Genomic DNA, 105,711 nt, shown 5'->3' with positions numbered 1-105,711 from the left:
GGGGGTTGCCTGGATGGGGGGGTTAGGTTGGAGGCGTTGCCTGGGGGCATTGCGGGGGAGTGGGGGAGGAGCTGGACACCTAGTGGTTAGATCAGAGCCCTGCCTAGACTGATGGATGAAGCTGGGACAAGCTGAAGTTGCAGCAGCTCCCTCCCTCCCAGGACTGGGGGTGCGCAGGGTGAGCCTGGGCCAGCGCTAACACTGTTACTTGTAAAGACGGGATACCCTGAGCTAGAAAACTCTTATAAATGACTTGAAAATGCTCGTTGCAGTTAGTGCAGCCTTTGGGGCGCTCACAAGGTGTGTACAATCACGGGAGACTTCTAGACCCCTTACCATTGTGTCTGTGTAAACACCCTCCCCTCATATTGTGTTCATATTCATACAGTTTCTGTCTCCTATCCTGCTGATCCATTCTCTCTTTGCCCCACGTTTTTCTATTTTGTTTTTTTTTTAATAGTACTATAGAGACTTACATTAAAAACAGCTCACATGTACATACATTGTTGGAAGGCCAGTTCTCTCCCTGTAGGGACTTAATTTATATATCAGAAACTTCCTTCTCCCATTCATTCTTTTTAAAATTACGATACAAATTGCAAGAAGCGGAGACTACTACAAAAGTCTTGAAAATTTCTAAAAAGTAGTGCTTTTTTGTAACAAAATCAAATTTTCCTTTGTTGCATGTGTAACAGTTAACCTAACTTTTAGTTGGAAATTGACAAAACTAAGAGAATTTTATCAAATGGGGCCCCACAATGTTTATATAACATGCTAGCATTGCATTAATTATGAATGTTAATCCACACTAGCACAGCTAAAAGATCAAAATAAAATTTTTACATATTCTAGGTAGGGATTGGGAACAAATGGCAGAATAAGAGATGGACCTGTAGGAATCCATATTCCTTCTATCACAAAGTAAAAACAATTCATCCAGTGATGAGATTCTTTGCCTAACCCATGGCTACCCAAACTTTTTTATATATTTGCATAAGATTAAGTTTATATCCAAATCAAGTGCATCCAAACATTTGCCTGTACTTGTATCTTCCATGAGAAGCAAATAAAAATTGCTGTTTGATTTCACCAGTGCTAAAAACCTTTTGTTGATCATTTTCGTCCTCACACTGCAGCTATGGGGAAAGGTCTGCTGCAGACCAGGATTTAATTTCATGGTCTGAATTACCCTGGTTTAAATGTTTTCTATTAAAGTTTACCTGTGACTAAGGGCAGAAAAGAATGTTAGTCTGATCTCTCCTATTAGCTTTCCCATTTATGTCTTTTCAAAGAAAGGCTCTTTGTGATAGCAAGAAGGGAGATAAGCAAAGCATTCTCAGAAAGGCATTCTTAATTTCACTTCTGTAGGCAAGGAATTCTGCCATTTTAATGCTGCATCAACAGAATCAATATGCAGTTATCCTTTATTATTGTTGTGTTTATGGTTGTGATCAAATGCAGTATCAATGTATGTGATGCTTCTCTCTAAGGGCCAATAATATATTTCCCCTTTATATAGGGACTGTAATAAATCTAATAGTTCTTTCCCATCTCTATCACCTGATCCTGCAGGGACAGATTTACATAGATCCTTTGATCCTAAAACACAGATTGACCATCTCTATAAAACAGTTTCATCCAGTGATGAAATGCAGCCACTTCAGAAGGTAATGCAGTAATCATTTATCAATGTACTACAGCAAAATTCTACTGAACAATGGAAGATTCTGTTTCCAGTTGAAACTGGGGGAAATGTGGCCAGTGCCCCTGTACTGTGTTTTAATATTTCACTTTCATACTTTATATTGTATGTAGGAACAACTATCAAAAGCCTTTTCAATACCTGGACATATGGCTTCTAGTGCTTTTTACACTTAAGTGTATGCTCTTAAATAAGTGTAGTCTCAGAGTTATCTTTTGCTTCTCTCTCTGGAATATCGTCCCCATATGGTCTGTATGAATTAGGTTTGCAAGCATTCAACTGAGATGTATTTCCAGTATTCTAACATTAGCTCTATTTCACTAGAGGCAGTGATAGAAAATGCTGATACATTTTCGAATCCCTCTGGACTCAAGAGCAAAAACGAGATATTGCACAAAGAAGGCATTTCCTGTGCTTTCAATCATCACAGCAGGGTAACCAAACAGTGCCAATTCCTTAATCCCAGTAATGCCAACCCCAAGCACTCAAAAAAATCACGAGATTTCTTGTGTCAAGAACCAGAAGTAGAAAAGAACTCTTACGATGCACCTGAGTCACATTTTCAAGCTTTTTTTCTGAAAGCATGAGAGCTAGATATTTTAAAAATGTAAACTAACTTTCTTACATAATTACATGAATCCAGGGGATGGGGCTTTCCTGCTAAATATTCCAGCCAGTACCAAATATTGAGAGTCTTGGCAACACTGCAATTCCCAACCTCGTCCCATTGCTACGGATGTCCCAATAAGTCTCCCATCCAAAAGCAGATTTTGTTCTGTTTGAAAGTACATTGCTTAGAATGCCCCATTGTCATGACTTCTCTTGTAATATGAGCATAACAATTATGACAGATTTTCTCTACTAATAACACAGAGTTCCAAAGATTTTATCAGAAACTTTTATTAAGTCTCATTTTGAAGAGCTCACTGAAGGATAATTAAATAAACATGCAACACTGCTTATGAAAAATTAAGTTATTATAGTTCATGATATAAAGCTGTTTATTTACATGTTTTAAGGCGAACAAAACTTTCATAGGCAAATCATTTTGTATAGTAGCCAACATCAGGCCTGTATTCCACAATATAAAGTTACATGTGAGAGTCATTTAGAATATATTTAAGCACCTGGTACATTGAAAAGCCATGCAGTTTCTACTGTGGAGAGAATAAATGTCCATCTCACATTCTGTAAAGCTTCTTTTAATTCTAAGAGTAAAGGAAGGCATAAAGGAATAAGTAGAGTAGCAGTATTCCCATACTCTGCCATTTCAGTAAGAGTGGGAACAATCCAATGGTTTGTGTGCACTTTAGGGGCTTGATTCTGAGAAACTGTGCATATATAATGACTATAATGGATATAGTCAGTGGGTTCCGAAAGTGTTTGCTACATCTCAGAATCAAGCCCCAAATAAACAAGCTGAGACACAAATATACTGCATGAACTAGAACAGACGATTTTAGACGTTACAAGGAGGATTTGGATATGTAGAAGGTAAAAGTGAGATGGAGACATATTCCTTTTAAATTAGAATAGGTTAATGATAAATACTTACTGCAACCTGAATTATAATCTATGGCATTTCAGCCCTAAGAGTATTTTGTATGGAAAGTATAAACTGAAATAAAAACCAGTCCACAGGACCTACCCTTTAAGCATGCTCTAGGCTGGTAAGTGGGTGGGAAAAGTGTAGTTTGATGCCTCACTGTGCCCTGTAAATGCTGGGGCTGGAAGACTACTTAAACAGAGAGCAGGGTTTTTGCACAATGCATGTGGCTTCTGGGGAGAACCATGAGCTCCTACTTGGTTAGCAAGGATGGGAGCTGCACCGCAGCATCGAGGAATAAAATGGGAAAGGAGTGGGGAAGATAGGAACATCAAGGGAGGCGATTTGAGGACATTTTAAATATCAAGCATTGAACATGTACAGTAAGTACTAATAAAGTACAATCTATTGGCCATGTTGTGTGGTAGTAGGACCAACGTAAAAAGGTCACTGGTGAAGGTGCTGCTGCTCCTATGTTAGTGTGTTTGGTCACAAATCTGCTTACATAGAGCATCCAATGGTGCCTTAACATGGCATATTGAAGCAGCCCAAGATATTATTTTTAATATCAATTATATACACACACACACACAGAACACCTTTGCTAGAACCATGTTAGAAAGTTTTAAAAGCGAATTTTATTGAAAGCAAATCCTATAACTATAATGCCCACTAACCCTTGAAATAAGGCTGAACTGCTTAACATTTCTTTGGGGCAAGACGTATTGCCTGTGCTGCGTACTCTCTATATTAGTAAAAAGATCAGAGCTATGGAAAAGTCTAAAAGCCCCCGGGAGCTGGCCAGGGAAGGATTTCCTCAGTGCGCAATCTGTAGAAGACAGCCATATGTTGTGCCAAGAGAGTTGGGGGCAGGAGGGGTCTGTCAGGGCCTGGGTGCAGCATTGTAGAGATCTATGGAAAGCTACCATAACTATTATGCCCAGGGACAGCACAAAAGGTGTCTGTTACCACAGCCCCTTTCCTTTGGGCTGAGAGTTCTGTGCCTCTCAGAGGCTCGGTAGAGAATCTCTTCCATGATATTAGGGATAAACACAAACTTACTAAAGAGCCTAAATATTCACTGTTCAGGAATCCTGCATTTTTAAAAATACCAGAGGCAGCTAATAAAACCACAGAGGCAGCTACGCAATAATATTTGTGAAGCACAAAGGGTTGCAGCCTATGGCAGGATCAATAACCCAAACCCTGAAGGCAATTGGTGGCTGAGTTACATTATTATTGTATCAGAGGGGTAGCTGTGTTAGTCTGAATCTGCAAAAGTGGCGAGGAGTCCTGTGGCACCTTATAGACAAACTGAAGTGTAGGAGCATAAGCTTTCGTGGGCACAGACCCACTTCGTCACATGCATCTGACGAAGTGGGTCTTTGCCCACGAAAGCTTATGCTCCTACACTTCAGTTAGTCTATAAGGTGCCACAGGACTCCTCGCCGCTTTTGCATTATTATTGTAGGATCAAGTACTAGTTTATGTCTATTTACTGCAGAAGACTCCAAGATATAGTGACAGTTTTAGAATGCTAAACACTGAATTTGCATGCAGTTGTGGTTTAGTGCAGATCTGTACTGAAGTAATATGTTTTTGTGGTTTTATAGCCACAAGGTCAAAATGCCTACTGCCTCAGCGATTATATGAGAAGCGAGCATTCTTTCTTCGTTCCATACACCTCCCTTTTATCATTCTGCATTGTATCTTTTAATGAATAAAAACCACACATACATCTACAGTTGACTACAGGATTGAAAGCCAGTGGCACTAAATCAATGTCATAGGGAAATCCAGTAAGTTTATTGTTCTGGCAATACTAGTCCATTAACTTTTGTTATCTTGCTTAAGTGCAAAAAGCATGATGGGCAAAAGGCAGATTGTTCTCTTGAATGTACAGTATGCCATTGATAAGCTTTGAACGGTTGGAGGTGCCAAGATAGTGAAGCAGTTTTTGTGTAAAGTCAGAGTTCAGAAAATAGCCATTCACCCTTTGAGATCTTTTATACTTTTTAAAGCTGATAACAAGGTACCAAAGCAGTGTTAAGTATTTATAGCCAACTATACAAAGCAAACTTTGTACGCAGAAGGAACAATTCTGTTCTCACATACAATATATTTCATCCAAATCAGTGGAATTCTTGTGGATTTTTGCCAGGGTTGCCAATGGTATTGATTCCATTCAGTACGGAAAGTTGGCAACCCTAATTTTGGCTGGTGAGAGCAGAATTTCCCATTATAAATAAGCACTAATTCACTTTTGCAAATCCTAGGTCCTCTCAAACCAGTTTGTGTAGGAGTAACCTTGTGCAGTGCACAGAAAGCAATTGTTATTAACTTCAAAAAAGTTTGTTTCTTTGTTCAGTCACACTGCCATGAAGATAATGCATTTCAGCCTGAGCAGACTTAAAATTCCATTCTTTAGCAAGACTGGTATAGTTAGAAAGGGGACCAAAAAAGAAAGCCAAAGTGCAACTGTCTGAAAAGTAGATTTAACTTACATGCAGATTAAGCATTATACTCTTAAAACAGATATTTTGACCATGTCTCTTTAATCTGACAAAATTCCTCCCTATCTGCTTCTAACCTCTTTTTAGTTGATAGCAAGTTAAATATATTTCCCTTTTATCATGAATGCCCACTGCTGAGTTATTGTACTTTGCTCACAAGTGATGAGCTATGTATGTTCATTTATTTCTGTTGGATTGCTCATGAGTAATCTGCTGCTGCCTTTTTACTTTTGAAGAAAACAAAACCTTACAAACACTGAGCCTGATATTTTCAAATCTGCCCAAAGGATTTGGACACCATCAAGAATTCAAATCTTTAAGGCAACTTTGAAAAAAAAAATCTCAGTTTGAATCTTTTTTTCAGGAAACAAAAGTGAATTTAGACCTTACAAAGAAATACAAGAAAACCAAGAAGTTGGAAAATCTAAAGTTGTGACCATCATCCTAAATACACTGGTGCTACAAAAAACATTTAACATGCACATCTCACTCAACATATGGAGAGAGAGGAGCTGTTACTGAGAAATGCAACACATTTGTGGTCTGAAAAAAGGGGGATCAGTTAATTTACTTCCTTATTCCAGTGTTTTATACCATTTCTAAAACACAGTACTGGTCAACATTTTTTTTACTTTAGTTCAGTGACATTTTAATGCCATGTTAAAGAAGTGTTAATGAGGTAATCAACACATCAGGATCCAACTTTTTAAAATTCCTTCATAATTGATACATGGTAAACCAAATTTTGTCCCGAAGTCCTGTTGACTTCATGTAGAATAGTGATAGAAATGTAGCCGTGTTAGTCTGGTGTAGCTGAAACAAAATACAGGACTATGTAGCACTTTAAAGACTAACAAGATGGTTTATTAGATGATGAGCTTTCGTGGGCCAGACCCACTTCCTCAGATCAAATAGTGGAAGAAAATAGTCACAACCATATAAACCAAAGGATACAATTTAAAAAAATGAACACATATGAAAAGGACAAATCACATTTCAGAACAGAAGGGAGATGGGGGGGGGCGGGGGAGGGGGAGGAAGGTGAATGCCAGTGAGTTAATGATATTAGAGGTGGGGAAGGGTAGATGTCTGTGAGTTAATAGTATTAGAGGTGATAATTGGGGAAGCTATCTTTGTAATGGCTAAGATAGTTGGAGTCTTTGTTAAGTCCCCTGCGGAGAGTGTCGAATTTTAGCATGAATGCCAGTTCAGAGGATTCCCTTTCAAATGCAGATTTGAATGTCTTCTGAAGTAGGATGCAGGTTAACTATTCATGCTAAAATTCGACACTCTCCGCAGGGGACTTAACAAAGACTCCAACTATCTTAGCCATTACAAAGATAGCTTCCCCAATTATCACCTCTAATACTATTAACTCACAGACATCTACCCTTCCCCACCTCTAATATCATTAACTCAGTAGCATTCACCTTCCTTCCCCCCCCCCCCCCCATATCTCCCTTCTGTTCTGAAATGTGATTTGTCCTTTTCATATGTGTTCATTTTTTTAAATTGTATCCTTTGGTTTATATGGTTGTGACTATTTTCTTCCACTATTTGATCTGAGGAAGTGGGTCTGGCCCACGAAAGCTCATCATCTAATAAACCATCTTGTTAATCTTTAAAGTGCTACATAGTCCTGTATTCTGTTGACTTCAGTTTGTGTTGTACCTACTGTTGGCAGAGCTGAAAAGCGGCTTAGTTACTGTACTCCACAGTGCCAGCTGTGTGGTCAATATCAGATGGCCACAATACTGCCTGTCATTGCATGTTCACAATTAGCAACCTTAAAAGAAGGACCATGATTTACTGCTAACTTAGAACAAATGCTTCCAAGTTCACAACTCCACGGAGTCCTTTCTTCAAATAACCAGTCTTGAAAAGTAAGTTTGAGACTAATTTTAAACCCTACTGAGTTCAGCTTTAACATATTTATATTTTAATGGATCTAAAACCCAAAGCAATAAACACCAGATGCTTGTTGCCTTAAGTCAGCTTCTTAAAAAACACTCACTCCTTTTTACTGTGCTCCAGCACACGGTAAGGCAGCGCAGAAACTCCTTTGGAGCCATGCTCCTCCTGCACGATTGGCAGCGTGGCTGGCGTGTAGATCTCTGCCAGGTTATCATTGTTCTCCAGGGCACCATAGGAAAAGGAAGCTTTGAGCTCAGGCTGAACTGCAATTCCTTTGTCATGCACAGTCTGCATGCCTGCAGCGGGGGAGGAAAGACAGGGATTAAAAGGATAGGAACAGAATCCTTCACTGCAGAAAGGGATCCAGGGGTCAGAGTGGAGCACAAGCTAAATACGAGTCAATAGTGTGACGCTGCTGCAAAAAAGCAAATATCATTCTAGGATGCATTAGTGGGATTATTGTAAGCAAGACACAAATAATAATTCTTCTGCTCTATTCTGCACTGGTTAGGCTTCAGTTGGAGTATTGGGTCCAGTTCTGGGCACCACATTTCAAGAAAGATTTAGAGAAGGTCCAGAGAAGAGCAACAAAAACGATGAAAGGTCTAGAACACATGGCCTCTGAGGGAAGACTGAAAGAACTAAGTTTGTTTAGTCTGGAAAAGAGAAGACTGAGAGGGAACATAATAGCTTTCAAATACCTAAAAGGGTGTTCGAAGGAGAAGTGAGGGGGAAAACCATTCTCCTTAACTTCTGAGGACAGGACAAGAACAATGGGCTTAAATTGCAGCAAGGGAACTTTAGGTTGGACATTAGGAAAAACTTCCTGCCTGTCAGGGTGGTTAAACACTGGAATAAACTGCATAGGGAGGTTGTGGAATCTCCATCATTGGAGATTTTTAAGAACAGGTTAGTCAGACATTTGTCAGGGATGGTCGAGATGATGCTTGGTCCTGCCACGAGTGCAGGGGACTGGACTTTGATGACCTCTTGAAGTCCCTTCAAGTGCTTCTTCCTGTGCCCTGTTATTAACAAATTATACAATTTGAGGGCTAGCAATTTGCCCTGTCAGTTGTATGTGTGTAATCAGAAAGACATAAATAACCATGGAAAAATCAGTGGCTAACCTCCGTAGGGGCAGGGTGTGGCCGTCAGCTCTTATTCATTTAAACGCCATTTAGTCACAATTCCCTGCGTGCCCGCCCCAACATATTTTCAATGTTTTGAGTTTGTGGAGCACCTTTCACAAGACAGGCATTGAGAGCTTGGCGCAATTAATATTCAAGACCTACGAATTGATTACTTCACCCTGGGACACACAATTCTGTCCATTTGTCACTGTACATGTTGTCTTAGTGGCCTGATTTTTCAGCGGTATGAAGCACTCAACTCCCCGTGTGGTTATCAGGAGTTTAGCGTACACGACATTGCTACCTACCCTCTCTGCTTCACCCACGTGAGGGCAGAACGTCTCCCTACGTGGCATTTGTAAAGTGATTTATAGATTCAAAGGTCTAGTTTTTATTAAGATTGCTTCAGCTTCTAGGCCCAATTTTTACTGACAGTAAGGCCAGGTCACACCCCATTGGCATGGGTCTACTCCCTCTTTGAGGTCCCTTTACCAACTGAAACAGTGTAAAGCATCCTTAGTGGAAATGAGAACCAGGCCCTGTGTTTCTTTTGAAAATATTGTGACACCAGAACCACATTCATCATAACCTCACAGTGATCATTTGCACTGCTGAGCTAGCAAAGAGAGAGAAGCAACCCACCACGAAGAGAAAAGGTTGTGGGCGCAGAAACAGTTTAATAAAAAATAGACAAAAATACCACAACAGGTTGAACAAATATTACAATAAAATGGAGAGAGAAAACACAAAACTTTTTATTCTGATAATTGATGTTTAAGAGGCAGGATGGCAAAATATCAGATTTTTCCTGTTACCTGGCATGGCGTCCATTGAGATGTAAGGTTCAAATGATATGGATTTCTTCTTGTTTCTTGTGATTAAGAAGACACCTAAAAATGCAATGAGGCACCTGAGAGGGAAGAGGAGAAAACAGCTAATTAAGTGAGCGGAGGGGAAAAACCCACAATCAACACAGCAAGGCTGTTGCTTTTCTGAACATCCATCCTGCACCGGCAGAACAGAAGACAGATCTGGAAGAGACAGAAGCTGCAGAGCAGAGTCACAGCCGCACTCACCAGGCAGCAGATTCTCTTAGTTGAATAATGACTGTGTTCACAGTCGAGATCCATGCTGTGTGCAATTAGTGATCTGAGCGAGCGAACCTTTCCCTGGGCAAAATGCTCCGTTTTTAATTTGCACTTACAGGAAGCTCTGAAGTCTTCACAAATTACAGGGGAATGGTAACAGACCAAAGTTTGATTCGCTCTTACTAAATAGCAAGATTCAACAGTATGACCTTTTAGACATTTCTGTAGGTAAATGTACTGACAGTTGTCAGCGCTATTTTCCACAGAGTGCTAATGAGAAGAGACAAGGTTAATTAGTACTTTCAGTGGGTTAGTGTTTTGTATTCATTTGTGAGATCGCTTTAAGCGGGACCACAGTGAGAGAGCTGCTTTAAACATAAATGCATTGCAACGAGACTCGGTACTGAGATATCTAACTAGTTGCAGGCTATTTTAGTCAATTTCACAGTCAGAGGATTTTAAAAATAGTAAATTTCATTATTTCAGCCCATTTAAATCTGAAATTTTACAGTATTGTAATTGTAGGGGTCTTGACCCAAAAGGGGTTGTGTGTGAGGTCGCAAGATTATTGGGGGAAGGGTCACAGCATTGCTACCCTTACTTCTGCAGGGCTATTGGCAGTGGTGGTGCCTTCAGACCTGGGCAGCTGAAGAGCAGTGGCTGCGGGCTGGGACCCCAGCTCTGGAAGCAGAGCTACCAGCAGCAGCAGCAGCACACACGTGAAGGATGGCCTGGTGAGCTATGGCCACCCTTATTTCTGCACTGCTGCCTGCAGAGCTGGGACCTGTCAGCAGCTGCCACTCTCAGGGTGCCACGGCTGAAAACAGTAATGCACAAGTAAGGGTGACATGGGCATGGTATTGCCACCCTTACTTCTGCACGGCTGCAGGCAGGTCGCTGCCTTCAGAGCTGGGTGCCTGGCCAGTATGACAACCACAGCTCTCCATCTGCCCAGCTCTGAAGGCAGTGCCAAAATCAGGGTGGCAACACCGGTTCCGTCCTAAGATAACTTAGTGATTCCCTGCAACTCCCTTTTGGGTCAGGACCCCCAATTTGAGAAATGCTGGTCTCCCCCATAAAATCGGTCTAGTCTAGAGAAAAAGCACACAAAAGGTCCGTTTCACCAGATGACACCATATTTCATGATCCATGATGAGATAGATAGATTTTTTTATTTTATATGAGCTTTAACAATCTTGTCCGCACTGCATGAGTATCCATGCAGTACTTGATTGGATCCCAAAACCCTGTCCCCAGTACAACATAGGTTCAGATAAAACCTGGGATGGATTCTCTGAGAATGATCAATTATTTGTTTGTTCTAGTCCTGCTTGGAAATCAGTAAGGTACAAAGATGTTCCTCTTCTAAATGTTAAAGGGGATGAAGTTAACTGGTATCAAGATTCATGCTTCAGGGTATAAGCTGATCTCCATTTCGGGTGAGGAAGACGTATCCCCACTTGGCATAGCTGTTGCACAATTCTGTGCACAATGAAGCTTTTAAACCCTTCCGGAAACACCAATCTTTGGCCAATTTCAGAGACAAGATATGGACATCATGGTCTATTTTACATTCTAACAGGACAGTTTTCAAAGAGAATGTATGCTATTGTACACATCAGTGGAGGCTAGCAGACAAAGCAGTAATATGATGAGTCCCAGGTATGTCTCAATAAAATAATTCATGCCACGGAAGACAATAAACTCTCCTTCTCTCTCCTTTCCTGCCCCCACTTTTTATGTTTAGCCATATAGACAAATAATTTCAATTTGCTAATATGGTAAGGGGGGAAGCAGAGTTTCATCAGCTGTAAATCTGCAAAGTTCCATTCCCTTCAGTAGCATCATGCCAATTTATACCAGCAGAGGATCTGACCTGATAATTTTAAAAACATACCCTAGTGCAAACATGCATATGTGGAGAACATCTTCACCGGTGAAGTCCAAGTAGAAGGTTGCTCCTAAGACAAGAGTAGCATGAACAGACTTTAGCTTATATTAGCTTCCCTCCCCACTGAGCAAGTATAGTTACATCTTAAATCAACGCTCCCCAGTAATCAAATCATTTGTAGAAAAAAAAATAATGATACACACCAAAATTGAAAATTAGGCTCTTTGTTTTTATTTCCGCCTCCAAAGAAGCCCTTAAAAAGGGGGAGAGGCCAAAAGGAATGCCTGCTCTACACTTAAAAGTTGTGCTAGAGTAACTGTTTTGGTAAAATACCCCATCCCTAACCAACCTCATTTCACCAGCACCCTGGTGTGGCTGCAGTTTTACTGTTGTAAAGGGGCCTTATGCAGATATAGCCTGTTCTCCTTCCTGTATGGGAACAGTATCAGAGGGGTCACCATGTTAGTCTGAATCTGCAGAAGCGGCGAGGAGTCCGGTGGCACCTTAGAGACACACTGAAGTGTAGGAGCATAAGCTTTCCTGGGCAAAGACCCACTTCGTCACATGCATCTGACGAGGTGGGTCTTTGCCCACGAAAGCTTATGCTCCAACACTTCGGTTAGTCTCTAAGGTGCCACAGGACTCCTCGCCGCTTCTGTATGGGAACAGGTGCACTGGTACACATGCCTTTGGACATCAGCATAACTATCTGCACTAGGGGAGCTATATCACCAGTATCATTAAATAACACAATTGTTATGTTTACTCAGGCTCTGCACTCCCACAAGAAAAGCCGTAACTAGGCCGTTTATTCATCGGGGGTAAATCTTTCCCTTATTGTAGGCACGACGCTCCTTGTGAAGTTTCCTTTGGACAAGTTCTATTCTAGGATGGAACATACTGAGCCTGCGTTTGCCACAGCCAACGACTGACTGTATGAACTGCCATCAAACACACTTCACAGCCACCTCTGAGGCTGCTGTGCCCGCGATTAGGAGGAAGCTGTAACTCGTTAGCATGAAGAGCAGAACCATGTAAGTCACACCGAGCCCAGCCTTGAATGGCAAGAGAGGTTGAGCGTCTTTAATTGCGACAGGAAGTCACTTCCCATCCTGCCAAGTGACCTCTGCTCCCACAGATACCAACAGGAGTCGAGGGGACAGAGCACCATTCAGGACCGGGCTCAAAATATCCTGGGTCCTAGTTTACAAGGGCATCAAAGCCATTGCAAAGACTGGGGCCCCGTCTACACGGGAGAGTTTAACCAGCTACACAGGAATAACATTCAGCGTTACACAAGTATAATCCACTTCTTTGGACCCCAGCATAAAAGTGGCTTTTTCATGTTAGCTTAATTCCCTTCCCATCTGACAAACATTCAACCATTCAAGTCAATTAAAAAAAGGGCCATTCTTGGACTAAAAACGCCCACACAGAGCTACAGCTGCATAGCTCTATGGGAATCCATTTATACCTTAGGTTATGCTGATACAACTTTCCCATATAGACAAGGCCTGAAACAGGAATATACACAGCCTGTGAGGATGGGAGCTGCAGCATCCTCAATACACTGTGAACAAGGGAAGAAAACAAAAGCACTTCTCAATAGCATCAGCCCCCTCTACAAAGTGCTGGTGGGAGGTCACAAAGAGCAGCGGGGTTTTAGCCAGGGACCTATGCTACACATCTAACAAGCATTCCGGTCACAAGACACCCACTGGTCTTATACTTTCGGACAGAGGAGTAATCCAGCCTCAGACATAAGCACCAAACCAGCTGTCACATCTTGAGAGAGTTTTATCAACAGCCTAGTGGGAGAATTCACACACAGAATGAAGCCATCTTCCGCAGCTAGAAATCAGGAGTTTTCTCCACAGTCTTTTGCTCTTATTTTAAAAGAACAACAAACCTGTTAACCTTGCACAAGTGTGTTACCTGCTGTAATTGCTGTTGCTGTGGAGAGGATGTAGCCGATGCTAGCAATCTGAGATGAGTCGTACAGCTGCGAGGCTTGAGTTAAAAACCTGCAATACAATGGCAAACAATGCAAGTTGGGTTTTTAAGCACATTTTGAGAATTCTTCTATTGAAAATTGCTTCTGGAGGAGATCTCTCTCTCCCAGTTTGAAGACTCCTCTCAAAAAAACGCTCTCGAGATAAAGATTCTAGATTCTCTTCTTCCATACACTTTCAGTGGAGTCGCTCCTTATTTACTGCTATTCACGAGGAGAGTCAGACCCAAAGGGAAATCCTGGACCACTGAAACCAGTGAGAGTTTTAGGATGGATGTCAATGGAGCCAGATGTCACCCCAGAGTTTTAAGAAGTTCATATCCATGCTGCTAATACCAAGCTAAGGGAGGACTAATAACTCTTCTCTCTGTAGGGCAGGGGTGGGGAACCTTTTCCTGTCTCTGGCCACTGACCCACCCAAAAAACAAACAAAAAAATCAGTCGCAGGCCACTCACCCACTGGGGAGGTACATGGAGGCTCAGGGGTTTCCTCCCGCAGTGGGGCGAGCAGGCACTCGCCGCTCCAGCCCCCCAGGAGAACGTGAGGGCATTACGCTTTCAGAGAAATGACCGCTCTTCTATTAGTAATTACAACCTGGTGCCTTTCTTTATGCGGTGTTTACACAGCAAAGAGATGAAGAACTTCCCTCTGTCGGGACCGGCACCCCCATGACCAATGTAATCACCTATTGCCCATGTGGGTTGATTTCTAAACAGTTAAACAACATTACACTGCACAGCTGCCGGCTCCAGTGGGGAAAGAGACCACAGCGACTTACGTTGCTTGAAAGGCGGCTGTGGCAACCATGCAGACCAACATGATATAGAATATAGGGTAGCCAAGTTGGAGGCGTCCTTGTATCGAGACAACAATCATGCCTGCTACAGCCTTCACGGTCACTGCAGTCATAGACCCTGTGAATATTTAGCAAAGCTCGGTCGCACCAGAAGAGCACATGTCCCGGGCGAGTCCCCAGAAGTGCCAGCACCAGGTGGCTGCTAACAGAGCAAAAGGTGACGAGAGCCTGAGCTTTCTTTTAGCAAAGGTCAGAATGGGAAGCACAATGCCTGACTTTCAGTCCCAGTTCTGCCACTGGTTCACCATGTGACTTTGGGTGAGTCACTTAACCGCTGCATGTGGCCGCTTCCCCACCTGCAGAACACAGGTATTTACCCAATCTCCATTAATGTTTAACAGCGCCTTTGGATCAAGCAAAGGGACTCGACGCTCTTACAGCCCTTACTTCTGTGGGTGAACCAACTTTGCTACTAAAATGGAGGAACTTTCTAAACTCAGGAATTAGATGGGGAAGAGCCAGTGTCTTCCCCATTTCTGCAAGCACAAGTCAAGGCAGTTCAGAAGGAAGGTGGTCGCTCTAGCCAGGGCTGGTTGTCTGGTTAGAGTCCCAGAGCAATCCAGTACCTGTCAGCTCCTTCAGCTGGAGACCATAGTGCTGGCTGCTACCTGTACGGTAAAGCTGCAGAGAGAACTGCACACACTGAATGCTGCTCTCAAAGCTCTGGATCACAGAGCTAGTTACAAACCAAGTGGAAGCTTCAACTCCAAATTCTCGAGCACGTCAGTTTGCGTCTCTGTCTTTCTATTATTTGGGTCACTTGGTGTTTCTTAAGCCGACAGCTCAACAGGAAGGAAAATGCAAAGGGTGAAATCCTGGCCTCACGGAAGTCAATGGCAAGAATCCATTTACATCCATGGAGTCAGGATTTTCCCCCTCTGCAAGGCTGCGCATGAATCGGCTCGCCTAGTCCCGAACGTTTGGCTTCTTGAGGCTCCAAGACAACTGCCGTGAAAGTGTCGCAGGTTTTCCTCTAAAACTATAATGGCTCATGCAACAGTCACAGGAACCGTCTTCCATCCTCCTCTAGCAGCTCACAGCCGCGCATCTCCAGCATCAGCTTCTCCAACATCCAGGCCTCCCATTTTACAGACAGGGAATTTTTCTGGCTCTGATACCGACTCCCTGTGTGACCTGGACTAAGGCATTTGAACTCTCTGGGTCTCCATATCCCTAGCTACAAATTTTAGCCACAAGCAGGGCCGGATTATGACATTTTGAGGCCCTGAGCCATGTCAAGTTTAAGAGACTCTGTAGCCAAAAAAATGTGTATTACTCTAACAGAAAAGACAATGAAAATGGAAACAATCAAGTTTTCAATTTGCACAGACACCAGTACGTAGGCGAGGATGGAACTTAAAAACAATCATGGTTTTTTGTATTTAGAGGCCACTTATAATCAGAGGCCCTAAGATGTAACTTACGTCGTTTGGGCCACAAAGTCACCCTTATGCCACAGCTGAAGTCATGAGACACTGCACTGGGTTCTGCTCCCAGCACGTTGCCATGAGCAGCAAAATCTGACTTCCCTCTCTCTGGGGGACTGGCTCCTGACGAGGGATGTGACTGTGCAGCCACGGCAGCCTCGTCAGTCAACCCTCACGGTTACACACAGGCTCCCGGTACGTGCAGGCAGCCGGCTTTTCTGCCCCCACCCCTCCTGCACATGCAACCACCAACATTTTCGGCAGCGACACGTTAATTAATTACACACGTGAACATCCCTGACCCGTGGGGAGTGGTCCTGATGGTCTAAGACAGGGGTGGGCAATAATTTTGGAAGTGGCCCCAGGCCACCCCAGAAAGGGCAGGGCCTCTAGCAGAAGGGGCGGGGCCAGGACACTTCCATGCTTCCCCACCCACTGACCCTGATTGGTCTGGGGGTGGGGGGTCTTTGCCCCCTCCCTCCCGGACAGAACCACAAGCTGGCGGCTCCCTCTAGGTGCCTGTGCCCCTGGCACTGGGAGGAGACTTCACGTGCTCCCCCCCTGCTGCCCCCAGCGCAATCAGGGCCTGGGGAGGGGGAGCACGTGAGTCTCACTCCCTGCCCCCACCCTGCAAGGGAGCCTCATCCTTAGAGTCAACTGGGAGGACGGGAGGAGACTTTGCGCATTCCCTTCCCCCCCAGGCCAATCAGGGCTTGGGGGCTAGGGGAGCACGAGAAGTCTCCTCCTGCCCCCAGGAGAACATGGTGCTTCTAAGCACTGCGCACTCCTTGCAGGGCGGGGGCAGGGCAGGAGGAGACTTTGCACGCTTCCCCCCCAGGCCCCAATTGGCCTGGGGGCGGGGGAGCCTCCGCGGGCCGGATCAACTTGCTTGGTGGGCCGGATCCGGCCCCAGAGGCCCTTTTGCCCACCCCGCTCTAGCAGGTCTTGTCCAGTTACTAGAGCAAGATGCAGGCTTCATTTGCTTTTCACCAGCAGTTCTGGAGTTAATGGTTTGGTGTCACCAGCCACAGTAACACCGCAGGGGCACTTCACCCTTGCGGTAGAATACGCCAGACAGACTAGTCTAAGCATGCACTTGAACTTACCCAGCAACGCTACGAGCAGAAGAATAACGACTATGTAATTTGCATTTTTCCTCTTGTAAAAATAAAGCAGCAGGCAGAAGAGAATGATTTCCAGCAGCTAGGAGAAAAAGCAGAAATAAGTGAGGGATGGGCCGGAGAACCCTTTCTCTTGTGGTGTACGTGGCTTTGACACTCATGCTGGCAACGGTAAAACTCCTGAGTTCTCAACGGCAGATCTCAAAGCTTTACAAAGGAGAGGCAGGAAGCGGCGTGGGCCGGGCCGCTGGTTCCCGTGACTCCCCTTGGCTGCAAACGGCGAAACGGAGCCAATAGGAGCCACGAGGCTCCGTGGCTGCGGCGCCGGTAAGTCAACAAACCGGCGCGGCCAGTTAGCAGGTTTCTCAAAGTGGTTTCGTGCACCACGCTGAGAAACGCTGCACTAGAGAACTGCAATGCTGCCTTCCGACCTTGGAGTCTACGAAAATACAGCAAGTAGCCATGGGCACCCATTGTAAGTGAAAGCCCCAACCGGGTCCATTTCAGAGAGCATGGATCCATCCCACATTTGACAGGCCACCTTACCATATATAAAAGGAATGGCCAGCTGACCAAATGCTTAGTGATATTGTCTCCTGTCATCATCTCATGACTATTGGGTCCGAATGTAACCAGCAGGTAAGTCCCAACGATTGCCAAACCACAGCCTAGGAAGCACAAAACATAGCGTCCTTTGGCCAGCCAAGGACGAGAGAGACGACATGTTAGTGGGTTAGTCCAGATGCCTGGGTTACACACTGCACATGCACAGTGTTCATTACAGCCACAGAGCGTTTGCCCCTGGAAATGGTTCACTCCTCCTCCCGCCATGCCCCACATTCAAATATTAGAAAAACCAAGCACCAGTTCTGCTGGGAGCTGAGAACCAAGAGTTAACTCCAGGGAAAAGACTTCGAAACAAAGAGGCGAGAGCGAGCGCTGGGCTCTGGGCCTGGCAATGCCCCTGAACCTCGCAGTGTTCATTCTGTCAGCCTTGCACACCTGTGTCCCTCCACTGAACCCAAGACTGGGCTTGCCACAGACTGACCACTTCCAGCAGGGTCCTGAATTAGGTTTAATCCCCTTTGGAGTCCACCACCCTAAAGAGGCAAAGCTGCGTTATTCTGGAATTGTCGGCAGCTTCTCTAGGAGCCGACCGCGCTCTCTGGGCGGTCTGAGGAGCTTCAAAGGGATTTTGGAACAATTCATCCAAGGTGGATTTCCTACAAAAGGCCAGGAGTCAGGGGGATGCGAGTGACCCACGTCAAATCCACCTTGTTGAAACTGCGCCTGGGGAAGGAAAATCCACTGTCCATTAACTACCCGGTCCTGCAAACTCCAGATCAAAGACCCCTGCGCTGTAGGAAAGGGTGGGCTGGCCACACTGTGAGCATGCTTGGCCGGAGCTGAAGCTGTGATGAACTTGGAATTGCAAGGAAACCCCTTGGGTGGAGTGCAGAAGGGCTGCTCCAGCCAGAGCCCATGTTAGGGGCGGGGTGATCTCCGGTAGACTCACAGCATCCGAATAGGTTTTCAGAGGTTTTCTCGGTTATGCTCGGAATGAACCAGGCTTGCTCAGAAAATCCGTGTGGTCCCTTCTACTGTGGGTGGCCAAACTGCCGGCCACCTCGGAAGAGAAAGCAGCAGGCCTGCCTGGGCAGCCCATCTCTGCTAGGAACAGCAGAGAGACACGGGTCTCCACCCGAGGCAGGCGATGGCCAGGGGAGCTGGAAACCGGAGAGCGGGAGCCCTTGCTGGACCAGACCAGGGGGAAGCAGAGGTGCAGTGAATCTGAACTGAGACAGTATTTAAGGCAGGGTCTCCAGCTCCCAGCCCACGGCCATCCCCAGCTGGAGTGACTGCTCAATCAGCGGGGTGGGGAGGGCCTGTCCATTGCCAGCCCCCAAACCCCACTGCTTCCTGCCACTGCCCTGTCCTTACCCCTCATGGGACCCCGTCCCCCAGGACATGGCTTCGGGGCACAGCAACAGTGGTCACCCCCATGCCCAGCACTCCCCCAGTGTGATCCACTTCCCTGCGGCTCTGGGTGGTGGTGGTGGGGGGGGGACTGAATGCTACTGCCACGTGACATGAGGCCACCCCAATGATCTCTGAAGCCACGCTCTGGAGGACAGGTTGCCGAGGGGGGACAGAGGGCAGGAAGGGGCAGAGCTTGGGGGCCAGTAACAGACAACTCCTCCCGCCCACTGGGAGGCCTGGGCCGGTCTGTGCAATCCCTCTGGCTGGGAATGGCTCACGGGCCAGGAGTTTGAGGCCTCTGATAGAAGGGATTGTCAGGGTCGAGGCCCAAGGAAACCAGCGCTGCCAGATGCCTCCAGCAAACCCGCCATCAAGCTCTTGCTAAGATCCGCAAACAAGGAGGGGACCTAACAGCTGCATTTTCAACAATCAACGCCAGATTTGGAAAATCCAGTTGTAAAAACAGCAGATACATTTTTCTAGTATCATGTCCATGTGGGACGTAGCCTCCCTTTGGGAACGGTCATGCCATATAGTACAGGGTTAATGGAGGAAAAACTAAGCAGCATTCAAAGCAGAAATGCAGAATACAGAATAGTCGAAGTGAAACTTACTCAGAAAGTCTTTGGGCTTCCATTTTTCTTTAATGAATATAATTCCTATGATTGCGCTAGCTATTAAAAAAGACAAGCAAAGTTACGTGCATGGCATTTTCATAGGCAAGCTCACACCGGTCTGTAAACAAGGAACCCTTTTCCTTTACCTATAACAGACACCGCACTGAGGGGTACAATCAGCGAAAGAGGTGCAAAGGCATAGGATGAAAACACACCCACTTCTCCCAGCAGCAGCAAAAACAGACCACACCACCACGTCTTGGTCCTAAAATACGCCCGCGGGTCTTTGGAACCTGCCAGCCGGATGTGGCTATACTTCTAGAAAGGAAAAAAAAAATTAAAAAGCAGATGTGTAGGGCTCCTCACAGCTCTTTAAGTACAGGGTCAAGATTTGGTCCGTGATACTCACCTGGAGGTTGAGTGCAATACTGATAACCAGATGGCCAAATATAGCTAGTAATGCACCAATCAAGTTTTCCTGTAAAGCAAAGCAAAGATGCAGATAGAACATTTCTCCTGTAAAGTCAGCGGAAGTTGGTGGGGGAGGGAGGAGCAGTCCCGATTCAAGAATTCAAAACCCTGCCCTGTCTCTGAATCCTGTCTTCAGCTCTCAACCCTATTCTTATATGATCTCAAGCAAGTCAATTAGCTTCCCAGTGCCTCAGCTACCCGGCTGTGGAATGGAGTTACTACTCTCCTGCCTGGCAGGGGCTTTGAGAGGTTTCATGCTGACGGAGCTCTCGGAGATCCCAGCAGGAAGGCGAGGTAGCCCCGTGCCATATTCTTTTTCACTAAGCAAAACCCCTAAAATCCATTTTCACCAAGGACCCGAGAATTTGATGTTCACCGGAGCGTGGCCTAGGCAGGTTCTTCAGCATTTTTCTTCAATTCCAGGTTCAGCCTCTAATAAATATCTTCCCAACCCTCCATCGGCCAGGACGAGGCTCAGCCTGCGCCTTTGAAATGACCCAGTTCGTCATTCCAGAGACCAGCGCAGGGCGGAAAGCACCGAAGGCCACACGTTCTGCTGGCAGCCCAGCGCTTGCCAAACAGCAACACGCTGAGCAAGCGAGAGGCAGAACTCAAAGCAGCAAGGGATGAAAGGCAAGAGGAGCCACACAAAGGCTCCATCAGAAACGCCTGGAGTGATCAGTCACCATTTGGATTCCTCTGGCAATGGGCTCCATGAACAGGCTGTTTCAAACACAGCGGCCCGGGGGAGAGGGATAGAGATGCAGCCGTGTTAGTCTGGTGTAGCTGAAACAAAACCCAGGGCTAGGTAGCATGTTAGAGACTAACAAGAAAGCTCATCACCTAATAAACCATCTTGTTAGTCTTTAAAGTGCTGCGCGGTCCTGGCTTTCGTTTCAGGGGCAGAGGGTCCTTGAGAGGGATTCATTTGGGCCGCCGGGCCCTTCTGGGTTTCTCTCTTCCCCTCCCAACTATTGATATCAAAGACATCGCGTTGATTTCCCACGCGCAGCCAGGCAATGGCTTTAAAGCAGGGATGTGCAGGAGTAGCCGGTTAAGCAGTAAAAATCCCATTAAGTCTCCCCGAGTACCCAAGGGTAGGTCTCCACTGCAGCTGGCCCCTGCCGGCTGACTCAGGGCTTGGGCTAAGGGGCTAGGTCCTGTGTAGACATCGTGAGCCAGGGCCCTGAGGCTGGGCTCCAGCCTAACCTCAATAGCGCCCCTGCAATGAGAGAGGCCGTAGCCCGAGCCAGCTGGCGGGGCAGTGACGGGCCGCAAGAGAACATGCTCCCGCAGACAGCAGGCGGAGACCAATAGCACAACCCTCCCGGACGCCTTGCTGAGAAGCGCAGCAGGTTCTACAGGTTCATCCACCAAGCCTCAGCCTCCACCCCGCAGCCCCTGCAGGGCAGCTCAAAGCCAGCCCACACCACCTCCCTGAGTGCCATGGCCCCAGATCCACAGCTCCGGAGACGCGCCCTGGCCAGCGTTCAGCGGCATTCGACCTGGGATCTTCCCGGGGCCTGGAGTCCCAGCCCGAACGCGCCCCTCTGACCATCGCAGCCTCAGGCCCACTGCAGAGGAAGCCGGGCTTGAGGCGAAAGCATCGGGCCCACTCCCCAGCTCCCTGTCTGGCCGTGGCTCAGTCACTCAGCTCTTAGCCCAGCTCCCCAAGGTTAGTCCGGCTCCTCGCGCCCAACTAAGTGATTGAAAGTGAGGAGCCTAAATCCCTTTGGATCTGGTAGGGATGGAAAATCCCATTTAACTGCTTAACCAATTAAAGGGGGCACGGGAGGGGTTCCTGCAGCCCAGGGCCTGCCAAGGCTGGGCAGGAGCAGCGCCCCCCACTGCAGGTAGGAGGTACTGCAGCCTGGCTGTAGCTGGCTTTGCCGGGAGAGCAGCCCTGATCCGCAGCGGCCCCTGTGGCAGGTAGAGAGCAGCTCCAGCCCCCCCGGTTACCGGAACCAGTAAGCAGCATCCATTAAGGGTAAGCCAGTTAACCTTTCACATCCCAAATCTGGGCCTCCGTCCCTCAGCTCCCTCGTCACAAGAGGGGAGTTAACCCTTCCCGTCTCCCTTCCACTCGATCTCCACTGTTTGTGCAGTCGGGCGTTCAGGGCAGGGGCGGGGCCTCCACTGCCTGTACGGGGCACTGGGCCCACGCAGGCCTCCGGGCGCTGCCGTAATACAAACCCCCGGAGCCAGGCCAGCTCACTCCAGGGAATATTTCTGTTTCCGAGCCGCAAGTGAAGGTGGCCGTAAATCCCAGGCCACGTTTTACAGCTACGGGCACCTCACCCTGTACGAAAAGGGGTCCTCATGGGGCAGCACCGATACAGCCGCCGTGGCAAATGGAAGCTGCTGCAGCTGCAGATCGGGGCCCTTCCCTCCTTCCATTCTGGTTTATTTACGCATCTCCCCTGCGGCTTCCTCGACAGCTGCAGCTGCTCTTCAGAGGAGAGACTCAGGCACAGCCGCTGCCTCCTGGACCATCCCGTTACACCACTTCTTCCTCTCCATCGTGCTGCACAGAGCGAAGAACGGCTGGACAGGAACCCGAGCACGCCCACAGTGGCGGTTCTGCTGCCTCCTTTGCCACCCAGCAAGGCAGGGCCGAGGCAATCACTGCAGGAGGGGTGGATCAATCACATCCCAGAGACTGGTATTGCCTGAGATTTTAAAGACATGAAGAAAGATTTAAAAATAAAAGTCAGATAAATAAACGCTCAATAATCACAAAACTTGCCACCTGCGTGCGGCGCATTTACAGTGATGAATACACACGCATGCCAGGCAGCCAGGTGGTAAACTAGGGGAGGATGGGATGAGACATTCTGGCCAAGGACACCAAGCAACTGGCCGCTGGCGAGGCACGTGCAGCCCACTGGAGTTCAGTGTGTGGCCCCGAGACATTTCATTTACCGTTACCCACGCGCCGGGCTGCTGGATTACGCTGGTTTCTGTCCACGTTCGTTTTTCTCCTACCGGGGTTACTAAAGTGACACACACACACAAAGCCAGGGCTGCAGTGGCAAGACCCACCGTGGTTGTCTGGGACACACCACGCACACCTGAGGGGCCAAGCAGCAGGAAGCACTCAGATAGCATCTTTCAAAGCGCTTGGCAAGCCGCCAGGGACTGAGACTCACACGGTGATCCCTTCTTAGAGGGGAAGCTGAAGCACCGAGCAGCGTACGAGCTGCTTTTCAGAGGCGCTGAGCACTTACAAGTCCCACTGGAACCGCACGGTCTTGAAGCCAATCTGAGCAACGGAAGCTAAGCGCCCCCCAAAGCCAGACCGCAAGTGCGTCGCCCAAGGTCACAGGATGAGCGAGTGGCAAAAATGGGACGAGGAGCCAGTCCCGTGCTGTGGCTACAAACCCCAATCCCTCTGTCCCAGTGCTAGGCCTAGTCAGGGTTTACCTGGCCCAGCCCCGTAAAACAAATGCAGCAAATGCAGCAAATGCCCTTCCCGCGTCCAGCACAGGCAGACACACGCCACCCAGGGAACCGGTCGTCCCCATCGGCCCAGAGGAGAGCAAGCGACCCCTGTGGAACTGCTCCCCAGCCACAGTCCAGATCCGGAGCTATGCTGTCCAAACAAAAAAAGGTTCCCCGTCACTTCCTGGTCTAGGCACCCACCTCCCTGGACCTGCTCCCAACACTCACCCCGGCTGGCCTTCCTAGCGCCAGGCCCAGCAGGGCAGACACACCAGCCTGGACACATAAGGAAGTTCCCAGACGGGCAGATGCCCAGAAGTGACAGACAACCCTCCAGTTTCCTGTCACTCACCCCAGCTGGGCTCCAGACACAGCGCCCCGGTTCCCACTCCAGATCAGCTGGGAAGGGCTCTGCTTTGCTGAGCCTTCCCCCCAGGGACTGCTCCTAATGCCTTACCCAGCTCAGGCCTCCCAGCCTGGTGCCATGGTTTGCTCCTAGCCAAGGCACTGTGATTTGTTGCTGGACATGCCAGTCAGCTGGCAGGCCTGACCCTGATTCAGCTGCCGGGCTGCAGGCGGGTGTGGGTGGCAGAGCCAGGCTATTGGCTGGGCACGGGGAAGGGCAAGATGCTAACGAGGCAGAGCAGGAAAGCGGAGGAGAGGAGCTGCGCTTTTGTACCATTTTGTGGGGTGGCCTCTAGTGGCCACAAGCGTGGCTGCCGAGAGGGAGCCTGTGTCTGCACAAACACGGAGTCCCCTGGCACTAACGGATTTATCCGGGCATCAGCTTTGGTGCAGCGAGCTGCAGCCAGGGCTCCCTGCAAGCTGTGCACTCGGGCGGCCACCCAGGAGAGATTCAAATGCTGCCCCGCCAGTTAGCAGTGCGCCCACAGCCGCCAGCGTGTCTGCTGGTGGTGCCCCCTAACAAAATGTATTCTGCACATGGATGAAAAACGTAGCTGGCACATTGGCTGCAGCGCAGGAAAGCTATTAGCCAGGGGATAAAATGGTGCCCCTGGCCTCTGTCTGTCAGAGGCTGGAGAGGGATGGCAGGAGACAAGTCGCTTGATCGTGTCTTCGGTCCACCCTCTCTGGGGCACCTGGTGCTGGCCACTGTCGGCAGACAGGCTACTGGGCTAGACAGACCTTGGTCTGACCCCGCACGGCCGTTCTTATGAATATGTTTGCTAGTCGTTACGATGCCAGGCCTCCTTGCTGTTAATTCTGTATGGAGCGAGTTCATCAGCGTAACGGGATGTCATGGTCCAAATGCGCGAGACCCCAGAGGTGCCGAGTACCCTCCTCTCCTGTCCGTAGCCCTGAGAGTGGAGGGGGCAGATTTCATCGTTAGAGGCCTGGTCCTGGGAGACGATGAGCACAAGCGACTCCCCAGGAAATCACTGAGCATTGCAGGTGCTCAGCTTGCCTGGCGGCACAGCCCCCAGAGCCCTGGCTAACGGGGTGGGCTTTGGATGCTGCTGCCAGACCATCGGTTTCTGTCCTGCAGAATAGTCCTGATGCTAGTTAAAACTTGTTCACTGATTTGATCATACAGGTACTGGGGATGTACAACCCTAGTTCCCCGGTTAAAGGCAGGGTTTAACAGTAACCGATTGAAGGGGGAGGCAGAATCGCTGTTGCAGTGGGGCTGGAGGGACCCCCTTCCCCCTCCACACACACACCTTGCCTCAGGCAGGGGCTGCTCTCTCCAGTGGCCTGGTGGGGCAGGAGCAGCCCTCCACAGGGGACTACTCCTGGGTACCAGGTAAGCGGTTACCCCTTCACATCCCTAAAAGGTGTCTTACGCGTGCTGATCAGATCACTTAAGGTTAGATGTGACGGGCCAGATTTCCAAACTACCTCACTGGCCCCTAAAGCACCTAATAAGGGCCAGAGGTTTTGAAGGGGGCCCACTGGCAGCTGCTGGGTGCTGAGCACTGTAAAGAATCAGAGGCCTATTGAGGTGTCTACCGGGGAGTGAGCAGATGTGACAATCTGAGGAGCACGAGGGTTTATTTACGGTCCAGGAGCCCTTGGAGGCTCCAGCCGAGCACAGGGCCCTTCCGCTGGGTGCGGGCAAGAGGCAGCTCCCGCAAGGACGAGCAGGAGAGGGATCACGCAGCGGGGCTCAAACCCTCGTCCTTGGGTTTCTAGGCCGTGCCTGGCAGTGGGTGGGGACAGGCTCAGGCCCTCTCCCCAGCACGGGAGCGGGGGGGTCCCGCCTCGAGGGGCCAATGTGTGCATCGTGTGACGTGACGGAAGGGGGGGGGTCCCGCCTCGAGGGGCCAATGTGTGCATCGTGTGACGTGACGGGGGGGTCCCGCCTCGAGGGGCCAATGTGTGCATCGTGTGACGTGACGGGGGGGGGTCCCGCCTCGAGGGGCCAATGTGTGCATCGTGTGACGTGACGGGAGCGGGGGTCCCGCCTCGAGGGGCCAATGTGTGCATCGTGTGACGTGACGGGGGGGGGGTCCCGCCTCGAGGGGCCAATGTGTGCATCGTGTGACGTGACGGGAGCGGGGGTCCCGCCTCGAGGGGCCAATGTGTGCATCGTGTGACGTGACGGAAGGGGGGGGGTCCCGCCTCGAGGGGCCAATGTGTGCATCGTGTGACGTGACGGGGGGGGTCCCGCCTCGAGGGGCCAATGTGTGCATCGTGTGACGTGACGGGGGGGGGTCCCGCCTCGAGGGGCCAATGTGTGCATCGTGTGACGTGACGGGAGCGGGGGTCCCGCCTCGAGGGGCCAATGTGTGCATCGTGTGACGTGACGGGGGGGGGGTCCCGCCTCGAGGGGCCAATGTGTGCATCGTGTGACGTGACGGGAGCGGGGGTCCCGCCTCGAGGGGCCAATGTGTGCATCGTGTGACGTGACGGGGGGGGTCCCGCCTCGAGGGGCCAATGTGTGCATCGTGTGACGTGACGGGAGCGGGGGGGTCCCGCCTCGAGGGGCCAATGTGTGCATCGTGTGACGTGACGGGAGCGGGGGGTCCCGCCTCGAGGGGCCAATGTGTGCATCGTGTGACGTGACGGGGGGGGGGTCCCGCCTCGAGGGGCCAATGTGTGCATCGTGTGACGTGACGGGAGCGGGGGGGTCCCGCCTCGAGGGGCCAATGTGTGCATCGTGTGACGTGACGGGGGGGGGGGTCCCGCCTCGAGGGGCCAATGTGTGCATCGTGTGACGTGACGGGAGCGGGGGGTCCCGCCTCGAGGGGCCAATGTGTGCATCGTGTGACGTGACGGAAGGGGGGGGTCCCGCCTCGAGGGGCCAATGTGTGCATCGTGTGATGTGACGGGGGGGGGGGTCCCGCCTCGAGGGGCCAATGTGTGCATCGTGTGACGTGACGGGGGGGGGTCCCGCCTCGAGGGGCCAATGTGTGCATCGTGTGACGTGACGGGAGCGGGGGGTCCCGCCTCGAGGGGCCAATGTGTGCATCGTGTGACGTGACGGGGGGGGTCCCGCCTCGAGGGGCCAATGTGTGCATCGTGTGACGTGACGGGGGGGGGGTCCCGCCTCGAGGGGCCAATGTGTGCATCGTGTGACGTGACTGGGGGGGGTCCCGCCTCGAGGGGCCAATGTGTGCATCGTGTGACGTGACGGGAGCGGGGGTCCCGCCTCGAGGGGCCAATGTGTGCATCGTGTGACGTGACGGGAGCGGGGGTCCCGCCTCGAGGGGCCAATGTGTGCATCGTGTGACGTGACGGGGGGGGTCCCGCCTCGAGGGGCCAATGTGTGCATCGTGTGACGTGACGGGGGGGGGTCCCGCCTCGAGGGGCCAATGTGTGCATCGTGTGACGTGACGGGGGGGGTCCCGCCTCGAGGGGCCAATGTGTGCATCGTGTGACGTGACGGGGGGGGGTCCCGCCTCGAGGGGCCAATGTGTGCATCGTGTGACGTGACGGGGGGGGGTCCCGCCTCGAGGGGCCAATGTGTGCATCGTGTGACGTGACGGGGGGGGTCCCGCCTCGAGGGGCCAATGTGTGCATCGTGTGACGTGACGGGAGCGGGCCTGGCCGGGCTGCAGGGCAGGGGCAAGGGGCTGCCCGGTGGCCCGTAGTCGCAGGGCCGGTGGGGGGGCTGCCTGGGACGGCTCGGCCCCAGCTTAACACTGGGCTGGGGGGGTAAGGCAGCCAGGCGACGCCTTGAAAAGCTTCCAGTGATTGGTGCCCGACAAGCTCGTCCAAAGTAACACGCAAAATGATTGGTGAACAGCTGGCTCCACTGTTGTCTAGGCAACCAATGTCAACTTTCTCAGAGTCCTCCAGAGCAGCCTGGCAGCCAGGTAGGCAGGGGCGCCTGGGGGGGGGGGGGGGGCAGGGCCCAGCATGCAATAAATCCCCCCCCCCGCCCCCGCAGGGACCAGACCCACAGCATGCAATAAATACCCCCCCCCGCCCCCGCAGGGACCAGACCCACAGCATGCAATAAATACCCCCCCCCGCCCCCACAGGGACCAGACCCACAGCATGCAATAAATACCCCCCCCCGCCCCCACAGGGACCAGACCCACAGCATGCAATAAATACCCCCCCCCGCCCCCGCAGGGACCAGACCCACAGCATGCAATAAATACACCCCCCCGCCCCCGCAGGGACCAGACCCACAGCATGCAATAAATACCCCCCCCCTACCCCGCAGGGACCAGACCCACAGCATGCAATAAATACACCCCCCCGCCCCCGCAGGGACCAGACCCACAGCATGCAATAAATACCCCCCCGCCCCCGCAGGGACCAGACCCCCAGCATGCAATAAATCCCCCCCCGCCGCCCCCGCAGGGACCAGACCCACAGCATGCAATAAATCCCCCCCCCCGCCCCCGCAGGGACCAGACCCACAGCATGCAATAAATCCCCCCCCCGCCCCCGCAGGGACCAGACCCACAGCATGCAATAAATACCCCCCCCCGCCCCCGCAGGGACCAGACCCACAGCATGCAATAAATACACCCCCCCCCCGCCCCCGCAGGGACCAGACCCACAGCATGCAATAAATACACCCCCCCTACCCCGCAGGGACCAGACCCACAGCATGCAATAAATCCCCCCCCCCCGCCCCCGCAGGGACCAGACCCACAGCATGCAATAAATCCCCCCCCGCCGCCCCCGCAGGGACCAGACCCACAGCATGCAATAAATCCCCCCCCCCGCCCCCGCAGGGACCAGACCCACAGCATGCAATAAATCCCCCCCCCGCCCCCGCAGGGACCAGACCCACAGCATGCAATAAATACCCCCCCTACCCCGCAGGGACCAGACCCACAGCATGCAATAAATACCCCCCCCCCCGCCCCCGCAGGGACCAGACCCACAGCATGCAATAAATCCCCCCCCCGCCCCCGCAGGGACCAGACCCACAGCATGCAATAAATACACCCCCCCGCCCCCGCAGGGACCGGACCCCCAGCATGCAATAAATACACCCCCCCGCCCCCGCAGGGACCGGACCCCCAGCATGCAATAAATACCCCCCCCGCCCCCGCAGGGACCAGACCCACAGCATGCAATAAATACACCCCCCCCCCCGCCCCCGCAGGGACCAGACCCACAGCATGCAATAAATACACCCCCCCCCCCGCCCCCGCAGGGACCAGACCCACAGCATGCAATAAATACCCCCCCCGCCCCCGCAGGGACCAGACCCACAGCATGCAATAAATACCCCCCCCCCCGCCCCCACAGGGACCAGACCCACAGCATGCAATAAATACACCCCCCCGCCCCCGCAGGGACCAGACCCACAGCATGCAATAAATACCCCCCCCCGCCCCCGCAGGGACCAGACCCACAGCATGCAATAAATACCCCCCCCCCCGCCCCCGCAGGGACCAGACCCACAGCATGCAATAAATACCCCCCCCCGCCCCCGCAGGGACCAGACCCACAGCATGCAATAAATCCCCCCCCCCGCCCCCGCAGGGACCAGACCCACAGCATTCAATAAATCCCCCCCCCCCGCCCCCGCAGGGACCAGACCCACAGCATGCAATAAATACACCCCCCTGCCCCCACAGGGACCAGACCCACACCATGCAATAAATACCCCCCCCCCTGCCCCCACAGGGACCAGACCCACACCATGCAATAAATACCCCCCCCCTGCCCCCACAGGGACCAGACCCACAGCATGCAATAAATCCCCCCCCCCCGCCCCCGCAGGGACCAGACCCACAGCATGCAATAAATACTCCTCCGCCCCCGCAGGGACCAGACCCACAGCATGCAATAAATACCCCCCCCTACCCCGCAGGGACCGGACCCCCAGCATGCAATAAATACCCCCCCCTGCCCCCACAGGAACCAGACCCACAGCATGCAATAAATCCCCCCCCTACCCCGCAGGGACCAGACCCACAGCATGCAATAAATACCCCCCCCTACCCCGCAGGGACCGGACCCCCAGCATACAATAAATACACCCCCCCCCGCCCCTGCAGGGACCAGACCCACAGCATGCAATAAATCCCCCCCCCCGCCCCCGCAGGGACCAGACCCCCAGCATGCAATAAATACACCCCCCCTACCCCGCAGGGACCAGACCCACAGTATGCAATAAATACACCCCCCCGCCCCCGCAGGGACCAGACCCACAGCATGCAATAAATCCCCCCCCCCGCCCCCGCAGGGACCAGACCCCCAGCATGCAATAAATACACCCCCCCTACCCCGCAGGGACCAGACCCCCAGCATGCAATAAATACACCCCCCACCGCCCCTGCAGGGACCAGACCCCCAGCATGCAATAAATACACCCCCCCTACCCCGCAGGGACCGGACCCCCAGCATGCAATAAATACACCCCCCCCCCCGCCCCTGCAGGGACCAGACCCCCAGCATGCAATAAATACACCCCCCCCGCCCCCGCAGGGACCAGACCCACAGCATGCAATAAATACACCCCCCCCCCCGCCCCCGCAGGGACCAGACCCACAGCATGCAATAAATACCCCCCCGCCCCCGCAGGGACCAGACCCCCAGCATGCAATAAATACACCCCCCCCCCGCCCCCGCAGGGACCAGACCCACAGCATGCAATAAATACCCCCCCCGCCCCCGCAGGGACCAGACCCCCAGCATGCAATAAATACCCCCTCCCGCCCCCGCAGGGACCAGACCCCCAGCATGCAATAAATACACCCCCCCCCGCCCCCGCAGGGACCAGACCCACAGCATGCAATAAATACACCCCCCCGCCCCCGCAGGGACCAGACCCACAGCATGCAATAAATACACCCCCCCAGCCCCGCAGGGACCAGACCCCCAGCATGCAATAAATACACCCCCCCAGCCCCGCAGGGACCAGACCCACAGCATGCAATAAATACACCCCCCCTACCCCGCAGGGACCGGACCCCCAGCATGCAATAAATACAACCCCCCCCGCCCCTTCAGGGACCAGACCCCCAGCATGCAACGCTTCCTCCCCCAGGGACCAGACCCCCAGCATGCAACGCTTCCTCCCCCTGGACTCCACAGGGACCAGAGTCCCAACATGCAACGCTTCCTCTCCTCTGGCTTAGCAGAGACGAGAGTCCTACACAGCGAATTGTGGTCCATCACATACACACACAGACCCCCCCCCCCTCCACGCGCGCACACACCCTGGAAAGGGTCCACGAAAGACTTAGACTGAAAACTGACTGAATAGAATTCATCTCTATAGACAGGCGGCAGGTTCCCAAGGGGTCTGCCCCACCATTTTTAATTTTTTAGGGGTCCACAAATGGGAAAAGGTTGAGAATTGCTGTCCTAGCAGGGGATGCTTCCTCTCCCTTGGCCTAGCAGAGTCTCTTAGCACAATTCCTGGGCTTCATACTCTGGCTCCAGTGTCACCTTTAAAATAACCTTCAAACCAGAGGCTCAGCGCACTCCTTGTAGAGGTTCCAGGTCCCCACCGCTTTTGGCACAAGAGCAGGGCTTTGCCTCACTCTTTTCTGGTCTAATCCTTTCCCTCCCTCCCACGCAGCCGAGAAGCTCGGTTGTCACCATGTCACTCCTCCCCAGAGAGGGCAGACGGGTTGCTGTCAATGTGTAGGTGCCGCACCTGCACCCTTCATTCCCCCAGCAGGCCCACTGAAGTCAGGGTTGCAGGGATCTTGGGACTTCTTGGTGACCGATTCTGTAGGACGTAAAACACAGTATTCATTGTAATCGGAACAGGAAATTCCCTTGTTTATTACAGCTTTGCCATTCCAGCCTGGTTTAGAAACGCTGGCTAGTTTTTCCTTCTCATTTTCATAACATTTCTGATATTTCCAATTGATGGTTTAGAAACAAAATGGTGAGTCTGCGAGGAAGAGTTTCTCCAGCCAGTGTGCAGTAGCTGCGTGGCATGGCTGCCTGCTCTGAGAACTTGGCTGTAGCTGCGAGGGTCAAAGGAACCCATGCTGTGCAGATCGGGAAAGCATCCAGGGGTACGGTATTGTGAGCGCGTTCACATGCAGTCATCACTTGGTGGCAGAGAATGGGAAAACACAGCTCCAGGCAGAGCCCTCCCGTCCAGTCCAAAGGATGATTCAGGAACTCGGCGGATTACGGGGCCTGGTGCAGGGCGGCAGCAGGGGTCGCTCCCCTCCCACTGACCGGGCAGGGCCAAAGTGGCCCAGCAGCCTGCTTCTGTGGATTTAAATCATAGCCCGTGTCTCGCAGCTCCCCTCTGATTTAGCACTTGCCACCTCGCTCTCCGTACAGGCAGAGCATTCTCTCCTCTGCCGTTTCTCCCTCACCTCGTCCCTGGTTTGCCTTTCCCACTAATATCAAAGATCCTCTCGCCCCCGGTTCCTCCCTGGGCAGCAGCATGGCCATGTTCACACAGAGCCTTTGTTTAAACCCTCTGGCTGTGGCACAGCTACTGGCCCCGCTCCACTGCCAACAGCAGCAGAGGGAGCTCCAGAGTAGGGAAGAGCAGGCGATTTGCACAGTGTCAACCAGCGTTACTCCAATGACACAGTGGTAAAAACACAGTGCGCCGGCCCCGCGACCTCCCACCTTTGTCACCACGCTGCACGAGTGGGAAATGGCAAGGAAGTCTCAGTGTGGGCAAGGCCTTTGAGCCCAATGCTGCACAGCACAGAGGCCCGGAGCTTGTTGCTATCAATTCAATGGAAGTGAGTTGCCTCCTGCCTTGGAGGATCAGGGCGGCAGTGTCCTCTGGGAGAGTGACTGACCTAAACGGTCTCTGTGGCCATTACGGTCTAAGTAAGGACACGGGTTGAAAAGGAGTCAGCAGTATCTGAGTCATCCCTAAGGCCCTTTGTGATCACTGAAGCACCTTTAAAGCTCCACAGCAATAAATAAAACAGAAAAATTCAGAGCCAAACCAGATGGTGATTTTGTGACCCGAGCATGGCATTAATGCGAGCTTTGCATTTAATGTACGTTTCCTAGTTAAAATGAAGTTTGGTGCTACAGTTACATATTTCCTGGATCGTTACCTTCAGGATCTTGTTTTTATCGCCTTTACCTTTTAGATTACAAGGTCTCCTCCATTCCTTATAAATACGAGACAAGAGTGATCCCAAACACTGAAAAAAAGGGATTTAATTCTCAAGCAAAGAGATTTCAGTATAACCAGGTAGGTAACAGACATATTTGAGATTTAAGACATTTGCTTAAATCTTATGTTCCTATTACGTGACACTTGCAAAAAATAGCAAACATCATTCTGGGATGCATTAATAAGTGTGTTGTGAGCAAGACACGAGAAGTCATTCTTCCCCTCTATTCTGCGCTGGTTAGGCCTCAGCTGGAGTATTGTGTCCAGGAAAAATGTGGAGCAATTGGAGAAGATCCAGAGAAGGGCAACAAAAATGATTAAAGGTCTAGAAAACATGACTTTTGAGGGAATACTGAAAGAATTGGGTTTGTTTAGTTTGGAAAGGAGAAGACTAAGAGGGGACATGATAGCAGCTTTCAAGTACCTAAAAGGGTGTTTGAAGGAGGAAGGAGAAAAATTGTTCTCATTAACTGCTAAGGATAGGACAAGAAGCAATGGGCTGAAATTGCAGCAAGGAAGGTTTAGGTTGGACATTAGGAAAAACTTCCTGTCAAGATGTTTAAGCACTGGAATAAATTGCTTAGAGAGGTTGTGGAATCTCCATCATTGGAGACATTTCAGAACAGCTTAGACAAACACCTGTTAGGGATGGTCTAGACCATGGGTTCCCAAACTGGGGGGCGAGAAGAAATTCCGGGGGGGGGGGGGGGGGCGCGAGACAACCCAGCCCCCCCATCAATTCCCCCTCCCCCCACAAGTTGTGCTGCTATTTTTGTGGTTTGTCCCCAGTCAGTTCCCTTTTTTTTTTCCTCAACAAGTTTTGCTGCTATTTGGGGGAGGCGTGAGGGTTTCTCGAAAATCAAAAAGAGGGACGTGATGCCGAAAGGTCTGGGAACCACTGGTCTAGACGGTACTGGGTCCTGTCATGAGGGCAGGGGACTGTACTTGATGATCTGACAAGGTCCCTTCTAGTTCTAGTATTTTATGAGTCTATGATTCTATTATCTCTAGGGATCTCATCGTATAACAATGGTTGGGTGAGCTGAACTGGACACATGGCTTGCATACATGTTTTGTATAATATTCCATGGATCAGGCTTTGGGGAAAAACCCACTAACATCGAGGCAGAAGAGAAGTGTTATTGAAAATCACTGAGGAAAATACTGAGATAGTTTGATGAAAGAGTCATGTGACTTTGTTGATAAAGAACTGTAGGAAACTTCCGTTTTAACACTCAAGACCCTGGTCCACCACTGAGTTATGCTGTACAACACCAGTGGAACAGCACTGAATTTTAGTAGGTTTTAGGTACCTAATTCTCTTAGGCTCCTTTGAAAAATAGAGACGATGCTGCCTACTCCTCTTGGGCCAGAAGGGGGAAGCAGAAAGATACTGTAGCACAGTACAAGTCAACCAGACATCTATACTAATTCTTCCTCTCTAGCTGGTACAGATGACACATCCTCTATAGACAAGGGGTCTTCGGGGTTCCAGCTTTCTAACTACTGCCTCTTCTGAGGGAAGGAGGATTCTCTGTGCCTCCTGCAGAAAGTTTCCTGCTCTCCATCTGGTGACTAACCCTGCTTGGCTCCCAAGAATGCCATGGACATTTAGTCAGCTGAGGATTTCCGTAGCTCCATGCACCCTTTTCCAAGTGGGAGATCAGAGAGTTATTTGGTACCGTCTCTTTCTCTAAGTCTCCCTTTGATCTCTTCCCTCTTGCTTGTCTCTCCATCTCAGCAATATCAAGAGTTCATTAACTCCGGCTGGAGTATCACTAATATCCATGGACATCATCATGAGGGGAAGTGATCAAGGTGGGGAAGTTGCTTAACTGCCTCATGCAGGCGCCATCTGTCTGCCTGGTCAGCTTCCAAGAGTTCCAGGTGACCTGATGCAAAGTTCTGGCTGAAAGAGAAGAGGTAGAATTTTAAGGTAGCTCCACAAAACACTCTGTTCTACTCGGAGAATGTCCTGCCTGGAGGATGGAGCAGCCAGCGGGCCAAACCACACATGACACAAGACCTAAGTGGCTTTTTGCTTAGGCATTATCCCTAGGGAAAGGTCACTGCATCGAATACTAGGGCTGCTTTCTGAGCTTCTCCTTGCGAAGGTACCTAGTCATGTCTCCATGGAACATAATGGCACAGCTACAGCAGGGTTCCCTGTAAGCTGAACCCTTGGGTGGCTGCTCAGGAGAGATTCAAATGTTACCCAGCTGATTAGCTGAGTGACCACGGCCAGCAGCAGGTGTTTCTACAGTTGGTGCACGTCCACACATGCCTCAGTGCACAAAACATTTATTCTGCACATGGATGGAAAAAATTAGCAGGAACATTGGCCACAGGTGCAGGGATTCACTCTCTACTAGAACTTCAATGTATATTATTGGGTGTTGTATGCAACATATTTCTGACCAACGAATACCATGACCTAATGGCCTTCCACCTCGACAGAATGCAATCTCAAGGAGCTGAAAGGATTTACGGGCAAGTAGTCAGCTCAAGGTGGAGTAGATTTTCAAAGGTACAAATAGCAAGTAGGTGCCTAACTCCGTACACGTCCTCCAGCCAGGAAGTGTTAGTCCCATTGTGGCCAAGTAAAGTCTAATGTAAGTAGGGGCATCTCTAATGAAATCCATGGAGTTGCACCACTTACATGAGTCCTCGGTGCATCTTATAGTTCCTCTCTGCAGGGTCTGCAGAATATTTATTGACGTGGCTCTCTGCACTGTAGCTCCCAAGAGCTTTTTTATAAAGGAGGTGAACTTGGAAGGCTCAGGGCCTGATTCCGATGGGGTGGCTCCAGTTTTTACTGGTGCAGTTGTGTGATTAGCATTAGAGTGGTGCCTACTGATACGTGGTAGGTACTGACACTGTATGTACACACAGGAAGAGGCAGCTACATAGCATGGGAGGGGACATGGATGCCCAGAGAGGTGACATTACTTGCCCACAATCAGGCAGCAAGTCAACATCAGAACCAGCCGTAGAATCCGGGTCGTGGCCTCCTGCCACAGCCAGCAGATAAGAGTGTCAGTCACTGAATGCAATGGGGAGTAATGTGGAGGTGAACCAGGATTCCCCCTCAGCCTCTTTAACGAAAATGGAATGAAGCGAATACAGAATCTCTGCTGGGACAAGGACGTGACCCGTTCTCACGAGGGCTTTCATCATGCGGACACTCCCCATTAGTGACTGTTCGTATCCCCCAGCTCGCAGCCAGTCATGCCTTTCCTTCGTTGCTCTCCGGGTCGGGATTGGACCTGGCGTCCTCACACAGCTCTTCATGGCCCGTGCTCCGATCTGTCCTGCCTCATCGGTATCTGAGTTCTAACTCGTCCTCCGCCTGGTACCTCTCTCTCAGCTCTTTCCTTGACTCCTCTCCTCCGCAAGCCTGTGTACCGAGCTGCCTGCCCGTCCAGGTGACGAGACACTGCCAAGTCCATTCCTACGCCCGCCACAAAGGTTTAGGGTTAGGCTCTTCCTCCCCTCTGGCCACTCAGGCCTGCAGAGCTCCTGGCTATGCCGCCAAGGACCTAGAGCCGGTCCCAGAATGTGATGTCCTGGTTGGTAGCCACTCGGGTGCCAGTCTGGCCAGTCGGGTTGGTAGCCTCTTAAGGAGGTAGCGAGGTCATTCCTTACGTGCCCGGGGCTTGTGGCCAATGCAAACTCTTCTCGGAAGCTCGTTTTTATTATTCATGTATTCCTCCTACACCCTCTCCCACTGCCTGTGCCTCCCTGAGTCACTCCTCTGTGTCCTCTCCCCACTGCCAGCTTTGTTCGTTCTTTCCTGCTGTCCCTGGCCTGCATGGGGGGGTCAGATGCCTGCCCGCAGATGTCACTCCTTGCAGGACTGGGTGTACAGCTGGAATTGCTCCTGGTGTCCTCTCTACCAACTACTGTTTCTCCCCTTCAGACCCATCTCTTGTATGTTATTCCCACACTGTGTTGTGTATCTCTGTCTGGATCTGAGCATACACTCCTCAGGAGAGGAACCGGACAGGACAAGACAGAACCTCCTTCTGTGTTTGTACAATCTCCTCTGCTTGTCCAGCGCTCCATCCAAAATATTTTCCACTGGTAATTGACAAGGTCACATGATGCTGATATGCCCTCCAGGCTCAGGAGACTCAGATATTTCCATTCCTACATACCTGCGTCCTCCAACATGTGTGTTGACAGCAGGCTATATTTCTCATCCCACACAGTCCTGAGCCTCTACAAATCCGGCTGGTGTCCCTTGGGTTAGCGGGAGCACAGGACTTTACAGATCTTTAGTTCCTTGCAGAACTGAGCCTCAAATGCTTATAGGGTCATTGCCTTGAACTGAGGCTAGTTTGGGTTTATTTTGCTCTCTAAACAGAATCCCACCCAGTTCTCTCTCAGGCAGAGAGCTGAGTCAGGGAGGGTGCGGTAACTGCAAATAATGCATTCTGTCCACACACTGAATTAATTCAGTCAAGTCAGATGTACAAGAGAGATTTCAGACTCACTCCGAAACTCCCAAGCTGTATAAATTGCCTTGCAGACACGAAGGAAACATAATCTCCCATTTCATATTAATTTTTCTGTGCAATTTGAGACTGGCATTAAAATAAGATTATTATTTTGAAACAATGAAAACCATCTGCTCATTGCACAATGACAGCTACTACAAAATGATCAGGTGCCCATGGAATGGAATGGAAAATGATACTGAAAATATTATAATGCCATTATTTATATCCAGGGTACGCCTTCACCTGGAATGTTCTGTGCATTTCTGGTCACCCTGACTCAAAATTAAAGCTGCAGCACAAATAGGAGGGTTTCAGAAATAGATGACAATTATGAGTCCTGGAGAGAGACTGGGGTTTGGTTTTGAGAGGAGACAAATGAGATTTGATCTGAGAGAGGAGAGGGGAATAGGGAGCTCCTGGTTACTCTCTCTCATTGTGTGAAAACAAGGCTTGTTCACATCAAACTGAAAACCAACCAAAGGAAATAATTGTGCACACAGCGTAGCTTCTTTGTGCAGCACCTAGCAAGATGGGATCCGGGTACATAATCGGAACTCCTATGCATTGTGGTAATAACAAATAATAAAGGTAACCTCTGGAACTCACTGCCACTGGGTATAATCAAGGCCAAGAGTTCGTAGGATTTTAAAGTGTTTAGCTTCTGTTACTGATCACGAAAGTATCAATAGTTACATTGTGGAGGAGGCCACACTGTTGATAAGGCATGCTTCGCTCTACAAGACTCAGGGACACTAAAGCTGATGGCATCCACCTCCTCTCCAGCATCTACTGCCACTGTCCCTCCCCTCGCCCCCAGGTCAGCAGGCCTGCTGTGAGCACATCCCCGGCATAGCAGTAACAGTCCTTTTCGGTTATCCCATACCCGTCCATTAAGGCATTCTTGCACCTTCCATTGATGCATCTGCCCCTAGCCACTGAGACAGGATAATGGACAGTCCGGATCTCTCATCTGACCCAGCCTGGCAATTCCTAGGTTTTGCCGTCACAGCATGGGCAGAAGGTAATGCAGGCCAGGAAAGGCATTGCCTTCCCAAAAGTGCTACACTGTCCAGCAGCTCAGGAGGGGCTAGGGCCCTGCTGCATGGCAGCCTGGTGGCTGGGGAAGGCTGGGGCCATGCCACGTGGGAGCCCTAGCCCTCATCTGGGGTTGGGCGGTGCTCGGGCGGGAGGTGATGTAGCATGGTCTCGGGGAAAGGGGTGTGGCTTTGAGGAGAGGGGGCGGGGCTTTGGCTGCCTTCCCCAGCTGGGCCTTCACCCACCCCCATGCGTCACAGCTCCGAAACTTGCCAAGTCGTTTTTGGAGTGTGTTCGGGAGGGCGACGGCTGGGAACTGTTCTCTGGTTCCTTTTTAGAATGAAATTCCAGGCCCGGGATTCTACAATGTCGTTCACCAGCCTGCAGAGATGAACAGCACCTCCCTGTCGACGAAAGGAACGGGCTACTTCCCGTCCATGGTAAGGGGAAGGGCTCGCATTGTTCAGGGCCTGAGCCACCGCCCAGGAGGTGTGAGTGTCCAACTCCGACTGAAATTAAAGGGAGTTAGTCACTTAATTACCTTAGAAGATCCAGGCCGAAGGGATTTTCAGTTGATTTCAATAGGCCTTTAATGATCATGTCTCATTTTTCATCCCTTGCTGCATACATTTAGAGTGCCTTACCAAATGCCGGGAGGGTCTGGGCCTGAGATACAATAGTGCTAGAGAAGAACAGTAATGGAGAACCTTCCCAGCCCCTGCGACAGATAATCCCTGGACCAGCCACGGGCAGACGCCACTGGATTCCATTCTCCAGCTGACCTGCTTTTTCAATTGCGCCTATTGCTTAGGAAACAAATTCCTCTGGGGCTAAATGTTCTGCGCTTGGTCTCACCCCTTAGGTGATTTTTCCCCCCTTTTGAATAGAAAACTGGAGCAGGATTGGCGGAGCTGAGCTGGAGTTACGGAAGTGAAGGGGGGAGGGACAAACATTCCCCCTCCTCCCCCACACACGGGCTAGCTGCAGGTGTTGCACTCAACCAGCTTGAAAATGGCTAAAACCAGTGACAAGAAAGATCTTCTGTACATTTCAGTTGGATTCACAAAGCATGAGCCAAGCTAGAGACTCGGCTTGGTCCTTTCGATGCTCCGAGCGCTGAGCGCCCGTAACTTTGCCCCGTCCGTTAGAATCTGCAGCCCAGCCCAAAGGAAGATCATTGAATCACTGCCCAAGTGAAGCGGCTGAGCCAAAGGGAACGAGTGGCGCTCGGCACCATCCCGGCAGGATTAGACTCCTTCGGAGCTGCAATGGAAAGTCTCCCCACCATTCGTTCCTGCTGAGGACGTTCCCTCCCCAGCGATAGCCATATGTAAAGGGCCAGAGGCCACAGCCTGGTCCAAGCACTTCGCCCCTCTCCCTCCAGCACCGCTATTCAGCTCTACTGAGTCCTTTCGTTTCTCTCTTTCCAGGATGCTCGTCTCCCCTGCAACAGAAAACCCAGCTACCCGGCTGCGAACGCCTACGACCTTTCCCTGGCCTTCCAGTCCAAGCAAGATTTCAGCACCGGAAACTCCAGCATGTTTCAGCAGCCCATTGCTAAGAAGCGAGTGCAAAAGACCACCCCAGCGCCCAATCAGTACAAAGTAAGGGGCAAACCCCAGGGGGTCAACGCCAAAGTACAGTTCCCTTTCAGTGATATGGGGGATTATAGGGTGACCACCCGACTGCGTTTAACCCTGCGTGGGCCACAGCATGGCTTGCCCAGTAAGGGTGTGCGACAGGGGAAGGATAGCACAGTGGTTTGAGCATTGGCCTGCTAAACCCAGGGTTGAGAGCTCAATCCTTGAGGGGACCATTTAGGGATCTGGGGCACATCTGGCAGAGATGGTACTTGGTCCTGCCGTGAGGGCAGGGGACTGGACTTGATGACTCGAGGTCCCTTCCAGTTCTAGGAGATAGGAGTAGGTGTATCTCCTGTGCACCTCTGGCTTCCTCCTGGCCCAGTGAAGTCAGTGGGATTTGTGCCATTGACTTCACTGGAAACAGGTCAGAGCCCGGCAGTCCCGGTCGCCCAGGCAGCCCAGATGTGCCACTGCAGCAACGCGCCGCCTGCACCACAGCGTAACCCGAGGGGTTGAAGGACCCCACAGCCCGGAGGAGCCTTTGGGAGTGTCACAGTTGGGCTGTCACCTCGTAGGTGTGTTCCTAGCAGGCGGGTGGTCTAATGCTTGAAACAAGGGCCGGATCCCCCACTGCCTTGCATGGACTTATGCTAGTTTACACCAGCTGTGGATCTGGTCCTGGCCCCGAGTTCTGTTCCTGATTCTGCCCGTGACTCTGTGTGATGTTGAATAACACGTTAACCTCTCTGTGCCTCCGCATCCCTCTGTGACATGGGGACGATACTACAGGACTCCCTGGGGTGTCGCAAGCCTTCTCCATGATGGCTTGGAGCATCTTGCGAGGGAGTTCTTAACGAAATGCAGAGGGTTACGAATCTCAGTGCACCTCTTGGTCCTGGATTTCAGTGTGCCCTCGGCAGTCCTCGGCCGGGCTGACTGGTCAGCTGTCAGATCCGTTACTCTAACTCTGCTGGAGCCCCAGCTCCCTGAGTGTCTGTCCCTTAGAACAAGAATCTTGTGTGGCCACCCTGCTCTGTTTTCACTCTACTCGCTTCGAGTGTGACACCCCAGGGGACTGCTCGGGCGGATGCGCCTGCTGGCTCCTCACGCGCCGGCGTTGTACAACTGTGCAGGCAGCGAGAGAAGGAGAAAACTGCAGCCCACTGGACCTGCACAGGAGTTTGCGATTATTCATATTACGTATCGGGCCTACAGGCTCCAACCAGCCTGAGTTCCCATTTTGCCAAATGTCCCTACACACAAGACTGAGTCCTTGCACCAGAGTTTGCCATCGAAGTAGACAAGACAGAGTGAAGGAGAGTGGAGCATTAATGATCAGCGAAGCAGAGACCATAACTGATTTTCCTACGTCCACGGCAGACCTGGGAACCTAGCTCTCTCGAGTCCCAATCCAGTGCCTTATCCACACATCACACTCCTTGGAACAACAGCCTTCCGCAGCCCAGCCCCCCAGCCGAGGCATTGGCTCCGAAGTTTCGCCAAGAGACGAGTGCTGCTAGGGATAGAATCACACGTGTCCCCGGTTGTCCCCCACACAAACAGTGACCACGCTTGATCCTCCCACATCCGTGGGGCCTGACTAACTCTCACGTACGGTGGCATGGCTGCGAGGTAGAGAGGGATTCCCATTTATAGGCTTGGTCAGACTCAAGGATCATGTGTCTTCATTGTTTATAAAAGGATTAGATCCTCGTCTGGTGTAAACCTGCCTCGCCCCATTGGCGGAGCGGGATTTGGGGGATGTTGTGCGCCCCGAGGGGATTCTCAAGCAGCGCCCCGGGGACCTGCTATGGTGGAAAGGCCGGCTTTCCCAGAGACACCCTGCGAGGAAGACACTGGCCTTTGCCACGGTGCCTTCCAGCTACAAGGGGCTGTTTCAACAAGTTTTCTGTTGTTTGAGCTAGTTTGTGGGAGGCGATTATTTCACATCTCGTAGTCACATGAGTGTGGAGAATGTTATTTCTAACACTGTAAGAATTTGCTTCTGGGAATACTCTTCCTGGGTTAATGACAGTCTTGTGCTTTACTGGACGAGATGGTGTCTAGCCTTCAAGCAGCACAACAGGAAACAATCAATTGACGAGGTGGCCAGACCTGATAATTTATGGCCATAGGCAAAGAGACAGTCTGGGAAAAAACAGAGGCCCAGTCCCCGACACATGCACAACTCCCACTGAAGTCAACAGGTGGTTCTCCCCTAGAGCTGCAAATCAGGCCCTAGGGTATAATCTCATACACTGTCAGGGCCCACCAGGAGCTCACCCTGGTGAGCTGCCGCTGCCCTATTGCCCACCCCTGGTCTAGGGACACCATCCCTGCCCATTAGCCATGGATGGGCCTATCCTCCATGAATTTGTCTAGCTCTTTTTTGAATCCTGTTATAGCCTGGGCCTTCACAGCATCCTATGTCAAGGAGTTCCACAGGTGTGAAGAAATATTTCCTTTCATTTGTTTTAAATCTGCTACCCATTCATTTCATTTGGGGTGTGTATTCACAGCAAAGTTATTTCGGCCATTATTCCAAAATAACTATGCGAGCGTCTACACAGTAATTCTGTTATTTTGAAATAACGGGCAGCTTATTCCGACTTCTGTAAACCTCGTTCTACGAGGAATAGGGCCTGTTCCCAAATAGCTCTTTTGAAATACGGCCTGTGTGGATGCTCCGCTGCTGCCATTTCGGCCTGTGTGGAGGTTCCGCTGCTGCCATTTCAAAATAGCCCCTCCCCACTGCCTCCCGGGGCTCTCAATCGAGGTAGCGCGTCTCCCTTAGGGGAGCCAGCCTTGGACTCGTTTTGAGGCTTCCCTGCGGTGTAGGCGCGCTGTTTCGAAAGGAGCTATTCCAGAGTAACTAGTCCAGAATAGCTTGTTCCAAACTAACTGTGCAGTGTAGACGTAGCCGTGGTGACCCCTGTTCCTGTGTTATGGGAACAAGGAAATAACGTTTGCTTATTCCCCTTCTCCACCCTGGCATGATTTATGGGCCTCTGTCCCATCCCCCCTTTCCTTAGTTGTCTCTTTTCCAAGCTAATTCCAACATGTGGCACACTCCATCCAGTGCGTTCAATGCCCCAGTGACATCGGTGTCGGTGAAAGCAGATAATCCCCAACCTCTCGCACGAACTCACACAGGAAACAGGAGAGACAAAGACGGAGCCTCTTGTGGGCAAACACGCTTCACAAAGGCTCACTCTGGCCGACCTCTCAGGAATCTGTTCAACACGAGGCTCAGTGCTTAAATTCACGAATTTGCCAGACACTAAAAATCATGGACCGAAGAGAGATTCTGTATAACCCACTCCCGACCCTGCCCCTGCTCCCTCCCCCGCCCGATGAGCCTTGCGTGGCTAGCCAAACCTGTAGCCGATCTGCAGGCCGCCCATTTGCAGGTCCCGCCCAGCTCCATGCCACCCCCTGCATCTCCCCGTCCCCCCGCCTCCATGCCCCGTGTCCCTGCCCCCAGCGCCCCCCCGCCTCCATGCCCCGTGTCCTTGCCTCTCAATCTCCCCGCCTCCTCCCCCAGCCTCCCCCCAGCATTTTTTGTGACATTAGTAGTTACCCAAGAGGAAAGTCAATTCAAAGCAATTCATGGAGACTTCCTTTTGCCCAGGCCTCTCTAGATTTCTGCAAGCAAAGCAACAACGTGTGCGCCCGGGCGGTGTTTGTGTCCAGAACGCCGAGGGGCTTGAGCCTTGACAAAGCGGACAAATGGCCCTCTCCGTGTAAGTGAGCTGCTGTGATGGGCAGAGCAGCATCGCCTGGAATCTGACTCTACGAGGGCCTTACCGCCCTGGCTGGAACCAAGGCTAGCCGGGCACCCAGCGTGTCCCAGGGAACACGCGCCACCTTGCGGGTTTGTGTCCCTTCTGGTATCGGTAGGTGGCACGTCCGGGTTCTCCAGGACGGCCCCTTGGAAGTGTTGGTGCTGACCAGCCAGAGAGAGTCACGCTCCAGAAAGGTTATTGGAATGGGGAGGGGGCTCCCCAGAGTGCCAGGGGCTCAGGGAGTGGTGTGACCTAGCGCCCCATAATACACCTCCGTCTGTCATGCTGCCATAGAAGGAAACTTCTTCCTGGCCCTTCTGCCTCGTGAAGTTTACACCCTGGAGCCGGAGGCTGGCTGGCTCTGGCCACTTGACAGTCGGTGGTGTAACGGCAGGGGATAGTCAGTCAGCATCTCACCTGTCCGTGTCATTGCTAGTTTTCCTGCCTGCACATCCTCCTGGGAAGTCCAGGACCCCGTTGCTAGAGCAGGCTCTTATTTTCTGCGCCCCGGGGTAAGCTGCTCCAGGTAGCAATTTATATCATCTCCAGCAATGCTTTACCCCCAAACACCCTCTTGTGCTGCTCCCTGTTACGTCGGGTGTTTTCACTGAGCCGTGCCGGCCCCAGTGCAGTTGACGGGACATCCCTGCCCTTGTGTGTTATTAGGCCACTACAGAATCAACGAATCCCTGGTCCAGAAGTCACCCAGGATCCCCGTGTCTTGCTTCAGATCGAATACCCATCGGGGAGCAAAGGTGCACAACACAAGTCCCGGGCCGGCTGCCTATCAGCTAGACAAGCCCACAGCCGCCGCAAAGAAGCCCCCTTCCACGTGAGTCCCAGCCTGTCTGCTTTCTCACTGCCAGTCCTCGCTAGCCAAGCCTGCAGGCTCCACCCGGCTCTCCGCACCGTTCTCCCACCATCTCCCAGCAAGCCCCGACTTGGCTGCTTCTGGTGTAGGGGATGGGCAAAAAATGGCTCCCGTGGGAAGCAGAAGTCCCAGGGTGTTCTGCCTCAAAGGGGAGATGGGCTGATAACACTGAAAAGCAAAATATACAAACTGTCGCCACACACACTACACAATGGCTGTGCTGTAGGTAGGATAGACAATCCCCGGTTTACAGATGCGACCCAATGGAAGAACAGGGAACAGATCCCACAGCTCCCGGCCAGTCAGAGGTTTTAACCATGGCCTTGTCTACACTTACTGGGAGATCGGCGCTGCAGGAATTGAGCGCCCAGGGGTTGATTTAGAGGGTCTAGAAAAGACCTGCTAAATCAACCACCGATTGCACGTTCATCGACTCCGGTACTCCACTGGATCAAGAAGAGCAAGGGGAATCGATGGACAAGTTTCTCCCGTAGACCCCCGCGGTCGAGACGCCGCGTCCCTCCAACTCCAGGTATGCCCTTCACGTAGCGGGAGTTGCGTACCTTAGTTCGACATTGCCCCCTAGTGTAGACCTCGCCCATTTGACCCAATTTTCCCCCCTTACGAAAACCAATGCGTGATCTCACCCCGAGGTAATGCCTTGTGGCTAAGGAACCTCGCCCGGGCACTGTGGCGTGCGAGTGAGAGGGGAGGGGTTCACAGCCGTCTGAATGACTAACGTGGGGTGCACCCCGCGCTGGGCCAAGAGTCAGTTGTGTTGGGCTAACGCTTAGACGCGCCTCTGAATGGCACCGAGTCTGCGAAACAGGCGGACGACGGCCTCCCCGCGAGGCTTCACGCACTTCTTCAGGCCAGCCCAGCCAGCCTCTCCCACCCCCAGCCGACGGGCAGGGAGAAGAGGAAAAGCCCCTTTCTTCCCCCTTGGCAGCGTGGAGGAAAGGCAGAGAAGTCTGCTCAGCAGCAGGTTATTCCAGTAGGTTTATGGGAGCACCGCCCACTGACAGTGACATGGCTTTGCCTGAGATAAGATTAAGATCAACAATAAATTCTTGGCCAGGGAAAGGTCTGAGGAGTCTCCGGGCAGGTCGGCAGCTCTGCACGGAGGCGGCTGGAGCTCACTGCAGGGGGTGGGCAGCTGTTGGGCAGCGAGGGGGCTGCGAGCTTGTCATCACCGAGTGGCTCTCCCGGGACGGGGGGTGTGCTCGCTGCGCTTGCACCCCTAGAACTGGTGGCACGTGTCGACTGCACCGCAGCAGCGCTGTGATTGGCTGCAGAGGGAGCGCAGCCAGCACCCACCTCTTCCCGCGGGGGGTGTTCAGTAACACTGGTAGGAAGAGTCCAACACACATGGAAACCAGCAGGATCTGGCAACCCTGCACATGGCAACGGAAATCTCTGGCAGACCACACAGAGCCCCAGTGGGCAGCACGCGGCCCTCGGGGGCAGGCTGCCCATTGCTGCGAGAGAGGCAACGCCAGAGAGCGCGTGCTAGACACAGAGCACTAGGGCAAGGCCAATGAGATTTCAGGGAGCTGGACGGTCTCACATCGTCAGCAAATATCAGCCCCATGAGCATCCAGGCGCCCGAGTCAGGCTGTCTCCGTCCTACACGCCAGGGGCAAGCGGCTGTGTCCACACAAGGGTGGAGGCCCAGCAGCAGCGAGCTAGAGGGGCCGTTCCCTGCTGCCTGCCCCTGGCCACAACCTTTCCTCACTGCCAGAGCGTGTCCCTTGCGCTGCACGGCAGCAGGGCCAGGTCGAGGGGGCCGATGGGTGACTGGTACAGGGGCCCGCACTGGCCAAGCACCGGGGCCGAGGGGCCGACAGCTCTTGTCTAGGCCATTCTCTCAAGCTTTTAGCTGGGCTTTCCGAAGGAGCCCATGGGGTGCAAGCGCCCAGTGAAACATCAGCACCTCCCTCCACTGAACCTCAGAGCTTTTAGTCTCAAGCTTAAACCTCCCTCCCGTCCGACTGTAGCTTGAGTATTCGCTTTTCTTCCAATAGGCGCAAGCAAAACTTGAATTTCTCCGCCGCAGCCGTACCACCTCCTAAAAACCCACCTCTGCCGGGGCCGGGGCAGTACGAAATAGTGGACTACGAAGGCCCGCCGAAGCATTACATCTCTAGTGCTGTATTTGTTTCCAGTACGGGACGGTGGACAGGGAACACATCTCGACAAGGGCTCCCTGGGCCAGGTAAAGTAAATATATTGATAAATGCTTTGTATTTACAGAGGTGCTGGAGCTGCAGCACTCAGCACTTTCCATAGCTGATTTAGCAGGGTGACCCTCCTTTCTACGGCTAGGGAAACAGAGGCACAGAAAGGCTAAGGGTCAGACATACAACGGTGTATAGGATACAGACAAGTGCCTTAGGGTATGTCTACACTACAGCACTAATTCGAACTAACTTAGTTTGAATTACTTAATTCGAACTAAGCTAATTCGAACTAACGCAGCTAGAACTAAAAACTAGTTCGAATTAGCGTTTTGCTAATTCGAACTAGCGCGTCCACATTAAGTGGACCCTGAAGCGGGGTAAAGGATGGCCGGAAGCAGTGCCGGCAGGGCATCAGAGGAGGACTTAGAGCATGGAGCTGCTGTCTCAGGCTAGCCGAGGGCTGTGCTTAAAGGGACCCGACCCCCACCCCAGACAGACAGTTCTCAGGGGTGCCCCGCGTGCAAAGCAGTCCTGGCTTGGAGTGCCCTGAGTGCCCACACTGGGCACATCACAGCACTCAGCCATCAGCCCGGCTGCACTTGCCGCAGGCTGCCATCTGGGGAGAGGGGGTATTGGGGGGCTGCAGGAGAGCTTCCACCCCCAGAAGCCCGCAGAGCCAGCCCAGTCCTCCCCATCGGGGGCTCGTACCCCATTCCTCCCTCACCTCCTTCCACTTACCCTTCCCTAGCCCCCCTTCTTATTGATGTACAAAATAAAGGACAATTGTGTTCAAAAATGGAATCTGTCTTTATTGAACAAAACTGGGGGAGACTGGGAAAAGGAGGTGGGAGAGGGGAAGAGAGAGGCTGGGAGAGAGGAGGGCAACTAAAATGATCAGGGGTTGGGAACAGGTCCCATATGAAGAGAGGCTAAAGAGACTGGGACTTTTCAGCTTAGAAAAGAGGAGACGGAGGGGGGACAGGATAGAGGTCTCTAGAAGCAGGAGTTGGGTGGAGACGGTGCATACAGAAAAGTTCTTCATTAGTTCCCATAAAGAAGGACTAGAGGACACCAAAGGAAAGGAATGGGTAGCAGGCTTCAAACTAGTAAGAGAAAGTTGTTCTTCACAAAGCAAAGAGTCAACCTGTGGAACTCCTTGCTGCAGGAGGCTGTGAAGGCTAGAACTGGAACAGAGTTTAAAGGGAAGTGAGATCAAGTCATGGAGGTTGGGTCCATGGAGTGGTATTAGCCAGGGGGTAGGAGTGGTGTCCCTGCCCAAGGTTTGTAGAAGGCTGGAGAGGGATGGCACGAGACAAATGGCTTGGTCACTGTCTCCGGTCCATCCCCTCCAGGGTTCCTAGGGTTGGACGCTGTCGGCAGACAGACTACTGGGCTAGATGGACCTTTGGTCTGACCCAGGACGGCCATTGTAAGCTCAGGGCTCAGGGTCGGGGGTCTCAGTGGACCCCCTTGATTCTCTTGCACACCTGCTCCTGGGTGGCCAGGCTGGCAGCTCTCCTGCCCTAGCCAGCCACTTTCCTGTGCCTAGTGTGGAGATCGTGGACGAGGTCCACAATATCCACACTAGACCAGGCGGGTGCCCGCCTCTTGCGGTCCCGGGCAAGCTCCCGGGAGCCACCAGCCTGGTCCCGGGAAGAGGGGGAGGGCTGGGTGGCAGCGGGTGGGTGGCTCGATCCGTGCCAGGTGCAGGGTCTGCTGGCTGGGTGCTGGCAGGCTTGCACCTGGCACAGGCACCGTAGCCAGCCCGTGCCCCTTTAAGGGCTCCGGGGCCGGGAGGGGGGCAGACGAGTTTCCCTGGTGTTGGCCAGAGTGGCCACCAGGGAAAGCTGGGGAGGGCTAGCCTCCCACTAGTTTGAATTAAGGGGCTACAGAGCCCTTAATTCGAACTAGTAAGTTCGAACTAGGCTTAATCCTTGTGGAATGAGGATTACCTAGTTCGAACTAAGCGCTCCATTAGTTCGAATTAAATTCGAACTAACGGAGCGCTAGTGTAGCGCCTATGAAAGTTAGTTCGAACTAACTTTGTAGTGTAGACATACCCTTAGTTAGATTTATGGGAGCTGTTATTAAATCCCATTAGGTGCCTCTCTGCACCATTAGGCACCTAAATACTTTTGTAAATGTGAGGCTAAATGACTTGTCCACGGTTACACAGAGATTCAGTGTCAGAGCTGGGATTGGCCCTTGCGTCTCCTGACTCCTAGCCCTGCATTCGGGTCACTGTACCCTTTGTTTAAAATATCTTGAGACGCACACACACACTCCGAGCGCCATTCAGCTATTGCCAACTGTCGGCAAGTTTGATAAACAGCTTCTGGGAGCTGCGGTGTGTTTGGAAAACTCCCATTCGACTCTTGTTGTTGCAACCAAAGTCTTCCCTGGGCTGCCTTAGTGCCCTGTGTGGGCGAGGGGGAGGAAGCAGTGAAAGAAGGAAGACAGTGACTCATGAAGAAGCCAAGTGTTTGCATTGCAGGCCCTCCCAACCGCGCTCCTCTGCCTTCTGCCACTTTGACGCTGGTGTAACATTGGTGCGACTCCCTTGAGTCCAGGGCAGTTGCTCCTGATTGACATCAGCACACGTGGGAGACAAACCAGGGCCCGTAACTGCGTCCAGAAAAGCTCAGGAAGGGGCCTGCTCAGAGAGACGATGGGGGAAGCGTATGAAGGGTTCCGTGGGCATCATGTCCTTGGCTCCCATGACCAGCCAGTGCTTCCAGGGGACATGCAGAGGGCTAGAGCTTGGAGCCTTTACTCCATCGTAGCCCAAGGGCCATCTGACCTCCCAGCGATGCAGGGGATCCACCTCCAGCCCCGTCAATGCTAACACCTAGGGGACAAGCTAAGGCCGGATTCAGTCTCTGGTTGTGGCCGCTGAGTTGCTCCTCGCACTGCAAGCCTGCGGGTGCCTGTGCAGCAGGGCACAGCGGAGCCTGAGGAAGGCTGGTGGCAGTTGGCCCTGGGTGCGTGTTGTGCAATCAGGAATCGCCATGAGTAACAGTATTTTCCTGCGGTGAGTAAGTGAGGTGTATTCGAGGAAGTAAACAATGCAAGACACGTGACCCTGCGTCCCTGTGGCAGGCTGATGCCGGATTTGGAGCGCAGACAATACCAAGTTTGCTATTGTTTACAGTCTCTGAGTTTAGTCATCTGTCGAATCTCCCATCCACAGCGTGCTGGCGCATGTCAGACCCGGCTCACATGGTGCTGTTGGTTTCCCCCTGCCTCGTGGCCGCAGAAACAAAGGGAGAGATTTTACTAGAGGGCTGCACAATACCCGTCCGCCCTGCTACATCTCACATGCTGAGCATGCCAAGCGCTTGGGCAGAAACGCGCAGCGTCTGCTTGGTAGATGCCGGGTCCCCAGCAGGGTAAATTGAAGCAAATGAAGCTGTGCCCATTTACACCAGCCAAGGATCCAGCCCAGAGTCTTTCAAACATGTGAGAAAATCAAATTCAAGATGAAGCAGAGGAAGTAAGCAGGGCTAGAAATACTTTGAACCGACGGCAGTAAAAGCAGCTCAAGAATTAAACTGGAAATCATGCCCATGCATTGTTAATGTGTGATACATCAGGACATCCGTCACACAAACCCAGCTGCCAGCACCGGCTTTGGGAAATAGCAAAATCCCCTTCGTTTTACCTTTTACCTCTAGACAAGAGACTTCCACTGGGGCAAAGCACCCTGTGACGACATCTTACCAGAGTTAGCCCATGTGCACTATTCATATCCAATGCACAATGGCTCAGGCCTGTAAGAATCGCATGCAATGCAGAGCTGCAGTGTTACGTCAATGTCATTGCCCCCAACCACCGAAATAGCACCCGATTCAATGAATAGGCTCGTATTAGCGATAGGAAGGGATGATTGGGCACCAAGTATTCGGTGCCCGGATTTTAGGATGCCAGATATTTAATATTATGTCCAGGGTTTCTGATTGATCATGTAACTTAAAAAGCCACCGATAGAGAGATAGTCAGTCAACACCAAATACAATCAAGGTGAATTTTGGATCAGAGTCGAGATTAAAAGAAGGTCCAAACAAAGGATCTGTGCCAACCTTTGGAACTAGCTTGCTGTGTCTTGGCTCGGGCCCTTCTCTCATGACAATGAATGTTAATGAGGATATTAACAAAAGCATGGTTTGCCCAGACCGCTGTAATTTAACAGCATATACAAGCGTTTTATCTCAAAGGCCGAGGAGGCTCGGAAGCTGACTTTACTTCCATTTGTATAACAGGTCAGCTCAGTGCGATTAGATACTCAAGGTGGAGAAGAGTCTTTCTGCCTTCACAAAACCTTTGGCCCCTGTTGGTGATCTCCACTATCTAGCTTGTATGGCCCCCATTTCCGTAGTAGCTGAGCCCGTCCCGGCCTTCCATGGATTTATCCTCACAGCACCTCTCCTGGTAGGGAAGTGCTGTTATCCCCATTGCATAGATGGGAAATGAAGGCAGAGAGAGCTTCAAACTTACCGTGATTGATTTCAGTAGGAGTTAGGCACCTAAACACTAATCTGGCCCAGGTGACATGACCAAGACCATGAAAAGCGCTGTGGCAAAGCAGAGAATTTCACCTGGAAAACTAGACTAGCATTCCCTGCTTTCATCTTCTTTATGCATGTTGAATTTGTCCTTATGCCTCACGTAGCACCACTGACTTCAGTGCCAGCGTGAGGGACCTGGTCAGTAAAGGTGCAGGAATCTTGCCATTATTCATTACAAATTGAAGCTGCTCCATGCAGCCCATCAAAAATACAGCCAAGGATTTACAGCCCTTTCTTTAGCCTCTCCCCACCCTGCAAACAAGACACCCTAGTTCTTATATTTGTCAATAGTCTGCTCTTTGCATTAGCTCTTTTCCGCATCTCTCGTGATAGGTACGTATCTTCCAGAAGTACCAGGGAAGCAGTCCTTTCTCTACAACGTTGATAACAAGTGGATTCCAGTACTGTAGGCAGGAGCGTCCTCACACTTCGGAGAAATTCTGCAAAGACTGGACTCACCCTAAACCAGCCGTGCACCCGCAAATACATGAACAAGCTACAGTATCCCCAGCACCTATGTCTTAACTGGCCTTGTAGTCTGGCAGCTGACCATGGTAATTTGCACAGATTGCAGACTGAAAGCTGATCATCAGGCTGAAACTGACGTAAAAGCTTCCAATTAAGTTGACTTTGAACAAGTCAAGCAAATACTGTTTGATTCTTTTTAACCCTCTGTAATTAGTGGGAATGTATCTGTGGGGCTAATCAATTCTGGTCACATATCGGCCAATCACGTACAACACTTGTGATAATCTATTGCTTGATTTTTATCCCTGGTTGAAATTGTGGTTCTCTTGACCCTCCAGTTGAACCTCTGGCTTTTAGAATCCAGGTGTGCTTCTGGCTCCCTCCCTCCAAGCACAAAATAAATCTGTCCTAGTCATGGTGATAGTACAAGTAAATATTAATAATACTGGCACGCGTGCTGCAGTCTCAGCTAATCACCAGTGAGAGGAGACGGGAGTAGGAGAAGCTGTTGAGGACTGAGCATTTGACTGGTGGTTTGGCAATTCACTTGCCTGTCTGCCCCCATATCTCCCCTCACTGGCACTTCAGGAAAAACTCCTCTAAGTCGAAGATCTGCAGACTGACCAGAGGCTGGTCCCAAAAGGGCACCATTGACGACCCACTTTGCACTGACATAAGTGACTGCCAGCCTGGCCACGGGATGGTGAATCAGCCCCACACAGCACGCACCCTCTTGGTGTGTCGTGTAAATTTCATCTCTCCAGTAAAGCCCTGGGGAGTTTGGGATTTCAGGAGATCCCATTTCTCATTGCAACAGACCAATTTCCTGTTTGTAAACTAATCCACAGTGACATAAAGGTAGGGTGGGGAGGTAGATAAAAGATACATGAAACTGAAATAATTAGCTACCTGGGCAAGCAGTGAACGTTACAACACGCTTATTCATCTGATGAAGTGGGTTTTACCCACGGGAGCTCGTGCACTAAGAGATCTGTTAGTCCGAGGTGCCACGAGACTCCTTGTTGTTTTGCAGATACAGACTAACACAGCTCCGCTCTGAACTTAACCCTGCAGAATAGGGGTGGCTGGTTTTGGAGCACACTGGGAGGGCGATACAGGAGACAGTTTTCATTTCTGCGAGGTTCCTGCTCTGGTGGTGTCAGTTTGCCAGGCATAGTCAGGTCCTGGCATGTGTTTGGGATGCATGTGCAGAATTTGTGCAGTGCAAGCGGCAAGCTTTCCAGGTGTGCACCCAGCTGCGGGTGCTTTTCTCAGAGCTGCAAGTGAGCAGAAGTCAAACACTTTTGAATCGGTTTTTCCCCAAGTCAGTACAAACCAGCCATCAACTGGACCTAGCCAAATATTGCTTCAGTGGAAGCTTCCCCCATTTGTCATCATGGGCTCCTTACAAACACAAGTGGGCTCATACTTTCACACGACCTTTACCCACCCTCAGGACTTGCTGCCCCGGAGCCTCTCCGCTCACCCTTTCATCTTCCAAAGGGGTTGGTGGGCTGGGGTGAAGAGTCAAGAATGCTCTCGCATACTTGTGAGCTGTGCTTTCCACCAGCTGTATGGCAACTCGCCTTTGCTGGAAGGGATGAACCGATACTGAAGCCAGCAACGTCAGCGAAACACCCACCTTAGGCAGGGCGCGGGGGCAGGGCAGAGTCTGCTCTCACACTGATGTGAATCAGCTCTTTCCTTGATGTAAGGTGGGTGTGAGATCCAGGGCAGGCTGGCATCAAACTAGGCTCTTGATCCTCCATTGCCCTATGCCACTTAGGCCAGTGCAACGTGAGTGTAAAACGCTACCTGCTCGGAATGTGGAGCATCTTGCTGCACTAGTGCAAAGGCTGCAGAGGGAACAACGCCCACCTTGCACAACTCCAGGCCAGATTCTCAACTGGCGCAAAGTGGCACAACACTATCCGTGCTGCCTTTCGTTGTAGAGAATCTCAGCTTGCTTGTGACCTTATTCTGCTCTCACTGGTGACAAGCACAAGGAACGCCACCAATGTTCCCGCTAATATTGTCCAGCCATGTGTGGAATACATTTTGTTATGTGCACCAATGCATGTGTGGATGTGCACCACCAGGAGAAGCACAGGCTGCCAGCTGCAGGTGCTCTGCTACTCAGCGGGCAGCACCTGTATCTCTCCTGGGGCCGCCCAAGTGCTCACCGAACCATGTGGAATTACACTGGTGTGCAGAGGAGAATAAACCGCCAACGTTATTCATGTCGGATGCAACCAAGGATACATTGGGCACCGAATCTCAGCCCACCTGCCCAAGCCCTGGACACAGCCATGTTACGGACGAACCACTGCCCTCCATGTTCAGCCCCCAACTGCACAAGGGGGCAGCCTTTCCCCTGGGTCCTGGACTGCTGGGTACAAGCCAGATGCCCATTCCGAGGCACAGCTGTGTGCAGGCGTCAGGCTAGCGGCTACACAGAAACACGGGGCACACCAAGGGTGGGCAAAACTGGCTTTTCCAGCAGAGCAACTCACTGACTGAGGGGGTTGTGGTAATTACAGGAACCTCCCTGTATTACGGGAGGGAAACAGAACCAGGCGTTTTCTTGCAGCTCCGGAAACCTTTACCCCCCTCCAGCCCTGAGCCTCACCTGAGCCCTGCAGCCTCTGCAAACCCTGCCTCCCCTTCCACAGCCTGTTCCCCTGATGCAGCCCCCGCCCCAGCTGTATCCTGGCCCCACCCGCCCCATGGGGGACGGCTGTTACTCAGCAGCACCTGCACTGCCTGGGAGAGGGGACGCTGGAGGAATTGCTGAGCAGGAGTCAGGCCGGAGGAGACACTGAACCACGGTTACCACGGCGGCCGCGCTTGGCAGCCTGGTGCACTAGGCTCCGGGCAGTGCGTTCCCCTGGCTCTCTGTCTAGAGTCTGGGACCACCCACCACGTGCAAGGCCCAGCCCCCTAGTCCGAGTCCCATGGCCCAGAGAACCCTTCCACGGCCTCCCTGGGCCTTTGTGTCTGCCCAGGCCTCACCTCCCCAAACTTCCAGCAGCTGAGTGGAGACCAATTGGGCATTTACTTTCGTCTCAGTGCTTAGCTCCTCTATGGCTGGGGGCCCCCGGGCATTTCCCAATGGGGGCGTCATGCTCAGCCCTGCTTTCCCGAAAGGGAAACTGAGGCACCTAAGCCAGGGGGTGATGTGATGAGTTATGGGCAGAGCCAGGCACAGAACTGAGGGTCGGACTCCCTGTGCGGTAACCGGGGATCTGCACAAAGCCCCAGCAGTGCTTTAGAAACCTGGCGGGGATGCGGGTGGGGACTTGTTCTTGACTCCTCAGCACCCCCATTCCCAGCACAAACCGGCTTCCCCGCTGCCCCTTTTGGGCTCCAGCCCAAACCCCCCCGGGGGGGTAGGAGGGGCTGGCAAAGACCAAGAAGCTGACCCAGCACCTCCCCCGCCACCAGCTCACCCTCTTCTCCAGCTGGGCCGCACCCAGGGCCCCACCCTTGGGGGCCCACTTGGAGCAGCCAGGGCCTCCCCACCAGCAGGGGATCCCTCCCCCCAACTGGCAGGGGCCCCTCAGGATTTACCTCAGCAGCTGGCGAGCAGGCAGACTGGGTCTGCTCCACACCGAGCCCTAGGGCCCTGCTGGCAGCCCCCCGCTGCTTGATCAGCCGGTGCACACAGCCCCGGGCTGCCGGGCTGATTAAGCAGCTGTGGGCTGCGGGGCGGGGCTGACAGGGCATCAGGGAGGTGCAGGCCGGCTCAGGCTCCGGGCTCAAACCAACATTGCTGCCCACATTACACGGGGGTCGCTGTGCCCCGGTCCTGCCCAGGCTCGGGGCTGGATGTTTACGGGGGTTAAGCGAACGCTGAGTCGTCATGGGCCGGTGACGCCACCTGGGACCAGAGGAGCCGATGGAGGGGGGTCGTTGGCTGAGGACAGGATCGTGGAGCCTTGTGAGGTGCCTGCAGAAGACTGACCAGGCCTCCCAACGTAGCCAGCCCCCGATTTAACCGAACGTTGCACAGTCTGATGCATGGAACAACCCCCTGGAATTTCTCTCCTCGTCCAGCCACCCCCCAAGTCACTCGCAGATGCTCCTTCCTGGTACAGTTGCCTTTCCCGGGAGCAGGAGGACAGGCTGGGGGGATTCTCCCTGCGGGGAGTGCCCGGGAAGGGGCTGCTGGGTCCTCACCGCCTAGACAGGAAGGGAGTAGGAAGCCTTCCCGCTCCCAGTGGTCCAGGGATGGATGAGAAGTTGCTTGGAGCAGGCAGGTGTCAGAGCAAGAGGCCACTGGGGAAGCAGTAGCCAGGAGAGCAGCTGTGGGGGATTCAGGAACTGGGAAGGGGCGGGACTGACTCAGAGGAGGTAGAGAAGCTCCAGGCCTAAGGGTGGCAAAGTACAGCAGCGTCGGGGGGGAGAAGATAGAATTATCCCTGGCAGGAAACCAGGAAGTCTGATGCCTCAGTTTCCCAATACAGAGACTGGAAATAATCCTGCCCGTTGCACCCCCAGGCATGTGAGGGTACCTGTGTGGTTCTAAGTGTTATTTCTGCAACACGGACTGGGAGGGAGGCCCCCAGAAGTCAGTCTGTGTGCATATGGCTGGAACGTTGGCAGCAGCCGCTCTACAAACTGCCCTCTGACGAAAGAGCCAGTGTAGCTTTGCAAGCCAGGAGTTCTCATGTTATTACTGAGCGTGCAGAACACAAAACAACCTCCAAGCCTCCCTCTACCTCCCTCCCCCTTGCCAGCCGGGTCCTGCCCATCGCTCCCACCGAGTCTGACACACACAGTCTGCTTTCCACCTCTGTCACTTTATTACTAGGGAATATATAAAAAACCAAGCCCACAGTTATAACAACGCAGTCACGGGGCAAGTGAAGCAGCCCGGTTTTGAAATGCTCTCGAGGTCACTGTGCGGGGTCAAATATAAAACGAGGCCTATTTATACATGTACAAAACAGAAGGACGCGCACATCAGCAGTGTAGAAAACAATGGCTGAGAAGGGGTATTTCCATCCGGGCGAGGTGGAGGGGCTGTGCTCAGAGCCACAGCGTCTGGGTAGCAGCCACGTGTAAATGCATCTGAGAAAGTCTCTGTGGACAGCGGAGCTGCCGGCTGGGGTAGGGCTGCTTGAAGGTTCCGCGTGGCTGACGGCTTAGTAGGAAGCTGCTGCCTAGTGGAGGAGTCAGCAACCGGCCAAGACAAAAGGAGAACAAAAGCCGTTGCTTGTCTATGTGTCGGCAGCTGCTGGGCGGCCGCATGAGCGGATCTGCCATCCCGGCTGTGAACCACCTTGGGGAGGGGGAGAAAACACAAAATACAAATAATAATAATAATAATTAATAATAATAAATTCAACAGAGAGAAGTTCCACGTTCACATTGATCCTGGACTGTCCAAGCACTTCTCCGAAGCAGCGTCCCAGCGCTGAGCCTCTGCCCCCGAGGGGGCCCTGGTCAAGTACAGGCAACCAGGCTTTGCTCGCTTTGGGTCCAGCTTCCGGAGAGAAGTCCCAACCTAAGTGCAGCCCTGGGCTCTTCAGAGCTCCTTGAGGGTGATCTGGATTTTCTCCTCTGCTTCCACCATGTCCAGCAGGAAAGCCGCGTGGTTGCTGTAGTGCTGGATGATGTTATTGTCCATGTTCACCAAGATGCTAGGAGAGAAGAGAGACCGGATTAGGGGCACAGCCTGCCGCGGAGTGGTGGGAACTGGGGCGTCCTGGATTCTCATCCCGCCCTGTCCCACTCCCTTCCCATGGGGCCTTGCGCAAGTCCTGGCATCTCCCTGGGCCTCAGTTTCCTCACACTGACCCCCTGGGCCTCGCAGGCTGGGGGGTCGCACGGTCCTTTGTCAGGCGCTTTGAGCTCTGTGCAAACACTGCCTGTTCTTGCCCCGGCCGGTTTGTAACCAGGCCCTTTTCGGGACAAGGCGGTTCCTTCGTGGGGCTCAGCGGGAAGGGGAGGCCATCGCCCCGTGGGAAAGCAGCTAGCCTGTTTCACGCCAGCAGCCGGCAAGCTGGGACCCCCACCCCTCTGAACAATGCCTGGCCCGCTATACCCCGCCCCAGGCGGCACGCATGGCCAAGCGGAGCCAGCGCGACTGGGAGCGTCTGTCCCACGCAGAGGCCCCAGACGTCTGGGCAGAGCGGGAGCACTGGGCGCCTGTGCATCCGGAAACGCTTTTGTGGGGCCTTGAGCCAAAGCAAGTGAGGCGCCCTCCCCACCTCTTCCGCCTGCCTGCTCCCGCCTCCCCCGTGCTCCTGCCGAGGAAAAGGGGTCGGGGTGCAGGGGCTCCCGAGCAGGGTTGGGGCGCTTCCCTCTGCTCCCCAGCAGAAGCACCGTGCAGGCAAAGCAGGGCAAGCTCAGCAATAAAGGGGCTTCCGTGTCGAGCCACTCTGGTCATGTGCCAGGCCCGGCGCGCAGGCCAGATCCCCACCAGGCTCTGGGCAGTGAAGGGAGATGCCCCGAGCGACAGCCCTGCGGCACGTGGCCCATCCGTTCTGAGGCAGGCAGCGTCCAGCCTCCGAAACAGGACGTGTCTCACGCCGGCGAAGGGACGAGTGTCGCCTTTCCATTCCGATTTGTTCATTCCGCGCGGTAGAATCGTCGCCACTGCTCAGGAATTTGCTCTTCTCTGCACTTTTCAGAAGATCTCAAAATGCTGCATAAGCAGGTTGATTTCACATATCTTGGGCCTTTCACTGCTGGGCATCACACGCGACACATGGGTAAACCGAGGCACGGAGCTGATACACAAGCACAGCAAGGAGGCCTTGGCCTCTCTGGCGATGAAGGGGGGAGAGGACAGAGATCCAGAGGTGATGGGGGTAGGTCGAAAGATGCGTGGACGGGCAGAGGCAGACCCGGAAGCAAAAGAGCCCTGTGATAGAAGGACAATCCGCCCAGCTGCCAAAGCCGCCCCACCCTCCTCTTAGATTCTTCCATCACTTTTGTACTGGCAGCTCTGCTCCGCAAGCCGGCTCCAGCCATCCCCCATGTGCACAGCCGGGTGCTGCTCCACACACTGCGTGGAAGCGTGGGGCTGTGTCCTGTGGTGCTGCCTTACCCAACTCAAGATCAAGATGACGTTAAATGACAAATGAGGCCTCTCCAGAAAGTCCTTCATCCACCTACAGCTGGGAAAGGTGCCGGGCTGGAGGCGACTTGTCCCACCCAGCCTCGCTTCAGCTTTGAAAAATGCCGCCCAGGGATAAGAAGGGGTGAACATGTCAGTTTAGGGTAAAAAATGGGGTCAAGTGTGTCCAGTTGTTAGAGCAGGGGCCACCAACTTCTGGTGTGACACTGGCCAATCACCACATTACCTCAGTTTTCCCATCTGTAGAATGGGGATGCTACGTGCCCCTGGCAGGCACTTAGCAATCCTCTGGTGAAAAGCCCACTGTAGATGCAAAGTGACATTCAAAATATTTACTGAATCAAACCTTCATCTAGGCCTAAATCAGACACAAGCTTTATGGGAGACTAGGGAAAGTTGGGTCAACTTTCATCCCCAGGCGTTTGATGCTGTTGCACTAGTGACCAGCAGGGAAGGAAAATCTTTGCACCCAAAGTGACATGAGTCACTCCAACCTCCCTAAAGTACGAGCCACTGGGAGTCACACAAACCCTGCTACTAGGCTTCCGGTCCAATATCCTACCCAAAGATACAGGTGGGAGAAAGTCAGACCGTGGATCACAGAGCCACTGAAGCCCATAACTGTAAGAAGCTTGCCCCTCGCTGCTATTGAGTCATCTTCCAATTCACTTCCTCTGCCTGTGGGGGCCAGGCAAGGAGATCAATGAGCTGACAAGGGTCACGCAGGAGTCCGTGTCCTACGGCGCAAACACGGTGGCTCCACTGAGCCACAAAGCAGCCACCCAGGAGAGAGAATGGCTTCAGGTGGAGCGCCGGGATGAATTAGGGCCAGGAGAGCACGAAGCATTTCTCAGTCTCCCGAGCGCTCGCAGACGCAGGGTCCGACCGGGGGCCCGGCGTTCCAGGGTCAGTTACCCGCTGGATGGGACGGTGTTCCACCTGCTCTGCTTTACTTGTGGCACCTTTGAAATGGCACAAAATGCTTCCTTGTTCCTCCGTGAGGGGCAGGGATAAGAACCCTGGGCTGATTCCACCGTTCCTGCGGCGCGTGAACCTCATGTCAGACACCGTAACAACACTCACAGTGTGGGTGGCTCCCTCAAGCAGTTTCCCTGGCACAAAGGAGCTCAGCTGTGTAGGGGACTCGGTGGCCGAGCACCCAGCCGGGCGCTGCAGTCAGCTCCAACCCGCGTTAGTAGGAACTGGACGCTGGGCGCCCACCTCACCAGCGCCCGCTGCAGCGTCGGTCTCAGCAGAGGCCGCTGGCGGTAGGAACAGCAGCCTGAGCTACTCCACAAGGGTCCCCTCTGGCCCGGGCTGAGGGACGTTCCTGGGCGGGAGTCAGGGGAGCATGCGCTGCTGCCGCCCGCGCTGGCCTTGGTCTTCGGGTAGCAGCTGCCAGTCTCCAGGGCTGTCGAGCTGGCGCTTAGGCCTTGGTTCAGGACCCAGCTCCGGTTCCTACCTCACTCTAAGCATGTGACCCGTCCCAGGGAAGCCCCGTTCCCTGTGTGCCTACAGCTTCCCACGCAGCTGAGTCCGGGCCGTGAGACGGGCCTTTCAGGCGCTCTCGGGCGGCGGGTGGCTCCGTGCCCACTGGCGTCGGGATTGAACGCCCCCACGGACGCCAGCACAGCGGCCATTTGAAGAGCCCGCCTGGGATGCGCATTTCGCTCAGACGCTCGCGTTGCTGTCAGGCAGAGTCGCTTGACACGAAGCCGGGCGCACCCGGTGGGGTTCTGCGACCGCTTCTCCCACCTCGTTAGACACAGGGCTCGTTGGGAAGCCGAACGCACAGCCCGGCACGGCGGGAATTCTCTCTGCCTCGTGCTGCGCTAACAGCCTGGGCCCGAGCCGGTGCGACCAGCGTGTTCGTTTTCCAGGCAGCCGCTGGGGCTTGCGCAGCACGATCCTGTCTGGGCGTGGAGGAGCCTGCGTCGAGATTTATGGAAAGGCAGCATCCGAGTCCCTCCCCAGCCATCGGCCCAAGGGAGGGCACGCTCGCGGGGAGCAGGGCGGCTCCGTTATCTAGTCCAGGGCGCACTCTGGAAAGCGGCAATTGGCAGGCACCAGCCGCTCACGTCAATGAGCCAGATCCCCCCAGGGCTCCACTGAAGCCAACGGCGATGCCAGTAGAGGATCTTGCCCGTTGATTCAATGGGGATCAAGCCTGACGGGTGTTTCGCGTGACTAGCCCGTCCGAGAGGCCAGCTGAGGAGCACGCGGCACCGGGCTGGCGGGGTCTGCGCAGAGCTCAGCGTGCGGAGGGACGTCGTCTGCGCAGGCTCCCCTAAGGAGCGAGGCTCAGAGCGAGGCCCCGCAGACTCTGCCCTCAGCCCCAGAGGAGAGGTGTGCATGGCCAGAAGCCGCCGCGGTGGGGCTGCCCTGGGAGCAGGAAGGAGAGCAGCAGCGGGCATGCCCCGGCACATCCCCGAGGTGGGGTGGAGTCACCTGCGTGGGGCCCTTCCAGGATCGCTTGCACTGTGAACCAAGCGAAGGCGGATTCCCGCAGGCTCCCTGCTGCCTGCGCTCCCGGTGCGGGGAGAGGGTCCGTCCCGGGAGGGCCGATTACACCTCGAAATGGGGCGGGTTACAGAACGACCCAACCTCCCACCTGCGGCGCCCGGGGCATTTCTCTGGGGCTACTTAGCTCTGCACGATGCCCTCGGGGGAAACTCGTGGGCTCTTTCCAGGCACGGGACCCCTCGTGGGTAGGAGGGACCCTTCCGGTCCAACCAGCAACGCCTCCCTTTCAGAAAGCTCCCTCCGCCCCGAGGAGGGCGCCGCTCCCGAGTTAGGGACAAACCTCCCGTCACTCCACAAGCAGGTCGGGGGGCTCGGCGGCGGGTTTCCTGACACACGCGCCTCCGCGGGGGCAGGGCACAATGGACGTGCGCTCTGCGGAGTCTCTCTCTGGCAACGCGAGCCCTTTGGCAGAAGATTGGCGAGAGGCCCACGGCCCAAACTACAGTATCAAACGATCCGCTGGGCGCGAACTCACCCTGCGCCTGTTCCCTTAAGAGCTGCCATGGCGGGTGCGCATTGTCCATCTTGTCCAGTGGCCTGCCTCCCCCAATGGCCTGCAGCGGAGCTGAACAGGCTAGTCATGGAGTGAGTCGCCCCTCTCTTACACTCCCAATTTCTGGGGGTCAGGTTTAGGGACACCAGAGAATGGGGTTGAACCCCTGAGCGTCTTGGCTAATAGCCGCTGATGGCTCTGTCCACCATGAATTTATCCAATTCGTCTTTCAACCCCATTATGCTTTCGGCCTTGACAACATCCCATGGCAAGGAGTTCCACAGGTGAGGAGTGCATTGTGGGGAAAAGCACTGTCGGGCGGGGGAGGGGGGATAAGGCTGTCTGAAGTTACTCTCGCACGGCAAGGGCAGGCGGTACAGGCAGATTTACTGTTCTGGAGTCAATGGAGGAAACTCTTAGACAATCAGACCTGCCGATGTGGGGGCGGGGAGTCAGAGGGTATGTCTACACTACCCCCCTAGTTCGAGCTAGGGGGGTAGTGTAGACATACCCAGAGAGGGCAACTGCCCTGGAGCCTGGCAATTCTGAAGGGCCTCGCAGCCTCTCGGGTTAGGGTTGCTGGGGGAGTGTGCCACGCTCTGGGCCGCATGGAGGGTTGGGGGCGTGGCATGCTCACTGCCTTGGCCCTGCCCCTTCAGAGAGCCCAGAGCCGGGCGTGGCTGCCAGCTCCCCTGCCAGCAGATGATCTAGCCCAGTGCGCTCAGTCTATGGGTCAGTCAGTCCGGGGGGCAGCCAATCACTGGAGCCGGCTGGTACCTAGAGGTGGGGCTTTGTGATGGAGTGAGAGTCCCTCCCTGCCCCGGCTCATTTCGCACGAGCCACCAAGCAGCCCACAGACGGTACCAACGCTCATCACCACTGGCCTGGCTCAGACTTGGACGCCTGCAACCGAGAACAGCGCAATCCCATATCCCTTCCCTGCGTCTGGCTCCCCAGCGAGGTTCCTTGTGTCCAGGGCCCCCTTGCCGCCAGGCTGCCCCACGTATGCTTGTGTAAGGCCTCGTGTGGCCGTCCCTGGGCTGGGGTCCGGCGCTCAGTCTGTGATGGCTGATGAGTTGGCAACTCTGCATGGAGCAGCCCGTGTGTAGCGAGTCAGCAGAACAGAACCCAGCACTTCCTAACCCTGCTCCCTTTTCTCTGCAGCTCGTGCTCAGGGCCAGCCCTGACGCCAGCTCTGCACACTGCCCACTGTACCTCGCAGATCGAGATAAGATCAATTCACTCTCAGCTCAGGCTCTCTCGGTCCATCAAACCACCCACCCAGCTCCGTTAGGAGACTTCACCACTCAGCATCAAGCGAGTGCAAACAAGCGTTATCCCAAATCTCCAGGGGCACAAAGGGTTCTGTGTCTCATCTGCTCCCCGTGGCACAGTCCTCACATCGCTTTGGTATTTATTGTCTTGTTAAAGTTCAGTCTCATCCCGGGTAGGGTGGGGGCGTGTGAAGATCCTGCAAAGATTCTGGGGCCCTGGCGCAAAGGCAGATGGGAGATTTGCTTACCCTCGTTTGCATTTTTTATAGACTTTGTAGATGCTTTCTTCAGGCAGCCCGTATTTTTCTGAAATCTGCAGGAGAAAACACGACCCTTCAGTCTCCGCACGTGCACAAGGAAATTCCAGCAGATAAAGCGAAAGGGATCTTTGCCTTTGAGTCCCTGCCCACTGGAAGATTTTTTCCCCACCTCCTTATAAAAATACCCCTGAGCTATGACTGAGTTTACAACGGGGGCCTGGCCTTCTGCTGGGGCAGGAGCAGGAGACCGGGGGCTACTCTTGGTTCCACCATTAATGTGGCACGTGACTGTGGAAGCCACTTCTGTGGTTCCTTGCACCATCCGCTCTATTTAGGCTGCAGCCCTGACCCCCACATGCCAGGAGAGAGATGCTTGTGCCTGTGCAGAACCGCAGCACCTTAGTGCTTGGTTTGCTGCTGCCCCTTGCCAACAGAACGCGCCTGCGTCTGGCTCTGCCTGCCCTGACTCCCTGGCAAGCGTGACAAGGCTTCCCGTGGGGGCCTCAGAAGCCCCTGGATGGGCTCTGAGATGGTTTGGGAGGAGAGGGAGCGTTTTAGGCTCGTCCGGCAGCATTTCCCTGAAGGTTCCTTGTCTGCCTGGCTGCTCTGCCATGGGGGGAATCTCCGACCTGACATTCTGTATCCTGCCTCCGCTCTGTTTTAAAAAGCAGCTCCCCTCCCCCCGCCGCGGCACTGCCACCGAGGGACCCCTGCACCAGTGAGGTGTGTGGTTTGTTGGAGCCACCCCCCAAGAGGCGCTCGGGTTATCAGGGATTCCTCAGATAGTCATCACAGAAACGCGCCCTGGCTGCAGATCGCCCGCAGGTAGAGCCAGGGAGCGGGGCGGGACGCTTTACAGCCGAGAAGCCGAGCAGGCGGCGACGAAAGGAGACTCCTAGGCCTCGCGCGCTGCCCTCTGAACAAGTCTGCGCTGCTAAGGAGCGTGCTCGGGAGAGACCCCGCCTTGCACGCCAGGGCCCCCCCCCCCCGCCGGCAGCTCACTCCCTGCGGAGGAATTCTCAGCACCAGCCCCCGCCCCGGGTGAGGCTGGCAGGAGAGAAGCCGTGCACGGTCCCTGTGGGGAGCCCCCGACGGGAAGTGAACGCCGCACCCGAGCCCGCATTTCCTAGAACCCTGCGGGGGGGGGGTTAAATAAAGTCTGGGGGTCCTGGTTGCTGCCTTCGCTGCTACCGTGGCAATGGCCAGAGCCCTGGGCCCTTTAAATCGCTGTGGCACGTGGACCTACAAACTCCAGCGTGACCTGCACGGGCCAGGCAGCGCGGAAGGCTGGCTGGGGAAACCTGCCCCTTTCCGGGAGCTTGGAGCCAGAACCCCACGCACACACCTTGCCCAGCAGCCTGGCAAGTCTGTGGCAGCCCTGCCCCGCTGCCCAACGCTGGTTAATTGCAGTTCGTCTACAGGGCACAGTTGCAGCAGGAAACTTACAGCGTTTCGCAGTCCCTGGAGGTCTGGCGTCTTCAGCATGAGAGCGTCGAACACTTCCTCGCACTCCCGCCGCACGTACAGCAAGACTGGGACAGACAACGGGCAGCGTTTAAACCACTGGCGGCGGGTGTCGGCAGCGCGTAGCCAAAGCTCGCAGGAGCCCGGCTCTATGCAGACCCTGAGCGAGCTGGGCCAAGCGACAAGCCCCTTGCAATAGGGACGGAATCCCCCTGGGGTTATGGGCGGTGGCTCGGGGAGTCCCAGGCTAGGGACGGGTGTGAGGCCGGGTCTGTTTGCACAGGGCCTAGCCCCATGGGCTGCGGGGCGCTGAGCCCTCTCAGTAACAAGAATACCTCTCTTGGCATCTTCCTCTTTGGCCAGCTTGGAAGGCGACGGCGCGAACTCATCTGAGAACGAGGGGCAGCTCCGTTTTAACGGCATCCTGAGGAAACACGACCGGGGCCGTCAGGCAGACGTGTGACGGGAGCACACGGTCCAGCCACTAAAGCTGACGACAGAACCCATCCTGGCACTGGACTGGGCCAGGACCCGCCCGCTTTGAGTGCCAGAGGATCGCAGGCAGTGGGGGGCTAGGTTTGACATCCCAGGCAACAGCCACGTCCCAGAATGACTGGACCTGGGGCAAGAGCCGTGGATGTTAACCAGGGTCTTTCCACCGACACCAGTGGGCTCTGGACCAGGCCAGGGTGGGCGTCTGAACTAACCACCGCAGGGATTTGGAAGCAGGGGTCTGGCCAGTTCAGCTTCCTTTGGCTACTGGGGCCCACCCAGGGATCGTTCTCGTTTTTAAAACGTTGCCTTCCCGAATCGGCCACGATAGCCACAATGCCCCCGAGCCGGGGGCTCTTGGTGGTGAAGGAGAGGTGCCAGCAGCCTGCGTGTGGAAGCAGCGTCCCTTTCACGCCGGCACTCATTCCTTCCCGCACAGGGCTGCAGGCAGCTGGCTCGTGGGCAGCCGGGTCAGAACAGCGACTGGCCCAGCGAGGCGAGAAGGAGAAATTCCCCCTCGCCGGGGGGCTTTTCCTACCTGTTTACGTCGGTCGGAACAGCAGCAGCAGGAAGCACCTTGAAACAAACAGAGAAGAGTTTTATTGAGCCCTGCTCGCCTTCGCTATCCCGGCCCGATCCTGTCCTTGGCCTCTGCTGTGGCGGGCCCAGGGGAGGGCGCTGCGCAGGGCATGCCATCCTGGCTCCATCTGAATCCAGGCCATTGTCTTCAGTGGAGCCCGGATTTCAGCCTTCGGTTCTTAGCTTGGCCCCTGCTGTGTGGGCTGGCGCGGAGCCTGGCACCACTTGGCATTCGCCTGTTTCCATGGGAGGAGCCTGCCCGGCCGCAGGGCGTTCAGCAGTCTGGGGGCCACGCCAGGCCTTGCTGGGCCGGGCCCTGGGGGATGCAGGCCCTGAGAAGGGTGCCCTGCGGGGGGCACGGCCCCACTGGAACGGATTCATTCGCGGGGGCTGCTCTCAACCCAGCTGGGCTTTTCAAAGGCTGGAGCTTTGCGAGATGATTTTCCCCCTTAGACCCTCGTTTTCCTCGGGAACGCCCAACTGAAGAGCTGAGGAAGCGAGAGCCTGAGGGGGCCTCGTCCAACCAACAGCCCAGCATCCGTGTCTTGTCACGACCCCCGGGAGCTTAAATCCTTATGGATCCTGAGCCCCCCACCCTCGGTTTCTCAGCAGGTTGCTGCGCGGCAGCCCACGTTCTCCTGTGCTCCCGCCTCCACACCGCCGCCCCAAATGTCATCTGGTAGCAAGACGACAAACTGTCGGGGCTGAATGCGCTCGTTTTGGACAAGCGATGGCCTCCCGGAGTGGGACGGATCTGTCCTGACCTCCAGCTCTTCTCAGCGGGGGGAGGGCCGAGTGAAGGGGGGGATATCCCGGGAGGGCGGTGTGCCGAATGGATTACTTGCTAGGGGTCATTTTCTGCAAATGCTTTTGCTCATTCCAGCTATTCAAGCCACTGGGCAAGTTGCAGGAAATACTCAAATTAAATCTCCCTTGACCCTGAAATTGCTCATTAATAAAGCTGATGCTGTGGGATTTTTGCTGCTGTACAAGATTCAGTTAGCGCCTGTCTCTAGGGCCTGCTCCACTGAGCCAGCTTTCCAGCGGTAGGTCTGGGTGTAGCGGGGGATGTTTTCACAAGGACTCACCACACCACATCGCTGCAGATTTGAAAAATGCACATTTGGAATAAACAAGACGGGCTGGGTTTCTAAATCCATCTCCGGCCTGAGGAATGTGATTTCGTTCCCTCGGAAGCCCGTCAGCAAACAGCCTTTCACACCTGCGGGTACAACGGGAAATCTCGTGTCAGGGAAGCTTTGCTAGTCCGCAGCACCACACCCGGGGGACCCGCCGTGCTATGACAGAGATTCGGGTGCCTTCCAAGAGCCCAAAGCTTGGAGAGTTATCGTGTGTCAGACACAAGGACAGAGCCCGAAGTCTGACCTGCAGATCCACGGGGTCACCCTGTGCAAGGCTTGGGTGCGTCATGGCCTTTACTCTGAAGGGTTCTAAAAGGAGCTTTTGGGGGGCTAGCACGGGACTACATTGCCTAGGGCAGCGTTTCCCAGGGGTGCTCCGGGGAACCCCAGAGTTCCGCGAAGCGAAAGTAAGGGTTCAGCAAGAACGCGGCACAGCCTCGCCCCCTCTTAAAGAGACAGAGTCTATTTTGCAGCTTTTGTTGTTGTTGTTCGACCAATTCTGGTGGGTCTTTTATTATTATTTATTTATTTATTTTTGTTTTGCTTAACAAATTCTACCCTGGCATTCCTCGGGGTTCCTTGAAATTCTTTTACGCTGAAAAGGGTTCCGTGGCCAAATAACATCGGGAAACACAGGCCAGGGGGTTGTGGAATCCCCATCCCTGGAGATATTGAAGAGCAGGCTGGACAGACACCTGCCAGGGATGGTCTAAGGTGCTGGGTCCTGCTGCGAGGGCAGGGGACAGGACTCGATGCCTCCCGAGGTCCCTGCCACTCCTAGGATTCGATTTGTCCTTGGAAGGGCCATTTGTGCTGCAGAGAGGCGCTCGCCTGCCTGGTGGGGAGGAGCGGAGGGTGGAGCCTGCCAGACCAAAGCCCTCGGCCACAGGGATGAGCGAGGGACCAGCGAACCCAGACACCAAATGAACACAGGCAACAAAACTAAACCAGGAAGGGCGCAGGCCTCAATGCGTGACCCGGGAGGAGACCCGGAGCAGCGAAGCCGACAGCGCCCGCTGCCCCAGGCCAACTCCAGAGCCAGAGGGACTGTGCTGGGACACAGCCATGGACACGAGGCCTGAAACGAGTCCCCCAGGGGCAGAGAGCCCCCCTGCTCACCCAGCTCCCTCCTCCGGGCTGGTGGATGGCTGAGGTGGCGCCTGCCAGGAGCAGGCTAACAGTCCTGGGGAGACCACAGAGCAGGCCAGCAGGGCCCGTCTCCCCGCTGCGCTCGCAGGCCTCGCTCAAGACTTGAAGGAACCGGCTGCCGGGGCCCGTTCCCCAGCCCCACGGTGCATGTGACCACGAGGGACTTTAACGTTTTACGTCCCTAGTACAGAGCCTGAGCCGCCCGCCTGCCCCGCGTTCCTGACAGAACAAGCCCCCGGAACAGCCCTGGGCAAGCACAAAGCCGCACTGGCAGAATATTGCGCTGGGGGAGGAAGGGCGCGGCTGTGGGAACGAGCGTAACAAACCCTGTTCTGCACTCACATTGCGAGGGCAGCCCTGGGCTTGCCCCTTCCTCCACGGTGCCCAGCAGGGCTAACGGCCTCTCGCCCCCCGGCGCAGGCGCAGCGAGCCAGGGTCTATTTGGCCATCTCGGCACATCGCTCCAGGCCGCCCCATCTCCCTGCTGGGCACTCGCTGCCCTCCGGCTCGGATGCCCGTGTCACGTGGCTTGGGCAGAGCTCTTCCTGGCGTGACCCGAACCTGGGCCCTTGGGAGACTGAGGCACAAGGCCTCTCCCATGGGAGCTCCAAGGCAGCTGGCTCTCAGCTCAGGCTGCAGAGCAAACTCCCCTCTCTGTACGTGGTCTCAGTGCCACTCCTGGGACAGTGCGCCACCCCGAGCGGGGGGAAGGGGGGCGGGCACTAGCTGTGCTTAGCCACTCACGTGGGGCCTGACCAGAGCCCAGACTCCTATGGATTTCAGTGGGCTTTGGATCAGGCCCCTCCTTCCCGCCCGGCCCTCAGTCCTTGTACTAACCGTTACCGGAGTCCAGGCATTTCCCTTTCCTTCTGAACTGCTTGCGCTCGTCATCTCGCATTTTCCTCTCTGCTCCCTGCAGGGAAGGCCAGGCAGCAGTTAGCCACTTCACACCAAACACCCTGGGAAACTGAGGCCCAGAGGACTCAGAGACTCACCCAAGGCCAAGGGAAGACCCGGTGTCAGAGCTGGGATCAGCGCGGGGGTGTCCAGATGCCCAGGTCTGGGCCCAGACACGTCTCCCCTTTACTTTTTAACACGCTAAGATCAGGCTGAACCCCCTGCAGGTGTCGGCAGAACGGGGCCTCAGCAGAGAATCTGGCCGTTGGGGGTTTATTGGACGCTTCCCTCTTGAATGGGGAGCCACAAGCGGCGGCCGACCCGGTCAGGCCTGTGTCTGGATGGAAGCGCTGGGCTGGCACAGGAGCCAGGCTCTGTGTGTGCGGCCATGGCAAGATTTGCCAAGGTCCAGTCAGACCCTGGCCGGACGGGTCAGACCAAAGGAACCTCGCCCAGGAACCTGTCGCCCCAGAGGGAATGAACAGAACCGGGAATCAGAGGCTGAATCTCAGGAAAAGCCTTTAAGGACTGAACTACCAGGGGGCACATCAGGGCTCCAAGGGGGGAGACGCCTCAGACCCGAGTCTAAACATTTGGTAGGACGAGCGGATACGTCCCAGGGCAGAATCCTGCGGAGGCCAGCGATGCCGACAGGAGCTTTGTTCAACTCTATCTCCTGCGAGCCAGACTCACTGGCCAGCTCAGTCTCCTCCCACGCACACGGCTGAGCCGGTCTATTCAGTCCTGCTGTCCCCTCTGGGCTGGGCTGGGCTGGGCTGGGCTCCCATCGCCCTCCAGCTGCAGGCCCCTTGCTCTCGTGGGGCGCAGTGTCACAGTCCCGGGAAGCAGGGAGACGCGCTACCTTATCGCAGAAGATCTTGATCTGGCAGACGGCTCGGTGCACCAGCCGGGCTGTGCCAGCGCCGCAGTCGTAGGTGTCGATCTGGAGGTTTAGAGGGACGCCTTTCACCCCTTTCTGGGAGGAGAAGTCTGTACTCAGGCAATTCACCCCAATAAACACCTGCCAACAGGAAGGGAGAATGTCACAGCCTGGACGGAACCTGCCACGACAGAGGGAGGGACGCAAGCAGTGGACTCTTGTGAGAGTCATCCGGCCGCCTTCCCAATTTTCATCCCGCACACACCCAGCCACGCCTCGCCCATCTCGGTCCAGCAGATTCTCTGCTGCCTGCACCGCCTGCCTGCAGCCGTTCCCACCAGCCACTCCCACTCCCGCCGCGCCTCATCCCCACGCTGCTCGGGTGCACACGGCGGCCCCCGGCGCAGGCGGGGGAACTGGGCCCCGTACGCACAGACTGAAAAGAAGCCGTTTCTCTGTTGCATGAAGTGTCGTGGGACCAGAGGAAAGCTGAGCGGCACTTGGCGTGAGAAATGCAGCTGCCAGCCCTGTGCCGCTGGCAGCTCCCGGGCCAGTGTGCCGACAAAGTTTCTGGTAACAACTAAATTGTGTTTGGCTGCTGCATCCCGGGCATGTTTCCATCTTCGCCAACTGTGCCTTGGAGACGTTTGCTAACCTCTTGGCTTGTAAAAGAGGAAGATTGCCCCTGGGCTGCCAGCAAGGGCTACTGAGATCCCCGAGCAACGCAGAGTTCGCCCAAGCGGCTAACCCGAGAGACCCACTTTTATTTTGCTTTCAGGCTTGTTTTACCCAGCTTGTGTGTTTGCAAATGCTCCTTTCACCCTCCGCCTGGACACAAAGTCCGCAAGGAGGCCTGCTCTGAGCAGACGGATGGGAGACCAGAACTTCCCGCGGTGCGTCTGGCCAAGACGTCAAATAGATTCTAAGGCCAAAGGCAACCGCTGCAACCATTCAGCTGAGGGCCGGGCCAGGGACTACCACCCGGCTATTCCGGCATCCAACTGGAGGAGGGTTCTTGTTCCTTAATCTTTGGGGTGGGAGGGTTGTTTCCTTTAAAACCGTGGTGGCCAACACGCTAGCCGCTAGCCACGTGTGGCTACTTGGCGGGTTAGGTGTGGCTAGTTGGCTTTACGTTATTTACGCTTCCAGAATAATGTGGCTAGTTCGCTATAGCAATAGCCACTCTAGCAGAACTGGTTGGACACTGCGGCTTTACAAAATAACCCCTGCCTTGCCTGAGTGCCCGGCCCGCTCTCTGCGGAAAAAGGCTTTCTTCAGCCTCAGTCCCATCGCACTAGTGAAACGGGCTTGTCTGAGCGGGACGTGGACCGTTTGGAAGCCCATTGTGAGGCGTAAGGGCCAGAGAATCATAGAATCATAGAATCATAGAATAATAGGACTGGAAGGGACCTCGAGAGGTCATCGAGTCCAGCCCCCCGCCCTCAAGGCAGGATCAAGCTCCGTCTACACCATCCCTGACAGATGTCTATCTAACCTGTTCTTAAATATCTCCAGAGAGGGAGATTCCACCACCTCCCTTGGCAATTTATTCCAATATTTGACCACCCTGACAGTTAGGAATTTTTTCCTAATGTCCAATCTAAACCTCCCCTGCTGCACTTTAAGCCCATTACTCCTTGTCCTGTCCTCAGAAACCAAGAGGAACAAATTTTCGCCTTCCTCCTTGTGACACCCTTTTAGATATTTGAAAACCGCTATCATGTCCCCCCTTAATCTTCTTTTTTCCAAACTAAACAAGCCCAGTTCATGAAGCTTGGCTTCATAGGTCATGTTCTCTAAACCTTTAATCATTCTTGTCGCTCTTCTCTGTACCCTTTCCAATTTCTCCACATCTTTCTTGAAATGTGGCGCCCAGAACTGGACACAGTACTCCAGCTGAGGCCTAACTAGTGCAGAATAGAGCGGCAGAATGACTTCACGAGTTTTGCTTACAACACACCTGTTGATACAACCTAGAATCATATTTGCTTTTTTTGCAACAGCATCACACTGTTGACTCATATTCAACTTGTGGTCCACTATGACCCCTAGATCCCTTTCCGCCATGCTCCTTCCTAGACAGTCGCTTCCCATCTTGTATGTATGGAACTGATTGTTCCTTCCTAAGTGGAGCACTCTGCATTTCTCCTTATTAAACCTCATCCTGTTTACCTCTGACCATTTCTCTAACTTGCTAAGGTCATTTTGAATTATGTCCCTATCCTCCAAAGAAGTTGCAACCCCATCCAGTTTGGTATCATCTGCAAACTTAATAAGAGTACTCTCTATCCCAATATCTACATCATTGATGAAGATATTGAATAGTACGGGTCCCAAAACAGACCCTTGAGGAACTCCACTTGTTATCCCTTTCCAGCAGGATTTAGAACCGTTAACAACAACTCTCTGACTACGGTTATCCAGCCAATTATGCTGGACCTTATCGTGGCCCTATCTAAGTTATATTTGCCTAGTTTATCAATAAGAATATCATGCGAGACCGTATCAAATGCCTTACTAAAGTCTAGGTATATGACATCCACCGCTTCTCCCTTATCCACAAGGCTCGTTATCTTTTCAAAGAAAGCTATCAGATTAGTTTGGCATGACTTGTTCTTCACAAACCCATGCTGGCTATTCCCTATCACTTTATTACTTTCCAAGTGTTTGCATACGATTTCCTTAATTACCTGCTCCATTATCTTCCTGGGACAGACGTTAAACTGACCGGTCTATAATTTCCTGGGTTGTTCTTATTCCCCTTTTTATAGATGGGCACAATATTTGCCCTTTTCCAGTCTTCTGGAATCTCCCCTGTCTGCCATGATTTTTCAAAGATCATAGCTAAAGGCTCAGATACCTCCTCTATCAGCTCCTTGAGTATCCTGGGATGCATTTCATCAGGACCTGGTGACTTGCTGACATCTAACTTTCCTAAGTGATTTTTAACTTGTTCTTTGTGTATCCTATCTTCTAAACTTACCCTCTCTCTGCTTGTATTCACTACGTTAGGCACACCTCCAGACTTCTCGGTGAAGACCGAAACAAAGAAGTCATTGAGCATCTCCGCCATTTCCAAGTTCCCTGTTACTGCTTCTCCCTCCTCGCTAAGCAGTGGGCCTACCCTGTCCTTGGTCTTCCTCTTGCTTTTAATGTATTTATAAAAGGTCTTCTTGTTTCCCTTTATGCCTGTAGCTAGTTTGATCTCATTTTGTGCCTTTGCCTTTCTAATCTTGCCCCTGCATTCCCGTGTTGCTTGCCTATATTCATCATTTGTTAGTTGTCCTAGTTTCCATTTTTTATATGACTCCTTTTTTATTTTGAGATCATGCAAGATCTCCTTGTTAAGCCAAGCTGGTCTTTTGCCATATTTTCTATCTTTCCTACACAGCGGAATTGTTTGCTTTTGGGCCCTTAACAACGTCCCTTTGAAATACTTCCAACTCTCCTCAGTTGTTTTTCCCTTCAGTCTTGCTTCCCATGGGACCTTACCTACAAGTTCTCTGAGCTTATCAAAATCTGCCTTCCTGAAATCCATAACCTCAATTGTGGTGGTCTCCCTTCTACCTTTCCTTAAGATCATGAACTCTATTATTTCGTGATCACTGTCCCCTATACTGTCTTCCACTTTCAAGTTCTCAACTAGTTCCTCCCTATTTGTTAAAACCAAATCCAGAACAGCTTCTCCTCTGGTAGCTTTTTCAACCTTCTGAAACAGAAAGTTGTCTCCAATGCAGTCCAGAAACTTATTGGATAGCCTGTGCCTCGCTGTGTTAGTTTCCCAACATATGTCTGGATAGTTGAAGTCCCCCATCACCACCAAATCTTGGGCTTTGGATAGTTTTGTTAATTGTTTAAAAAAAGGCCTCATCCACCTCTTCCACCTGGCTAGGTGGCCTGTAGTAGACTCCTAGCATGATATCACCCTTGTTTTTTACCCCTTTTAGCTTAACCCAGAGACTCTCTACACAGCTATCTCCTACGTTCATCTCCACTTCAGTCCAAGTGTGTACATTTTTAATATACAAGGCAACCCCTCCTCCCTTTTTTCCCTGTCTGTCCTTCCTGAGCAAGCCGTACCCTTCCATACCAATATTCCAATCATGCGTCCCATCCCACCAGGTTTCTGTAATACCAATGATATCATAGTTGTATTTATTGGTTAGCAATTCCAGTTCTTCCTGCTTATTACCCATACTTCTCGCATTTGTATATAGGCATCTAAGATACTGATTTGATCTTGCCTCCCTGTTGTGCCCTGACCCTCCTTTCTCCTTGCCATTATAGGCCTGGTAAATAAACCGGGCCAGGGACAAGAACTTGTTTTGGATTTGAAGCGCCGTTTGTCTCAGCCGAAGGGGAAAGGACGCGCCCCGCTCAGAGGCTGCTGGGCCGTGACCGAGCCTCAGGAAAGCCCTCTCCGTTCCCACCGCCCTCGGGCCGTACCTTGGCTTCCTCGTTGGCGTTCCACACGAAGGACAAGGCATTGTAGGCCAGCTCCTCGACGTGCTGCACCGTGTTGAAGTTTTCCTTGCAGTCGGCTGAAATGCATCGAACGGGCGATTGAGTCTTTGATGGCAAAACTAGAGTCACTTCGGGGTCCGCCAGGAGGTTTTTGGCCCGGTGTGCATTGGACACGTGCACACAAGATGGGACGTGGGGCGTGACCGTGCCTGTGCAGCGCACGGGAGGTCCCACTGGCTGGAGGACGCCCTTGTGTGCTAGAAAAGGACACCTGCATACGTGCTCAGGGGGCCAGACAGAGCAGGGCACAGCCCGTCCTGGGGTACACTGGCTGTGGTTCCCTGTCCCATCTGGGGCACTGAGACCACAGCCTGAGCTGAGAGCCAGCTGGCTTCTAGCCCGTGCTGTGGAGGCTCATGCACTAGGCCCAGTTCAGGGGAGAAGGTCGTTCCCATCCCAGGCTTGTACAACTGAACAGGAAAAGGGGAGGGTTTTTCAAAGGGGCCTGAGTAACGGAGGAGTCCAAATCTCAGTGACTTGGCTTCTGCGTGAGATTGGAAAATGGAATTTAGGCTCCTATGTTGTTTAGATGCATTTGAAAATTTCAACGTAACCCTTTAAAAGTAGCCAGGCAGAAGGGCATCGAAGCCAGCAGCTCGTTCTGCACGTTGCATCTCTGCGCATTACAACGGGCAGGGAACACGTGCTAAAAATAGCCCAGAGCGCCCACATATTCAGCGGTCGCCCCGGGAAGGCCCCGCTGCGTACCAACGTCAATGACTCGCTGCTTGGCCGTCGGCTGGCGCGAGTGCCAGTGCTTCCAGAACTTCAGCTGCTCCGTTGGATTCTTTTCATTGTCAAAAACGATCATCACAGTGCTCTGAAAAATAAGCAGACCAGCCCCACGTGAGAACACGCCAGGGGCCAAGCATACTGAGCTCAGAGACAGCCCTCATCATCCACAGGCCTCAGCACACGTTGTATCCTTCTCCCCGTTTTACTGCTGGGGAAACTGAGGCCAGGGCATGGGACAGGACATGACCAAGGCCACATGGTGAGTCAGTGGCAGATCTGGGGAGTAAACTCTTCTGACTCCCAGCTACTGGCTGTAAACACAAAATCACGCTGGGCCCTACTCATTCATTGATGAGGTGAGCTGTAGAGTCCTCCCCCTGTTCTACTGTGTGCATGGGGCTGGAATGGCTACGGGGTACGATAGTTACAGGGTCATTTACTGCTACTAATGCTCTGCTCTTAACCACAATGTTTCCCCCAGAACCTCCCGGCACTTCACACCCATTCCTTGGTGCACTGGCCCATCATGCTGGGGGGAGGAGATGCAGCTTCTAGCCAGGGACATCCTGGAGAACAGCCGGCCCAGCTGCACCCCAGTGGTCATCCAGCTCCTACCTCCGTGGAGCACTGGGCCGTGCTATGGGCGTGGAAGTCGGCTGATTCACCCCTGTGCTGGGGAGGTGGTTTACGCTTCCCCCTTCACGGCGCCATGGTGGCGTGAGCAGAGCACCCGATGGCTGCTCTCACTTGCTGTAATGGCCACAATGGGCCGTTGTGGAGGAGCAGGGTTCCCAGGGTGCAGCTCTTGCTTTGGCTACAGACTCGCTGCCCTCCGGTCTCCTCTGGAACGCCCCCGCCCCCAGGACTCCGCTCGCCCCGTGCCAGGCAGAGGGGCCAGTGTTCCCTGGCAGCCACCCAGGGGAGAGTCAGCTGTTGCCCAGCTGATTGGCGAAGTGCCCACAGCTGGCAGCATGGGTCTCTGCCGGTGGTACATGGCGGGGAGCGCCCGGTTCCGGGGTATCCCCCTGCGTGAGCAGCGCTAACCCCGGCTCGCCCGTCCTTTCAAACGAGCGGCATGAAGGGGCCGCGTGGCACTGACGCTCAGGACCCATTTTAGCCCCCCGAGCATTTTCCAGGCCGCCTTTTGGAAGGTCTGGCTCATCCATTCAGCCTGGGTGCCCGGTGTCAGGGCCCAAGAGTTCGGGTGCTCTGCGGAGAACCCCAGCCCAGGGGCTAACTGGCTTATTGGCGCAGTGGCCTTCAGGTGCGGACACGCTAGAGACCAGGCCGAGACCATCCCCTGCCTGGAGCGTGTGCGTGTGCTCACGCGCACACACACACAGATGCACAGACGTGCGCACACACACGCACACACACAGATGCACAGATGCGCACGCACACACGCACACACACAGATGCACAGATGCGCGCGCGCGCACACGCACACACACAGATGCACAGACGCACACGCACACGCACACGCACACACGCACACACACACACGGATGCACAGACACGCGCGCACACACGCACACACACAGATGCACAGACGTGCGCGCACACACACACACAGATGCACAGACGCGTGCACACACATGCACAGATGCAGACGCGCGCGCGCACACACACGCACACACGCAGATGCGCGCGCACACACACACAGATGCACAGGCGCGCGCGCGCACACACACACACACAGATGCACAGACGCACGCACACACACGCACAGACGCAGACGCGCGCACACACACACACAGATGCACAGGCGCGCGCGCGCACACACACACACACAGATGCACAGACGCGCGCACACACATGCACAGATGCAGACGCGCGCACACACACACACGCAGATGCACAGATGCGCGCACACACACACAGATGCACAGACGTGCGCACACACGCACACACACACACACAGATGCACAGACGCGCACACACACATGCACAGATGCAGACGCGCGCGCGCGCACACACACACACACACACACACACCCCGCCCACGGGAGTGTCTCTTGGGCCCCTTCCCCAACTGAGCAAGCCAGCGGCCAAGCATCTGGGTTCCGAGTTCCGAGTCCCTAGCCCGTCCCTTGCACCAGGGCCACCCCGCCCGTTTCTCGCCAGGCTCCAGTCTGTGCCCAGGGCAGCCAAGCACCAGCGTCCTACCTTCACTCTGCGGGAGGACAAGTGTGAACATTTGCCGTCTCCGGCCGCCCTCAGGGTGACGGGGTAGAACTGCCCTTTGTTGAGGTACGCCATGGGCGAGTCCCCAGATTTGATGTGGACGGCTTTGGGGGAGCCCAGGGAGTATTCGAAGTCACTCCTATGGAACAAAGGAAGAATGAGGCACAACCTCACCCACGGGGCAGCGTGTGGGCTGGGACCTGCAGCGAGGAGCCAAGCTAGTGCCCTAACCACTGTACCGTGCTGCCTCTCCAGCCCCGCTGCGTGCTGACGAGGCAGGGCTGTTGCAACGGGTACTTTGCTGCAGGGTGGTACGAAAGCTCGTGCGGGACGTGTGCTGCAATGCCTCGCCAGCACCCGCGCCAGAGGCAGGAGCGAGGCTTTCGGATGCCGGAAGCCAGGGCCCATCAGTGTCCCCGCGGGGAGGTCACAGCGGCCTCCGGTGTGATGGAGTGCAAGCTGGGCGCGGCGTGGCCGTGCTGCCTGGTGGCTCAGGTCACTGACAGAGGGGAGGCGTTTGCTCTCAGCCTTAGTGGCACGCCTGCCCACGTGGGGGAGGCTCATGTGCTATGCTCCAGAGTTCACAGGTTCAGTGCTGCCCACAGACAACCGGGCTCTGCCGCCATCACACAAGGCTCTGAACTGGGCCAGCGTCCAGTCTGGCGGACGACCCCCAGTGAGCCCAGCTCACGTTTCAGGTGCTAAGGCTTTTCTGTTCCCTTCAGCTTCACCCCTCCACTAGCAGCACCGCAGCCCGTTCTGGGGGCAGCAGCTCTTAGCTAGCAAAGGGCTATTCTGGCTAATGCCACTCATTAAAATGCCAGGGTCTCCAGCAATCAGAAACCCTCTCGCCTATGATGCTGAGCGGTTGTCTGGGAGCGACCCGTCAGCAGCTGCATCCCAGGAAGTGGAGGGGAACGAAACCCTCCCGGGATCTAGTCCCAGACGGCCCACAGAACAGGAACGATCGCCTGGAGGGCGTCAGGCGGAAGGGCCAGGCGTTGGCTTCCCCAGCTGAGCCTTCACCTGCCGCCCATGAAGGGCTGCGGCCGAGCCCAGCTCACCCTGCTGTGTGGTGGCCAAGGCCAGTCCCTTGGGGATGGGAAGGCTGCCGGGAAAGCGGGGGGCGGGGAGATTACGGGACTGTTCAGTACCGCTTGGCGCCGTCGGCAGGGTCGCTCTCGGCGCAGGGCTGGTCCAGCTGGGGCTTGAGGAGATCGCCGAAGAGCAGCGACTGGGGAAAGGAAATCGGGGTGAGTGAACGTGGGCTCTTTCCCCGCTGCCCCGGATTAATGCCAGCACCACGGCATGCCAAGCAGCCAGTGCAGGAGCCACAGGTCGATCCGCCTCCCACGGCCAACGCAAAGGGAGTTGGACGAGGTCTCATGCCGGGCGCCAGTGGCTGCGTATTGCACGAGCAGCCCCCGAATGAGACACGCTGCACGGAAGCCACTTCCCAGGCGGGACTTTTTCCGAGGCAGGCAAGCCGGGGTGGCTGGTGCTTTTCCCTGAGAGGAGGGCACGTCCCTTCCTGGTGTGTCAGCCACCGGGGGTGGAACATTTCCTGGGCAAATCCTGCGCCACCGCGAGTCACATGCGGCTGACGACGGGCAGGGCAGCGTCAACAGAGATGCACATGGGGGAGGGGACGCACGAGGGAAGTTGCTAGGGCGATGGGTGTGAAGCGCTTGCACAATGCAGCTTGCTGGGATCGGGCCTGCTGCACACCATGAGTAACCTACACGCCCCGGGCAGAAGGGTGTAGCAGGGCAAGCAGGCAGGCGGAAGATTAAGAAGCCCCTTCACCCATCCATCTTATCACACCCACCTGGCTGTTGCTCCACAGCCCAGTGTGTCAATCACACTTGTTTCCTACACCCCACGCACGCCAGCGCTGGGCACGTCACATTCCCGTATGCGACAGGCGTGCTGCTTACTTCACCCCGGAAGTCACCGCTGCATTTGACACACAGACTCCCATGGGATCCGTTCCCACTTGGCCCTTGGCCTAACCAGGAACCTCATCCCACCCCACGGCATGGGACCTGTTCCAGGTGGAAGCATGTTGCAGCAGAGGGGTGTCTGACTCTGGCAAGCTGCCTCCAGAGAAGCTTTCCAATGGAAGATCTCCAAGGGATTTACAAAGCAGGTCAGGATCCCCACTTTACAGAAGGGGAAACTGAGGCACAGCGAGAGGACGGTCTCCCCAGTGGTGCTGGAACATGGGATGTTGAGGGTGTGGCAGCAGCCCTTGACTTCAAGCAGTTTCTGTCCTACGCAGGGTTTACAAGTGTGTTCAGTGGCTCTCCGCCCCCCTCTAGCACATTGTTCCAATGCGGCTGGGTCACCCAAAAGGCCAGGGGCCCAGTCCACTATGCTAACCACTAGGCCCCACTGCCCGCAGCTAACCCATAGCAGCCCCTGACCTCCTGCGGGTCGTCTTTGAAAGTGCTGTCTGGCTGCCATCTCTGCTGCGGCGGCACCACATGGATGGTCTCAAAGAGGGAGCTCAGCAAGCCATTGTCATACACGTCTCCAGAGGCCATGGGGTAGCTTTCGGGGGGGCTCTCCAGCTTGCTGGTGCTGGGGAGGAGGATGGCCGGCTTGAGAGGGGCTGGGACGCCCTCTAGACTCAAGGCGTTTTTCTTGTGCAGGTCAGAGTATTCGTGGGCCATGGACACATTGTCAGCCAGCAGCTTCATGAGGTGGGCAGAGCCCTCGAAGGACGCGCTCTCGGGGTCGTACTCCATCCCGTGGCAGCTCCTAGGGAGAAAGAGGGGCAGCTCCCATCAGACACGGGGCAGGAGTCCCTGAGCCAGGGGCTCCCAGGCAACAGAGGCCTAGGTGCCAGCTGTACGTGGGAGGTGGCCCAGCACAGCCAGCCCTGAGCCAGGGGATCTCTTGCCTCATCTCTTCTCCTCTCGCTGCAGCCCGTGAGAAGCTCAAAGCCAGAATCCCCGGCCCCCGCCCACGAGCCACGGCAGGCCCAGAGCGTGGCACCACAGGGGCTGTGCTTATCCGAGGGGCTACAACTACCCACGCATCCCAGCGTGGCCAGCACGCTCACCAAGCTGGGCTCACCTTGCGGGGCCCAGGCCTGCAAGGCGCCGAGTCCCCCTCCAGTCCCAACGGCCACTGGGGACGCTCCGCACCTTGCAGGGGAGAGAGCGGGGCGCCAGGCCTAAGCAGCCGCTGGGGCTGGGCCGCGGGGTCAGGGTTTGGTTCAGCTCCGCTCTGTCCACAGCCGGGCAGCACGGCCAGCCCCACGGATCCAGAGACCCTGGGTCAGCCCCCAGCCAAGGGAACGGCTTTAAACTCCCCAGGGGCTTTGTTTGATTTCTGGGGGTTCGCGTCTCGAGGCGCTTCCCAGGCTGGGGGCGGACGTCACGTCTGAGAGAGGAAGCCGAGATTCCCGCGCACCGGCAGACCCCATGGGGAGAGCTGGCAACATGCCGGGGCAGACCCCAAAGCAGGGGCAGGGGGGCAGAGCCTGGGGATGAAAGAAGCCGAAGGCGCCGTGGATCCCCCCCATTCTCCTGGCAGAAGCCCGGCCCGTCTCCCGGACAGAATCTGTCCCCAGCCTCCAAGGCTTGTTCTGCGCCAGCCGATGGATTTGGCGGCAGGGCCGCTCTCGGGCTTTCAGAACCGTTGGCTGCTTGGGCGTTTGTTCTGCAGCCACAGAGGATTTATCGCTCCGGTGTCCCTACAGGGAAGAATCCCCCACCCCCATGCTGGCAACCCGCTCGGCTCTCGGCAGCCCTGGCTGGCCCCAGGGGAGAAGCAGCAGTTCTCATCTGCCTTGCGTCATGCGCTCCAGTTTCAGGGATCCTCACACCTGTGTTGATGGCATCAGTGCTCAGCGAGCGGGCGATTGCCCCTGACACTAGCTCTGGGGCGGGAGGGGAGGGGAGGGGAGTGTTAACTCCTCTCCAGCAGCCCCGGCCGGAGAACAGACACCCAAACATCCAGCTGTTCTGGAAGCCCAAGAGCGGCCCTGCCACCAAATCCATCAGCTCGTCAGCTGGCGCAGAACAAGCCGGAGGAGCCTAATGGCTCGTCCAGCCCGGCCGGCAGTAGGAGCTGCACCGATTTACTGCCTGGGCCTCACGCTGCATTAGCTCTGCTGCCACTACTAACCAGGCACATTCCCAGTCCCTAGCAGTGGAAATAGTGCACAGAGAGCCCGTCCGCCGGGCTCGGGGAAAGACACGGAGCCAGGACGGAGCCTCCCGGAGTAAAGGGCTGTTCCAGGCCCGCTCTAGCGCGAGCGGTTCAAAGATAGTTCTGCAGAGCGGCTTGCCAGGGTACACAGAGTCCAGGAAGGGCACTGACCTCTGCAGCCTAACGGGCCGTTACTTTCTCAGTGCGTGCTCTGCCCACCCGCGGCCCCAGGGCACTGGCGGAGAATGCCGGGCACGCGGGAGGCAGTTGCAAAGGAAAACTCTTATCAGGTCAGTGAGCCCACGATCCCATCCCCGTGACACAGAAACAGCCCTCTGCCCTGGCCCGGCGTCACAGGAGAACGGCCCCTCCGCTGGTGCAGGTCCATTGAGCGCGGCGGGGGCAGGTCCCAGTGCAGGGGGCAGATCCCCGCGGGGGTGAATCAGCAAAGCTCTCTGCACAGAAGGAGGCCCTGGGCAGAAGCAGACCCCGCTGCTGGGGTCAGTGCTGTGCTCTGGAGTCGGCTGGACGCCATCGTGCGGCAGACAGGGGTCGGTCTCACCTCTTCCCGAGTTCACTGCGCCCCATCACACCCGGCGGAAGGACCCTCTTCTCCTTCGGGACCTGCGAAAGGGCAAGGAAAGAGTAACCCTGACTGTAATAAGTGAGGTCCAGCGGCTAAGGTCCTGGAAGGGGACTCAGGTTCACTCCCCTCTCCCAAATTCCATGTGCATCGTGCCTCAGTTTCCCTTCTATACACTAATTCCAGCGCCCGGCCTCCCAAGGGACTTGTGTAGCTCCTGACGGCCACGACTGAGGTTCTCAGGGACCGTTGCAATGGGGAGCCAGGCAAAGTCCCTAAGGGCTTTATCTACATCGACACTTTTGTCACTTAGGGGTGTGAAACCCCTCCCCCCACACCCGGTGCAATGATGAAAAGCGCCCTTCACCGGCAGGGTGGCCTGCCCGGCCGTGCGCTGGTTTGCTTGGCGGGAGAGCGGCTGAGCAGCACCTCTTAGCGCAGCGTGGACACGACTTAGCACACACCCCTGGGCACAGCCGCAGCCTCCCCCATGCGCAGGGCCAGGCTAACCCGACGCACCGGCCCCCTGAGCACTCGTGGCGAAAATACCTGGTGCCCAGCCATAGCGCCTCAGCGAATCGGAGCCACCACCAAGCATCTAACTGAGGCCTTGGGGAGGGGGCGGCACGAGGGCGGGGCCATGGGGAAGGGGTGGAGCTTGGGCGGGGCCATGGGGAAGGGGGTGGAGCTTGGGCAGGGCCTCGGGGCAGAAAAGGGGTGGAGCTTGGGCAGGGCCTCGGGGCAGAAAAGGGATGGAGCTTGGGCAGGGCCTCGGGGCAGAAAAGGGATGGAGCTTGGGCGGGGCCATGGGGAAGGGGTGGAGCTTGGGCGGGGCCATGGGGAAGGGGGTGGAGCATGGGCGGGGCCATGGGGAAGGGCGTGGAGCATGGGCGGGGCCTCGGGGCAGAAAAGGGGTGGAACACCCCCAGGGAAAACGAAAGGCAGCACCTGGGAGGCTGAGGCCAGCCGGCGCCCGCTCGGAACGTACCATGTAGTAGTCGTAGAGAAGGCTGAGGGCAGCCACGCCGTCGTCGTCTCCGTTCACTCTCATCATGGCCTTGGTGGCTGCTGTCAGGGGGTTCTCCAGGTAGCTCTTCCAGGCCTCGTCTTCGCTGGTGTAGGCGACTTTCTGGAAGTTCATGCCGTCGTTCTTCAGGAAGCACACGGACCTGAAACTGAGCCGGCAGGGGGGTCATGGCGAGGGCATTCCCCAGGGCTCAGGATGGACGTGGGCTGGGATTCCCGAGGAGCCGGGGAGACATGGTCCATGGGGCTGCCTCGCTCCCAGCGGGGGTGGGGGGGAGGCTCCCTTCGGCACTGCTCTGCAGACGAGTGGCGCACGGGGTTACTGAAAGGCTATTCTGCTGGCCCCGTGGCGCCCAACACGCCAGCCACTAGCCACGTGCGGCTCTCTGGCCGGCTGAGTGTGGCGAGCTGGCTGGAGCAGGGGGTTGCTGGAGGGAGCCGCTCCCCACAGCTGCAGGCTTATGGAGACACTTTCTCAAGCGCTCTGGGAACAGCCCTAGGCGGGACCCACCGGCCGGACCACAGAGGCCACGGACTCTGCAGCTCGCTCCGATTCACAGCAACAGGCGCTGCCGGGGCCACGCAGGTGTCTGGCGAGGACGCTGCCCCTTCGGGCCAGGTGCAGAGTTGCTGCTGGGAGGAGGCGCCCGGCCCCGTGTGTTCCCAGCCATGGGCAGCCTCTGGCCGCCTGGCAGCCCAGCCCTGGTCTCGGAGGCCGGGCCAGCACTAGCCTCCCCCGCAGCAGCGGGAGCAACCCCGGAGCCTGAGCCCCACAGGCATGTCGGCCCCTCGTTGCCCATGAGGAGAACCAGGGACAGGAAGAGGTGGGGGGGGGCTGGTGCTTGGGGGAAGGGTGGAGCAGGGACAGGAAGGGGGGGTACCAAGCACCCCCCAGCTAGAGGGGAAGTCCGCATTGCTGCTCTGTGGACGTGGGCCTAGCTTTCCCCAGTGGAGCGCCAGCCTGACGGTGCCGGGTCCCCCCAGAACAGCACCGTGGCGGGAGACGCTGGCCAGTCTCTCTCGACTCAAGCACCAGGCTGGCCCCGGGCGTTTCCTGCCTTTCCAGCCCCCACCTGCCCAGCTGCCTGGAGTAACGGAGAAGCGGAGGCTACGTCTACACTACGGGTCCAGGGACCGCGGCCGCTCCTGCGGGTCAGCCCGGCATGGGAAGACGCGCTCTTCCGAAAGAGGAGGCTCTTCCCGCTTCGGCCCCGTGTAGAGGGGCCAAACGTCGGAAAAGCCTCTTCCGAGAAAGAACGGGGAAACGGTTTGCAATGCGGGTCACCATTTGCGTCCCTTTTGCCGAAAACAACCTGCAGCGCAGACGCGGCCTGAGTTTGCCCTTCACCGTTCTGGCTGGGCCGATGCGCTGGCCCCGGTTTCACTCGGCACGGGAAGCCGCGCCAGGCGCATGGCGAGTTTCGCCGTCGCTGGAGGTTCTCACCCCGCCCTCCCTCCCTTCCGTGCCGCTCGGCCTGTCTCTAAGGAGAGGAGCCGGGGATGAGTCAGATTTCACGGCTGTCGACAGAGCTGTTCAGTCCTGTCTGGGCAGGAATCCTCCCCGGCCACTCCCCCGTCTGCTCAAGGAAGAGCCGTCTGCAGCTCGGCCTACTCGGGGGGGGGACACCGTGGGAAGGGGCAGAAGGGGTTGGAAAAGCACCTCTGCTAAAATGAGAGCTGGGTCCGATGGGAACCGGCCGCCCAGATCCCAGCGTTCTCGTCTGGCGCTGACATCTGCCTGGGGCCACCGTTAACGCCCGTGCGAAGGGATTTCACGACACAGCTTTTAGCGCCAAGGCAGCGTCGCGACACGTCACCTTGTGCCACCGTTAACGCCCGTGCAAAGGGATTTCACGACACAGCTTTTAGTGCCAAGGCGGCGTCGCGACACGTCACCTTGTGCCACCGTTAACGCCCGTGCGAAGGGATTTCACGACGCAGCTTTTAGCGCCAAGGCGGCGGCGCGACACGTCACCTTGTGCCACCGTTAACGCCCGTGCAAAGGGATTTCACGACACAGCTTTTAGCGCCAAGGCGGCGTCGCGACACGTCACCTTGTGCCACCGTTAACGCCCGTGCAAAGGGATTTCACGACACAGCTTTTAGCGCCAAGGCGGCGTCGCGACACGTCACCTTGTGCCACCGTTAACGCCCGTGCGAAGGGATTTCACGACGCAGCTTTTAGCGCCAAGGCGGCGGCGCGACACGTCACCTTGTGCCACCGTTAACGCCCGTGCGAAGGGATTTCACGACACAGCTTTTAGTGCCAAGGCGGCGTCGCGACACGTCACCTTGTGCCACCGTTAACGCCCGTGCGAAGGGATTTCACGACGCAGGTTTTAGCGCCAAGGCGGCGGCGCGACACGTCACCTTGTGCCACCGTTAACGCCCGTGCGAAGGGATTTCACAACGCAGCTTTTAGCGCCAAGGTGGCATCGCAACACGTCACCTTGTGCCAACGTGGTTTGTCGGCACCTTGGCCAACAGAATTCTCCCCCCGAGGGGATTTTGACAAAGCAGCGTTCACACTTCCACTTGCGGCAGCAAAACCTGTCCTTCGTGGGGGGAGGGGTTTAAGCAGCCGTGAATGACAGAGGTTTTTGTCCAACCAGTACAAATGTAGACACCCCCTCAGATTGGTATCCGACCCCCCCATCTTCCCACGTGTGCCCAGCACTACTGAAGGAGAGGTCGAGGCTCCCACGCTGCCTTAGGGCCCGAAGGCTCAGTTTTAAAGAGCCGGGTATTTCAGGGGAAAGTCACTTTTGATTTTTTTCACTTTCTGTGAGGGGCAAGTCACACTAACCCATCACCACCCGACACGTATTCGGGGTCAGCCTTCCACACACACACCCCCCGCAGTGGCACAAGCAGCAGGACAGGCCGAGGGCGCGTCTGCAGGTCAGGATCCCCAGGCCAGACAGACGTACACACGCTCACGCTGCTAAAGACACCGGTGTGGCCACCGCAGCCCAGGCCAGCTGCCCGAGGGCCCTTGGAAAATCACAACGGAGGTCGTGCTCAGGCAGCTGAGCCACGCTACCACCACTGCTCTGCTATTGGTAGGTCACTCGCTTGAGTACAGCTACCCCGGGCTCGTCTACCCGCATGGTCTCTCAATGGTGGGCAGCAGTGTAAACGGGCCCTGAGCAAGGAGCAGCTAAGAAAGCCAAGAATACAGCCCGGACTAGCAGGCCCCATGAAAACCTAGAGACAAAGCACTCGGGGGTAAGTGCTGGCTGGAAAGGGCTTGGAACTGTGAACAAACTCTCCAGTGGTTTGTTCCTCCTGTGTCCAGAGAAGCGGGACTTTGTACATTCTTTGTGTAAAGCCAACGGACCTAGTCGCTGGCAGCAGAGAGCGAACATGCGATCGTAGGGGAAGCCACGTGCTTCCACGGCACCAGCTAAAAGCCAACTGGCTCCCAGCCACGGCTGTAGTAGGCTTTGCTCGGGGGTCTCAGCGTCTCTGGGTTATAACCAGAATGAACAAGGATTGCTTCAAAGACATCGGACTCCTTCACTAATTGCTCCTCCTCGTGGACACAACCCACCGGATGCCGCCTGTTGGCCAAACACTCAGGCCACAAGAAGCGACAGGATAATCCAAAGCTGATTTTTCTAACAGTCACTGATACAACATCAGCTCTGGCTGTGAAACAGCCTAGACCCTTCCGGCTCTCACCTTCAGTGCAAAGACTCTGGCGTCAGCACTCGCCCGACTGTGGAGGATGCGTCTGACAGACCAGAAGCCAGCTCACTCTCCCGGCTGTGCGGGGTCAGCAGGGTTAACTGGAGTCTTGGCTACTCTTTGCAGATCCAGCTACACCAGCAGAGACCCCTCGTGTGCACCAAGTGGGAGCTTTCCAGCGGGCTTAAGGCAGCACTCGTCTGTCGGCACAGCTGTTACACAAGGGAGTAGCCGGCATCACTGCTTGGGTAGGGGCTGCGCGTCCCCACACTCCTCTTGGCCACTGGCTATGCTGAGCCAACTCAGCCACGGAGAGGTGGCCTCCTCTATAAAAACACGGGTTGGGCTGGGAGAGAAGCAGATGGGGCATCCGGGCACCAGTGGCCATTTTCAGGGTCACTCTTCTGCCTTTTGGAGCATGTGGCTGTCCCATTCCATCATGCTGCGGTTCTCTATGGCAGTGGTGGGCAGCTGTCAGGGCTCTCCGTGTGGCCCGCGAGACTTTCTGCTACCGTCGCCCAGGCGCAGGGTTGCCAGATTCCCCTGGTTTCCAGCCGCATGGTTATTTTCCTGTCGCTACTGCTCAGGTGCTGCGCAGGCAAAGCCAGGGCACGTGACGTGAGGTGAGCGCTGGCTGTACCCAGCGCTGCCCACGAGAGCCGTGCCCTCCGCCTGCAGCCAATAACAGCACTGCGATGGTGCAGTCGGTACAGCCGGCAAATTCTAGGTGCACAAGCCCCGTTGAAAAGCAGCCTGTGCCGGGAGACCATCTTGGTTCCGAGTATCTCAACCCAGTGAGAGGTAGGAGGGCTGCTCGTTGCCCACCGCGGCTCTGGGGCGTTCTGCAGCCCTGCCTCACGAGCTCTGGAAATCTGGGGGCCGGAAAGAGACGAGCCTGATCCAACACCCAGGAGCTTTGCATCCAGGTCCGCTCCAACCGCCCCCTCCCAGGCTCAGCCTCCCTGCGGCGTTTGCAAGCTCGCGCCGGGCCCGGTGCAAACCGCCTGCTCGCTGGTGGGTAAAACAAACTTGCCTCTGACTGGCAGCTGCCTTCGTGTCGCCTCCGCCCACAAGGGCTCCGCTATTGAAACCAGCTCACGGGACGAGGGCAGAGCCGTGCGGCTGAGCCACGGCCTCCCGTGCAGCGCAGAGCCTGGATTTAGGGCTTTCTTTCCCAACCGTTCTGCATGGACCTCCTGCCCCATCTCACTCCGTGGCAGCTCCATCGCCCTCCATCTCTCCCCTGCCACGGATCAGCCCTGGGGGCTGTGCGGAGACGGAGGATGTGCACGAAGGAGCAGAGATGGAACCAGCCCTTTGGCTGAGTTAGAGGTTCGTTGGGCCTGCCTTGCTCCTCCCTGGCGTCTGCTTTTCTGTCCGCACCCTGGGAGAGCTGCTGCCTCACCGCGGGTCGCATCGGTGCTCATGGCTGCCCAGCGATGCACCTCGCTGTACAGGAGCCAACACGCCGGCGGTGAGCACCCCCAGCCAGCACAGGGATCTGGGTCATTCCAAGAGGTCTGCCCTCCTGTCCAGAATCGCCTGGTTCTTCCCTTTCCAAGGCCCAGGGCCAGAGCAGCCCCCCGCCCACAGAGCCTGGGGCAGGATGGGCCCCCAAGCGGGCAGGAGGTGGGCACGAGGCAGGGAGGTTCCCCAGAGGTGAGCAAGCTGGGCTACCTCCCAGGGCACAGCAGCACCCCCAACCTGACAACCCTCCACTCGGGTCCGGCCCAGCTGGGGAGCGTCTTGACAAGACAACACCAAGTCACAAGCACAACCAGAGGCAAAGCGCCAGGCCAGGCTGCCAGCTCGCACACAGCCACAAACACCTACACACGCCCAGGCGCCAGCCACACACACTGGTACCAGGTGCCAGCGCTGCCAGGGCGTGTTCGGTTGGCTCACGCGTGCCCCCGCAGTCTGCTCACAGCAGGTTCCCAACAGGGGCAGTTTGCGATTAGCCCCTCGGGGAGTCCCAGGGAAGGCAGCCCTGGCAAGGGGCAGTAAGGAGAGCTGCCCCCAGGGATGCCCTGCCTGGACACAGGGGCAGGCAGAAAGGAAAGGGGCCGGGAGCCAGGGAAGTAGCATGCACTGAGTCAGTAGGACGGGCCGGCGCTCAGCGCCCCACAGGATTGGCCTGCAGCCGAGCCGGATGGAACGAAAGGGAACCCTGGCACACCCAGCCCGTGGGAGGGAAGAGGGCAGGGCCCCGCTGCGGAGGAGGCCAAAGGGAATAAACAGGCTAGTGGGACGTGCTCCGGGTCATCCCAGGCCTCTGTCACTGTGACGTCACAACTGCAGGTGGGCCTGACCCAAGGCCCCTGTAGCCTGTCCTCTGGGCTTTCCCCACCTGTGTAATCCAACAGGGCATCCCCGGCCCTTGTGTGTGTGTGTGGGGGGGGGTGTTTATAGCTCAGAATCCTTTTGTCTGTTGCCCTTCTCCAGTCTACTCTGCCTTCACCTCTAGGAGCATCACAAGTAGGGAAACCGAGTCATGGGGAATTCAATTAAGTGACTTTCCTGAGATCACCTGGATAAATCAGTGGCAGAGCTGGGGCTAAAACCCAGGAGACCTGACTCCTCGTCTTCCCAGACATTTCCTCCTTTTGTTGTGTGACAGGAGTCCAACAGGGTGACTCTGAGCCTAGTGGGGGATCTGCAGACACATCTTCCTTGCTAATACCGTCACTGAGTATCCACACACACCACCAGAAGCCAGCAAGCAGATGACCAAGTCTCTGATCCTACCTAGCACAACAAAAGCACCCCTGACCCAGGGCTGTTAAATGGGGGTAATCAGCCAGTTGAGTAGTCGATGGACTTTCCGTCGACTACTCGATAAAGGGGGAACCACAGAGCCGCAGCAGGGTTAGCACCCAGCCCGGGAGCCTGGTGGCTCTTAATACGTCTCAAAGGCGGAGCCGCAGCAGGGTGACCAGGTGCAAGGCGGGAATCAGTGGATCCCCGGCTAGTGCCCCGTCCACCCGCTGCGCGTCTGCTTTTATTAGTTTATTAAGAGCCACTGGGTCCTTAATAGCAGAGGAGCAGGGAGTGGGACGGGGATTTCCAGCTCGTGCGTGGTGCCCCACCTGCGCCTCTGCCTCCCCTGACCCCCGGAGACAGTGCTAGGGGGAACCAGCTTTTAAGCCGGCTCCCTCCAGCACCAGCTCCAGCTCCTTTCCCCCCCCCCCCCCCCCCCCCCGATGTGCTTATAGGGTAGTCGACTCATCGGCTTGTCGCCTACACCCCTGACATGCTCTTAAATCCCTTTCGGAAAGATCTAATCTTAGTCCACAGAACAAGTTCTCTGATTTGGTAACATTTCTGCTAAATGCCCGTGTAACATTTGTATTAATTCATTATAACACGTTACTGGGTCTCATTGTCCCGCCTGAAGTTTGGCTTTCAGAGGGCGATGAGCACCCAACCTTTGAAAATACAGGGCCTCTAACTGGGCACCCCAAATCTTGGGCTGAACCTCTGCTGGCTGTCTCTCTCACTCCGATTCATTAGCGACGAAGATGCAACCTGAAGGATTGACTGAGAAAAAGAGACTCATGTTAATCGTCTCTCTCTCTCTCTCTCTCTCTCTCTCTAAAAGTCACAAGAACCATCCTTCTCAAATCACAGGATTGGCTTAAAAATCATGAGATTTTAAAAATACGGAGTCCTGGGTGGCTTTTTATTGGCCTCCTGACTGGGGAGCGTTTAGGTGTCATGTTCTCACACTTGTCTCTGCCACCAGGAGGGCTAGATGCTTCCTTCTTTTAAAACTGAGATTCTCACCTAGTCACCTGAGTCCAGGAACTGGAGCTTTAAGGGGAAAAACCCTCCAAATACATCTAGACACAATAACCCTCCTGAGAGCTGGCCCAAGGGGATTCACAATCTCCCACACAAAAGTCAGCGCTGCGAGCAGCCCGCTTTTCACCAGGTCATTTATTTACGTGGTGACCCTGGCTGAGGCCAAGCCCCCGTTCCGGTCTGGTCAGGCTCCTAGCCCAGCTTCACCCCCACAGCATCCAAGGACTCTGAGTGACCCAGTGGAACTGAGGAGCTCGCCGGACCCGTGGGCAATGCGAGTGGGGGCTCTCTGCTCCGGGAAGGGGCGGGACCTCAGGCGGGGGGGCAGCTGGTGCACTTTCCCCTCTTTCCTGTATTTCCCCTTTCCTCCCCCACCTTCAGGCCTCTCCCCAGTCAGGGTGTGTCTAGACTACAGGCAGTTTTTGGCCCTTTTTCACAAACCCTTTATCTGCGTCTAGACTGCTGCCGCGTTCTTTCAAAGATAAATCGAAAGAACGCCGCAATTTTTTCGACGGCAGAAACCCTCGTTTTCCGAGGAAGAACGCCTCTTTTCCAAGGCGCTCTTTCGACAGAAGGCGCTAGGGAATGCAAACGGCGCTCTTTCAACGGAAGGCGCTAGGGAATGCAAACGGCGCTCTTTCGACGGAAGGCGCTACGGAATGCAAACGGCGCTCTTTCGACAGACGGCGCTACGGAATGCAAACGGCGCTCTTTCGACAGAAGGCGCTACGGAATGCAAACGGCGCTCTTTCAACAGAAGGCGCTAGGGAATGCAAACGGCGCTCTTTCGACGGACGGCGCTACGGAATGCAAACGGCGCTCTTTCGACAGAAGGCGCTATGGAATGCAAACGGCGCTCTTTCGACAGAAGACGCTAGGGAATGCAAACGGCGCTCTTTCGACAGAAGGCGCTAGGGAATGCAAACGGCGCTCTTTCGACGGAAGGCGCTAGGGAATGCAAACGGCGCTCTTTCGACAGAAGGCGCTACGGAATGCAAACGGCGCTCTTTCGACAGACGGCGCTACGGAATGCAAACGGCGCTCTTTCGACGGAAGGCGCTAGGGAATGCAAACGGCGCTTTTTCGACAGACGGCGCTACGGAATGCAAACGGCGCTCTTTCGACACAAGGCGCTAGGGAATGCAAACGGCGCTCTTTCGACACAAGGCGCTAGGGAATGCAAACGGCGCTCTTTCGACACAAGGCGCTAGGGAATGCAAACGGCGCTCTTTCGACGGAAGGCGCTAGGGAATGCAAACGGCGCTCTTTCGACGGAAGGCGCTAGGGAATGCAAACGGCGCTCTTTCGACAGAAGGCGCTAGGGAATGCAAACGGCGCTCTTTCGACGGAAGGCGCTAGGGAATGCAAACGGCGCTCTTTCGACGGAAGGCGCTAGGGAATGCAAACGGCGCTCTTTCGACAGACGGTGCTACGGAATGCAAACGGCGCTCTTTCGACAGAAGGCGCTAGGGAATGCAAACGGCGCTCTTTCGACGGAAGGCGCTAGGGAATGCAAACGGCGCTCTTTCGACAGACGGTGCTACGGAATGCAAACGGCGCTCTTTCGACAGAAGGCGCTACGGAATGCAAACGGCGCTCTTTCGAAAGAGCATCCAGCCTGCATGGGCGCCCTCTTTCAAAAGAGCCGCTTGCTTTTTCAAAGGTCCTGGCTGTGGTCTAGGCGCTCTGCTTCGAAAGAGGCTTGCAGTCTAGACCTAGCCTCGCCCCCCAGAGGTAAGTGATGCTCAGCCTGGCAGGGCTCAGGCCCTCTGGAACGGCCTTTCCCAGAAGCCCAGCTAGCAGCCGGCGCGGTTTCCCGAAGAGGCTCACGCAGCACCAGGGTTTCCTGGGATCACGTCTCCCCCAGGCTGGGAAAACCCTTTGTCTCTCATTGAACGGCATCGTGCTCTCTGTCAAATACTTTCCGTGCCGAACAAATCATGGGCACCAGAGACAAAACAAGGGCAATAAACAAGAACTAGGCAACTATTGGCCACTACCACTGTCAGCCAGGCTTATCTCTTTGTTTCCTTTTGCTCCCCGGCTGGTCTGTCCCCCACTGTGGTCCCTTGTCTTTGAGTGAGATCAGTGTTCCCTGTAAGCCAGGCGCTTGGGCAGCCACCGAGGAGAGATTCAGATGCCGCCCCGCTGATTAGCACAGTGCCCACGGCCACCGGCGTATATTTTTACTGATGGTGCACATCCTCACCGTGTGCACATAACAAAATTTATTCCACACATGGATGGGAAAAATTAGAGGGTACATTGACTGAGATTGTACAAGAGACTGTCCATCTGCTCTGTGTTTGTACAGCATCTAGCTCAGTGATGTCCTGATTGATACCTGAAGCTCGTAGGCACTCGTATGATAAAAATAAATGATCATCATCATCAATTGAGCTTAACCTACGAGACCGAGGAGAATCAAGCACTGGAGATGGAGTTTTGTCCTGGGTTTAACCCTTGGCTAATTAAGTCAAATTGGGTAATATTTCTTCAGTTCTTTACCATGAGCACACTCATCCTTGAGTGTTCAAATGTGAGGGCTTAGGGCTCTGATCCTGAAACGCGCACCATGCCAATCCACAGCCGTTAAGCACCTGCCTACGTGCTGCGCTGAGTCAAGTCCAAGAGCCGAATAGACACTGCGGCACTTTTCAGATGATCGGTTTCTGATGATCAAAATTCTAAAGAGTGGCCCTAAAAACACAGAGCCAGACCCTCAGTGGGTGTAAATTGGCTGCACTTGGTTGACTGCACTGGAGCGATGCAGATTTATGCCAGCTGGGGCCCTGATCCAGAATAGAGAGCGATCCTGTACAAATGCTGGTTGACCGTTGCTCTGAGTGGGTCTATTTTTCTTACCATCGATTGGGCTGCAGTTACTTGGGGTTTTAATTGACCAGGCTCTGTCTACATAATTCAATAAAAACAAAACCCACGGTTTGCTTGAAAACATACGTTGCTGGCGGTACAGTTAGCCCTTCTATGCTTTACAGCCAGGATTTAATAAAGGGCTTTAACTTTTCATTCACCACGAGCATAACTCAAGTTTTAATAACACACCTTGTGCATGACAAAAATTTGCTTCTGGCAATCATGGTTTCGACCACAAAACCACAGCTGGGAATAGCTCTTGTTAACTCTTTCCAGGCCACCTGCTGCAGTGGTGCCGTTTTATGCACCCGCAGCTGGGAAGGTTAAGTGTCTGTATTTCAATCGTATGCGAAACACTCTCCTGCCATCTTCTTTGTCATGAAAACTGCTGTGAGGGAAGAGGGATCCTTGTCATTTTGGGCCAGATCATCAACGGGAGCCAATAGGCAACCCCCCCTCCTAGGCCATTCTCCACCGCATCTGAAGAAGTGGGGTTTGCCCACGAAAGCCCATGATCCTACATAGACTTTTTGTTAGTCTCTAAGGACCTCTCATGTTTAAAGTCACAGACTAACCCGGCTACTCTTCTGAGAATTTTCCACTGCAGGGGCACACAGGTCATTCCAGGGTTAAACTAGTGCAAATGGTGGATTCTCTGGGACTTGGCATCTTTCATATGAAGATCTGGGGAGTCAGTAATGCAGCCCGAGGTCTGTTAGAGCAGGGGGAGGGCTTGGGGGGCGCAGGTTAAGAGCAGATGGTTTTGACGGACCCTTCCGGCTTTAGTCTCTGAGCTAACAGAGCTGCGCGGATTTATCCCACTTGAGGACGTGGCCGTTCTTCTCTGTGTCTGTGGAACCACTGTCCTCTTGCCACCCTTTAAATGTGCCAAGAGCCCCCCTCTCCCTGACCTCCATGGAGTTACCCAAGGGATTAACCCACCCTTAAGAAGAACTGCTCCGGCTAACAAAGCGTGTAGCTGGGACCGGGAGCTTTCGTGGGAACAGCCCACGGCACCCTCTGTGGTCCCTCGCCTCCAGGGACACAGCTCTCTCCTGGGGCTGACAGAGCCAGAAGCCAAAGGCTGCTCATGTCCTGCTGTTCCCATCTCCCTTATCTCCCAGCCTTGCTCCCCCTGCATGGCCCCGGGGTTCTGAGCTCCAAGTATTCCAGGCCCATTGTCCTCTTAAATGGTTTCCCTGCAGTTCCTGGCTCCCCCTGCCCACATGCACCACAGGCATCCCCGCGTGGAGCTGTCAGCTGTCTGAGCTCCCGAGCTAAACGCTGCAGCCCCGCTGGGCTAATCCATGGAGTTTCCCAGGATCTGAAAACTCCCCACAAGCTGCAGCAGAAGAAACGTTTCCAGTTCCATAGATTCCCAGAGCTGCAAGGGGCCTTTGAGCTACAAAGCAGCAGACCAAGCGCTTCCAGAGATGGAGACCAGATAGCAACCTCTGCATTTTATCAGTGCAAGGGAGGCAGGGCTCTCGCCCAATTCCCTTTGGACAAGGGGGAGGGAGAGACTGGAACAGCCCCTTGGGAAAAGAGGGGTCAAGCAACCATGTAATTCGCTAAGTAAAATAATCCCATCGCTCCACAAGCAGCAGAGAAATCTAATTCTGTGCACACACAGTATAGTATTTAGAGACTAACCCTGAGTCCCAGGTAAAGAAAAATCAAAACAACTTTTAAACTATCCAAGGAGTTCAAAAGGGGAAAAATTAAGACACTTCGATTCCTTTCTTAGGCCTGTAACATCATGGCCTAATCATCTAATCATCGCACTTTCACTGGCCTTTACAATCATTTTTAAATGCACCTTTCCAAAGCGTCAGTGTCTCTAAAAACATTTCATTCTATACACACAAATGTGCATCTCTCTACATTGACACTTATGCAAATCAGCGTCAGCTGGACTATTCATCTGATAAAAGGAAGCAGAATTTGGTCCGCTATTGATCCCATTCCCCTAGATCCATCCTAGCACCAATTATCATTTCATATCAACGGGCCCATTCGTTATAAAACTCATACTTTGCCTACAGCACCATGCTCTCTGGGCTGCTGTCCATGGCTACCCAAATGTGTATAAACAGTACAAAATATTTTCAAATCCAAACATTCAGGAGATCCCAAGTTTTGGAGGAATTGCTATTTGCCTCTGAAAAACTGCTCAACAATATATTGGTCTGAATACTCCCCCCCCAAAAAAAGATCTAAACAAATGGGGTACATTCTTTTTTAAGGCCTGGATAAACCCAGAAACTCTTGCCGGATTTATTATTGATTTATTTGCAGTCCCTTCTAATACAAAATAGCTGATCAATTGTGCCATATGTGGGACTTTGTTCTGGGGGCAGGAGATGCAGTATTGGAGCACTGAGGTGAATCCCTAGATGTCAAATTTCAGTCTAGGGGGAAAGTTTACCAGCACCCTTTTAAGCCGAGATGAGGGGGATTTTCAATGGCACTTAGGACTGATTGGTAACAGGAGCAGCACTAGGTTACTGCCCAACTGAGAAGTTTCCACGTTTGGGGCGTCATTGTGAATAGCTAGACTGGCAGAGTAAACCCACAGAGCCTACTGCAGCCCGCTGAGGGGTGTTTAAATCCTGCCACAGATGAAATACTCAGAGGGCTAGTTAAATAAAACAAAACACAAGCTACTTACTCAAGGTCATTGGACATGGCTCCCCAGGTTCCCAAATCTTTGCCGACAGCAAATGCAGATGACTTCTCTCCTCTAGTACCTGCTAACTACAGACATAGCCTGTGAAGTGAAGGCTTTGATTTATGGTGAGGTTTTTGTGTACAGGTATTTTGCTGACAGGTAGGTTCCCTAGAGTTCAGCCACTGATTGGCTGATGAGACAGGTGCCATAAGACAGGTACACCTTCAACAGGTGCAGCTGTTAACCCTTGGTGGGCTGAACCTGGTGGAAAGGTGGTGCCTGGCAGAGATGAGGCGGGGGAAGGAAGAAGGAAAAAGCCTCCAGGGAAAAGCTCTGACAAAAGGAGGAGTGGAGTCATGTACTCATTTATGGGATCATTAGTTTCACATTCACATTCAGTATGGGGAATGCATTTCGTGCACAGCAAAGCCACCCCAGAGCATCTGCCTGTGTCGTGGAGCAAGGGGCCAGTTTGCCCCATTTGGAAGCACTGAGACTCGCCCACACACATGGAGCAAATTGCGCCTCCATTTCCCTTCAGCTTTTGCGAGACACGGTCGCTTTACTTACAGATTAAGCCCTGGCGCCCCTGCCCTCCTCTCCTCCAGTCCAATACGTCACTGGCTGGTTTTCCCTCCTCGATGAACCCTTTAAAAACGTTATTTTACTAGGGTCAGCAACCCTCTGTGGCACGTTGCCTCCCACTTGAGAACACACAGGATCCAGGGTTCCTTCCATCTGCTAGGGAACAAGAGAGCCAGATCAGCCTGCCCATGCACCGGCCCTGTTCTCCGGTACAGCATGCCCAGGAAGGCACAGGGCAGCCTGGCACAAAGCCGCTTTCCCCCAATCTCAGAGGAGCCAGGCCGGGCTTCCCTGGCAATAGCACTGTGGCAACTTGGCGGTAAACACCCAACAGTTTACGCAATGAACGAAAACTCATTGTGGAGCCGAGTGCTCCCCTCCGCGCTGGGGAGTTTCTGTCGGCCGTGTCGCAAGAAGCAGGCGAAGGGTGGGCCCGGCGTGAGTCATGTTGGCGGGGCATGGCAGGCGGGCGAGGATTCCAGGAGACATGTCGGTGCAAGCCTCAAGAAAAAAAAGAAAGAAAGAAAGAAGGAAGGAAAAAGCGTTTCACCTCTCCCGTTCTCACTCCTGCCTGCCTGTGTATCCGCCTGCACCCACAGGTGACTCAAGCACGGGGCACTACTGGTAGCCAGATGTGCGTGTGGCATGTGCACAGGTGCGTGCGAGTGCACCTTGAGGACAGTGGGGAATGAGCTTAGGAGCAGGAGGCCCGATGGTGCCGCAGCGCAAGGTGTGGTGCATGCAGGGGAGCCGGAGCCTGTGTAAACGGGTTGGGAAGAGGCTCCTTGAGGGGCTTACGCCCCTCTCACCGCACACTCCTTTGACGCTCCGTGCTGTGCAGAGACGGCCAGGGACTCGGCTCGCTCCTGCTGGCTGCAGAGGACTATGCCTGGCCTGGCCTGACCAGCTCCCGGGCGCGGCCTTGGCTCACACTTGCCCAAGTCAGCAGGCTCTGGGTGGCATGGGAGTCGCGGGGCCCAGCCTGATGTGGCCACAGCCGCTCGTCTCCCATTCTGCTGCAAAGGCGCCTTCCTGTCCCGGCTCTGGGGCTGCCCCAAGCTCCAAGCGCCAGCGCGCCAGGCTGGGGTTTGGAGAAGCCCAAGCTCCACAGGGACCGTCCTCAGATGGGCGTGGCCGCAGGACAGACACCGGAGCCTGGAGCACCAGCTGCCAGAGTACGTGTGTGGGCCTGAGCTTGGGACCCACCGTAGCAGAGGACAAGCCACCATTCAAGCAGCACGATGCTCCTTAGGGGGGCGAGCAGGTGGGGGAGCGTCTGGGTGTCCCCTGGCTCCTGAACACACTGTGGCCACTGCCCCACCGAGGAAGAGGCGCGCTGGCCAAGGGGGACCCCTCCTCCGAGCAGTCTTGACTGAGTATCCTGTGCGTCTGGGGAGGGTGAGAGGAGCCGGAAAAGAAAAGTGCTGAGCCGGGCTGATCCGAGGTCTCCTGGTCGCGCAGTGGTCCCTGGGCTTTTCCCTTCATCCAGACCCACGTGCGGCCCGCGATGGCCAGGCCAGAAGAGATGCGGCTGGGGCGTTTCTCGGCTTATGGGGAACCCCGACTCATCCGAGGGTTTTTCAAGGTCTGTCTGGCCCCTTCGATGCTGGAGCTGCAGTGACAGAGCAGATGCGGAAGGTCTGGGTGCTCTGGCCGAGCTTTGTGCCAGAGACTGGCCAGGCACAGAGAGCACAGAGGAAGGCAGGAGGGTGTGGTGGTGACTCTCCGTCGGCAGGACAACGGGTTCACTTAGGTCAGGCCCATGCCTGGACGTGGGGCCCTGGGGCACTTGCCGCCCATTCGTTATGGCCAAGGTGGCATTTTATAGTTAGGGAAACCGAGCAGGGACATGACTTGCCCCGTGCCACCCACCTGCAGAGCTAGGGCTGGAACTAAGTTCTCCGGAGCAACCTCCAGTGCACTAGCCACTAGGCAGCACTATCCATGGAAGAGGGATGCAGTCAGCACCAGGTAGCCATTGCCCTGCGCTGCTCCAAGGCGCACACACTAACGGTTGGCAGACGTGAGAGCCCCCCACCTCCTTTCTCCATGATTTTGGGCATTATGCCCTATCCGTGCTGGTGGGTGTTTTAAGGCACCCAGAGGCCTCCAGGCCTGGGTGCCCAGACGTTCCCCTTCAACGATGATTTCAGCTCTTTTAATTCTTATTTTCTCTCTTTTTTCCATTCCCGCTCCGCCCTCCAGGAGCATCGGGCAGCAGGGTGGGTTAGAGAAAGAGCCTGAGACACATTCCCTAAGCCCCTTTGTGGCGCATGCAGCCGCCAGGAGAAACGGCCAAACCCCCCGCCCAGATGCCCGGGAGCTCGAACGCAAGAGGGGACATTCCCCTCACAGCTGTAGCCCCTCACGAAAAGCGGGTGCACTTCGCTGTGCTCTGCTCAGGCCTCTGGCACGCTCTGGGGTGGGACTCACCGAGGGAAGCCAGAATTGCTCCACCGAAGTCTCAGGCCAGCAAGGGTGTGAAAGATCAGACTGGGGGGCCTGGAGGTGCTCACGGGGGGTGTAACTGGAAAGCTGCCCAGTGACAGGACATGGGGTGAGGAGACCTGGGCTCTAGTTCTCTCTCTGTGCTTCTGTTTCCGCTCCCACGTCTTGCCTACACAGAATGCTCCTCAAAAGACTCCGTAAGACGGGATTTCTGCGCATGGATTCTGTGATGGGCTTTGGATTTCTGTGCATGGACTCTGGATTCTGTGATGGACTCTGGATTTCTGTGCATGGACTCTGGATTCTGTGATGAACTCTGGATTCTGTGATGGACTCTGGATTTCTGTGCATGGACTCTGGATTCTGTGATGGACTCTGGATTCTGCGATGGACTCTGGATTTCTGTGCATGGACTCTGGATTCTGTGATGGACTCTGGATTTCTGTGCATGGACTCTGGATTCTGTGATGGACTCTGGATTTCTGTGCATGGACTCTGGATTCTGTGATGGACTCTGGATTTCTGTGCATGGACTCTGGATTCTGCGCATGGACTCTGGATTCTGCACATGGACTCTGGATTCTGTGATGGGCTCTGGATTCTGTGCATGGCCCCAAGTCTATTAGAGGAATTAATTTAGAATAATTGCAGCAGAGGCCTTACTATGCTAGAATTATCTTTCTGATAAGGCTTCTGAAGACCAACCCAACTTTGGACACTGTCGTAAACGCCTTTCCCCCAACCGAGCCATCTCCTCTTACTACTGTATCTGGGTTGAGATTATTTTCAAATGGCTTCACGCGGCTCTACCCGGGGAGGGGGCACTGCCCATGTCACCCCTCCAGTGAATCTCAGAGGTGTGGGGGAGGTGCCTCTCGAATGGAGCCGGGGACCGCGTCATCTTTCCACCTGCAGGACATCAGGCATTTCCCGGGGAAAGCTGTCCGCTCTCCATTCCTGCCCTCTGCCTCACACCTGCATTTTCAGCTGCACTCGGCCGAAGGGCGTTAAACCCTCCCACAATGTATCCAGAGTGCGAGGAGGCGAGGTTCCAGCCGGCGTCCTACACCAAGCTGGTGGCTGGCTGCTTCCGTGGCTTTCCCAGCTCTCAGATGGCTTTTGATACAAGCCACGGCACCAGAAATCTTTGGGCCCAAACCAGCAGCGGGTGTGCGGGTAACGCTCCCACTGGAGCGCTGCATGAAGACAACCAGCGAAAGGGGCAACACTGGTCTTTGGGCTCCGTGACTGTACGGCACCCACGGCAGCAGGGTCCGGAGCCATACCAGGGGTCCAGGCACTACTGCAATAGCCATAATAGCAGCCTCGGTCAGGAGTCAGCAGCGTGTGGCTCATGGGCCGCAGGACACCCACCTCTGTCCCCGGTGGCCCTTAACGCACCTTCACCGGGGTCATGCTCCCGCAATGCCAGTAACTGCAATACACAAAGAAACCATCCTCCGAGGAGTCCAGGACCTGGCCCTCTGGTTTTCGGATTTCCTCCCTTCTCTCTCTCCTCTGCCCCTTGCCTCCTTCTCTCTTTCCAAAGGACCCTTGGCCCCTGGCTGCTCAGAATACCCAGGGAGCAAGCTGGGTCTGCTGGACCCTTACATCCACAAACAAGGCGACCCCCTCCTCGAATGGCGTTGAATAGAGACGGGGCCTGTGTGTTATGATCTGTCACAGCCTGGGGGCTGTAGGAAAATTCCTGTTGCTTTCAGCTAGTTCTACCAGTTTCTACATGGCAACAGATTTGGGTTGTAAACACCTGACCCAACCGACTCAGGGGCAGCCACTTTCAGTTTAAGGAAACAAACAAACATGACCCCTCTCCCCCCCCCCCCCCAGCGAACTTCCAGCTTTAGTTTCAGGCTTCAGCCTCGGCCATTAGCAGCTCGAAAGCGCCCTTCCTGCTGGGAACAGGTACCCGTGGGCAGCAATGTCCCCACTAAGCCTTTCCATCCCTGGGCATTTGCGTGCACCACGGCACATGTGGATAAGGTTGCCAGGTTACCGGACAATCCAGTATTGGAGCCTTCTGTTCGGGAAACAAAGTGAGACAATGGAACTGAGACAATGGAACTGAGACAATGGAACTGCCTGGTGTTTTCTAACTCAGATGTGATGCAATGTCAAGTGTGTCTGGGATTTTTGTTGAAGCCATCTGGGAACCCTACATGCGGATGTGACCACACAGAAACAAGCTTAGCTGTGGGCGCTCTGCCAGTCAGCTGGGCAATATCTGAATCTCTCCTGTGCGCTGCCGTCTCCCCCTGGCCCCCATGCTCCCGCCAGACCCAGGGCAGGCTGGGGCCACATGCCACCGCCCCCCGCCCCCCCCCACATGTGGAGGCTCACTGTCCTAACAGAACTTCTCTCAGCAGCTGAGATGGGCCTTGGCCACAGAGCTTGCGGTCTGGCGCCTGAGGGGTTTGGTCCAGCCCGTCCCAGATGCTGCTAGCTCCGCAGGGCAGAGGGGGATCTGAACTCCAGGGGCCTCTTCAGAGCTGGGCTTGGAGTCGGGCCCATTTCTGATTAGCAAATCAACCAGCGACATCACAGAGGGGTGGCAGGATTCGTGCCTGGGCAGCTTCCCCCGGGGCCTGCTTCTTGCGAGCTCCCCACAGCCCGCTGACTGCAGGACCCCACCAGACCTGCTCAGAGAACCCGACATGGCCTAGGGGCACGGGGCTGCTTAGCTCGCCGGGGGACGGAGGGAAGGCCCGTCTGCACTTGCAGTGCCGCGGCCGCACGCAGGCTGCTGGCTGCTAGCGAAGATGCTACTTACACCTCTGGGAGAGCGGTCCCCGCCAGCCTCCGCACACCCACTGCCCGGACGGTGGTAGCTTTGTCCCCGGGAGCAGCCCCGGGGGCCAGTGTCGCTCTGTCACTGCCAGGCAAGAGGTGTAATTAGACAGCCAGAAGCTGGCAGTGTAGACAGAGGCTGATACAAGCAACGTGTTGACGATCTGAGCACTTGGGCGTGGAACAGCTCACGAGTGCGTCGCCATCTTGTGATATTTGGCGGGGCGGCGTTTGGGGTTGTGTGGGTGTTTTTAAATCCCCGCTCCTGCAGTAATGGGATTCTGTGAGAATCTCAGCTCCCATTGTTCTAAAAGTAAATCCCTCGCCCTTCTGCACAGAAACACAGCAACGCAGCCCCCCCCCCCCCCCCAAGGCTGGGCAATCAAGAGGCAAATTACAAAACGTTGCAATTTGAAGCAAACAATCTCATGACTTTGGGGCTGGCAAAACTAAATCCCTCACCCCACCCGGTGACACAGTTATCCACAGAGAGCAGGGGACAGGCCACGGTCATGCCCAGTGCTCCTGCCACCAGCCAGGGCTGCCTGTCTAAATACAATCACTTTCTGTGGGGAGAAGGGCGAGGTGCCGTGTTCCCTGTAAGCTAAACGCTTGGGTAGCCACCTGAAAGAGATCCCGGTGCCACCCAGCTGATTAGCAGAGCACCCAAAGCCAGTGGCATGTGTTTCTATTGGTGGTGCACATCCCCACTTGCCTTGGTGCAGTGAACAAACTTTATTCTGCACCTGGATGGAAAAAATGAGTGGGAAAGCTGAGGAGGTGATTTCTCAGGCTGCCGTGGAAAGGGCAGATCAGTTAGAGAAAACACCTTAATCCTCATGTGATGCTTTCCAGGAAAAACCTGGCCTAGGCTGTGACTCAAAGTCTTGCTCTGACTTTCTGCTACCCTAACGTGTCGGCTTCGTGCTGTGTGATCACCTGCCTGCAGTGCCAGAGCCCGTCTTTTATGTGCTAAGAAAAGACATGCCCAGAGGAAGCCTATTACGTCCTGTTCTCTGAGCAAAGCAGCCAGCTGGCATGGCCAGCTCCACACCTGTCAGACCCAGATGCTTTTAGAGGGGGAGGAGCTGCGGGATCTGGAATCCAGCTCCAGCTCAGTGTAAAGTTAGGAGGGAGCCCTGTGCAAACAGCCCCAGCCTTGAGCTCAGGGCCTGGTTTGGCTCCCTCTCTCCCTGGTGAAGAACCCCAATGAAATGAGACGGGCTGGGAATGAGCAGGCAGAGCAGCCGAGGCCCCTGTGAGGTAAGGGTGGGAGCAAAGTCTCATTCCAGAGGGAAAACGGGGAGTCCTGGCCAAAGGGCAGGCCCTGTCAGTCACCGACTGAACCGACTGAGACTGAACTCCACTGGAAATGCACAAAAACATCCAGCGCGGGACACGCTGCAGGCACCGAGGGCTGGTTCGCAGCTAGTTCCTGGAGCCGAGGGATTTCCCTTTGACAATCTCCCTGAAACATGCAAATTCTCAGCAGCGCTCCCTGCCCGCCCCCACCACCATTGTCATGTTAACGCCTGGTCATCAAAGGGAAGAGAGATTATGTCTCTGATTCTGCACCAAGCGCAAAGCGGATTTTTGCAGCACTAAAGGGACGACGTTCTCCCTTCCCACCCAAACAAGGCGGCTCGGGGCTTGGAAAACGGGCCCCAGAGCTTTCCCGCTCCTGGCCTCCCGTGCGCAAGTTGGAGGGGTAGCTGTGGAACGTTGCCACCATGCAATGGAACGTTTCGGCGATGCCGCTACGCCGTGTGCCTGGCAGCACGGGCGTATTAGGGACCGTTACTGTCAAACCAAATACCAACCCGCAAAACAAAGAAAAACAATTGATCCCATAGCTTCAGGTCAGGTGCCTAATACCACTGAGGAGCTAGGCCTTGCTCACTACACTGACCCTCTTCTTAGGGCCGCCAGGGGTCTGGGTTTGAACTGGACAGTCCAGTATTTGAGCTTTGTGTTCAGGAAACAAAGTGAGAAAATGGAACTGAGACAATAGGACTGTCTGTTGTTTTCTAAGTCAGAGGGGATGTCGTGTCAAGCGTTGTTGAAACCATCTGGCAACCCTCGCTCTTCTCAGTTCTCCCTTCTCGAGATGACGCCCGCACCGTTCACGGCCTAGCTTTCCTCACAGCACGCAATCCCGACAGACAAGCCTTGCTGGTCAACAGCCTCTGGAGGGCCCGAAAGCTGACTTCTCAGCACTGGCGGCTGGAGCGGAAGTTCTAGGCGGTTCAGCGCGAGATCCCTGCTCGCCCGCCGAAGGAGCCTGTTTGCAATGGCTGGGCAGCACGAGGCACTAAAACATCTCAGGTGGCAGTTACCGAATGCTACCCGCTGGCCCCAGGGGCGTGGGGACTTTCCTTCCTGCTGTGGAAAGTGCTTGATTCAGGACAACATGGGCGTGATCACAAAACAGGTGGCTGCTTTCGGTGTGCAAACATGCTGTGTTACATCAAGACCGGCAGTGGGCTTTGCTTTTCTTCTCAGGAGACGCAGCCTGTCCTCTTGACCCACACACCTCGTGTAGCAGCGACAGGTCGGTTAGTGACAGTTAGTGGCACATGCTCCCCTCGGGAAAAAGCCCAGGAAACCGAGCTGCTGTGTAATATGTGTATGAACAGGAGTGCGGCAAATCTACAACTACAGCAGCATCCGTTCCTATGGTACGGTCACGTGCCTAATGAACACAGCTGGGAGAGAGGCAAGCAGGAGCCAAGTTACACCCCGCTCTGTGCCTCAGTTTACCCCTCTTCCTTTGTCCATCGTGTGTATTTCAGTTGTAAGCTTTTTGGGGCAGATAGTATCTCTTGGTACGTATTAACACGGAGGGCAGCACCATGTGATCCCGTAATGAAAATAATCCTATGGAAGTGTTATAAGAACTTTTCTACAGTGAGTTGTCCGCTACCGATGCAAACCTCTGGCATAGCCGTGGCTTGTAGCAGTGCAGTTTTACTTTGGTGTGAAACTAAATCAAAGGGCACCAACACAGTCAGCACTGCATCAGAGTAAACCATGTCTATTCCAGAAGGGTGAACCTGCCCCGGTAGCTAACATCTCAGTGGTAGACAAAGCTTCATAAATAAAAGAAACCCAGTTTCACACAGTCCTTACGGATATATAAACCTTGACAGCACAATGACCTTTTCCTTTGAGCTCCCAAAGGCGCTCA

The 105,711-nt window shown here is 54.6% G+C and overlaps 3 protein-coding genes across 11 annotated transcripts; 1 reads left to right on the top strand and 2 right to left on the bottom strand.

Moving 5' to 3' along the window:
- Window positions 1-7,331: 7,331 nt before the first annotated feature.
- Window positions 7,332-24,324, bottom strand: NIPAL3 (NIPA like domain containing 3). Of its 5 annotated transcripts, none has more exons than XM_025188377.2 (12): window positions 24,062-24,323; window positions 22,567-22,937; window positions 20,207-20,275; window positions 19,944-20,115; window positions 19,795-19,854; window positions 17,747-17,868; window positions 17,186-17,282; window positions 14,575-14,710; window positions 13,720-13,808; window positions 11,791-11,854; window positions 9,621-9,715; window positions 7,332-7,971 (listed from the first exon to the last, which is right to left on the bottom strand). In XM_025188377.2, the coding sequence occupies exons 2-12, from the start codon at window positions 22,663-22,665 to the stop codon at window positions 7,772-7,774; spliced, it is 1,203 nt and encodes a 400-aa protein (XP_025044162.1). In that variant the 5' UTR covers window positions 22,666-22,937; window positions 24,062-24,323; the 3' UTR covers window positions 7,332-7,771. The 5 variants fall into 5 exon arrangements, with proteins under 5 accessions (XP_025044162.1, XP_006130538.1, XP_006130539.1 ...); XM_006130476.4 differs by having other exon boundaries at window positions 7,333-7,971; window positions 17,747-17,892; window positions 24,167-24,324; XM_006130477.4 differs by having other exon boundaries at window positions 7,333-7,971; window positions 17,747-17,892; window positions 24,062-24,322.
- Window positions 24,325-31,977: 7,653 nt separating this feature from the next.
- On the top strand, window positions 31,978-52,639 carry STPG1 (sperm tail PG-rich repeat containing 1). Its single transcript, XM_014577185.3, has 8 exons — window positions 31,978-32,120; window positions 33,177-33,280; window positions 39,078-39,179; window positions 40,170-40,343; window positions 43,954-44,065; window positions 44,774-44,939; window positions 47,003-47,193; window positions 52,057-52,639. The coding sequence occupies exons 1-8, from the start codon at window positions 32,039-32,041 to the stop codon at window positions 52,131-52,133; spliced, it is 1,008 nt and encodes a 335-aa protein (XP_014432671.1). The 5' UTR covers window positions 31,978-32,038; the 3' UTR covers window positions 52,134-52,639.
- A 3,750-nt stretch (window positions 52,640-56,389) lies between these two features.
- On the bottom strand, window positions 56,390-99,722 carry GRHL3 (grainyhead like transcription factor 3). 5 transcript variants are annotated; one of them, XM_075908608.1, is made up of 17 exons: window positions 97,257-97,554; window positions 96,687-96,772; window positions 83,607-83,793; window positions 82,598-82,659; window positions 80,301-80,637; window positions 79,029-79,108; window positions 77,857-78,013; window positions 75,664-75,775; window positions 74,878-74,972; window positions 70,414-70,572; window positions 69,492-69,567; window positions 67,452-67,585; window positions 66,323-66,360; window positions 65,628-65,716; window positions 65,275-65,360; window positions 63,817-63,881; window positions 56,392-57,836 (listed from the first exon to the last, which is right to left on the bottom strand). In XM_075908608.1, the coding sequence occupies exons 2-17, from the start codon at window positions 96,701-96,703 to the stop codon at window positions 57,722-57,724; spliced, it is 1,809 nt and encodes a 602-aa protein (XP_075764723.1). In that variant the 5' UTR covers window positions 96,704-96,772; window positions 97,257-97,554; the 3' UTR covers window positions 56,392-57,721. The 5 variants fall into 5 exon arrangements, with proteins under 5 accessions (XP_075764727.1, XP_075764728.1, XP_075764723.1 ...); XM_075908609.1 differs by lacking the exons at window positions 96,687-96,772; window positions 97,257-97,554 and adding an exon at window positions 99,705-99,722; XM_075908607.1 differs by lacking the exon at window positions 97,257-97,554 and having other exon boundaries at window positions 96,687-96,841.
- Between the last annotated feature and the right edge of the window lie 5,989 nt (window positions 99,723-105,711).

The sequence above is a fragment of the Pelodiscus sinensis genome, chromosome 25 (genome assembly GCF_049634645.1).
Source record: "Pelodiscus sinensis isolate JC-2024 chromosome 25, ASM4963464v1, whole genome shotgun sequence".
NCBI classification, from domain to species: Eukaryota; Metazoa; Chordata; order Testudines; family Trionychidae; genus Pelodiscus; species Pelodiscus sinensis.
This window is presented reverse-complemented; position numbering and strand designations above follow the sequence as displayed.

Bases quoted from the DNA above. Each gene is read 5' to 3' on its own strand.
- GRHL3 (XM_075908608.1), bottom strand. The intron at 70,573-74,877 runs GTACGGCCCGAG...TCCTGTTGGCAG, and splicing joins ACGCCAACGAGGAAGCCAAG to GTGTTTATTGGGGTGAATTG. The intron at 69,568-70,413 runs GTAGCGCGTCTC...CCTTCCCTGCAG, and splicing joins TCAAGATCTTCTGCGATAAG to GGAGCAGAGAGGAAAATGCG.
- STPG1 (XM_014577185.3), top strand. From the start codon at position 32,039: ATGGCTGCCTGCTCTGAGAACTTGGCTGTAGCTGCGAGGGTCAAAGGA. The intron at 39,180-40,169 runs GTAAGGGGAAGG...CTCTCTTTCCAG, and splicing joins CGGGCTACTTCCCGTCCATG to GATGCTCGTCTCCCCTGCAA. The intron at 44,066-44,773 runs GTAAGTGAGCTG...GTGTGTTATTAG, and splicing joins GGACAAATGGCCCTCTCCGT to GCCACTACAGAATCAACGAA.
- NIPAL3 (XM_006130476.4), bottom strand. From the start codon at position 22,665: ATGGAAGGAGGGAAGGGCCCCGATCTGCAGCTGCAGCAGCTTCCATTT. The intron at 17,893-19,794 runs GTAAGTTTCACT...GGCTGGCCAAAG, and splicing joins GAAGCCCAAAGACTTTCTGA to GACGCTATGTTTTGTGCTTC. The intron at 11,855-13,719 runs GTAACACACTTG...CTCTTGTCTTAG, and splicing joins AGCAACAGCAATTACAGCAG to GAGCAACCTTCTACTTGGAC.